Below are 144,179 nucleotides of genomic sequence, written 5' to 3' on the forward strand. Positions count from 1 at the left end.
ATGTCTCAAAAGGGTCTTCACAATCAACTTCAACATGCCTTCCAAATCAGCTCCATGAGATAGATTCAATATTGTTGTAAGAGGTCTTCAACAAATGCTTCCAGATGGCTTCCAAGATACTTCAGGGTGTTCTCCAAGAATGTCCTCAAAGATAATCAACTCAATAGGTTTGTTTCAATAATTATTGTCTTCAACAAGGCATCCAAGAACTTTCTCCAACAATGCTTCAACAATCTTCAAGGGAGTTTCTAAAATGCTTCAAGATCTGGTTTAGTTTTGGCAAGGCTTCAATATTAAAAGAAAGAGTCTCCAAGACTCTTCATATCTTTATAATAAATACTTCAGAAGTGTTCAATGATAGGTACAATATCATCCAAGCTCAATCATCAATTTAGGGCTACTACAATTGAAGACTCCAAGTAGGTTCCAAGACTTCTCCAATAAGGTTTTCAATAAGGCTTTACAAGGAATGTCTTCAACAATCTCCAATGCTCCAAAATGTCTTCAATAGTCCATGCAAGTTACTTCACATATGCTTTCAAGTCTACCTTCACCATTGTCACTAGATTGTTCCAAAAGATGCCTCCAAACAAGGCTTCAACAATGCTTCAAACATTGTTCTTCAAAGACTGCCTCTAATCAAGGAATTGGCGAGAAAGCCATAGACAACATAGATCTGCTTTCAAAGCATCTATCAAATTCAATAGAAGATTGCTTCAAGTTATGGTCAAGGTACAAGGCAAAATAACCTTCTTAGCGTTCAATATGTGATCTGCTTAAAGGAATGGAATTCTAACTCAAGGGTCAGAATACCACAATCAGAAAAAAGGTTGAGTTACAGATATTACAAAGGGTCGGATTGCAGGGATTACAGGGTTGAATTGCAGGGATTACAGTCACAAGACAATGTTAGTGATAGTCCTATACTCTTGCCTCGAAACTGAACTTACAGGCCGAATTTCATACTCTCAAAAAGCCCAAGTTTTAGGCCAAATCTTGACCACAAGGAGGATGAAATAGACTCAAAAAATAGTTCTTATTTTGCTCTAAAAGATGCCATAAAAGAAGTGGAATCCCCATAGAAGAATCACCAAGAAACTTTTTAACTCAACCTAGGATTATAAACTGAAATAATGCTCCTTCAATTCACTTTGGAATTCATGACTTATGAACTAACATCTACTTTTCTATAGGTCTGAAGTGCCTCAGATCTGAATTCTTCTTGTTGTGCTTAACCGAATGGATGGTGGAAATGAAGAGTTGTGGTTTGTTTTTATATAAATTAACCTCTTTTTGAAACGACATGTCATTTGACCATGGAGCCGACCTGACTGTAATTGGAGCTGACCTATGCATCAATTTTTTATTTAAATTTGTTTTTATTTTTTTGAAGGAAATGTTAGATTTGCCATTGTTATATGTTATAGCCACAATGATTGCAATCCTTTACTATTTTTCCCATAGTATGACATCTCAATTTGCTTGCCAAAAGGAATTAAAAACATCTTCTTATCATTATGATATGCTTCTTTTGGGTTTCTTAGGCAGGGATCAAATAGGGCAATTTCTTTAAGGAAACCTAGCAAAATTAATCACTCAAACATTTATCAAATTATTACAATATACATGTATCAGTTTAAAGTACAAGACCAAGTCATCAACGGCATCAATGGCAAACCTTTAATTTCCACCTTTAACCAATAAGGGGCTTTAACCATTCCACAGTATCCATGTATCATTTGAGATTTTGACCTTGTTTGGCTTTAACCCTGGTCAGTACTTGCTTTGACATCAAGCACAATATCTCAACGCAAAGAAAGGCATGTGATGCCCTCAAGGTGTCATCTATAGCCTCCAAAGGCTCTGCAACATGTGTAGATTCTTCTTGAACCTCTCCAAAGATGAGCTCTTCCAATGTGGGGGGTAGGGAACCTCAAGGTAAAAACATCCTCTATGTCATGATTGAAACCTTTGAAAGGGGTCAATTTGACTTTGATAACGTCCTCCTCAAAAGGCATGTGCTCAAAGCCTCAAAATATGGTGGTGTAGTATCCCAAGCAAGCAATGTCCCAGAGTTTATCCTCCAAAGGTGAGGTGACTTCATGAAGTGGGTAAATAAGGCCAAAAAGTTGGACAAACTTCTGAAATCAGCTAACAAATCTCCATGTTGTGTCCACCTCATCATAATGATAAAAGGATATTCTATAGGTCACGTAATGACCCCTCCACATCATATTATGCTCAATTAAAAAACAAATCTTACACAAGGGAACGTACCCTACAAACCAACATCCAATCCCACAAATAAGGTCTTCAAAGGGGAGTTTTACTACTCAAATCCAAGGCAGATGCCACCATTCATGGTAAAGTAGTCCTCTAAGCAAGAAATAATTCAATGACAATCCTCCTTTCATGGAACGGCCTTCCTTGTGAATCAAGATTACACCAAGTTGTGGACAGCTTCATCTAACAATGTCCATTAATCCTCAAAATATGCATCCAAAGTATGACCAAGTCCTTACATCAACAAGGAGACTTCCTAAGGCATGGAAGGTACACTTCCACATCACCACATGTCATGCAAACACCCCATGGTTGTCATAATACCCCCACGTTATGGATCAGGTGCATATTAGCTCATAAAGTAACCAATGAAAGAGAGCATTCAAGGATCCTCCACGTGGCAAGAGATAAGGTTGTCCATGCATCCACAAATACTCCACAAATGCCTCATAAAGTGTGATCAATGCCTCAAGGTACGTGAGCTGCCCCGAAAAATGTGAAAATGCCCAAAAATCAGAATGAAGTAAACTGTGTCAAAATGAGCGGGTAGCAATTCAATGGTGTTTGGGTAATCGTGTGTTTTCTATCAGGAACTCGCTGTTGGATTAATGGAATGATTATTTGAAGATTGTTTTTGCTGTGAATATCCATCATAATCATGAACAAAACCGTCATATAACCTAAGATGATTCACTGCTGGTGCATTGCTTAAGTTTTGGATCTTGTCGTTAATGTTTAGGAACATTCATATACATCATCGAATGAGAGATACTACGTTGAATTGTGATGATAATCTGCTACACAATGTGCTTGAATGCTGATGAATAGAATGTCTCTCGAACACTGCTTAATTATCTACTGTTTGCATCCTTGATCTACTGACAGCGTTAAGGGCATCTGAAACAATTGTCGAATATTCAAATAGTAACTCTCTGCATATTATATATGATCTGTCCAATTTTGCTCCATGAAGATGAGCACATTATTTGTAACTCATCTCAAACATAACTTCCGGTGCTTGCTTTATTGATATGACAATTTATTTTATGAACACCTGAATTCTTCTTGAACAAGACCATTTCATATTTCCAATCATTACATTGTATAAATTGTTATTGACCTAAATTGAGTATCATTCAAACTTACCCATTCTGGTAATTTGGTGCTCACACCATCTTTGAGATCAAACTGCTTTGGTCCAGCCCAGCTAGAGGAGTTCACCCTTTCTATTACTCAACCTAGCTTAGTTTGGCTCACAGGAAACCCTCCTTAGGTTAAGAGGCCCCTTGGCCTTAAAATGACAGGAAAGGCCACCAAGGTGACAACGGGTGGCTTGCCTAATAGTTGTTAATAGTTGTTCCCCGGGTCTCCTGCAACAATTAGGACTTTTACCTTTAGGTGAGTTTGAGTTGCAACAAAAACCTTCACTAAAAAGTGTGATTGCTACAATCTCCAATCCTACAGAGATTATCTGCAATTAAAGATAGTTTTTTTCAGCCAAGAATGATTATTCTTCTCACTCTACTCAATGTTTTAAAACTTGGGTTTGTGGACTCTGAATCAGTAGAGGTTCAATTCGGACATGGCCATGACTCAAACCGATCTAAATTTAAGGACTTGGTTTACTAAAAAAAACATAAAATATTTAAATTATAATGAAAATATATATATTTTTTGAAGATTTCAAACCATTAAAGACAAAATATGCCAAAATATGCAGATTACGCTCATGTAAGCACCATGTAAGAGTGAATATATTAAAATGGCATTGAGTGCAATACATATCAACAAGAAGATATGTAATCAATGAGGCTCTAAATGGCCTCTACAATTTACTAGCCTACCATATAGTACAGAGTAAAAATCATTGATCAACATCATCAATCATCAAACTCATCACCACTACTAGAATGGGTTCCTTGGCATGAGCTACAAAACCATCCTCTGGCAAATAGAGGGGGCGAGAGGTCTCTTTATATACTTTTGGTAGGGTTTTAAGTTGCTAGAAGTTAGGTTTCAGGTTTTTTAATTTGACTTTTCCATGAATAGTGCACTGTTGTGGGGTCCCTAACCAACTCAGCAGAATTGGACCAGTTTGGTGCCAAACTAGTCAAGTCATGCCTTGACTCGATTGGTTTGGTACCAAACCAATCCAACTCAGCCAAGTTGGTCAGGGACCCAGCAACAACACATTGTTCATTAAGAAGTCAATTATATAAATTACCAAAAAAGTATAAAACCAATGTTCCACCAAGTTTCGGGGACGAGGAGGCGAGGGAGCGAGGATATGCAGGGGTGGCCTATGCAAAAGCTCCCCACCAGTTTTTAGGAAACGTGGGGGGACGTCGGGGTCTTAAAAACTTATAAATATAAAATATAAATCGATGAATCATAGAAATGAAACAAATTTAAAACGAAAAGCATGATCATGGATATCATTATCATATAAGTTATAATCATACATATGATTTTGTAACTGCACAGTGTAACTACTAGTCTACTAACTTACTAACAATGCACAATGAAAATAAACTATAAAATTATAAATGTTTAACCATATTGATGTTCCACTTCCAACTATGAACATTGAATATTGAATAATATAAAAGTCAAGTCTGATAGTAGTTATAATCATACATCATACATGTAATTTTGTAACTGTACATTGTAACTACTAGTCTACTAACTTACTGACAATGCAAAATTAAAATAAATTATAAAATTATAAATCTTTAAAGCTTTAAACTTTAATAAACTTTAAACTTTAAACCATATTGATGTTCCACTTCCAACTATGAACATTGAATATTGAATAATATAAAAGTCAAGTCTGATACATGAGTGGCAATGTTCCGTTCAACGAAGGAGCACACAGAAGGCTGCCTGGCGATGGCAATAGTGTTCAGTTCAACGAAAGAGAAAACAGAAAATGAAATGTGAAATGAATATAATGTAAACCCTTCACGGTCAGTCAAAAAATATTATAAATTACGATTCTTTTGTTTCATAAAAAAAAAAAATTGCAAATTTTTTCTAGGGAAACGAGCCCTCAAGACCCCTTAAGACCCCTTTCACCTAGGAAACCACCCCTTTCAAGTTTCCTCGCGTACCCTATTTTTTGGGAGTGTGGGGAAACGTCCCCCTCTCGTCCCCAAGTCCCAGGTGCACGATGGAGCTAGGAAACTCGATCCCCAGATGGGGGGACGCGACCCCATGGAACACTGTATAAAACCTAATTCCTAGCAACCTAAACCCTACCAAAAACCTATAGACACACATCCCCCTCCCTCACATCTATTCTCTATAGAATTTTGTAGCTCATCCATTTCTAACAGTGGAGCTTGACTCAATTGATTTGGTACCTGCCCCCGAACCATGCAAAGGGCCAAGTTGACTCAATCAAGGGTCAACTCGATCGAGTTTGATTCTATATAGAATGATTTTCAAAACTATGATCCTACTTTGTTTCATAATTCGTCCGACATTCTTCAAACTCATCCCTACAATTCATCTAAAGTAGACAAATATGCCATCTAGAAATGTTGACAGTAAGGTATTGCAATTTTACAAGAAAACAAAACATAAAAATCTTGTGCATGCAACCCATGTGTAAAGGGACTTGTGACTTGCATCATGCTGTTTCCAATAAAATTAAACCAAACTAGTAGTTACCAATCGTATTGAAACTTGTTCCTAATGGGTACATGCCTTTGAACTATTAGCTTCAAGAATATACAAAAGTTCGTCTATGGCATCTTTGAATGCCATACGTTAAAACAATTGAGCAAAAAACTAGAGTTCTAAAGCAACGAGCATAACAGTGAATTGGGAGATGCAGGAGAGCTAAGTCATAATTCTTCACCCCCATAGCACCTGCCTCAACTTTAAGAGGGTGTTTCCCAGAAGTGAAATATGGCATATCAATGGCTAGGAAAGGCAGGAGGTAGCTATGATTGGCACAAGTGTGGATCCCTAGCATCTCTGGCACAATCTGTGGAGTTATGTTCCTTTATGGTTGTGTTTTCTCCATTTGGTTTTTATGGTTGTGTTTTCTCCGTTTGGTTTTTATGGTTGTGTTTTCTCCATTTTTTATTGTTTATTGAGTAAATCTTACAGATGTGATGACGACAATGTATTCTTGGATTAAGGATTTCAGAAAACTACATGGCAGCTTCAAGCTAGTGAATTCAACAACCGTGAGGGTTTCTATTTTATGGAGAGGGTTGCATTTTGGCAGCCGCAATCCACTAGAACTGTAGATGTTTTGGAGAAGCTCGTGTCCGACCAGCCCCACTTCTATGCTACAGCAGAAGGCAACATCTGTTCTCAGTCTGAATGTACAAATGCACTTTGGTACTTTTGTGCATCAAGATCTGGCCCCTTTCTGATAAAATGACACCCTGCTGTGTGTGAAATCTTTTGCAAAAGATGGTAGCCCTTGGAGCTGTCAGCTCTCCATCGCCTCTTACCATTTTCTGAGGAATGGTTGTTCAGATACAATTTCCATGGCCACAACCACATGTTTGCTTTGTTCCATTGACATCAGGTGTTATGTTCACTCCTTTCGTTGTTTTTCAGACAGGCTTGTTCAAATTTTTTGCATAAAAACTTGAGAACCGCTAAGGGGAAAATAATCATTCTATGTTTCCATAATTCTCCATGATTCTATCAATTAGGTTTATCTTGGATGGTTGGGATGAATGATTGTTATGATCCCCACTGAAGTTTAATTCCCCCAAGTGACATGATCAGCTCATATTGAGTATATTATTCTAATGGCTTTGTGCCCTGTTATTGAACAGCCTTGAGCTGGATGTTGGGGTGCTGTGTTACATAGAAAAAAGGAAAATTAAAATAAATAAAAATAATAATAAACTAAAAAAAACTCTCCGTGATTTTATTTCTAAGGGGGATTTGCTGCAGAGTGGCTTTTAGGATATTCTGCTCTGATTGGAAGCTCTGGTTAATCCCTTGATCCATTGTTCATGATAACAACCCATCTTCTGTCCATTTTTTGGTAAAAATGCTGTGTACCTTAATTTAATGATATAATAGAAATTATGAAGCATCTTCAAACAAAAAGCTTTGTAGCATCTAAGGAACTCAGTATAATTGGAAAAAGGTGAAACTCATTATAAAAATACTGTATGTAAGAGATTGAAATTGAAGTTCAAATTTTCAAGGAATAGACCAATGCCTGATGAATGCATAACACAAAGGTGGATAAACTACTTGCTTCTTCTAAGGGCAAGGATAATCAACAAAAGCATAGATGCAATGAAATGTTTAGAAGTGAAAAACACATTGAGGACAGCACCCATAAAGGCAAGACTAGAAAAACATTTAGACAATTAAATCACGAGCAGATATTAAACTTGTTCCATAAGTCACCATCTCTTGAACTTTGTTATTAAAGCATTTGGACAATTAAATAGTTGCCTTGACCCAAAACCTGGAGAATACATGAAGACAATAAAAGAATCAAGAAACCTTGTTTTAATAACAGACATTGGGAGACCAAGCCACAAATACTTCAGAGCTAGTCATTTGCCCTTTTGCTTCACAAGTGACCTCTATACCTCAACCAAAACTCATGGGAAGAAGATAGTCCAGTTGTGGTAATAAGCTTCACGCACAGTCTTGTCCAAGAACTTGTTAAACTGCAGTCAAATAAATTGCATGTCAGATGTTTGTCAGTATACTTTACTATGATTATTTCAAAGAAGAGACTAGGCTGCAATGTTTCAATATTCTTCTCACAGGGTTCGAAGCTAGAGATGTTCACAAACTAAATGTGTCTACAAAGAAAGTAGCAACCAAAAACAACAAAACCTTTTTTGCCATAGTCAAAAACACGGCAGATTTACATAAATACCCCATGTCTGATATTAACATTTCAACATCACCAAATTTACAGTAAAAATTGCAGTCCGGACTCCGAACAAAATAGTAGACAAGAGAAAAAGTTATTGACCAACACTCAAAAATCTACAAATATACATGCACTATTGTTTACACTTGACTACATTACTGTTTATCATCTCAGGAAAAACACAGGGAAACATTTAACAGCTACCTTGAATTCATAAGGCTGTTTCTTCTTGAGGGCACGCTTCCATTGTGTATTCTCACACACCATTGCCCAGTCATGCCAACTGTGTCAAAAAAACCATTTAGTGAAGTTTTGTTAACCTCGGTATACTCTCTCTCCATACTCTGCCTTTAAATTTGAAGGCAAACCACTTTAAAGTTTAGATGACTAATTCAAATTTGAACATAACCTTCACTAGAATAATTCAGATACTCCACATGAAACATCCTTCAGTGACAATTAAATCATTACATACTAAGAACTTTTAATTGTATTATGTAAACCATAAAAAAATACAGTAAAATATAAGTTAAACAATCCCATCATTCTTCGATCTGCAATAACAATTTGTTCAATCAGACCAAAGAAAATATTTCAGCTTTAATTTATAATCCTCTGTCCTAAAATCCATAGAATAGCTGCACTTCATTTCCTATCAAACAAACTAAAAGTGAATCAGAAAGATTACTGTAAAACAATTTGCATAGCCCATCTTCCATATGCTTCCCAAGGAAAAAAGTCACCAAAATCACATTGGGGTGGACGGGTAATTGAGATCTTCAAACATTACGACAAATAAAAAGAGGAAACATTCGTGAACCACATGACTGGTGTTCAATCAAGGCAAATCTTTTTGGCAAACTATAATTGCAGATTCAAAGAAAAAGAAACCAATGTATTCATCGATCATACTTATAATGCAATGCTAAGCAAGATTTCCAGCAGTGGAGATAGGCTTTGAGGTTAATGCAGTCATTTCAGCATTTAATATTTTCTGTATGCTCAGCAGAGCCCTGTTATTAACTTGTGGTATAAACAAATAGTAAACGGCTAGGTATCCAAGTATAGAATTCTCTAAACCATCATAAACAGATTCTGCACCATAAAATAATACAAACAAAAAACTAAAAAGCCTAATCTAAATACCTCCCATAACAGCTCTTTGTAATAAATGCTAGAATCGATAACCACATACAATAGCAAACAAATAACAAAACTCATCACTGACAGTCAAACCTGTCACTACTTTTCATTAGTTCTGAACGTGAACATCCATTACCAGAAAACAGTAAACTGCCGAACACAAAATTTATATAAGATCCCTGCCCCTGCCCTTTTTTTCTGAAGGTAAGGAAGATTAGGTGCATCATATGCACAACAGTGCATCCTCCTCGAAATCTGCATATTTTTCTGCATGCATGCACCTTACTGAATTTAGACTTAAGCTAGAAGCACAAAACTGCTCAATAAACCAAAACTAGCACGTGCAACCGAATGTGACCTCTTTTAATTAGAAATTGTTAAAATTGGCAACTAGGGCCAAATTCCACCCTGGGACAGCTCATTTGATGGAGATGATGATTGCATTAGATACCTCTTTTTGGGAGGACCAAGATTGATATAAAGATCATCTCATTCGGACAAGCAAAAGTGTGATTTTGAATTTATGCCCACACATGTGCAAATTGTTCAGGTCAGCAACAAAATGTAGGCTCAAGAAGCCCAATGGACATGTCTCTTCACCCACAACAAATTGTATAAATACAATAGACCTACACCTCATTTGGCATCATCATCACTCATTCTTCTCTCTTCATCTGATTGGTTCGTACAATATTGGGCAGCTTCTCTCTCTCACACGTGTGGCAAGGAGGACAAGTTTTCTGGGTTAAATTGCAGATCGAAATTTCAGAGTTCTGTGACAGGTTTGACCAGAGTTGACTGAGGGCTCGTTGACCAAGTTTGACTGAGTTTTGGGGGTCAAAAGTTTGATATTTTTAGGCCGCATTTCTGGGCACAGAAATCGAGCAATTCTGGACAGTTTGACCAGCGTTGACTTCAGAGTTTACAGAAGTTTGACTGCAGAAAAATTACAGCAGTTTTCTCTCCTTTGACCGAGTTTGACCAAGCTGTTTTGGGCTGAATTTAACCTCCTAATCAGCCCGAGTTTGACTGAGGAAGACCGAGCTGCTTTGAGGAAGATTTGCTGCTGTTTTGACCAGCGTTGCCTTTCTGGTTAGGGCTGAAGTTTGACTGCAGTTGACTGCAGAAATATTCAGGGCTGTTTTGACTTTGAACTGGGCAAGTCAATTTGACTTTTATACTCTCTCTCTGCTGAACTTTTGATATAACAATAAGAAGAATTGATCAAAGGGTTTTTCCCTGGCATCTGCCAAATCTGGTGTCCTCTTGTCTTGGTTTGTCTTCTACTTTTTGTCCATGTTCTATCTTCTTTTACTGTCAATGTGATAACTGTGATTGCTATTGAAATTGGAAATTGTTATTGGGCTAAGGAACATTGAAGTAAATTGTGCTAAGCATAGAACATACCATTGTTAACTAAAATTAACATGGTATCAGGGCCAGGTGAAGACAAAGCCCAAGCAAGAGTGAGAAAAGTTCTTTTCATCCTTCTCCTTAAGGAACTTTTTGGGCTTTCCTTCTGAGCTATCGTTGATTTCTTTCTCTTCGAATTGTTCTTTCCTTTATTGTCATTGGAATCTTTGATTTCCAACTCTTTGGATGACTGCGATGAAAACTTGAATGGTCTGCCACCTTATTCAATATGTATGGCCTGAACACACACTTCATCAAAATCATCTGGATTAAACATCAATAATGTACGCTGCAAATATGAATGTAAACTGTCGATGTATTTTAACAAAGTTTCACGTGTATCCAATGAAATACCAAGCACCAATGCTTTCTTTCTGAACTCTTGAGTAAACTCCTGAACACTCTGCCCTTTACCTTGCCTCAGATGCTACCAATCAATAACAACTTGCTGCATGTATCCTGAGGATAGAATTGTCTCCTAAGAGCTTTTAAAAACTTAGACCATGAAGAAATGACTTTTCGTTTACGCTTTACATCTATCTGAGTTTTACTTTCCCACCAAATTAAAGTTGTTCCCCCCATTCTAAGTGTAGCTAACTGAATTTTCGTTTTATCGTTAGAAATGTTCTAAATACGACAGTACACTTCTAACTGCTTAATCCAGTTATCTAGCTTTTCAACATTCATTTCGCCATCATAAATAAGTAACTCAAATTTCACATCAACTTTCAAAAGAGTGTTTTCTTAAGTTTCTTATCTATTTTAGATTCTGTACTGGAAGAAGAAGATGATGATGATGATGATGGAGATGATGGAGGTGAAGGTGGTTTATCAGCCTTGCCTTTACCTTTGTCCTTCTTCGATGTCTTTGAAGAAGAAGTTGCTCGCCTTTTTCTCTTCATACAGTTCTCCCAACATCTATTGCATAATCAAGGATGGTTGTTGACACTGTTCATCACTCATCTTAGTTTCAGTGTTTTCACCTGCATCAAATCCTGACATGGTTGACTTATGAACAACTCGTTGCTTTCCAATCTCTAGATCAATCTGCTCAAGCATTCCTTCCCCTCCTTGTGACTTTGACCTGGTTAACATTCAATGGAAAATTCTACAAACGCAACCTACTCTGATACCAAATTACATGATATGAAATGATCATAAGTTAAAACTAATGTAGAATTGATTAACCATTAATGATTTGAATGTTAGCTGAAAGTGCTGAAATCAAGAGAAAATTGCTTGAGTAGAAGACTTTACAACCGCTGATTAAACACAAGAAAGATGCATAACAGAAGTGAAAACAATAAAAACACAGCGATACCAGACAGCAAAGTTGATTACGGAGTCCCTCCCTAATGGACTACGTCTCCGGGTCCGCTTTCAAGATGGGCGACCGCTTTATTAGGATTGAAACCAGGGAGTATGATTACACAGAAAATAGAACAGTCTAAGTATGCATGCAGGCACTTCTGATCACTGTCAAAAGGAAGCTCTTTGAACCAGCTTTCCAACACCTATCACGGTTCCCAATTCTAACTCCCGGTGCTCCTGTTACACTAAAAACAAAACTGCCTATGACCTCCAGAATCTACATACAAAAACCAAAACCACTCTAATCTCTTCCATGGACAAAACTGCCTCTTATAGGCCTGCATGTACATCAAAACCACCTTTGACTGAGTTCGGGATGAATTGGTTGTCTTCTGGATGGGTTTTGGAGCCTCGGTCTAGTTGTTCAATGCCACATAGGATGACTCTAGGTCATCGAATTAATAGTTTTAACAAACTTCAACAAAAAACCCAAAAATACATTGGATAAGTGCAGAAATGTTGGCGGTTAGGTTGACTGGGCGGAGGTGCTAACAGCTCATGTGAGCAGGTGACCGAACCCGCGATTTGGATGGCGGCGGTTTCGCTGACAAGCTTTGGCGGTTCTGTTTTGGAGTTATTGAACCATGTTCACATGTACATACCCCCGCGGTTTTAGAAACCTGTAGTAAAATCCGGCGGCTATCCTCAGCACGTTCACATGTAATGGTATGTGGTTTAAGAACGTTGTTGCGGTTACCTAACCCGACGGTCACTGCTAGCCCGACGGTTAATCCAGGTCTGTTCACATGGACATGTCCACGGTTTTTCTCCACTGCAGTTAGGAACTGGCGGCTTAGCTTGATTTTGCAGTTACCCTGTCTCTGGTAACATACACCACAGTTCCGCTGCGGTTAGAGGTAGCGGTTAGGGCCTGTGTATATGTATTTTAATGTTTTGTATTATTTAAACATAGGCCGAGACTTTATATGCCATGGGTTTATGTGTTTACTATGTTTACTACATAGTTTTCAATGCATGTTTTAATACATTGTAATGTATAGATTTAGGACTAGGGTTTAGGCTTTAGCATTAGGGTTTTAATGTTTTCTAATGCATTTTGAATGATGCATTTATGCTTATAGGTTTGATACATGGATTTTAGCATAGGTTTTGTATTAGACTTTGGTTGGGTGTTTAGATGTAGATTAGGGTTTTAATACATAGAGTTCATCAAAACCCATTTACAATCAATCGTCACCAAGCGACATTAGAGACATTTGTCACATGACAACAAACCTGTCGACATCAAAACCTGTGAGTGGGCAACAAAACCCACGTCGACACCAAATCCTACTAAGTGGATGACACATATGTCGACAACCAAATCTTGGCGGAACTTACGACAACCACATATCGACAGCCAGGTACAAAACCATATCAATTGAACACCATGAAAAACCAAAAACATCACCTGATCAACCATAAACAACACTGTCGAAACTGACGACATTGAACTGAACGCTGACAACGACACGCAACACTGACGATGAACCTGTGCAACTAATCTGACTAGATCCTCCTGGATCAATCCTCTCCACTTGAAAGCGTTTGGACCACAAAAATTTGACTAAACAAATAGTCGATGAGTATATCTCCCTTACTTTCCACCTTGCCCTGATGATGTACCAATACATTCGATCAATCACCTACAAGTGATGACCCTGATGATGTTGACAATGGTACATTTTGAGTCAGTGACCTGTTCCATCCATCTGCAGTATGAACAACTTGCGACAATGGTCAAACAACCTATTATGAACATGGCAATTGATTTCTTTCCATGAAGAACCATGAGTTAGTGATTCATAATCATCTTTGAAAACAATCTCTACTGGATATTGTTCAATACCATCAACATGTATTAATTTTGCAGAATAACAGAGACAATCAAAGATGTTTTTGACATCAAACCAGCTACTTGATTTAACATACTTTCCTGCTTCCTGATTACTAAGTGAACTTGCTGCCATAAACCCATCAAACTGTAAGGTGAAAATTGCTGCAACTTAGTTTGTCTTTGAAAGTATTGAATTAGCTGTTGATTTGTTTGAATCACTTTTTCTTCATTTATTAAATGATGTTTCCATTGATTAGCACTTCCCCTGATGCATAAGTTTCCCTTAGATACTTTGACACTGCTTTAGAAAAGGCTTGGATATGAAAACAAAAAGGTCTCCTCTCCACTTGAAAAGAGGTTTCCAAACTATTTGAAAAATGAAATAGCGACACAATACAAGAGAAATTGAATATTGATTTTCCCCAATACTGACCTATATCCTTGTAACTATTAATTTCCAAACTTGGACTGAATTGATTCATTCTGACATTAGGAAGAGGAGCTTTAGGCACAAACTGTAATTCATGTTGTATTCCCTACTTACGAGTAAGATGTTTGGTTTTACATAGAACTAGAATAGTTTCTATCTCTTTGATCAAACCATCTTTAAGCTGAGTCTCATAATCTGAACAAACATCATGTTGTTTCTTATGTTGTTCCTTTACACGCATGATTACAAATCTTTTGTTTGAACTTATTAATCGCTTCATCTGATTAGCAACAACTAAATTCAAGTGATTTTTGTTTTGGTGTGCCCTGACAATAAATTCAACCCCATCTTTCTTAAGGTGATATTTATGTTCTCTCCTGAAAAATACTGCATCACGATCATAAAGATAAGGACTTCCTAAGACAACACATGTCTACTAGAACCACATCTAATTCCACTTCATCAATGTCATTAGTTGTTATGGCAAATCTTAATCGACACTGTTTGGTGACTTTTATCGAGTTGATTTATTTAGCCATCCTAATGGGTAAGGTCTTGGATGATTCCATGTTTTCAAACCCAAACGTTTAACTAAATATTCAGATATTAGATTGGCCTGTGATCCACTATCAAACATTGTATCTATCTTTGTATCCTTAGAAGTTATCCTTATGTTAAACAATTCAACTCTTTTATCCTCATTTGTAGGATTTATGTTTGATGAAGATGCAATAGTTTTTGAACTTGAACCAGTGTCAAAAGTTTTACCTCTCGTAACCATAGCAGTTACCCTCCTTTCATCACCTGAATCTGAACCTAGGTCTTGCCGGACTGCTGCAATTGCCTTCTTTTCATCCTTCTCCTTAAGGAACTTTTTGGGCTTAATTTCTTAATGAAGTTTCCAACACTTAGATTCATCATGATCGATTCTCTAGCAATGAGAACAAGTAGGTCTTTCCTTCTGAGCTATCGTTGATTTCTTCTCTTCGAATTGTTCTTCCCTTTACTGTCATTGGAATCTTTGATTTCCAACTCTTTGGATGACTGCGATGAAAACTTGAATGGTCTGCCACCTAAATCAATATGTATGGCCTGAACGCACACTTCATCAAAATCATTAGGATTAAACATCAATAATGTATGCTGCAAATATGAATGTAAATTGTCGATGTATTTTAAAAAAGTTTCACGTGTATCCAATGAAATACCAAGCGTCGATGCTTTCTTTCTGAACTCCTGAGTAAACTCCTAAACACTCTGCCCTTTACCTTGCCTCAGATGTTGCCAATCAATAACAGCTTGTTGCATGTATCCTAAAGGATAGAATTGTTTCCTAAGAGATTTTTAAAACGTAGATCACGAAGAGATGACTTTTCCTTTACGCTTTACATCTATCTGAGTTTTACTTTCCCACCAGATTAACGTTGTTCCCCCCATTCCAAGTGTAGCTAACTAAATTTTTGTTTTATCGTTAGAAATGTTCTGAATACGACAATACACTTCTAACTGCTTAATCCAGTTATCTAGCTTTTCAGCATTCATTTCGCCATCATAAATAGGTAACTCAAAATTCACGTCAAGTTTCAAAAGAGATGTTTTCTTAGGTTTCTTATTTGTTTCAGATTCTGTACTGGAAGAAGAAGAAGATGATGATGACAATGGAGATGATGGAGGTGAAGGTGGTTTATCAGCCTTGCCTTTACCTTTATCCTTCTTCGATGTCTTTGAAGAAGACGCTGCATCTCTCACCTTCTTCTCTTCGTATAGTTCTCCCAACATTTGCTGCATAGTCAAGAATGCTTGCTGAAACTATTCATCACTCATCTCAGTTTCAATGTTTTCACCTGCATCAGATCCTGACATGGTCAACTTATGAACAACTCATCACTTTCCAATCTCTGGATCAATTTGCTCAAAGATTCCTTCTCCTCGTTGCGACTTTGACCTAGTTAACATTCAATGGAAAATTCTACAAACGCAACCTGCTTTGATACCAAATTATATGATCTGAAATGATCATAAGTTAAAATTGATGTAGAATTGATTAACCATTAATGATTTTGAATGTTAGCTGAAAGTGTGGAAATCAAGAGAAAACTGTTTGAGTAGAAAACTTTACAACAACTGATTAAACACAAGAAATATGCATAACATAATTGAAAACAGTAAAAACACAGGGATACTAGACAGCAAAGTTGATTACGGAGTTCGTCCCTGATGGACTACGTCTCCGGGTTAGCTTTCAATATGGGCAACCACTTTATTATGATTGAAACCAAGGAGTTCGATTACACAAAAAATAGACCAAACTGAGTGTGCATGCAGGCACTTCTGATCATTGTCAAAAGGAAGCTCTTTAAACCAGCTTTCCAACGCCTGTCACAGTTACCAATTCCAACTCTCGGTGCTCTTGTTACACTAAAAACAAAACTGCCTATGACCTCCAAAATCTGCATACAAAAACCAAAACCACTCTAATCTCTTCCATGGACAAAATTGCCTCTTATAGGCCTGCAGGTACATCAAAACCACCTTTGACTGAATTCGAGATGAATTGGTTGTCTTCTGGATGGGTTTTGGAGCCTCGGTCTAGTTGTTCAATGCCACATAGGATGGCTTCTAGGTCATCAAATTAATAGTTTTAACAAACTTCAACAAAAAACCGAAAAATACATTGAATAAGCGCAAAACCGCTGGCAGTCAGGTTGACCGGGCAGAGGTGTTGACAGCTCATGTGGGCAGGGGACCGAACCCACGGTTTGGATGCCAGTGGTTCCGCTGACAAGCTTTGGCAGTTCCAGTTTCGAGTTATTTAAACCTGTTCACATGTACATACACCCGCAATTTCTGAAACCTGTAGTAAAACAATGTTCCACCAAGACTCCGGTGCGGGGAGACGCACAGGGGGGACGTGTGGGAGTACCCTCAAATTTTAAGGAAATTTCGGGGGTGCGGGGAGTCATCGAGGTATATATATATATATATATATATATATATATATATATATAATTCAAGTTCATATTCATTGTTCAATGTTCAATAATGAAAGCATAAAAATATTAAGTAGACAATTGAAATTTGAATCATTGATCCATCCTCATCATTCATTTTGATACATACATCATTCATATGACATACTCAAGTGACAAGTCTCATTATTGAATTAATTATTATTCATACATACCATGAGATTCGAAGAACAAAAATAAAAATCAATAATCAAATAATGCTCATGTTGTAATCGACGATTTTACACTTGCAAGCTTGCAGCTTGTTGTGTCACTGTTTTAAATTATTTTGCAATTTTTATTTTTATTTTCTGCCCTGCAGGAAGAGTTAAAAAAAAAAAAAAAATCATCATGTAAATTAAAATTTACAATGCAAATATAGTATAATTAAATTTAAATTATTAAAATTTAAAAACAAAAACATAAGCAAAAAATAAAAATTAAATTCAAGTGACTGTGTTTTGAAGCATTTTGAAGTTTTCATTAAAATTTATATTTAAAAATTATTAAATTTAAAACATTATAATTATAGTTTAAACAAATGATATCAAATTAAAAAAAAAATTAAAAATTTTAAAAATTACAGCAGGGCCGCATGCTGTATGTTCATTGTTACAATATTTTTTTTTTAAACTACAACATTAAAACAGTTCAGATTTCAAGCTTTAATGTCTACCTGGAGGTGGAGCCGCACAGCGTCAGGGACGGAGGGTTGACGACAAAGGACTCAGGAGGTACGAGGATCCTGGGCTGCGGTTGAAACTTGAAAGTCGTGGTCAAAATTTTAAACAACAGCGGCTGGAGCAACTGCCAACAACAAGCTTGCAAGGGGACGCAGCACGTTGTCTCGGCTCAACGTCTCTCAACGGCAATGACTTGGCTCACCGTCCCTTAGCTTAGACTTTTAAGTTTTAGTTATTTAGTTTTAATTTTAGTTTAAAAAAAAATTAATGGTTTTGATTTTTGAATTGTTGATTTTTAATTTTTAATTTTTAAGTCTTATTAGACAAATTTAAAGGGGGACGCCCAGGCGCACCCTTTTTGGGGAGTCTAGACTCCCACACTGAAGGGGGACGCCCAGAAGCACCCTTTTTGGGGAGTCTAGACTCCCACATTAGGGAAACGCACCCCCTTGCGTCTCCCCAAGACTCCCCAAAAAGGGTGCGTGCGGAAACGCACCCACAAGGGACTCCCTGTCCCGGGTGCGTGGGGTGCGAGGGGTGCGCGCACCCGACCCTGGGGAACGCGTCCCCGTGGAACACTGTAGTAAACTCCGACGGCTACCCTCAGGACGTTCACATGTAATGGTTTGCGGTTTTAGAACCCGATGTGTTTATATAACTCGACGGCCACTGCTAACCCGATGGTTAATCCAATTCTATTCACATGGACATGTCCACGGTTTTTCTCCGCTGCAGTTAAGAACTAGCGGCTTAGCTTGATGCTGCAGTTACCCTGTCTCTGGTCACATACAACACGGTTCCGTTGTGGCTAGAGGTAGCGGTCAGGGCTTGTGTATATGTATTTTAATGTTTTGTATTATTTAAACATAGGCTGAGAGTTTATATGCCATGGGTTTATGTGTTTACTATGTTTACTACATAGTTTTCAATGCATGTTTTAATACATTGTAATGTATAGATTTAGGACTAGGGTTTAGGCTTTAGCATTAGGTTTTTAATGTTTTCTAATGCATTTTGAATGATGCATTTAGGGTTATAGGCTTGATACATGGATTTTAGCATAGGTTTTGTATTAGACTTTGGTTAGGTGTTTAGTGTAGATTAGGGTTTTAATACATAGAGTTCAACAAAACCCATTTACAATCAATTGTCACCAAGCGACATTTGTCACATGATGACAAACCTGTCGACATCAAAGCCTGTGAGTGGGCGACAAAACCCACGTCGACACCAAATCCTATGAAGTGGATGACAAACATATGTCAACGATCAAATCCTAGCAGAACTAACGACAACCACATATCGACAGCCAAGTAGAAAACCATATCAATTGAACACCACGAAAAACCAAAAACATCACCTGATCAACCATAAACAACATTGTCGAAACTGACGACACTGAACTGAATGCTGACAACGACACGGAACACTGACGATGAACCTGTGCAACTAATCTGACGAGATCCTTCTGTATCAATCACACATCACAATCACACGTAGTGAAAGGATGAACCACGTCCTACAAACACAAGTTACAATCACATCTAGGGAAAGGATAAACCACATCCTACAAACACAAGTCACAACAATCAATTGTAGGAAGGATCCTACATGTGGGGAATGAATGAACCACTTCCCACTGACATGTCAACCAATAATCGTAGGGAACGAGCATCCTACATGTGGGTAAAGGATGAACCATGTCCCACTGACATGTCAACAGAGATGCCTATATGCATCTCATTGAGGTATCCGCAAGAGAAGGTGAACCACTCATCCTGCTCATATGCCATAGGAGAAGATGAACCACTCATCCTATGCATATGTCATCAACAGTAGGGAAAGGTGAAACACTCACCTTGTGGTCGCTCATAGCTCAAGAAGTACCCCAAGCCCCCAAGAGCTCCCAGAGCTCAATGTTCAATCTTAACCAAAGTTCCCTTCATATAGGAAATAGTGCCAGGTTGCTTTCTGAAAAACAAGATTAGATTTTTATGATGATATTGATGATCGGATCGTCAATGAGAGCCTCATAGCTCCACCCAACAGCATATAGATGAATACACAGCTTTCTACAGACATATTGATTTACAGCAGAGAACGTAGAAGTTCTTAGCAATCCTCTGCTTCTTGCATATCTTGATGAAGGAAATATTTAACTATACTTACTCCCTCTTGCTCAGGTAGACCGCAAATCCAAGCTTGTCTTTCCAAAGATCATAATGTCCATCTGGTAGCCTGCTCATCATAAAATACGTCCTCTTTGTAGATAAAACATGCCATAATACCATATAAAGTGGTGTTTGTATTTAATATGTGAAATACTGGATTCTCCGAATCATATTCTGCAACATACAACAATGGTGATACTCAACATGTTCATAAATGGCTGCTAAGGGTTTGCTTAAATGGCTATGCTTGCTACCTTATACACTCTGCTTCAATAGTGCTTCAGAGTAACAGATTTCTGTCTTTAAGAAATAAAGGTGGACCTCAAAAGATACATAACGTGTTGTTATCATTTATCATACTGTCAACCGAGCCAGCTTCCATGGAATCTTAAATTCCAGCAGTGCGTTTTCAAGTATAGATAATAGAATCATAGAGATATCTCAACAACCAGATATCCATTTATGTGGCTTATCCATAGACCGAGTCGGAGTCTTTATAGTGAGACATGTGATGGGAGATTATCAAGAATACCAAGGATCATAGCTTCTCCATCACATCAGACTTCTAAGTGCAGGGAATACTGCATCAAGGCTGAGTTATCCATCTTAACTTTTAGACGAGAGGGGCATCATCTGCACCTTTGATCATGGCTTCCTCTACATATTGGGAAAGTGACTTAGCCCACATCATAATCATCTTGCTAACTGCAACCTGTTACTTTTCCCGACTTTACTCCTTTGGTCCATGTGTTAAAGTCATCCGTATAGCTCCCTCTGAATTCTTGCTCCAGTTGGACATCCAGCCCTTTTATTTATCTGCTCCTCATCTCTAAGGTGAGATATTATTATGCTGGAACTGACTCAGCAGACTTCCAATTATCAAACCTCAGTAATGCACAGGTGAAGACTCTCACATGTTCTGTCTGTTGAACTAACAGACACTAACAGCAGTATATCAATCTTTATTGTTGATATCACAAATATGACTGATTGGATGAAGATACCAAGGGACTTGCTCTGAATTTAGCCTAGAAATGAACTGTTCTATTCCAATGCCAAGGTGTCTTCTGCATCATAGATCCAGGGTCCTAGCCCTTATTAGCATTGATCTTAGATTCTTAACATCTTTGGCCATACTCAAGGAGAATCCAGGCAATAGATATCGTGGGCCAAATTATGTCAAGTTATTAAATATATTAACAATATGCTTGGCATGTGTATGGTTGCTAATGTACTGAAGTACTTCCAAGATTCAATGTTATTGCAAAAAAAAGTACTTTAAACTGATGTAGAGAACCTGACTTCTACCCTACAGGTTCTGGTCCTTGACATTGAAAGATGAAAGACAGAGAACACTTGCTGAAGCCTAGAATCGGTGACACAAAGCAATACAACTTGACTTATTTCTTAGGCCAGTGGAGGATCCAAACTACTTGAGGTAATCAACTATATACAGTGGGGAAAGCTAGCGAGGTGATTTCTAATGAAACAATCTTCAGGTGTCCACAGATTTATACACCTCCAGGGCTGCTATATTCAATGATGCTACTAGAGGGCTTCAGGATTCTTCCAAAAATGATTGAGGATTAACACTACGTGATGCTTGTAGATCTCTTCCTCTTCAATGTGCCCAAATATTTGTTGATGACTTATATTGAAGTGATTTAATATAGATTACCAATATTGTCGCTGTAAATAAATAACATTTCATAGGTCGGCTTGAGTGACATAAGAGATTCAAGCTGTGAATCCATATATGAGATGATTACGACACTGATGAAGGCACACATTATGGATTTCATCACCCAGGTGCTCATACTGTTTCCACAAGTCAGCGTCTATATTATATGTAGATGATTTAATCCCTTTTACGCTACGAACCAATACTGAGATCAAGGTGATGACCCTACTTATGAGATTAATAATACATCGATCTAAATCTCCTTTATGCAAAGAAAATATGATAGGAGTCTTGGCTCCTCTTTCTTTATAACAGACACTCAAGTTTAGTTCTTTTGAGATGAAATGAGCTCAGAACAGGAGAGCTAGACTGCTTTGAGAAGCTTGGGCCTCATGCTCGGGAATGAGTAAAAGGTTGAGTGCAGATTCATGCTCAAAATGTCCTCAAAGTCAACTTTGGACTGAATATTTATGCAGGAGTAGACTCAGAATTTTAATTCTTTTGAAGGTTGTCCTTTACGGGTTGAATATAGACCATTTTCCTTTCTTCTAGAGTATGGTTGAATAGGAAGGCCTTGTCGAATAGGAAGGCCTTGAATGTCTTGCAGCATTGGAGATCAGTCCTGTCACAAAAACATTAATATATTCACTTGTTCAATAGTGAAATATACATACCAGAGCTTTGTGGCACCTTCTCTCTCTATGACATGCGAGTGTCCTGAGGATTGTACTTTTGTGATCATCATTTTTTGTGACATAACATCTTTGTGGATGCAAGCTCCAGAAAGTCTGTCATCACTGTGTAATGCGAGGTTTAGAAAGACTGTCTTCGTTGTGGCCTTTGATGCAGAGATCGGATTACTTGCCAATAAGTGCAATCAAGAGAGGGCTGATAAATTAGCTTTGGGGTTCCTTTCACTAGGAGTCCTAGAACAGTTTTGGTCTAGCACAAGATAGAAATCTCGGTCTTATATGACCATTATAACTGAAGATCACACTGAAACTTTAGTAACTGCCAGAGACAAAAAAAAATATAGGAATCCATCCTTCCCTCTGTTCAATTCGGAAAGCTGAAGTATGTGAGATCTTTCTTGAGGATTCTACTTTACCTTTAGATTTGCAGAGGTCAAGAAGGCTTGCCAACGAACTTCTCTTAGTGATTGCTTTCACTCACACTTGCTTGGGCTTAGTCTTTACCTGACCTCTGATTCCATGTTAAATTTAGATAACATTTTCTTTGCTTAGGTCAATTACTTCAATGTTCCTTATAAGACCAATTTTAATTTCAATTTAGAAATCACGTAAACCATTATCTCATTGACAGTAATTGAAGAAAGAACATAAACATCGAGAGAAAAGGACTAGCCAAGACAAGTGGACACAAGATTTAGGCTTAAGACATGGAAAAACCCCAATGTGGGGAAAACCCTTAATCAATTCTACTTATTAATATCATCAAATGTTCAGCAGAGGAAGTTAGAGAGAATACAATCAAAGTCAAAACTGACTGACCCAAGCCAATGACAAAACGCCAAAGTAGCTACCCAGACATGTATGTGATTCTGCCTTTGAACAGAAGGAGACTAGATCTGCCCCAACCTGTGGTCAGTAGTAGTTACAATGTCACCTTTGCTAAATATGAATAGCCCAAAAACTGTTTTGTGCTTGGCAAATATTTGAGATTATGATAGAACTGGTTAGGGCACATGCTAGCCCTAACCTACTACTGCAACCTCTGCGTTCACCCTCATAACAGACTTCACACATCTTCGTTGATCCTTCTTGTGACTGCGGTTAGGGCAGAACCATCTTTTAGGTCTTTCTAGCCTCCTTCAAACAAGAATCCAACCAACTGAAACTCTAGGAGGGACTGCGACCTGCTTGGGAGAGGCTTCTAGTAGCTACGGTCTTCCTAGAAGAGTTTTATACAACATAGAAATACACCCAGGAACACTTCAACTCTGCAATCTGCCTTAAGGATAATTCGGTCCTACAATAAGAGGAAGATATGCCCTTAACAGTACTCAAGTTCAGTCCAAACATTCCTTTAGCTGATATGGCCTCCAGCCTGAGGAACCCATCTCATTATGTAGCCCAAACAAGATGTCAAACAGTCCCCTCCTTCGCTGGAGCAATCTTTCTTTTTGCGGCCATTTCAGAGAGAGATGTGTGTCCTATGATGTGTGAGAGCATCTCTATATATACTACTTGCTGGGGTCAAGAGACGTGACTATTGGGCTTGATAAGCCGACATATAGGAGAGATCCACCTTAATAATTGTATGAGATAATACAAAAAAAAATCCAAAATCACATTTCCACTTGTCCAAATGAGACAATATTTATATCAGTTTTGGTCCTCTCGAAGAGAGGAATTCAATGTTGCAATTATCTTCCCCAGAGGAGCTATCCAAAGTGGAATTTGGACCTAGTTGCCAATTTTAACATAAAGGAAAGAGGAATGCTCCCGCTGCTCGATATGGAAATGGTCGACCTGCAAAAGATTAAGAAATTCTATGTATGAGGAAAGTAATGTTGTAGAAAAACAAAATATGTTCTATCTTATTTCCGCTTTATCTACTGCCTCTCCTCCGGATACATTGGATCATTGGTTGATTGATAGTGGAGCCTCAAGGCACTTCACTGGGTACAAAGAGGCCCTCTCAAATTTGGTTGAAAAGAAGACTAACTTGGAAATCATACTTGGAGACAATGCCACCTATCCCGTGAAAGGAATAGGTATTGTCATTCCTCACTTGAATCAAGGTCAAACCATTCACCTACAAGAAGTATTGTATGTGCCCGATTTAAAGAAGAACCTGGTATCTATTTCTGTGACGGAAGGTAAAGGCTTCAAGGTAGCATTCATTGATGTAAAGGTACGTCTTTGGCAAAGAAACCCTAAAGATGCATTTACACTTGGATTTAGGGTTGATGGTCTTTATCAAGTTGGAGGAAGTCCTTTGGGCACCATGTCTTGTAATACTTCTCTTCAATCTGAATTATGGCACCATAGATTTGCCCACCTTCATTACAAAGCCTTACCTGGGGTATGTTCTATGCTTAGAGCAATTTATTTCAATTTTCATAGTTAGCTCAATATCAACATTAAAGTAAACTACAGGTAGAACATAAACATAAATCGCAGAAGACAAGCCTAGATAAGAGGACACAAGATGTGGCGTTAGTCAGGGACAAACCCCAATGTGGGGAAACCCTTGATTAATTCTTCTTTTATGTTCTTCAATAATTCAGTAGAGAGAGAGAGAGAGAGATAGTACATTTACAACAGAAGTCAACACTTTGACTTTTCTAGATAAGAGCAGAGATCATCTCTAGGAAGATGATACATAAGATTAGTTGAAGACATGTTGCTTCAACTTATTCTCCAAGGTGACTTCTTCACCTCTCATTGTGATACATCTCGTCATCATTCTGCACCTCACCGTGTTGCACCATGCTGCACCCATCATCACAATGCTGGACCTCATGATTACTGCACCCTATGCTGCACTGTTGTCCCATGTGCCATGGTTGAACCATGTTGTCATATTGCATGTCTCATGTGCTTACAACACCATGCTTACCACTGTTATCCATGTTGTCCATGATAGCCATGTTGTCCATGCTTGTTGTTGTACCATGCTTGCTGCTGTACCATGTGCCTTCTGCCATGTCACAGCTGTTGTCTCACTTTGCCTTGCCATACCTTGCAGTTGTCCCATATGTCTTAGCATACCTAGTTCTTGTCCATGTGTCTTAGCAGCACCATGTCACCTTGTTGTCCCATGCATGTTAGCAGCACTATGTCCTTGTTGTCCCATGCATGTTAGCAGCACTATGTCGCCTAGTTGTCCCATGCGTGTTAGCAACACTATGTCCTTTGTTGTCCTATTAGTATTGTTGTCCCAACATAGTTGCTATACATTGCTATTGTCCTATGTGACTTTGCAGCACTATGTAGCATGTTGTCCATGCATCTTGCTAGCACCATGTAGCCCAATTGTATATTTACTTTGTTGCACTAGTTTGCAGCACCATGTAACCTTGCTGCCATGTGTTGTTTCACCATGCTGCACTACTAAACTGGATCACAGATAGGGCATCACCCTACAGCCCTTATCTTCCATACAAATCAGAAAGGCAGCCTTCTAAAGACTATGGTTCTCCAAGGGGGTAACCCTCCACACCTACGCTATTTCTTTAGGCCTTGTTTGACTGCGGTTAAGGCCACGTTCTCCCTTCAGCTCCTTCATATTGTGGCTAAGGTCACGCTGCCCCTTCAGCCCCTTTACATTGCCTAGGGCAGCCTCCTTTGACCCCTTATATTGCGGCTATGAGTCCGTTGTCCACACAAATGTTCCTCGGCCTACTCTGCCCCAGCATTATGTACTTGGAATAGCCCTTACCTACCACGCTGTCACCTTCAGCAAACCCTCACTGCGGCCATAAACTTGACTGCGTTAGGGCTGAATTAGATCAGCGTTTAGGGCTGGAGTAGACCAGTGTTTAGGGCAGCCTTTAAGTTTGTGTTAGGGCACCCTTTAGTCTACGTCTAGGGTTGCCTTCCATCTGCGTCTAGGGCCGCCTTCCATCTACTTCTAGGGTTGTCTTCCATCTGCGTCTAGGGCAACCTGTTTTCCTCCAACATCTAGGGCTTCCACTCCTAGATTTCTCTTCCACTAAAACCCAAGATAAGTGGAGAGACAAATCAAGATAGAAGTGTGTGTGAGAAATGACTCTCAAGTCATCTACTTTTATACTAAAACGTTGAGCACATGTGGGGTTTATTTGGTTGCCGGCCGACTTTGACGAATTGTTTATAACACAAATAAATTCATAACTCCATGAATACTTATCGGAATCGGATGATCTTTAGATCAATCCTACACCTCTCGATGAGAGGGATCCAAGAAAAATATCAGCTGCCATAAATAAGATGACCACATGGAGTTTGGCCCTAGTTGCCAATTTTAACACTCCCTCTCAACTAGGGAGAACTCCATCTCTTGATCCATACGTCTGACTGTACTATCTCTGCCATTAGTGCCCTGCACTGCTCTGTTAAGCTCTGCTCTGTTGAACCATGAAGAAGAAGAATTGATTGAGAATGTCTCATACCATTCTCTACTAACCCGAAGCCAGTTTTATTGATCCCAAATCAATATCACAAGAGAGTTTCTCAAACCACTCATGTTGATCCCAGATCAATGGAGGTCATCCTAGCATAGGGAGTACGGTAGATACAACGATGCATCCATTGATAGTACTACTATGGTCCCTAACCCCATTTCCCTACTCATTGGCCAGATGAGAGGTACTTCCCATGAGTCCCAGACTGCATGGGTAGGATGCCTCGACAGGAAAACCATTCATCATGTCCCTAAGTCGCCTCGAGGTATCACAGGGGTAGGCTAAGCCATTCAACCTTTACACAGCCCACCATTAGGGGAGGGTGAGTCGCCCAATGGTCGCGTGTTGCTCTAGTAAGTACCCCAAGGACCCTCATAAGAAGGTCTCTCAACGACTCCAAGTCGTTCCGGAAAGTCACAAATTTGACCTTTCCCTGGGGCTTTGACAGAATGTCTGCGACCTGTACATCAATCTCAATGCGATGGAGCCTCCTCGCTCATCGATGTACCATATCCCTGATAAGATAGTATCTCATGTCTATCTGCTAGAGCAATCATAGAATATGGGATTCCTCAACAATTGAATTCCCCCCTGGTTGGCACAAAAGATCACGGTGGTATCCATCATTACAAACAGCTCACTGAAGAGCTTCCACAACCAGGCAGCTTCATACGAGATCATACTCGTAGCTATGTATTCGGTCTCGACGGTGTTTATAGCAACCGACTTCTGCTTCCTACTCATCCATGATATCGAAGCAGAACCTAAAGAGAACCAGCACTAAGAAGTGCTCTTGCGATCCTCCACACTGGCTGCCTAGTCAACATTCGAATAATCATACAGCGTCACATTTCCGGCAGTGTATCTCAATTCATGAGAGATTGTGCCCCAAAGATATCTTAGAAGATTCTTGGCACCAATCCAATGAGGCTCCACCATATATGAGCTCAGCATGCTAACTGCAAAACATATGTCTGGATGGAAGTTCACCAAGAACATCAACGCGAATGAGTTTATGAAACTTAGAGGCATTTCCCAAATCTGGTCAGGCATCACTACTATATAACTTCTAAAAGTTAAGATCCTCAAGGTAGTCATGGGCTTGCAGTTTACCGTTCCACATCCGGAATCCAACTCCCTCTTACTTTTGCAAATTAGAGGGTCTGCACCTGTCAGAAATAGGTTGTCCATAGAAGGTGCCAGTATGAGAGGTCTATCATCCACAACCTTCGAGCAATGGTTTGGATCTGTTTCACTCCTAGTGAATCTCAGCTTCATTAGACAACTATCAATCCTCTCATACTATGCCCGGGGTGTTTTGCTTCAAGCCATATAGGGCTTTCTTCCACCTGTATACATGAGATTCCCGATCATGAACCTCAAACTCCTCGGGTTGTTCCAAACCTGTGGACCGCTACATAAGGGGAATGTTCCCCTTGTAAAATTTTCCTTCGATACATCTCAGACATGTCCATTCATGCTCTTCTTGAATTCAGGCATCCCTGTCACCATCTGACTCACATCGGGTAGGGCCCCATAAGTAGACCTCTGATGTTATAGATGAGGTATGTCAATTGACATGATCCCCAATGGACCATCTTGCAACTTGATACAAATTGCCAACCCTGAACCCATGAAAAAAGCATCTTTGAAAATTCTATTTTCAAACACGTACCTTTCCATCTGTGAATGCCACCCTGAAACCTTTGACTTCCATTGCCGAAATGGACACCAAGTTCTTCATGCGATCAGGTACATAAAATAGATTCGGTAAATGAATCGAGTTACCCTCATTCAATTGAGGGGTAACATTTCCTACACCCTTTCCGAGATAGGTGGCATCGGCTCCAAGTATAATCCCACGATTGTTTCCATCTCTTAACAAATTCGAGAGAGCACCCTTCTATCTAATGAAGTGCCTTGAAGCACTATAATCAATAAGCCAGATTCCCACAGAATCTGAAGGAGAGGGCCAATACAAGATAACGCTTCTTTATCTTATCACAAACAACATTTGATTCTTCATACATGCGGTTCCTTGCTTTCTCTGAAGAGTCGATCATTTCCTTGATGACCTGCATTACCTGTCATTCCACTAATCGTTGAAGATGTCCCTGGAATGATTGTTATCATCATCAAGTGATGTGTTCCTGCCATTTGGACACTCCTTCGCATAATGGACGAACTTATTGCAAACAAGGCATCTGTCTTTCTTTCCACCCTTAGATCCAGACTTCCCATTGAAGTGATCTTTAGGCCATCAGAAACTTCTGCTGCGCCATTCTGATAATATTCTCTGCTTCGACTTCACCCTAGGTAAATTTGAAGAGGGATGAGGAATCCATTGATCCTTTTGTCCTTTCCCAACTATCTCCGGTGATTTCTCTTTCACTCTTGCTTGGGCTTTGTCTTCACCTCAGCTCTGATACCATGTTAATTTTAGGTATGTTCTATGCTTAGAGCAATTTATTTCAATTTTCATAGTTAGCTCAATAATTTTTCCAAATTAGCAATCACATCAGCATTAAAGTAAACTGCAGATAGAACATAAACATAAATCGCAGAAGACAAGCCAAGACAAGAGGACACAAGATGTGGCGCTAGCCAGGGACAAACCCCAATGTGGGGAACCCTTGATCAATTCTTCTTTTATGTTCAATAGTTCAGCAGATAGAGAGAGAGAGAGATAATACATTTACAACATAAGTCAACACTTTGACTTTTCTAGATAAGAGCAGAGATCATCTCTAGGAAGATGATACATGAGATCAGTTGAAGACATGCTGCTTCAACTGATTCTCCAAGGTGACTCCTTCACCTCTCATTGTGTTGCATCTCGTCATCATTCTGCACCTCACCGTGCTCCACCATGTTTCACCCATCATCATAATGTTGGACCTCATGACTGTTGCACCTTATGTTGCACTGTTGTCCCATGTGCCAGGGTTGAACCATGTTGTCATACTGCATGTCTCATGTGCTTGCAGCACCATGCTTGCCACTGTTATCCATGTTTTCCAAGATAGCCATGTTTTCCATGCTTGTTTTTGTACCATGTGCCTTCTGCCATGTCACAGTTGTTATCTCACTTTGTCTTGCCATACCTTGCAACTGTCCCATATGTCTTAGCATACCTGGCTATTGTCCATGTGTCATAGCAGCACCATGTCACCTTGATGTCCCATGCATGTTAGCAGCTAAGTCAGCAGATTCGCCGATTTTGAAGCATTAAATTCGAAATTCGGCGATTTTAAACGGCAAACGAACATATTCGTTCGAGTTCGCCATTAAATTCGGCGAACTCGAATTTCATGTCGAATTTTATTTTCTGCCGAATAAAATCGAATGAAATTCGTTTATAATCGTTGAAATTCGCCTGCAGCTCATTAAATTCGTTTTTTTTTTCGCGCGCCCGCGGGTTTTGTTGTTCCTGTTTGGGACCTAGGTTTCATTGTTTCATTGCCGCCGCCGGTCCAAACTCGTCACTCAGCACTGCTCCAGACGCCATACGCACAAATAATCTAATACAAATATAAATTTACTGTGTTTAAATAAAATTAAATATTTATACAAAATTAATATATTTAACATATTGTTGAGCAAAACTTATAATAACTTTCAAATTTCACATGCCTGTTAAAATTCACACATCATACTATACTGTACATCGTTTATTTTTGTCATATTAAACTGTACAGCGTTTATATTAGACTGTATAGCGTTTATACTGTACCAAGTTCATACGAGACTGTGTAACTTCCGCATAGCCTTCAAAATTGACATGTTATACTATACTGTACATAATTTAGTTTTCACATATTACACTGTATAGCGTTTATACTGTACAAAGTTACTATGAGATACTAACTTTTACCTGATTAAACATTTATATAATAACAAAATTAATATCCGTTATATATATATATATGCTATATTTTGGTATTAATATATTTAAGGTTATTATAAATATATTAACAAATTTATTAATATTAATAAAAATTGATAAATTAAATATTATAAATATCACTAGCTTCATAAACCAATTTTTTTGTTCTTTTATCATTTTTTAAATTATACTTCATTTTCTTATAATTTTTCATCTACTCATCACATTTCAATAATAAAAGTTTTTCCTTCCTGACATGGCTTGGATTCATATCTTCATGCTCGATATCACCTTGTGATTGGAGTGTTCTTTTGTCTTTTGATCGGTCAAAATTATGCATTTATTTACTTATGATTTATCGTAAATATATATTAAAACATTATTTTCTAGTAAAATATTAACTAATACATAACTAGATAATAATTTTCTTATTTCAAATTTTGTAAACTTATAATTTGCTATTAAAAACCAATCAGTTAAATATCAAATGGTCATATCATGTATTTATTAGGTGATAGTACTAGATAATAAAGTGACTGTAGGCATAATTTAATAAAGTCATGTCATATTAATCTTTTATGATCTGTTTTAATGATCATGTCATATTAATGATCTGTTTTATATCTTTTATGTTTTTATGTTTTATATGTCAAGTTTTATATGTCAGTTATTGTAAAATAGAACAGAAACAGCTATACTAAATGCATTTGAAGTTGCCATACCATTTCTCATATGCATATGATATATCTATCTTTAATATACATTTTTTTTTTCGAATTTCTATATGTCGAATTTTATCGACAAAATTTGAGTTGCCGAACTTTATTTGAATTTCATGGTCCTCGAACACGAACTCGAACTAGAACCTGGTGACTTAGGTTAGCAGCACTATGACACCTTGTTGTCCCATGCATGTTAGCAGCACTATGTCCTTGTTATCCCATGCATGTTAGCAGCACTATGTCACCTAGTTGTCCCATGCATGTTAGCAGCACTATGTCCTTTGTTGTCCTATTAGTACTACTATCCCAACATAGTTGCTATACCTTGCTGCTATCCTATGTGACTTTGCAGCGCTATGTAGCCTGTTGTCCATGCATCTTGCCAGCACCATGTAGCCCAGTTGTATATTTACTTTGTTGTACTAGTTTGCAACACCATGTAATCTTGTTGCCATGTGTTGTTTCACCACGCTGCACTACTACACTGCATCACAGATAGGGCATCACCCTACAACCCTTATCTTCCATACAAATTAGCAAGGAAACCTTCTAAAGACTACGGTTCTCCAAGGAGATAACCCTCCATACCTACGTTATTTCTTTAGGCCTTGTTTGACTGCAGTTAAGGCCATGATGTCCCTTCAACTCCTTCAAATTGCGGCTAAGGTCACGCTGTCCCTTCAACCCCTTTACATTGTCTACGGCAGCCTCCACGGTGTTCTTTTGACCCCTTATATTGCGGCTATGACTCCACTATCCACACAGCTATTCCTCGGCCTGATTTGCCCAGCATTATGCACTTGGAACAACCCTTACTTACCACGTTGTCACCTACAGCAAACCCTCATTGCAGCCCATAAACTTGACTACGTTAGGGCTGAATTAGATAAGCGTTTTAGGGCAGCCTTTAGCTCTGTGTTAGGGCACCCTTTAGTCTACGTCTAGGGTTGCCTTCCATCTGCATCTAGGGCAACCTCTTTTCCTCCAACGTCTAGGGCTTCCACTCCTAGATTTCTCTTCCACTAAAACCCAAGACAAGTGGAGAGAGAAATCAAAATAGAAGTGTGTGTGAGAAATGACTCTCAAGTCATCTCCTTTTATACTACAACGTTGAGCACATGTGGGGTTTATTTGGTTGTTGGCCGACCTTGACTAATTGTCTTATAACACAAATAAATTCATAACTCCATCGAATGATCTTTAGATCAATCCTACTCCTCTTAATGAGAGAGATCCAAGAAAAATATCAGCTGCCATAAATAAGATGACCCACATGGAGTTTGGCCCTAGTTGCCAATTTTAACAGTATTGTATGTGCCTAATTTAAAGAAGAACTTGGTATCTATTTCTGTGATGGAATTTAAAGGCTTCAAGGTAGCATTCCTTGATGTAAAGGTACATCTTTGGCAAAGAAACCCTAAAGATACATTTACACTTGGATTTAAGGTTGATGGTCTTTATCAAGTTGGAGGAAGTCCTCTGCACGCCATGTCTTGCGTTACTTCTCTTTAATCTGAATTATGGCACCGGAGATTTGCCCACCTTCATTACAAAGCCTTACCTGGGGTAAGGAAGATGGTCATAGGTATGCCCGATTTCAACATGAATCATGAAGGTGTTTGTCAGGGTTGTGCAGCTGGGAAACTTACAAGGGGACCATTCCCTTCAAGTGAAAGTCAAACTTCTGATATTCTTCAACTGGTCCATTCTGACCTATCTGGTATGTTGCCCGTAACATCATTAGGAGGATACTTATATTATGCTATCTTTGTGGATGACTTCTCTCACAAAACATGGATCTATTTCTTGAAGAAGAAGGATGAAGTGTTCAAATGGTTTCATTCTTTCAAAGCCTTGGTGGAGAATCAAACAGGAAAGAAGATCAAAATATTGAGGACTGACAATGGAACCAAATATGAATCAAATGAATTCAACGACTTTTGTAGAGAGGTTGGCATTAAGAGGGAGACAACCATTGCACTCTTGAGCAAAATGGAGTTTCTGAAAGAAAGAACCAAACGATCATGGAAGCCACCCATGCCATGCTTCATGATCTAGTTCTACCAAAGTTCTTATGGGGAGAAGCTGCAAATACTGTCGTATATGTTCAAAATAGATGTCCACATCAAGCATTAAATTCTAGACACCTGAAGAAGTCTTCACTGGTAAGAAACCTGATCTTTCTCATTTTAGAATATTTGGTTGTCCCATGTATTTTCATGTGCCTAAAGAGAAGAGAAACAAGTTCGAAGCATATAGGAAGAAAGGAACATTTGTGGACTACATTGAAAATTAAAAGGCATATAGAATCTATCTGCCTGGTCAACGAGATGTGGAAGTAAGCCATGATGTTACATTCAATGAAGACACTGCTCTTGGGTAAGCTAGCGATCTCCCCATTCTAGGAAAATAGAATGATGATGTTACAGGAAAGTAGGATGAACCTCCGTCTGATGAACCTATGCTCTAAGGGGTTTGAAGTTCAAGATCGAAGGACACACATATGCAGATTGAAGAAAGCCCTCTACAGGTTGAAGCAAGCCCCCAAGGCTTGGTATGAGAGGATTGATAGCTATCTTATGAAGCTGGGATTTACAAGGAGCGAAGCTAACCCTAACCTATATTTCAAGGTTGAAAATGACATGCCTCTCATTCTGTTCCTTTATGTGGATGATCTCTTTCTGACAGGTGCAGACCCTCTCATTTATCAATGCAAGAGGGAGTTGGCTTCCGAATTCGAGATGAAGGACCTAGAATTGATGCACTACTTCCTGGGCCTGGAGGTCTGGCAAGAGTCAAGTGAGATTTTCCTTTCTCAAGCGAAATACATTGTGAAGCAGCTCGAAAGATGTGGGTTGGTGGATTGCAAGTCTATGTTTACTTCAATGGAACTAAACTTCAAAAAGTTATGTGGAAGTATTGTTGGGCCCGAATTGGCAAACCCTTCCAAATATAGACAACTTGTAGGGGCCCTGATGTTCTTGGTAAACTCTCGTCCTGACATATGCTTCTTTGTGAATATGTTGAGTCAATTTATGGTCAAGCCTCATCACATACATTGGATTGTTGCTAAGAATCTCTTAAGATATCTGCAAGGCACAATCTATTATGGACTGAGATACACTATCGGGAATTTGAGGCTGCATGGATATACAAATGCTCAATGGGTTGGCAGTGTGGTGGATTGTAAGAGCACGTCTGGATGTTGCCTCTCAATAAGATCTGCTTCAATTTCTTAGATGAGCAGGAAGCAAAAATCGGTTACACTAAGCACTGTCGAGCCCGAATACATTGCAGTTAGTATGGCCTGTTGTGAAGTTGTTTGGTTAAGGAAGCTCCTTAGTGAGCTATTTGAGCACATGCTAGAAACCACCGTGATCTTCTGCGACAACCAAAGTGGGATTTGCCTTTCAGAGAATCCAGTGTTCCACAACCGCTCCAAGCACATTGATATCAGGTACCACTTTATCCGGGATATGGTACAATGGGGAGCAATAAGGCTCCAACACATTAGGACCTAAGTCACCTGACATGGGGACACGGGACACAATGGACATGGGGATTCAAGTGTCGGATACAGACACGTTGACTCCCCAGGATAGGACACGTTCGAATACGTTATATATTATTTTATTAAAATATATATATATATATATATATTAAAAATTAAATATTTCTTACACAAATTCTTGTTCATGATACAAATTCTTGTTCATGATACAAATTCATTGATTCAAAGTTCAAACATAGATCTTCATCTAGATGTAAGTTTTACAAAGTAACATTATGCATACAAATACAATTGTGACATAAATGATAAATCATAATACATATTCAATTCATCAATGATCCAATAGGAGAAAGATAAGATAGTAAGACATTGTAGTTTTCTCATTAAGTCATCAAAATCAAAATGTGTTACATAGGTAGTGCAATGCCAATGGCAAATAGAAATAGCAAATACAAAACAACTACAAGTATACAAGCCTCAAGGTAGTAGGTAGCTCATGAGTCATCAATACTCATCATCAAAATCAGCATCATTGTACTCATCATCATGGTCACCACTGCTCTCCTCTGTTGCATCCTCCTCCCCTGTATTCAAAGTCATCTTTGCATTTGCTGGTGTGGAGGATAACCCATGTACAGTATCACCATCATCAAACGTGACAGGGTCTAGCATTGGATCATTGAATCCAAGTTGGCCAATGCCAACTCAACACTGTTGTCCAAACCCATATCATCAAGAAAGACATCCCACATCTTTCTCTTTCCCTTCAACCACTCATCCTTCTGCTTGTAAATAAGACGAAGGTTGGTGTGCACATACACCATTGTCTCTGCCCTAGACTGCTCAACCCTACTCTTCTTGACACTATACAAATTCCCATATGTGCTCCAATTCCTCTCGCAACAAGAGGAGGAAGTCACCTGAGGGAGAAGCCTCATGGCTTATTGCTGTAGAGGAGGGCTTGTTGCCCCATGATTTGCCCACCAAGAATAGGGCTTCTTAGCCCCCTTGTCTCTAATCAGATCATATCCTACAAATCGACTTGTGCCCATGGAAAACTATGCAAAGGCATCATCCACCCCATCAAGGGATGCTCTATCCAAAAAAACCCGTCTGAATGCATCTTTCCTGCCCTATGAGATTTCACCATCCATGTGAGGAGGTAATCTGCGAGAAGGTCCACCATTCAGCCACTCATGGTTGTAGTATTTTGGGTTCAATGAGTGAGCCAAACAATGTAAAGGTGTGCAATTCTTGTCCCATCTGCTGACAAGAATATCCTGTATGGTGGTGAAGAAGGCCTTTGATGATGTCTCATACTCAAGGCACTCACTCTGTAAAATAATGCTCCTCACAGACTCAATCATGCAATCCTATCCCTCATAAACCTCTCTTAGGATGGGTTGGTTTGTATCTGCAAATCGAAACAAAGAAATGATAGGGTCCATGATCTAAATAAGTAGATCTACCCTCTCCCACCAAGCATCATCTAACACTGTGTCCTTCACTCTTTTAGAAGCTGCTTGATCTGTCTTTCTCCAAAAAGACCAAAACTCTAAAATAACCATGGCCCCAAGAGTAGTTTTGACCTCCCTCAACCTCTTCAACATGATGAATGAAGAGGCAAACCATGCATCCACAATCTTCAACAATGATAGATTGTACTCCTTGTAGATAGTGAGGGCATTTGTATGATTTTGTACAAAGTTGCGGATATGTCGTGCATCCGCAATAATGCTTCCAATCCAAAGCACAATAGAAGCAATAGATTTAAGTGCTAAGTTCAATGAATGGACAATGCAAGGTGTCCAAAACACTTGTGGATATTTAGCTTCCACAATCATGCTAGCGACCTTCCAAACAGGTGCAATATCTATAATGATTTGCACCCAATAATCAACGCCTACGTCTTCAATAACTTTAATAAACAACTCACCCATATATTGTGCATCCTTGTATTGTCCAAGTGCATCCACTGATTTCAAGAAAACTAGACCATTCAAGGAAGACACCATGAAGTTGATGAGTGGATGTCGTGTTGAATCTATCCATCCATTAGAAACAATGCGAACCCCAAATGTTGGCCATGCTAATTTAATAGGCTCAAGCATTTTTTCCACCTCTTTTTTTGCCTTCATCGACAATGTGGTTCTAAGCTTCTCTAACCCAAGAGGCACATACCCTAATGGAGCCCCTTGAGTTAGAGCTCAGCACATCTCAATAAATAAAGGTGAGCATACAACATTAAAGGATATGAAGTTTTGATTAAAAAAAAAGATAATGGTGAGATCAAGCTCTTCCTGTTTCTCTTTTTGAAAAATCTTGTCCATTGGACCAAGTGAAATTGTCTTTCTTTTTGCTTCTTGTCCCCCACCAGAACTCTCAAATGGGAATTTGTTGTTGCTTTTCCTCAAGAATGAAGGGGGTCATCATTCTTGTTTTTTTTTAATTTTGCAATCACATTTGCCATACCAACGTTGGACTGTCTTTCCATTTCTTTCCTCTTTGGTAAAGGCACCTTTGTACAAGCTCCAATTCCACAACTTGGTAAAGCCAACAAATGAGTTTTCACACATTAATATGTGCTCGTGAAATTAGTGTTGCAATCGCTGCATTTCCAACTCACATTGCCTCCTCCCTTCTCCGTGTTGCTTGGCCCTTGCTCTCTTGTGACATATTTCAACAAAAGACATTTGTTATCTTGAGGAGGATGTCTCCCCTCAACATTTGAAGTTGTTGTTGCAGCCCCACTTGCAATAGAGGGAACACTTGCAGCAAACCCTAATGAATTTGGGAGAGGAGGGGCATCTCCAATGGAGACATTCTTCCCCTTCCTTTGCCCCTTCCCTGTTTCCCTTGATTGAGTCGTGAATGCTGTAAAAAAATAAACAAAAAACGCACAAATTTGTAAAAGAAATGCGCATGCAAATTGTTGTAACAAAAATGCAAAAAAATAAAGAGAAAATGCACTTACCTATTGCTTGAATCTTCTTGAAAACACTCCCACACCCTTTGCTCTTTGCTCCCAAACACCCACAGCAAACAAAAGAAATGAATGTGAAAAAAGAATGGGCAAAACGGCCTTTTAACGCCGCGCAAAGGGCACAAATTCGAGATTCATGTCCCAGAATCGAGACACGATCACGTCCGATCGGGACACGATCGGAAGGACACAAATCTGACCGGATTGTGTCCGATTCGCCCAATTCAGGAAACGACGAGCCGGGGGGACGAATCCAGTTTCATAGATCAAGACTGATGAGCAGGACACAGATATCCTCACAAAGCCTTTGGGGCAGGTTAAATTCTTAACCCTCCTGAGAAAGACTTAGAGTTGTGGAAAGACCCTCCCATGAGGATCCCACTTGAGTTGGACACTGAGCTCTGGGAGCTCCTGGGGCTTGGGGTACTTCTTGGAGCTATGAGCGACCATAGGGTGAGTGGTTCACCTTCCCTTATGATATCCATGGTGACATGTGTGTAGGGTGAGTGGTTCACCTTCCCCTACGATTGATATATGCATAGGATGAGTGGTTCACCTTCTCCTATGGCATATGAGCAGGATGAGTGGTTCACCTTTTCCTGTTGATGCCACAGCGTACATTCTACCCATGTAGTCCAGAACTCATGGGAAGTACCTCTCATCTGGCCAGTGAATTGGGAAACGTGGATAAGGATCATAGCACTACCAATGGACGCATCATGTACTGCCATACTCCCTATGTCTATGATGCATGGTGTACAACAACTTGATCTGGGATCATTTGAGGCTCTACCTCTGGACTAACTTTTGTCGGTGGAGAGCGGTAAGGTCTTGTGACTTGCTCTCGATCGATTCTTCTTCATTGTTACTTCATGGTTCAGCAAAGCAGAGATGAGATGACAGAGATGATACATGACGACAGGATGGCATGATGATCAATGACGACAGATGGATTGGCAGATGGAATTCTCCCTAATTGAGAGGGAGTGTTAAAATTGACAACTATGGCCAAATTCTACCTTGGGACAGCTCATCTGATGGAGATGGTGATTGCATTAGATTCCCCTTTTTGAGAGGACCAAGATTGATATAAAGATCATCTCATTCGAACAAGCAGAAGTGTGATTTTGAATTTATGCCCACATGTGCAAATTGTTCAGGGCAGCCACATCATCATGTAGGCTCAAGATGCCCAATGGACGTGTCTCTTCACCAACAACGAATTGTATAAATACAAGAGACCTCACACCTCATTTGGCATCATCATCACTCACTCATTCTTCTCTCTCTTCATCTGATTGGTTCGTACAACATTGGGCAGTTTCTCTCTCATACGTGTGGCAAGGAGGACGAATTTTCTGGCTTAAATTGCAGACCGAAATTTCAGAGTTCTGTGATAGGTTTGACCAGCATTGACTAAGGTCTTGTTGACCAAGTTTGACTGTGTTTTTGGGGTCAAAAGTTTGATCTTTTAGGCTGCATTTCTGGGCACAAAAATCGAGAAATTATGGACAGTTTGACCAGCATTGACTGCAGAAAATTTACAGCAGTTTTCTCTCCTTTGACCAAGTTTGACCAAGCTGTTTTGGGCTGACTTTGACCTCCTGATCAGGTCGAGTTTGACTGAGGAAGACCGAGCTGCTTTGAGGATGATTTGCTGCTGTTTTTACCAGCGTTAACTTTCAGGTTAGGGTTGAAGTTTGACTGCAATTGACGGCAGAATTATTCAAGGCTGTTTTGACTTTGAATTGGGCAAGTAAATTAGACTTTTGTACTTTCTCTCTGTGGAATTTTTGATATAATAATAAGAAGAATTGATCAAAGGGTTTTACCCACATTGGGGTTTTTCCCTAGCATACGCCAAATCTAGTGTCCTCTTGTCTTCTGCTTTTTGTTTCATGTTCTATCTGCTTTTACTGTCAATGTGATAATTGTGATTGCTATTGAAATTGCAAATTGTTATTGGGCTAAGGAACATTGAAGTAAATTGTGCTAAGCATAGAACATACCATTGTTAACTAAAATTAATAGAAAAGACATGCAATCTTCTAGAACTAGAATCTAAGGATAACCTTATCCTATCCTATCCATAGTTGGAGCATTCATGCATCTTCAATGATGGAAGTCCAGATATATTTATGCACCCTCTGGCCTTCTTTAATGTTGCACCCTCATCTACAAACCACCATACAACACAGAAATCAATGCTAAGTGATTTGTTGTGTGATACTGCTGTAATAGAAAAGAACCCAGATCAGCGACATGTGCACAGTGATGTAGAAGACTATCTGAGGTACACTTTCTGGCACTCCCTCTTACTGGAAAAAGTGTTATCCGCCACAGCACGCTGCTCTCTAAACATCTCAAATTTTCCTTTTGCAAAGGCAATGTTACGGGGGAGCACCCCCCCCCCTCCTCGCTCCCACTCCCAATTCGCACTCCAAGCGAGAGCGGCTCCAGAGCGCTTCAGGAACGCGCTCCCTAGAAAAAAACGCTCCTTGCCTTTTCGAGAGTGTTTTCGAGCGTTTAGCCTTTTTTGCAAAAAACAATTGCGGTAATGTTCCAAATGCAATTTTTTTTCAAAGAAACAAATAAGTTTTAAGTGGGGCAGCTTAATGATCAAGCCTATGGCCCTAGTATTGATATGCGATTCATAGTAATGTTAAATTCTTAGAGTAAAAGAATGAAAATGAAGATTAAGGAGAATGTCACTTTTACTTAAATTTTTAACATTACCATAAAATGACTCGGGATGTTTGAGAGTGGTTCCGACCTCATTGGATTTCATATGGAGAAAGTAGAATTTTAGATTTTATTCAAAATCCAGCAAACTTATCAGTTTTTCAGGATTGGGGGATTGCTATGTTTCCATTGAATTTTGTCATGTATTAGGGTATGGAACTCGTATTTAATCAAAAGCACCAACCCCTCTATGTTCCTTGATGTTAGTGACATTGGTTGTCGAACTCCTCTATCATGACCCTCCTAAAAATGTACGCATCACTTAAACAAAATCTTAACTTGACATGCTATGCTTTTTCTATCTTATGTTAATGCTTAGAGGGTGATATTAATGACAAAGATCCCTATACAGATACAGAGGTAATGACAAAGATACCTCTGGATATTAATGCTTAGAGGGTGATATTAATGACAAAGATCCTGCTTTTCCAACAAAAATAAAAAACTAGACATTCCTTGTGGTGGCAAGAGGCCCAAGCATAAGTAATAGATAATAGATTTACTTGTCTTTTTTGGTTTCTAGTAGTTTTTATAACTATTGACTCTTTCATATTTATTATGATATTTTTTTAAACAATAAATGACAATTTAAGTTTGAAGTTGGCAATTATAACTCATTAGTAATGAATTATGAATATCATGCTTCATGAAAGTTGAAAGTTGTTTCATTTCATTTCATTTTATAACATTTCATTTCATGTTAGATATTAGTTGTTGTAATGGTTACACTTAGCTTACAAGTACAACTTTGGTGATCAATGATGATAAATGTTATATACTGAATTTTGAAAGCTTGAAACTTTAAGATTGATGAATCATGAGACTCAATATGTTGTATGTTACTATGTTACTAACTTGTGGACATGGTTGATGAAGATTATAACTTCTAGATGATTGTTGGTATACGGTTCAATCTATGTTTTTTATATCTAATTCATCATTCTACATGTCTTTGTTGACATATATGCATCAAAATATAGAAAATATATATATTATATAAAAAACGCTCCGGGATTCACTCCCAAACCGAGATCTTCTGAAAATGTCGCTCCCGCACCTGTTTTCGCTCCCGCTCCCAAGTAACACTGTGCAAAGGACTTATTCAATATATCAACAACAAGTTGATTTGTCAAAATGTGTTACAAAACCACAGGTGACAGCTTCCTTCTAAACCCTATCTCTGATGAAGTGGTATCATCCCATTATGCTTGGATCAATCATGAAGTACTCAATTTTCAGAGAGTTTGATGCAACTTTGTGTAATATTGTAAGGAAATTTTTCCTTAGGTTTTCCTTCAATAACTAGGGTTTCAAAAAATTCTTTTGTTTTTGTCAGTGATGATAATCTCGGCGATATATCACCCGAATATTGGAAATATCGCAATATTTTCGGTGAGCCGAAATATCGCCAAGAAAATATCGCGATATTTTGGTTCCCGAAAATATCGCAATATTTCCGAGATATCGCCAATATCTTGGCAAAATATCGCGAGACAACAAAAAATATCACCGGGCGTGTTATGCCACAGCTAGAAAAAGGGCAAATCATTTTTTTCTTCATTTTTGTTTTTGAGTGTTGGAGATGGAAGGGGAAGAGTTTTGTGGTCGTTGTCAAAGAGGGTTTGAGGATCAAACAACGATTATCACCAACAACTAAGATTTTTTGTGGATCAAAGATTGAAGAACAGTGAGACAAATTTCATTTCTTCCATTAATAGGTATGTTCTTAAAAACCCCTATGTTAATGATTTTTTCATAGATTTAAGGTTATGCTTGCTTGCCTCTTTGCCTACCAACATTTTGTTTCTTTGTTTTTTTTTTCCATTTGCTATAATTTTCATGCCCATGAGCCAATGCAAGGGTTTTCTCCATATTTGGACAACAAGCTTCATTTTTTTTTCAACTTTCTTGTGCACCCTCTTATTGCCATTTTTCATTCACATTGCAAAATGCAAATAATGTAGTATTTTTTTTTAAATGAGGTGGTTATTACTTTTTTTGTGTTGGAGTGTTTAATGCCAATTTCTTGTTTTTTTGTGCCCTAGGTTTGAATTAGTTCACTACAAATGTCAAATATGCCAAAAGCCTTGGACCCATTTTGGGAGTATGGGGAGGTTGTTGATGGGGAAAATCGGGCATATATATCATGCAAATTGTGTGGGACCAAGATGTCAGTAGGGGTTACACAATTGAAATACCATCTGGCTAGACTCCCTGCACATGATACAGATGTAATGCCTTGTATGGTTTCTAGTGCGGAGGTTATACAAAAAGCTCTTGAAGCAATTGCTGAACAAAACAGAAAGAAAGCTGCTAGGGAGAGGCCAATGGTCTCAGATAGATAGTTGCTAATTTTAATTGTTTTGCAACTTTTGCTACATATAAGTTTATAACTCATGATGATGAAATACTTTTGAAGTTTTATATATGTGATGTTATTTTGTTTGAGTCCTTGATTGGACAATTATCAAGGATCAGCAGGATTTGGTATCGCCTTTGAAATTTGATGTATCATTTCTATTTGACATCATATATGCTTTCTTCATATTTATGTGCCAATGTGTTTAGTTCATATTGTTATTGCTTTATATGTTTAGAAATCTGAAAATTAAAAAAAAAAATATATATATATATATATATATATATATATAATAATAATAATAATAATAATAAAAAATAACATAAAATAAAAATATAAACAAATAAAGAAATAAAAAATAAAAATAAAAATAAATAAATTTATAAATAAATAAATAAAATTTAAAAAAATAATAAATAAAATAAAATAAAATAAAATAAATAAATATATATATATGCATTTTTCATGCTTGTCCATATTTGCCGATATTTTCGCCAATATTGCTGATAAGATGTTTTCTGGACCCTCGCCGATATTTTGCCGATACCGATATTTTCAACACTGGTTTTTGTACAAACAATTCAACTCAAAACAAATTGAAAAAATATAATATTCAATGAATAATACTGATTCCAATATGAGATATACCCAACAGTATAACCCATCAGTTCCATTAACCAATGAAATTAATGTAGCTACAAACAAACCCTAGTAAATCCAACAGTACCACAGGAATCTGATTTGTATATAACCCATGCAATAGATGTGGCTCCAGATAAACCCTAGTAAACTCAACAGTACCACAAAAAATCTGGTTTAAAGCTGGTAAAACACTACACAAGATTAAATGTACTAATTGCCTCAGGCCTGTATTTCCACTTTTTGCCTTTGACCATGTCAGCAATCTTGGGTCTACTGCAAATTAGAACCTTTGCATTTCCTAAAGACTAGCACTCTTTTTCAGGGTTTGGAAATGTGGAATCGGCTTTAGAGAGTCTTACGTATTTGTTATAGGAGTAGCAAATGATAATTCGATACTCAAAATTGCTCAGTCTGCTTAAGGAACCCACGAACGCTTCCAATGGTCTCGCTCTGTCTCGAATTATCAACCTTAGGCATCTCAGACCTTGTGGGATTTTGGTCCTTTGGACACCAAGAGGTCATGGCTCAGGGTTTGCAGCCTGCTTCAAAGAGTTTCACAAGAATTCCACTAGTATATGCTCAGCAGCTCAGGAAAACTTCACGATCTGCAACTAATTTATCTCAAAACGTATCCCCGGGACATCTCAATACTTGGCCTCAGAACACGTACACAAAAGTTCTGGAGTGGTGTGGTTGTTGTAATGACCCCATTCATCTTGCAAAGTATGTAGATAGTGTGCTAATGGTCTCAGTCATGATACATTCATGTATCTAATGTAAAGGTTGTCTTGGTCACCCTGCACTTGTATGGTTATTGAAAATAATATACCTATACCTTGTGCAGTCGCCTTATAATGGATAGGTATGTCAAGGAGATATTTAGAGCTAACTAAGGAAAATGTAAATAAATAATAAAAGTATAAAAAAGATTTTAAATATAATTAATTAATTAATTTTAATATGTAGATTTAAATATTAATATAAGTTGAGAAATAATGAGTTAAAATAATTGAAAATAATATATATATATATATATATATATATATATCGTCTTGATCTCCTAAAAAACTACAGAGACCATAAGATTTATCCAAAATTTGTTAGGGTTCAACATAAACTCAGAAATCAATTTAACTTTGTAACATTCAAGAAATTTGAAGCTTACCTTCTACGCAAAGAAATTAAAAAAGTAAGAAGTGTTGAAAAGTGTAACTAGGTTCGGTCTTCGTAATGACAGATGCAATCATGATTTTATGAAAAGAGAAAAAATAAATTTATTATTGTAAGTCTTGAGGCATGGGTTTCATGCTCAAGAGAATTTATTTATAGGTCAAAGCACCCATTGAGTGCTTCTAGGTTTGATATAAAGTCATTGAGTCGTTGTCATGTATGAATGACCCATTTGGGCATGTTACATATTGTAAAGAAAAATTTATTGAATCATAATCAAGTCAAAAGACCCTCCAAGACCTCGTCATGGCACAAAGTTCAAGTCAGCCTAAGGAAACTTCTAGTCAGCCTAAAGGAAACAATTTGACCCTGTGTGAAGCCTATATAAAGAAGACCTCGACCTCATTTGGAGCATACACTCTCACACTCAAGCAAGTTCGATCTCCTCAAGATAGAAGTTGGAGAAGGATGAAGAAGGAGAAGAAGAACTAGATCAAAGTTTTTGGGCCCCTCTCTCTCTCTCATGTTAGGCTTTCTACATTTGTTGGGCAAAAGAATTTGTTGGGCAAAAGAACGTGTTGGGCAGATCGAAGTTGAAGTAGAATGTGTTGGGCAGGTCAAAGTTGCAGAAGAATGTGTTAGGCAGGTCGAAGTAGCAAAAGAATGTGTTGGGCAAGTCGAAGTTGCAAATGAGTTTGTTGGGTAGGTCAACGGTCCAGAAGGAACTGTTGGGCAAGTTGAAATTGCAGAAGTTGTTGGAATCAAGGTTTGACTTGGTCTTGGTCAAGGGTCATAGGCCTTGGAATTCGTCAATTGAAGTTCTATAAGAAGAGAAGAATTCTTGTGGGTTTTCCTCTCAGTTGGAGAGGTGTGGCCCTGGCTGATCGCCTACATCTTGTGTCCTATTGTCTTATTGATTTTATTGTTTGGCAATTGTTTGATGATAAAGAACACTAATAATAATCAAGCATAAGGAGAAGCTAATCAAGTTAAGAAAAATACATCACAAGCAGTTATCAAAGTAAGAGAAATCAACTAATCTAGTTGCCCCTAGATTTCTCAACAAGTATACTAAATAACCTATCAAAGCAAGCATTCGATCTCCATGTCAAACTAGCCTCCATTATTGACTGGGAATTATGGAAAACAATAGACGCTAGCGCAACTATTAAAGCCAGCACTGAAGAAAGAAAGATTCTCAACAGACACTTCTCGAAATGTAATAATCTTTTGAATGGCCAAATAATTGGACCAATTTTAGAGAGAAAGCTAAGGTTCACACATAATAGAAACGAAAATTCAATGGTTGTTGGCATCAGTCTTGGTTTTCCCTCAGACACAAACTCTCGGATCACTAATATTGATAATGAATTAAGGAGCAAATAGTTCATTGAAAACAAGACACATTCGACAGATATCATTTAAAGAGTCATTAAAATACCTGTCGTTGAAACTAACACTGAATAAAATCATGCTACCATTAAGGATATACATATGCCAAATTTGGAAAGCGACTTCCCTATAAGAGATACATCATCAAATTATAACAATAATTTAATTAAGAAGACAAGCATTGAAAACAACTCTTCTGGTTTACCCTCCAACACATGCACTCAGATTTTCGAAACTAATAATGAGCAGATCGTTGAAAACAAGACGACTTCAACAAATTGCATTAATAATATATTTCATAACGCTATAAAAACTCTAGTTGTAGGATCTAACACTGAAGACATCCTCGCTACCATTAAGAATTTGGATGTTAGGGTTTTTACTCATAATGAATAAGATAGGTGAATATAATGTTGAAAACATTACGACTTTGACAAACAAGATCATTGAGGGCAAGAATGTTATTAATAATTATAACTAACATTTTCGATAATGTTAATAAACCTAATTCAAGAAGCAATTTCCCCAATACAAATTTGTCATCCAATTATATTTGTCCCTCTAGCGTACGAACTAATCTTGAAGATCTGAAAGCTGGAAACAATAATAGTTTGAGTGATGGTGAGGATTTCAAAGATTTAAATGAATACACAACGCTCAATCCTCGGTTTGACATTCTCGAAAATTTAGAAACAAATAGTGACAATCATATTACTAATCCCAATATACAAGAAAAATAATAGGAATGTAGTAAATCATATACAAGAAAAATAATAGGAATGTAGTAAATCTCTCAAACTATAAACTTGATGCTACTGAAATTGAAGTGCTTAAAAAGGATTAAATTTTGCCAGTATACCTAAAACTATTCCAATAGAAGAAATTATTTGCAGTATTGAGGACTGCATTTAGACACTGATTGATCGAAGAAAGATTGTATCAGATAGGATAGTGCAGTCATCTTAAGTAAATTCAAACCACCTAGAAGTAATATTAGTAAAGAAGAGCGCCTAGCTTTGAGAAGGCTCAAGAACAACCTTAATATTATTGTCTTAAAAGTTGATAAAGATGGGGCAATTGTGGTAATGGATCTTGAAGATTATGATAAGAAAATGAGAGAACATATGTAAGATTATGATAAGAAAATGAGAGAACATATGTCTGAAAGTGGCAGTTATAAGAAGCTTACCAATAACCCCATCGCAAAAGTAATCAAAGAAAGTCAAAAAGGCCACGAGATATAGGCCATTAGTCAGGACCAAAACCTCTCCAACTCAGAGGAAAACCCACAAGAATTCTTCTTCTTATAAACTCTTCAATTGACTAATTCCAAGACCTATACCGTTCACGAAAAACTTCTCTAAGACCAAGTCAAACTTGCCTAAAGTCAAAGTTAACCTCTTCTTGATTCCACTACAATCTCTTCTTCAACTTCGACCTTCAACCCTGCAATACTTGTCTGAAATTTCGGCCTCCTTGATTGCAATTCTTGGCCTACTGTAATCAAATGAACATTTCGCACGTGTGACAGGTTTGAAGATGTTAGAGGCTTCTTCTTTCCTTCGCTTCGGCAGGCTTCCTCTCTTAGACTATTCGGCTTGCTTTTTCAGACTTCTTTCACCCTTGATTCACCTTCGTGGCCTGACTGTGATTTCGTCCTTCTGTGGCTGAGAGTGTGCCCTAGTTACAGTTCACACATGTGAGGAATGAGTCCAAAAACAGACGTGAAAGACTGCAGTTTTATTCCTTCTTTTATCCTCCTTTTCTTCGCTTGATGTGAGACCCTTTCTTGTCTTAATGATCAAACTTCTGTGATGATAATTGATTCTGCTACAATGAGGGTGAGTCCTCCTATATATAGACTCCTCATCAATGTTTTTAGGCCGACTTGAAATTGTCTCTAGGCCAACTTGTTCTTTGCATTATGACTTGGTCTTGGAGAGTTCTTTGACTTGACTTTCACTCAAATAAATTCTCCTTACAATATGTAACATGCCCAAATGGGCCTCTTATAAATGACAATGACTTTAATGACTTGTAGACTCAATGACAAGCCCTAAGAGCTCACAATGGGAGCTTAACCTAAAAAGAAATTTCCTTGAGCATGAAACCCATGCCTCAAGATCAACAATAATAAATTTATTTTTCTCATTACATAAAATCATGATTACATATGTCATTATGAAGACCGAACCTAGTTACATATTTCAATAAATTGTACCTAGAATTTATAGAGCCCCAAAAATCCACAAGAATGGCGTTCCATTAAGACCTATAGTTAACACCATTGGCTCTCCAACCTATTTGATAGCTAAATTTGTAGCCAAACCCTTAAGCCCCTTGGTTGGCCATATTGACTCATGCATTAAGGATTCCTCGAATTTTGTTACATTAATTAAAGATATAAAGGTTGACCCTGAAGACATTATAATCAGCTTTGATGTTGTTTCAATCTTCCCGAAAATCCCTCTTAATGAAGCCAACCTAGTTATTAATAAGACGGTCGATCCAGAAACAGCTAAATTTTCTTAAGTATATCTCAAATCCACTTTCTTCGGCTTCAAAGGTGAATACTATTGATAGATTAGTGAAGTAGCCATGGGTTCCCCTCTTTCACCAGTAGTGGAAAACCTTTATATGGATGAATATGAAAGTTTGGCCCTTAACACCCACCACTTAAAACCTAAAATTTGGAAAAGGTTTGTTGATGACACCAATGTCATATGCCAATATGGAAAAGAAGAGCTCTCAAAATCCTTACAACACCTTAATAGCACCATGGAAACTGAAGAGAATGGTTGCATACCCTTCCTTGACATCCTAATAATTAGGAAACATGATAGGCATTTAGACCATAAAGTCTATCGTAAGAAGACTCACACTGAAAATTACCTTCATGTTGATTCCCATCACTTTCCTGCACAAAAGATTGGTGTCATTAAGATTCTAGCCACTAGAGCCCTCAAAATCTTGGGAGAAGATTATAAGGATGATGAAAGAAACCACTTGATTAAAGTCTTCAAAAACCTAGGTTATAGCAAAAAAGACATAAAATTGCTAAAATTTTGAAACATAATGATATCATAACTTCTTTCAAACCTATCAACACTATTGGACATAATATGAAATATGTCGAGGACCATATTGATAATTTCGAATTTGAAGGAGTTTATAAAATCAGTTGCTCTTGTGGTAAGTGTTATATGGGTGAAACGAGACAATCACTAAAAGTTAGGATCAAGGAACGTGGGGTTGATATTAAACATGAAAGAATAAAAAATTATGCATTAGCAGAGCATGTTAAGACCGCTAAACATCATATATGTTTGGAAGATGACAAAATCATCACTAAAGAAAGCCATTATTACAAACGTAGGATTAGAGAAGCTATTGAAATAAAAAACACCCCATCAAATTGAATAGAGAGTCAAGACAATGGCCTGGATATCAATAGTAGTCGGTTTCCTTTGTTCACTATGAACTATAAATGAGTCTAATACAAAACCATTTAACTCTTTTTTCCTATCCTTTGTTCCCTCATACCTATATGTTTCCCTTCACCCCTCTCTATTCCCCCTTTCCTTGTCCCTTCCCTCCTTTTCCCTTGTTTCGCTAACTCACTCATCCCTCCCTATTCTTCTTACCCTTTCTTGTTTTCACCAGTTTCTACTTAGGCCTTCTTTAATATCATATATTCAATTATTCTTAAAACATTACACTATCAATACATCTTTTATATATATATATATATATATATATATTCATTTACTAAAATACCTAAATAAGTAAGTTAACAAATGTGCATGCCTTGATGATGAGTTAACCTGGTTTTTTTTAATTTTTGTTGGGTTGCATGCGCAAGCTTGTTGTTGTGACCTACTGGGTTCCCTCTCTGCACGCAATCACCACTCAGCAGCGTCCTGCTGCTGAAATCCCAGAGCCAATGGATCCCCCAGATGAGGGCGATCCACTTTCAGATCGACTCCAAGGAAATGAAGAAGCAGTTGATGTGTTTGCCTCCCTTATAGCTGCGACAGGACCTCCAAGAATCAGGCCAACAGTAAACAAGTTTGTTAAAAAGCTCGATGATATTCCAGAAATCTCCCTTCCTCCTGCTCTTCCTCGCAGAGCAGCGTTGTCTCTCGCTGAACGTGGTCTAGTTGGACAGTTCATTGGGCTATGGCCATCCCCCAAATCGGTCCAAAGATGGGTCGAAAGAAACTGGAGCTCAACCATCAATGGGAAAATCTCAATAAGGTTCTGTGGAAGGGGATACTACACCTTTCATTTTGAAACAAAGGAAGACAAAGATCTAATCTTCAGAAATGGCCCATATTTCATGGATACCAGAGGACTATACTTAAACTGATGGACCCCAGACTTCGATCCTGAAATGGATGTGCCAAGTGCAGTGCCAGTATGGGTCAGGTTACCTCATCTCCCTCTACATTGTTGGGGAGATGAGTCAGTAAAGGCCATAGGAAATGCAGTAGGAAAATATATAGATAGATGTGAACCGAAGGACAATATGCATGCATGTGCCAGAATATGCGTGGAAGTGGATCTAGGAAAAGGACTCCCAGAAGCGATAAAGATCAAGGTCGACCAATGGACGCATATACAGCAGTTGGACTACGAGCAGATTCCATTCAAATGCAAGGTATGTCACGAATATGGTCATTTTGCAAATAGATGTCCTAAAAAAACCCACCAACAAGCAACCTCCCTCACCATCTTTGCAACCCCAGATATCAAATGAAACTTCCTCACCATCTCCTTCTGCTGCCCTCCCCCCACACCTCACAAATTCGAACCCCTTTGGGCCACTGGAAGACACTCCAGATCCTCCCTCACCCCGATCCCCATCACATTCCCATAACCCCCTTATCTTGTCCTCCATTCCTCCAAACCCTCGTTCGCCGCCCCCTCCCCCCATCAGTGGACCGTATCTTAACTAGAAATCAATCCAAAGAGACTCTACAAATCAATGAACACCAAAAAAAAGCAGGCAGAAAATCTAACAAGGAAATAAGGGATGAAGCAGCTGCCAAAGAGATGGCTCTAAGTACTCAGCAACCAATGGACTTCTTCCTTGGGAAAAACACAGGAAACAATGAGAAAAATCAACAGAGAGGGAAGGGCATTGTGCACCAACAAACTAATAAATAATGATAGTGGTCTCTTGGAACTGTCATGGTCTGGGTACAACCTACAAAGTAAATGTAGCAAGAGACATCCTAATGAAAGAAGTGCCAGACATTTTCATGATCTAGGAGACCAAAACAAACAGTCAAGAAACTGGAAAAATGATACAAAAATTAAAAAATTATGAAGGATTAGCGCTTGAGGCAACAGGAGCCTCAAGAGGAATTTGCACCCTTTGGAAAAAAGGGAAATGGGAAATGACAAATCAAAAAATCGGTAAGCATTGGATCAAAACAGATTTAAAGGATCTCAGCACAAAGGAAAATTACAGCCTCATCAACATATATGCTCCAAATCATTATAAAGAAAAAGAACAATGTTGGAACTCGATAAAAAAAGTACTAACAGAAAGTCAAAATGGGAAAATAATTTTGGGAGGTGATCTAAACTTGGTTAGAAAGATAGAAGAAAAATTTGGAGGGACTTATCATGCGGATCCGTCAAGAGAAGCCCTGGAAGAAATAATGGAGCAGCACAATCTAATTGACATCCCGCCAAGCAATGGGAAATACACATGGAGCAATAAGAGAGTGGGTAAGAGTAATATAAAGGAGAGGTTGGATAGAATTTTAGTTCAAGAAAACATAGCATCTGAATACACCTCTGTCAAATCCAAAATTATACATACAACAGCTTCGGATCATAAACCAGTAGCACTCATTTTGGGCAAAACAGACAATCAAGGTCCTCTTCCTTTTAGATACAACTCAATCTGGGACAGCAATGAAGATTTCAGAACTCAAATCAAAGAGGGATGGGCACAAAACATTACAGGATCACCCCATTATGTATGGGAAACAAAATTAAAAAATCTGAGAATAAAGCTAAAAATATGGGCAAGAGAGAATGAAATTAAAAAAAAGAAAGGAAAATAGAGCTGCAAAAAAAAGGACAGCATGCAAGAAGAAAAGGAAAACAAAGAGGAGGATAAGCAGGATTACTTGAAAGAAAAGGAATTATTTTGGGAAATATACAGACAAAATAGAAAGGAAGAAGAAGAGCTCAGATTGAAATCTAGATGCCTTTGGCTGAAAGCAGGGGACAAAAATACTGTCTTCTTTCACAGCACAATGAAAATTAGAAGAACCAGAAATCAGATAGACCAAATTAAAGTTGATGGGCATGAATTAAAGGGAGTGGAGGAATTAAAAAAAGCAGCCCATAACCACTTCAAAGATCTATTAATAGCATATGAACAGCCAATAGATCATGAGGATTTTCTACAACACGTCCAAAAAAAATAAGTGATGAACAAAATTCATAAATAAACAAAGAAATCTCTGAAGAAGAAGTGCTGGCAGCTATATGGAGTGTTCATTCAGACAAGGCTTCGGGGCCAGATGGGTTCACAATCACCTTTTATAGGAAGCATTGGAATGTCATAAAAAAAGATTTCATGAGAATGACAAAAAATGTATTCAAAAAAAAATGGAAGGAAATACCAAATCATATTATTTAGCTCTAATTCCAAAGGATTCCAATCCAACAACTTTCAACAGATATAGACCAATATCTCTCTGCAACTCCTACAAAATTATCACAAAAATAATAGCCAATAGAATCAAGAAAGTTCTACCTGAAGTAATCTCTGAAAATCAAAGCGGCTTTCTCCCTAACAGGCAAATATTGACAATGTGATTATTGTTCAAGAAGCAATTCATACTAGCATTCAAAGGAAAGAGAAAGGAATTATTATAAAGCTAGACATGGCAAATGCTTTTGATAGAGTCAGCCACACATATCTAACAGCAGTTCTTAAAAAATTTGGGTTCTCTCAAGACATAATCGAGACCATACAGGCTTGCATCTCAACCCCTTGGATAGCGCCTCTAATAAATGGAAGACCCAACAACTTCTTTCAGAGCTCAAGAGGGTTGAGACAAGGATGTCCTCTATCACCATTTCTATATATTATAATGGCTGAAACGCTAAGTGCAACATTGGAAAATCAAAGAAAAGAAAAGAAAAAATCACAGGTATCCAAATTGCAAAAGGAGTCAAAAATATCAATCATTCTCTTTTTGTTGATGACACCCTTTTATTGGGAGGGGCATCAAGTATAATAGCAAGAAGATTTTAAAAAGTCCTGAATGACTTTCTTCAAGTATCCGAAGGGCTTTTAAATAATTCGAAATGTAGAATATATGGTTGGAACACTCCTCCAAGAATAATGCAGAACATCTCACAAATCCTTGAGATTCCAACACAAGCAAGATGGACACACTTCACCTACCTAGGACTTCCAATAGCCAAGGAGAATGTGAAAGCTAAAGTATGGAGCAAACATGTTGAAAAAATGAAGGACAAAATACAAAAATGGGGTATGATGTGGCTCAATATGGTAGGCAGGGTGATTATGATTAAGGCACTACTTTCAGCTCTCCCAATATATCAGTATGCGATTATTTTGGCTCCGGCAAGCGCTCACAAGCAAATGGAAATAATCATAAGAAGCTTTCTCTGGCAGGGAGGAAAGCAAGAGAACAAAAAGTTCAGCCTGGTAAAGTGGGACCAAGTCACACTACCATATGAACAGGGAGGTCTATCCATACGTTTACCAGGCTTAATGAACGCTGCACTAGGGATGAAAATAATATGGAGAATGATAACCGGAAGGGAAAGTTGGTGGAAAAAAGCCCTCGCCACAAAATACTTGAACCAAACCAGAACAAAGTTATTGACAGACATCATTCTTGTGAGGCCTTGCATGCAAGTTTGGAAACTTGTAAAGAAAATAATCCCCTCAATCAGGAATCATATATCTAAAACTCCGGGAAATGGGAAATCGGTGTCAATCTGAGATGACAGAATAATGGGAAAAGAGCCCCTAAACCTTCAACGGGACCTCCTTGGCATACAAAGATGGATGGCAGAAAGAGGGTTGAACACTCTTCATTCAATTTCAACATGGGATCAACAAACTTGGCATGAGTGGCAAATCACAACAATCCCCTTAAACTTAAAAGGACAATGGGAGAAATTAAAGCATCACCTCAAAGGGGCAGTGCCCATAAGCATCGAGGAAGAGGATGATTATGTTTGGGATCCAAGTGGAGGAGGATACACGGTTAAAACAAGGTACAAAGCACTTCAAGATCAACAAAACCATCAGGAGTGGAGCCTCTGGAAAGTGGTTTGGAAAACTGAATGTCTCCCTAAAATCAAAGCATTTATATGGACTCTTCTCAAAGGAAAAATACTAACTACTGAAAACTTTTAAAAAAAAGGAATTCAGGGTCCATCTAGGTGCTCCATGTGCTTGATAGAGGAAGAGTCCATCCAGCATCTCTTCTTGGAATGCAGGATAGCCAGAGAATGTTGGAAGCAGATTACAAGCCCGCTGGAAATCAATTTAAACTTCACAAACACTTTCTCAGAGTTTTATAAAGCATGGGAGAAGAATTACCCTTACTCTACAAAAAACAAGGCTACAATAATCAAGCTCTGGAAATGCCTTCCAGTAGTATTGTGTTGGCAAATTTGGCTAACTAGAAATAAAAGTATCTTCAAAGACCAAAAGCCAAGAACAGGTAAAATCTTATCAAAAACATGGGGTTTAGTCTCAGAAATTTTAAACACTAAAGGGATGTCAGCAGTGGATCACAACAATCTTCAGCAAGAGGAGAGAGATTGGATTGGCAAAGCTATATTGGAAAACACTGGGAAAGCAGGACCAAAGAAAGCTCCTACAACAAGAAATTGGAAACTAAGGATGAGTGAAAAAGAACTTGAAGAGTGGAGAAAAAAACAAAATAGATTCAATCTTTTTTTCAATGGGGCATCGAAAAACAATCCAAGGAAAGCAGGAGCAGGAGGAGCGATAAGTGATCCAGATGGGAAAGAGATCGTCACCTACGAATGGGGCCTAGGAGAAACCACAAATAACAAAGCAGAAGCCTATAGTCTTCTATTAGGCTCAAGGATATTAAAAAAAAAAGCAATCTGAGATCCTATGATAATAGGAGACTCTGCAATTGTTATTGAAGCAATGATCAATAGTAAAAATCTCAATAATTCGGCAATGAACAGAATATATAAGAGGATAAGATTGAATCTAAAAGGATTAGGAAGGGTCAGCTTCAAACATGTCCTGAGAGAACATAATAAAGAGGCTGATAACCTCACCAATAAGGCTACAGAAAGAGAAGCAGGAAGCATCAAGGAAAACAACGAAATATATTGCAGTTCCATCCCATAATCTATTACATTCCTCATGAAGAAAGAGAAAAAAAATGGAAAAAAGCATGAGGAAAATCAAAACAACAGTGAGAGTACATCAGAAGATCAAAAGGCAGATTTGTTAGCAGATGCACTCAATGGGTACCTACAGGAGTATAATCAGCAAATCCAAATAAAATCTAACACCATCCAAAGCCCGCAGGCCAAGGAAGATAGAAATATTCTCTGCCTGAATCGAGCTGATATTTGTCATATCAGTGTCAAGTTTCAAGAAAATATGTGTTCATAAATTGCAATCGAATGACCATATTCAAACACTGCAACAGGACTTGTATCCTCGCGTTCATTAACAAGCTTAGTAATTTCAATGCTAGCCTATGTAACTCTCCAGTGAATAGCAAAAGTTCTCAGTTATATGTTTTCAGTTTTCTGTGTCAAGCCATCAGTGAAGCATTCTCTCAGTTAGGCATTTTCATACACCTATGTCATCCGTCGTCCCTCTGCGAGCTCTCCATTATTCTCTCAGCCATCTCCAAACACTGTAACAGCAAGTGCATTCTCGTTTCCCCCAACAAGCATATCGCTCCCAATAACTCCCTATGTATCCCTCCCTTGAATCGACATAGCATTCTGCCCTGTGTCTCCATTCCTTTGTGTCATTTTATCAGTGTGTCTCCCTCTTCTCGAAATCTTCATCACTTCCTTCAGATCCATTTGCCTTCTCATAGTGTTTTCTCCATCATCCATTCAGCTTCCGGAAAAGTCTCGGTGGACATCCCTTCAAATAGGCTTCAAAGTATCTCTTCAAATCAAGTTCAGAGCATCTTCTCTTTGCCAGATTGGGCGCTGCTGTGTATCAGTCTCTATTGTGTGGTAACAGGCTGCAACAGGTCAAATTCCCATTCCAAGGATAGCGAAGCAGAGCAAAAGAATCTCAGCAGAAGGTATATCAAAAACAACAGTAAGATCAGCAAGAGCACATACAAGAGGAATAGAAAAATTACAAAAGATATAGCAAGTCAGAGGATCAAAATGGAGTGCAATCCTATAGAAAGAGTTGCAAAAAATGATGGTTGCCCAACATGCAGGGCAAATAAGTTCATGATAGGTAGGTTCAACGAAGCACTCAAGGATCTCAGGTCGGAAATGAAAATAGAGAACATCTATAAACAGAGAGACATAGATAATCAGAAAGCCGAAATAATAGAGCTCAAAAACAAATGCAAGCATCTTGAGGAAGCCATAGCCTATATCAAGTCAATCACTCAGAGCCAACAAGGGGAAAACTCCACTCAGCAAAGCAAGAAGCACCACTCTCAACAGGAGCAGTCAGTCAACCAGTATTGAGAAATCATTTAATTTTATATGTATTGCAAGTTTATTTTACTTCTAGGACAGTATGTACGGCAATACGCCAAGCTAGTCAAAGGAATACATAGAAAATTGGACTCAAGTTTAGAAATAGGGACTGCGCTCCCATTTTCATCTTTCTACTTGAATCCAATCCCCATCGAATGTAATAGGAGTTTGCTTCTCTCTTTTTTTGCAATATAATCAATATCCGATCGTGTTAAAAAAAAAATACCTAAATAATATGTATAATCTAGGTCACTATTTACTATGAAATCCATCAAATAAAAATTTAATATATATTTTATTATCAATTATTATAGCTCATTATTTCTAAAGTTATATTAATATTTAATTCTACATATTAAAATTAATTAATTATATTTATTAAAAAAAGGTATACTTCTATTATTTATTTACATTTTCCATAGTGAGCTCTAAATATCTCCTTGACATAGCTATACATTATTTATTCTCTTTCTTCATATAATTTTCTCATGTCTTGACAATGGACCTGGATATTGGCTCTGAAACGTCGACATTAAAAAACATCTATGAATCTTCCTGTACAGATAAACACCTCTAGAATCTGTAGTCAGTACATTGGGACAGGATACTATATGCAAGGTGGAGGTGGGACAAGACCTCTAGATTCCCTGGTAAGTACATTGGGACAGGTTCCTATATGTAGGGTGGTTGTGGGACAAGACCTCTGGAGTCACTGGTCTGGAGTCTGGACATTGGGGCAGATTGCATAAGCTAGAGGGTGGCAGCTACATTGTTGGCAGTTTATCAATGCTTGGGAGGAAAATCATGAAACCTATCCCTATGCCCATTCTAAGGTATCCTACTAACTATGATGCCCGGAATTCATCCAGAGAGTTCACCACATATCAGGGTTACAAAATTGCAAGTACATCCTAAACTACATGATATTTTGCAGTTATTTGAAGCCATGTGTAGGCATGGACAACGTTGTAGACACTATAGTTGAATTTGTAGTCATGGACACTATTGTACGCTTATACTCTATGGCTACCTCATATGCTTTTGGGACGATATTGTTCATATGGATAATTAAACCTAAGGCAAAGTCTGGCCAGGTCTTACGTCTTGTTAAGACTAGGCACTTTAACAGACCTTATGATGTCAAGGTAGAACATTCCTTATTGCCTCCATTACAATTCGTGAGGTTCATAGGAAAATAGCCCATTGTTCTGAGGACATCTAGAGTGATATTACTTATGCACAAAATTGGGTATATTAATTGTGGCTCGCTGTAACTCTATTCCTGATGTAGCGTTGATTGACGGTGGCTTATGATACCTCTGTCCCTGTTAGTTCCTTGTATAAGCTCGATTGTTATTACTATTGTTCATAGCATTCATTTTTATTTGACCTCTCTAATAACTGCACAATTGCTAGTCTTCTCATACATATGTATACAGTCGAGAAGAGAAGCTCGTACTGTATTAGTTGCTGTAATTTTATTAGACTTCCCTCATAGACAGCAAAAGAAACTTGGCACTGTATGCAATTTTTGGTAGCTTTCTAATTGTGTAGCCATCTTGTGAAATTGTTATGCATTACTCTATTACAAGCATTGCTACTGACTGTTGATAGATAAAATAGTGTTAAAATTGGCAACTAGGGCCAAACTCCATGTGGGTCATCTTATTAATCACAGTTGATATTTTTCTTAGATCCCTCTCATCCAGAGGTGTAGGATTGATCTAAAGATCGTCTGATTCCGATAATTATTCATGGAGATATGAATTTATTTGTGTTATAGGACAATTCGTCAAGGTCAGCCAGCAACCAAATATACCCCACTTGTGCTCAACGTTTTAGTATAAATAAAGAAGGACTTCAAGTCATTTGAGAATCATCTCTTGTGATCTCACTCTCCACTTGTTTGGGTTTTTGGTGGAAGGGGAGGTCTAGAGGAGGTGCCTCCTACGCAGCCCTAAAGGAGGAATCTTGGAGGTGTCCTAGCCGCGGGGATACATGCCCTAGCCACAGTCAAGGGAGGAAGTAAAGTATAAGCCCTCAACGTTGTCCATAATAGGTTCTCTAGTCTAAGGAGCTTCAACGCAGATCTAAGGAGTACTAGAGGGAGCCCTAGCCGCAGTAAAAATAAGCCTACACACAGCTGAAGGATAAGCCCTCATACGTTGTCCTAAATACCCTAGTCGCAGGTCATGATTTGTTGTCACAAGTGATTCTCAAAACACAGCAAAAGAGAACCTTGATCTGATGTCTGAGTGGCTCCTAATCCGCAATCCTTAAAGCACCTAATCCACTGTCATAATGGAGACTCTAGCCACTGTATTAAGAAGACTTCTATATGTTGTCTGGTGGAAGAATGAAGCCCTAGCAGTAGTGAGGAGATACGTTGTCAATCTAGAGACCTAATTGGCAGCCCTCATCTAGCTCCTATTTGCCACATGAAAAAGGCCTTATACGTAGCTCTTAGCCACAATAGAAGAGGCCCTAATCAGCGGCATACAAAGACCTAAGACACAGCAAGAAGAAGTGGTCCTATGCCGCAGCAAAAGGAAGTATTTAATCAGTGTTTAAGTCACATTGTTGTAGATGACAGTGTGACATATGAGATCTTTTATGGGCATGATTGTGCAGCAATAAGGTTGATTGAAAGACATTGTTTTCAAGGGTAACAACTGGGTATTGTATGACAGCCTTGCTTGTTGTTGGGCTAGGCCGCAGGCCATAGCCAGCAGCATATTGTGTTAAGGGTTGCAAAAGGATAAGGACTAAAGGTTGATGTGACTGCTTCTGTGGTCAGCATGTTAGACAGCTTGGTTAGATGCAGCAGTTGGACATAGCATGGTATTGGAGACAACAGTGAAGTGTAGCATAGCAGTCATTGAGTACAGATCAGTGATGGTGCAGCATTCAATGCAGATCAGTGATGAGTACAACATTGGGTGCAGATCCGTGATGAGAACAGGTCAGTGATTTGAGCAGCACAGTGACAGGAGCAGCAACATGAAGTGCATAGCATGGTCATTAGGTCCAGCACTGTGATGATGAGTGCAGCATGGTGCAACACGGTGAGGCACAACAAGTGGATGAGATGCAGCACAATGATAGGTGAAGGAGTCACCTTAGAGAATCAATTGAAGCAGCATGTTTTCAACTGATCTCACGTAGATATAGAAAGTCGAAGTGTTGACTTCTGTTGTAAATGTACTATCTCTCTCTCTCTTTGTTGAACTATTGAAGATCATATAAGAAGAATTGACGAAGGGTTTCCCCACATTGGGGTTTGTCCCTGGCTAGCTCCACATCTTGTGTCCTCTTGTCTTGGCTTGTCTTCTACGATTTATGTTTATGTTCTATCTGCAGTTTACTTTAATGTTGATGTGATTGTTAATCTAGAAAAGATATTGAGCTAACTATGAAAATTGAATTAAATTGCTCTAACCATAAAACCTACCATAATTTAACATGGAATCGGAGCTGAGGTGAAGAGAAAGCCCAAGCAAGAGTGAAAGAGCAATCACCGAAGACAGTTGGGAAAGAACAAAAGGATCAGTGGATTCCTCATCCCTCTTCAAATTCACCGAGGGTGAAGTGGAAGCAGAGAAGATTATCAGAATGGCACAGCGGAAGTTTCTGATGGCCTACCTAAAGATCACTTCAATGGAAAGACCAGATCTAAGGGTGGAAGGAAAGGCAGATGCCTTGGTTGCAATAAGTTTGGCCATTATGCGAAGGAGTGTCTAAATGGTAGGGACACATCACTTGATGATGATAACAATCATTCCAGGGACATCTTCAATGATCAGAGGAATGACAGTTAATGCAGGTCATCAAGGTGACGGTTGACTCTTCAAAGAAAGCAAGGAACCCCAGGTATGAAGAATCAAATGTTGTTTTTGATAAGATAAAGAAGTGTTATCTTGTATTGGCCCTCTACTTCAGATTGTTTGGGAATCTAACTTATTGATTGTGGTGCTTCAATGCACTCCATCGGATAGAAGGGTGCTCTCTCTAATTTGGTAGGGATGGAAACAATCGTGGGATTATACTTGGAGTCGATGCCACCTAACCCAGAAAGGGTGTAAGGAATGTTACCCCTAAATTGAATGAGGGTAACTCGATTCATTTACAAAATCTCTTTTATGTACCTGATCACAAGAAGGACCCGGTGTCCATTTCGGCAATGGAAGTCAAAGATTACCAGGTGGCATTCATCGATGAAAAGGTACGTGTTTAAAAATGAAATTTTCAAAGATGCATTTACTCATGAGTTCAGGGTTGACAATTTGTGTCAAGTTGTAGGATGGTCCATTGGGGATCATGACATATCTCATCTATAACACCTGAGATCTACTTTATGAGGCCCTAACCAATGTGAGTCAGATGGTGACTCAGATACCTAAATTCAAGAAGAGCATGAAGGTACATGTCTGAGATGTACCGAAGGAAAATCTTACAAAGGGACCATTCCCCTCATGTAGCAGGTCCACAGGCTTGGAACAACACGAGGGGTTTGAGATTCATGATTGGGAATCTCATGTATACAGGTGCAAGAAAGCCCTCTATGGCTTGATATAAAACACCCCGGGACTAATATGAGAGGATTGATAGCTGTCTGATGAAGCTAAGATTCACTAAATGTGAAGCCAATCCAAACCATTATTTGAAGGTTGTGCATGATAGACCTCTCATACCAGCACCTTCTAAGAAACGACCTATTTCTGACAGGTGCAGACCCCCTCACTTGCAAAAGTAAGAGGGAGTTGGATTCCAGATATGGAATGGTAAACTGCAACCCGTGACTACCTCGAGGATCTTAACTTTCAAGAGTTATAAGGTGGTGATGCCAGACTAGATTTGGGAAATGCCTTTGAGTTTCATAAACTCAACTGCATTGATGTTCTTGGTGAACTTCCATCCGTATATATGCTTTATTGTTAGCATGGTGAGCTCATATTTGATTGAGCCTCACTAGATTGGTGCCAAGAATCTTTTGAGATATCTTCAAGGCACAATCTCTCATGGATTGAGATACACTGCCGGAAATATGAAGCTGCATGATTATTTGAATGTTGATTGGGCAGGCAGTGTGGAAGATCGCTAGATCACTTCTTAGTGTTGGTTCTCTCTGGATTTTTCTTTGATATCATGGATGAGCAGGAAGCAGAAGTCGGTTGCTATAAGCACCGCCGAAACCGAATACATGGCTACGAGTATGATCTCGTGTGAAGCAGCCTGGTTGTGGAAGCTCTTCAGTGCGTTGTTTGTACACATGATGAAGCGATTCTTTGTGACAACCGGGGGGGTTCGATTATTGAGGAATCCCGTGTTCGATGATCGCTCCAGCAGATAAACATCAAATACTACTTTATCTGGGATATGGTAAGTCAAATGAGTGAGGAGGCTCCATCGCATTGAGACTAATGTACAGGGCGCAGACACTTTGTCAAAGCCCCGGTGAAAGGACAAATCTGTGATTTTCCCGAACGACTTGGAGTCGTTGAGAGACCTTCGTATAAGGGTCCCGCATGTTGCATGCATTGAGCTCTTAGAGCTCTGGGAGCTCTGGGGGCTTGGGGTACTTACTGCAGTGACATACGACCACAGGGTGAATCACCCTCCCTGGTGGTGCGTTATGTACAGGGTGACAGGGTCAACCACAAGGCGACTCACCCTCCCCTATGATACCTCGTGGCGACTATGGAACAAGATGATTAATTCTCCTATGGGTCAGGATGATTAGTTCTCCTGTGGCAACTATGGAACAGGATGATTAGTTCTCCTATGGGTCGGGATGATTAGTTCTCCCGTGGCAACTGTGGGACAGGATGATTCGTTCTCCTGTGGATAGGATGATTAGTTCTCCTGTCGAGGCATCCTACCCATGCAGTCTGGGACTCATTGGAAGTACCTATCATCTGATCAATGAGCAGGGAAATGGGGTTAGGGACCATAGTAGTACTATTGATGGACGCATCGGTGTATCTATCGTACTCCATATGCTAGGATGACCTCCATTGATCTGGGATCAGTATGAGTGGTTTGAAACACTCTCTTGTGACATTGATCTGGGATCAGTGTGAGTGGTTTGACACACTCTCTTTTGATATTGATCTGGGATCAATAAACTAACTTCGGGTCAATAGAGAATGGTATGAGACATTCTCGATCAATTCTTCTTCTTCTTCATGGTTCAGCAAAACAGAGCAGTATAGGGCACTGATGGCAGAGATAGTACAGTCAGACATACGGATCAGCGGATAGAGTTCTCCCTAGTTGAGAGGAAGTGTTAAAATTGGCAACTAGGGCCAAACTCCATGTGAGTCATCTTATTAATGACAACTGATATTTTTCTTGGATCCCTCTCATCGAGAGGTGTAGGAATGATCTAAATATCATCCAATTCCAATAAGTATTCATGGAGATATGAATTTATTTGTGTTATAGGACAATTCGTCAAGGTCGGCAAGCAACCAAATATACCCCACTTGTGCTCAACGTTTTAGTATAAATAAAGGAGGACTTCAAGTCATTTGAGTATCATCTCTTGTGATCTCACTCTCCACTTGTTTGGGTTTTTGGTGGAAGGGGACGTCTAGAGGAGGTGCCTCCTACGCAGCCCTAACGGAGGAATCTTGGAGGTGCCCTAGCCGCAGTCAAGGGAGGAAGTAAAGTATAAGCCCTCAACGCTGTCCAGAATAGGCTCTCTAGTCTAAGGAGCTTCAATGCGGATCTAAGGAGTAGTAGAGGGAGCCCTAGCCGCAGTAAAAAGAAGCCTACACACAGCTGAAGGATAAGCCCTCATACGTTGTCCTAAATACCCTAGCCGCAGGTCATGATTTGTTGTCACAAGTGATCCTCAAAACACAGCAAAAGAGAACCTTGATCTGATGTCTGAGTGGCTCCTAATCCGCAATCCTTAAAGCACCTAATCCGCTGTCATAATGGAGACTCTAGCCACTGTATTGAGAAGACTTCTATACGTTGTCTAGTGGAAGAATGAAGCCCTAGCAGCAGTGAGGAGATACGCTGTCAATCTAGAGACCTAATTGGCAGCCCTCATCTAGCTCCTATTTGCCATCATGAAAAAGGCCTTATACGCAGCTCTTAGCCACAATAGAAGAGGCCCTAATCACCGGCATACAAAGACCTAAGACACAGCAAGAAGAAGTGGTCCTATGCCGCAGCAAAAGGAAGTATTTAATCAGCGTTTAAGTCACATTGCTGTAGATGACAGCGTGACATATTTGAGATCTGTTCTGGGCATGACTGTGCAGCAATAAGGCTGATTGAAAGACATTGTTTTCAAGGGTAATAGCTGGGTACTGTATGACAACCTTGCTTGCTGCTGGGCTAGGCCGCAGGCCATAGCCAGCAGCATATTGTGTTAAGGGTTGCACAAGGATAAGGACTGAAGGTTGATGTGACTGCTTCTGTGGTCAGCATGTTAGACAACTTGGTTAGATGCAGCATGGTATTGGAGACAGCAGTGAAGTGCAGCATAGCAGTCATTGAGTATGGATAAGTGATGGTGCAGCATTCAGTGCAGATCAGTGATGAGTACAACATTGGGTGCAGATCCGTGATGAGAGCAGGTCAATGACTGGAGCAGCGCAGTGACAGAAGCAGCAGCATGAAGTGCATAGCATGGTCATTAGGTCCAGCACTATGATGATGAGTGCAGCATGGTGCAGCACGGTGAGGTGCAGCAAGTGGATGAGATGCAGCAAAGGATAGGTGAATGAATCACCTTGGAGAATCAGTTGAAGCAGCATGTCTTCAACTGATCTCACGTGGATATAGAAAGTCGAAGTGTTGACTTCTACTGTAAATGTACTATCTCTCTCTCTATGCTGAACTATTGAAAATCATATAAGAAGAATTGACTAAGGGTTTCCCCACATTGGGGTTTGTCCTTGGCTAGCGCCACATCTTGTGTCCTCTTGTATTGGCTTGTCTTCTGCGATTTATGTTTACGTTCTATTTGCAGTTACTTTAATGTTGATGTGATTGCTAATCTGGAAAAGATATTGAGCTAACTGTGAAAATTGAATTAAATTTCTCCAAGCATAGAACCTACCATTATTTAACAAATAGGCTATCTCGGTTGGACATGATGTCAAAGTGCTGCCATGGTGTATTCATATTTGGGCATGATGTGAAGTAATAGTTTAAATCCAACATTAGGCAGAGGATGTATTGCTCAATGGGCATGATGTCATAAGCAGTCGAAACATATTGTTGCATGTGGTATTCGTTATGGTTAGGCATGATGTTATTATTTACCTTATTACAGGATACAAAGTGATGTTACCAAATCAGTGTATTTGTGTTTTATTACTGGGCAGGATGTCTTGCTACAGCAGCAAAGAAATGGTTATCACTGAACTGTGCAATCTAGTGGATCAGCGCTATTATCATCACCAACTTGTTGCCCATTGACAGCCAAACTAGTGGACTATCCAAACTTCGGTATGTTCATGTTAATCCACTGAAATTAGATGTGGATTCTGCTTTACAAATTTTGCAAAAGACAGCTGAGTCATGGAATCTTTTAAACTGTAATGGTAGTTTAACAATAATTTGTATATTTTGTGTAATTTTTATATGCATAGGCTGCTCTTTATATGAGAGATATCCATCACTTGAGTGTGTAACCATGCTAAGCACCAGTACATAGACAATCAATTCTTGATATGGTATCTGTAGCATTAGGAACATTGAATGTTGACAGAGATTCCTGGACATGTTAATGCCTTTGTGACATGGCTTTTCCATGGTGCTTTTCACATCTACTTCACAAGGAAAACTTCATGGATTACAATTTACAACTCATAATATGAATGTCATTTCCTCGTACACTCTCATATGATCTGAAGGCTGTCATGTTATTGGCTTTGTTCTGTCATAATATCTCTCATGTACATACTGCAACAGCAATCACCCTGTGTAATTGGTCACAATTAGGTGTACACTCAATGACTTTTCCCACAGGCACCATGTATTAAACGACTGCAGGTATAGCAGCGTAGAGAGGCCTCCCTTTGAGGCACAAAATTGGACTTCTTTAGAGGTAGCAGTACGAAATGACAGTTGTAGGTTTAACTGCTACCTCTAAAGAACATAACCATCCAGATTAATTGAACAGATTCCCAAGTTTTATGTAAGATGATGAATCCGATAGCCAAGTAAGAACAATTATGTTTTGTAGACAGATGTGTTGGTCAATGTTGTAACCATCACGGGTTCATGAAGAACCAACTAGAAACCTCCACCAAACCCAGTAACAAAGATAAGACCCTGACTCTGTTTACAACAAGGATATCCAAGGAACTGTCTTCTTCCAAAAATGCAGACAGCCTAGAAGAGACCAGTAGTTGCAATAAAGGCGAATCTGCCAGGTATGGTCACTTCTAGTGGCCTGTTATCCACCTAGGTCTGAAGAAGCCCTGACAAAATGACAATAAAAGGAGACAAATACAAATCTTGAAATCATCCAAAAAGCCATAATATCATTGGAAAATTTAGAGCACAATAGAGAGGCCAAAGAAGAAATGAAGAAGCAACTAACAAAGTCTGTGTTAGGCTCAGGTGAATAAGGAAGTGGCACTGGTTCTACTTCATCATCAATATCTACAACCAACCCGGTAGTTGCCTCATCATTTTTTGTTCCTAGAACCACGCCTGGTTCACAGCCATCTATCACTTCAATACTTAAAAAAATTGAAAAAAAAAACATGCTGACAAGTTGTTGGCCAAATTTCTCCTTTGGAGTGATATTCTTTTCAACGTTGTAAGGAATAATCCATTTTTCCAGCCTGTTGTTGATGCTATTGCAACTGTTGGCCCAGGGTACAAAATCCCTTCTTATGGTGACTTTAGAGGCCGGATTCTTCAAAATGAAAAGGTTGACTGCACCAAAAGATTGGAGGAGTTTAGGGAATCATGGGCACAAATAGAATGCACTGTGATGTCAGATGGTTGGACTAACCAAAAGGGGAGAACCCTTATAAACTTCTTGGTTAGTTGTCCCAAGGGGACTATGTTTATCAAATCTGTTGATGCATCTGCACATATCAAAGATGCAAAAACTTTATGTGATTTGTTGGATGTGTTTATTTTGGAGGTGGGTGCAGAACATGTTGTCCAAGTCATAACGGACAATGCTGCAAATTATGTTGCTGCTGGCAGGATGTTTATGGAAAGGCATCCTACTTTATTTTGGACACCTTGTGCTGCACATTGTATTGATTTGACATTGGAGGACATAGGGAAAATTTCCTTTATCAAAGATATAGTTGAGTCATCAAAAAGCATTACAAAATTTATATATAATCATACATTTGTGCTTAGCTTGATGAGAAAATTCACCAACAACAAAGAGTTGGTGCGCCCCTCCATTACACAGTTTGCCACCAGTTTCATATCTCTTCAATCCCTCTTGAATTCTATGTGGGATGTGAAGAGAATGTTTCTTTCAGAGGAGTGGCGTGCTTTGACAATGCGCTGCAAACTAGAAGGAGAGGCCATATGCAGACTAGTTTCATAGCAGGAAGACTTCTGGGTGGGAGTGCAAGCGGTGTGCACCGTTACTAAACCTTGGGTAAAGGTTCTTCGATTAGTTGATGGTGAGAAGCCCGCAATGGGCTATTTGTATGAAGCCATGGACAGGGTGAAAGAATCCATTCGAACCTACTATGATGATAAGGGAGATGAGGAGTTTTAGAGACAACTCCTCCTATGGGAAGTGATTGATGAACAACGGAAAAACACACTCCATCGTCCCATTCATGCTACAGGGATCTACCTGAACCCCGCATTTTCTTACCCATGTGGATTCGTATTTGATGCTAAGATCATGGATGGATTCTTAACATGTGTTCAGAGGATGGTGCGATCTCCAGCAGAACGTACAGAAATCTCCAAAGAAATTGAGACATAGGAGGCACAGTTGGCTTTGACATGGTTGTGACTGATAGGACGACTAAAATGCCAGGTACTTTTTAGTTTGTTTCAAATTTCATTGTCTCTTCAAGTTCATAACTTCGTACTTTGATTCAACTTTCAACGTTCATTATTTTTCTTATGTTTATTTAAAATTTTATTTGTAATTTTGTTGTAGATGCATGGTGGAGAATGTATGGTGCCAGGGTACCCCTTCTGCAAAAGCTTGCCATTCGAATCCTCAACCAAACATGTAGCTCCTCAGGATGTGAGCGCAACTGGAGTGTATTTGAAAAAATACACAATAAGAAGCGCAACAGGTTAACACTTAAAATATTGCAAATTTCCAAATAATTTTTTGAATTCATTAAACAATATTTTTTTTATAATTATTATTTCATGATCTTTGTACAAGTTGGAGTCCCAGCGACTTAATGACATGGTCTACATCTACTACAATCTTCGATTGTGGGTGAGGAAACTTGAGAGGACACCTGATATGGAGGCCATCTCATTGGATGGGATTGACACCACTGTTGCATGGAGGGTTGAGGCCGAGAGGCCTCTCATGGAGTCTGCTGATGATTAGTTAGTGCAGGAGGTAGTGGAGGGGGGGGGAAGGAGGAGGAGGAGGAGGCGGAGCAACAGGACGAGGAGGTGGCACCACCTACCCGGGCTACCCCTGCCACCAGTAGAAGACGTGGTCTACTCCTATAGCTCCTAGTTCTTCAGCTTCTAGATGACAGCAGAATCCACTGCCAACTCCACCGGCGTCTACATCTAGAGGGAAAGGGAAAGCTATTGCATTTTCTTGCAAGAGGGGCAGAGGAAATCAATAATATTAGACTTTAGTTATTTGATTCTATTCATTGTATATGACATTATGACTCATTATATGACTCATGAGATATATTAATATATTTTTTGTTGATATTTTGAGGCTAAATTGGGAGTCATGAGTCAGGACTTACTATTCAAGACATGATTCACTGTTATGAGTGATGTAGCACTAGAAATGATATTAAACATCTTATATATTAGTTCTTTTATCATATTTATGTGTCAATGTATTTATTTTATGTTGTAGATGCTTTAGATATTAAAAAAAAATGAAAAAATGAATATTTTTGTATGTTGCGATTTTTTCCTGATTTTTACCGATTTTTACGATTTTTTCCATTTTTCCCCGTGCCAATAATATCCCGATAACGATTACTACAACATTGATTGGAACTGACTTCGAGGCAGTGACTCACTCTCTTTTGGAACTGATCTGGGATCAGTAAGCATGGGATGACACACTCTCTTCTTATGGGACTGACATCAGGTCCGTAGAGAATGGTATGAGACATTCTCGATCAATTCTTCTTCTTCATGGTTCAGCAGTGCAGGGAATAATGGCAGAGATAGTACAGTCTGGCAGATAGATCAGCAGATGAAGTTCTCCCTAGTTGAGAGGGAGTGTTAAAATTCGCAACTAGGGCCAAACTCCATGTGGGTCATCTTATTTATGGCAGCTAATATTTTTCTTGGATCCCTTTCATCGAGAGGTGTAGGATTGATCTAAAGATCATCTGATTCTTATAAGTATTCATGGAGATATGAATTTATTTGTGTTATGGGACAATTCGTCAAGGTCGGCCAGCAACCAAATAACCCCCATGTGTGCTCAACGTTTTAGTATAAAAGGAGGTGAGGTGACTTGATAGTCATTTGCACACATGCTTCACTCTTGATTTCTCTCCATTTTTTCTGCGTTTTAGTGGCAAGAGAAATCTAGATGATGAAGCCCTAGACATAGAAGGAAAGGAGACTAAGGGAGTTGTCCTAAAGGAGATGCCCTAGCCCTAGACACTGTCTAAAGAGACCTAAACACAGGCAATATGGACGCAATCTTGAAGGATGATTATCATTGAAGGGAGGCACCTACGTTGCCCTTAAGAAGGCTCTCCCACGTTGTCCTAGAAGAGGCCTTATCACAGATAAGGAGACGTCCTAACTGCAGTCAGGAAGGAGAAACCTCATCACAGTCAAAGAAGACCTTAACGCTGTCTGGAAGGAGAAGCTTTAACACTGTGAAGGAGGCTTCCCTAACATTGTATGGAGAAGCCTAAACGCAGGACTAATGTTGTTGTTCTAGAGTACCCTAGACGCAGTCATTCACAGCCGAGTTAGGAAAGGAGAATTGCGGACTCTTTGAGAGGAGAAAGAGGTAAGGTTTGACTATTTTGGAGGGTTGTTAGGGTGCTACAGAGATCTGTGGTAGGCCGCAGGCCTAGCCACTCCAAAACAGGGCTGCGTGTAGACTTGAGAGGCTGCCATATGCCCAGAACAGCAGCATATGGAGGCAGCACTTTACCTTGACTAGGCCGCAGTCATTTGGAGGTTGTTTGTGTGGGTTGATAAGGATTGTTGCAGTGTGCACATGCCCTAACCAGGAACAGCAGTACAACAGTATTGCAGCAGTGATTCTTGTAGGTGTTGGATCCTAGATGAGGATCAGATTTGGATCATGTTAAGGAGGCCTGTGGAAGTCAATGAGATGAGGGCAGATCTCATGATTAGATGCCCTAGACTAGTGACAGTTTCCACAGTGGTTGGGCAGCAAACTTGAAGTAAGAGTTTGTCGTGTATTGGGTCAAAGTGTTGACTATTGCATGGATCATAGTCTATCTTGCTGCTGGGCTAGGCCATAGGCCATAGCCAGCAGCTAAGGCAGTATGGCAGCATGACTAAAGCAGTGTGGCAGCATGACAGAAGTAATGGTGCAGCATGGTGTAGATCAGTGTTGTTGGACATGGTGCAACATTGGTACAGCAATGGGACAACAATGATACATGATGCAGTACAGTGATGGGTACAGTCATGATTAGTGAAGCATGATGAAATGCAGCATAGTGGTGACGGGTGCAGCATGGTGCAGCATGACAATGAGTTGCAGCACAATGATAGGTGACGAAGTCACCTTGGAGAATCAGTTGAAGCAGGATGTCTTCCACTGAGTTCAGCGACCTCATGTATCATCTTCTTAGAGATGATCTATGCTCTTATTCAGATAAGTCAAAGTGTTGACTTCTATTGTATATGTACTATCTCTCTCTTTATTGAACTATTGAAGAACATATAAGAAGAATTGATCATGGGTTTCCCCACATTGGGGTTTGTCCCTGGCTAGTGCCACATCTTGTGTCATCTTGTCTTGGCTTGTCTTTTGCGATTTATGTTTATGTTCTATATGCAATTCACTATTATGCTAATGTGATTGCTAATCTGGAAAAGATATTGAGCTAACTGTGAAAAGTGAAATAAATTGCTCTAAGCATAGAACATACCTAAAATTAACAGAAGGAAACATCAAAAATCTAGTAAAGATAGAAACATCTCTATAGTTGTTTTATCTAATAATGTAATTGATTTTTATCTCATATATTTTGTAATTAAAATAAGGAGAATGTTTGCATTGTTTATAAACTGTTCATCTCTCCCTCATAGTAAGATGGTGGTATTGTTTTCCAGAACATCTGTGTTATTCTCTCCTTTTTGAATCTTTTAGATCTGCATGTAGATCAATATAGCACCAACTCTCCAGTACCAACATATCTTAGTCCAAAATGCACTGTGACCTTCATATAGGAAAGCACTTTTGCAACAACCCAATGAACCTACCTAGGCTTCAACATGTACCGAAGCAAGGTGTTGACTACAACCTGGTGAAAACATGAGAAACAGTGGGGGGGGGGGGGGATTATTATTAACTTGCCCTGTCAATGAAGCAACATGCAGTGTGACCTTCATATACGAAAGCACTTTTGCAACAACCCAATGAACCTACCTAGGCTGCAAGATGTACCAAAGCAAGGTGTTGAAAACAACCTGGTGAAAACATGAGAAACAGGGGGAGGAGATTATTATTAACTAGGCCTGCCAGTGAAGCAAACACATCCAAGAATTTGTTGGAAACACTGAGAGGGGGGTGAATCAGTATTTCTTATTTATTTTTTTAATTGTTCTAGTGATTGCCAAAAGCATATATAGATATGTATATGTATACACAGAACACAGAGATCAACAGTTGGAATTAATGCTTTTATTAAAACTCAAGACAATGCAATGAAATAAATACAATATAAGTATATATCTGATTGTGAATAGTTTCCAAGCTCCAACTTGGACTTCAGTGAGGCTCCAACCTCCAGCGCACCAACTCTGTTTTGCAGTGGTTCTGCACTTAGGAGCACCTACCCCTAATGACTAGTCCTGTTCAGTTTTGAGGCTCCAACCTCTTGGGCTCCAACCCAACCTTGGTATAAACTGGCATGCTGCTACACTCTATTAAGCTGAGGTTCTCTCGCTCCTACTCTCCTGCCTCTACTGCTTCTGCTGCCTCTACAGCCTCCGCTGCCTCTTTTGCCTTTGTTGCTTCTACTACCTCACACTCTGGTTCTTCACCACAACAACAGTTGCATAAAGATAATTCTCTGTTATATAAGCCTGATATGCTGACCTTTGGCTTCCTCCTTGCTCGCTTGAGCTTCGGCTTCCTCAACACTCGCTCAACCTTCTAGCTTCCCTCCTCCAGTCGCTTTAGCTTCCTCTGCGCTCGCTCGACCATCTATGCTCGCTTGACACTTCGGCTTCCCAATCCATGGCTTCCTCTGTCTATTCGAGTGTTCCAATACTCATAGGACGCGTTCAGGAGGAAGAGAGGCCGAAATACAAAGAATTGTTGCTTATTAAAAATATCGGAGAGGTCCTTTTTCCTTTAATAATATTCATACATTAGACTTCATTATTTATGGAGGATTTCATTTGAGAGACTATACCAGCAGGAAGGTCCCACATGCCACGTCACAATCGCAATCGGAGCTTTCAGGAGGTCTTTTATAAGCCATGTCTATAACATCGTCGATGGCCGATTACCGATTGCCCCTATTGGATGCGATATTATTATAAATTGCTGTTAATAACTCCGTCGGGTCCATAGCTCCATCGCAATCGGCAGATTTAACATGTCATCCCTTTCTGAGCTTTTGCGATTCAATCGAATGCGATATTACTATTAAATCATGTTACAATGGTGTAGTCGGGTCCACAACAATATCGCAATCGGCGCTTTCAATGTGGCAAGGCTTTACAACTTGCAATCTACGACGGATGCGATGACAGGTTAAGTCATATTGTAATGTAGTGGCGCGTCCGCATACGTTCATCGCAATCGGGGGTTGCCCTTGGCGGAGGTCCGATGCGACATCGCTAATCGCTATCGGCGATCGCAATGGACCGCTTGAACCATAGTAACTCCGCTCCCGAAGTGCCGATGCGATATTCATCGGCAATCGCCAGTCGCAAGGGTTCAAGGCTCGACATTAACGCAGACCATTCCATTATAGCGATGCAATATTAGGTGTCGGACCCGATATGACTCACTACTCCCGTGGATAAAGTTTCAAGTCCGCTTTCCGACTCCAATAGTGTATTTGCCTATACTCAGTCTTTCTGCCTTTTGCACTTCCCAATAGTGTAAAAACATGCATATATATGATTTTGCCGCCGATACATAAGGTTGTGGCATATGTATGATACGTGCTCCCAAGAGTGTTTAAATGCATATATATATATATATATATATATATAGTTCAGCTCCCGATGGTGTATTCCGCTTGCTACATATGCTATGGTGTATTCCGCTATGGTGTATTCTGCCTACTATATATATATATATAATTATGCTTTGATACCATATACACTATAATCCTCCCCGATGGCTCCGTCTGCTCCTCTTGGCTCCGTTTGCTCCTCGAATATTGCCATATTAACATCAATGGCGATCTGTGTCCAACAGAATTCACTCCCCTTCGTGCCATACTGAATGGCTGTTTCACACAACCACGAAAAAATAAAATAATTTTTATCTAATAATGGCATTTCTACAAGACGCATGTGCCCCATTTGTAAATTTGGTGATACCGGTAAACTAAGTGATTTATAACCAGATGTCGAGTCAGATGTCCAGGAATTTTTGCAAACAGATCTTGCTATGAGCAATCAAAGAATGCTTGCGATATAAGCATTACATTTTCTATTCATATTGAAAAGGATGAAACAGCTTTTATGGACTATGGATTCAAATAAGGTTCTAAGGTGCTACTGGCTTCCTTCCTATAGTGAATGATACATTAATTTATATTCTCTATTAAGGGATTGCTATGGAGGATGACCTGAATCATGAATTAGAAATGGGAAACGGAAGCAGAATGCGAGAAAGTGATAGAGAGCTTCGGAGATTAAAAAGCAGAACCTACCATTCGCTATATGAAATCGCCATTGGGCAAAAAATGAAAATGAAAACAGAGGAAGAGAGTATGTTACTTGTATTCCGTTGTAGACTGCCAATAGTAAGGATTGAAAATGGACACGACGGAGAAAACAAGTGGACCACCGATTGTAGTGTAGAACGGCTCTTGGGAATGGGGGATTCCCGGATCCCCTGAGTACGCTGGTCCGAATATTTTGTCCATGGTTTTCCTCTGCTTCTCTACCAAATTTTCTTCTCCTGCCACTGAATTCGCCGATGAACGAATGACTGAAAGAAGCCCGAACCCAACCCTCCCATAAACCCGTCGAAATCCCCACCGTATCGCAATCTCTTTGGTTAATGAATTCGGGTGACCGACTTAACCCTAGTTAAGTGCCATGGATAAGCCGAAAGAAAAAGAATCGTGTCCACAACCATTATACTCGAAATAAAAGAAAATAGGACAAGAAAGAAAAGAAAAATATTATAAGGTATTTTTTGAGTTTCTATGAAATTTAGATACAAACTATTTTAATTATATAAAGTAAATGTTTAATAGGGAATTTAATATTTATTTGTTTTATAATATTTTTATAATAATTAAAATTAAAAATATTTTTAAATTAATATTATTATTAATTATAAAAACATATAAAAAAGAAATAAAGAAAATTATTTTAACGTTTACGAGGTTAAAGATAGTTTATGGGACAAATTGCTTTTTCATCAATGTGATGTATTTAGTTTTTTTCTTGTGAAGCCTCATATAAATGCTCTTAGCTTATCGGCAAACCCCTTGCTAAATAGATTATCCCAAGAGCTAGCTACCAGAATATATGCATAACTTTCTCTCTTGCCTTTGAAGGTCTCGCATTCTAAAATGAAATGTTTTTATGTTTCCACTTTTCCGAAAGAACAAAAAATACATACTCTTTCCTCCCACACTTCTTTTGGCCTTTTCCAGCACCCTATTTCACAACGGAGTTAATGAGAATTGGTTATTAACTAAGCAATAAGAATTTTGGCTCTCCGAGAAATATTAGCCTCTATGTATGTTTTTTGTTGATGATCATGAATGGGATTAAACACTTCAATATAGTACTTTTTCTTTCTCCCTAACTCCTTATCCCAAATACGCTTGTGGAACTTATCCATAACAAAACCTTTTATCTCTTTATTGTTTATGGGACACGTGTTCAAACAAATACCCCATTTACTAAGCCATTTGTTATTTTGATGCATCCAAGTCTTCTTTCTTTTGCATAATAAGTCATTAAAGACAACCTTAGGCTATTTGCCCTCTTCCATTTGCTCATTTTTTTAAATACCTTATGACTCGCACCATAGTAATTGCTTCAATAGGAGCAACCCATGTTTCAGTTAATAAGATAGCATAAGGAACTACACTTTTAATTTTGAATTTGTTTGTAATCAAACGCTTCTGAATTTTCTCAATTTGTTTCCAATGCATGTTGGATGTGTTGCTGGCTCGCAGTTCACAACCATAGAGAATCACTGAAATCACTGGAAGCCCAAAAAGAGTTTGAGCAGTTTTCCAGTCCCATAACTCTGCCTCTCTACACCTATTTTGAAAAGCATAAAATGCTTTCCAACCCCCCAGAGTTCTTTTCTTTCTACAACCATCCCAGCTTAGATTTTTGTTGAAGTCAATTCCAAGGTATTTGTTATCCGCAACTTCTTCCAGAATTTTGCCTTCAAAGTAGAACTTATGTTGGTTATGTTTTCTTTTTTTAGAGAAAACCACTACTTTCGTTTTGCTAATATTGACTTACATCCCCACCCTTCTACAAAAATGCTCAAGGGATAGTAAGTACTCTTGCAAACCAAGAAAGGATTTAGCAATCAAAATAAGGTCATATGCATACAAAAGAAGCCTTATAACAAACTTGCCCAAATGGATACCACCTCCCCCTTGTGAATTCAACCAATCCTTGAGCTTGTCGATATATAAACCAAAAAGGGTAGGAGACAATGGGCAACCTTGCTTGACCCCGATATCACTTCTAAAACTTTTAGAAATGCCTACTGAAGTTCTAATTTTGATTTTCACCTCCTCATACAGCCGATGCACAATTACTCTCAAACATTTAGGAACCTCAAGTTCCTCCATTTTGTGCCACAGCTTATCCCTACAAACTGTGTCAAACGCTTTTCTGAATCAACAAAGCAACAAAAGGCTTCTTCCTTTTTCTCCCAAACTTTTTCAATGATGTGCCTTAAAGTTACGCAATGACCAACTCTGGAATGTTTAGGCCTAAAACCCGCTTGCCCTTTAGCACGCTTATCTCTTTCTTCTGCCTACTTGTTGATTTTATTTTATAGCATGCTTCCAAATAACTTTGCAAACAAGGGGTTTATCATTATGGTCCCATAATTGGGGGAATTATTGATGTCACCACTCTTGAAAAGAGGTATTGCCAGACTAGTTGTCCAATCCTTAGGGAACCCCTATTGTATTATGTTGTTGAAATTTTTTGTAATGTGAGTTGCAAGAATCTTTAAGCCCTACTTTAGATACTTTGCTTGGAGTTCATCTAAGTCTTTTGTTTTTCCAACACCTGGTTTCTTGATACCCATCTATTCCTCTTGCACCATCAAGAGTTCAATAGGGGAGGGTCAACCTTGGGATCATGCTCATGGAGTTGTCATGCATAGTTAAACCATTTAGAAGTTGTAATATTATTTTCAGTTTGCATCTTTCTCGTTTGGAGCTTCTTCCAAAATAATTTTGGGTTATTTTCCCAAGGAAGATTAGTTCTTCCCTCCTTGAAACCATGAAATCGGTCTTTTTCTTTCTTAGTATCTGCTTGTAAGCTTTGAGCTTTATGTTATCCTTGTTTGACTCTTTCCACATTCTCCTTGCCTTTTTGCATTCCTCGTCAAACCAAGCATTAACTGGAAATCAATTTGTTTCATACTTCTTAATTTTTGCTCTTTTGCACTCTGCAAGTGCGCTTTGAATTAAATGTGTTAATTCGTGACTATGAAGGCCGTGAATTGGGATTTTCTCCTTCTCGAAGAGCCTCTCTAGCATCATTTTTAAGGTATTACAATTTTCTGGAGTCAAAACAATTATGCCCTTTAGGATATTTCATTGAACACATTGAGTTTTTTACTCTAATTGCTTCTTTCCAGTCCAAGAGAAACTTAAATAAATTGGCTTGTGATCTGATTTTAAGTCCCAAAGTTGATCTCCAATCAAAACAATCTCCATTTTCTCACACAAACCATGCGAGAAAATTACATGATCTACTACACTTGCTCCATTGTAAGTATTGCAAATGAAATTACCGGACTTTGTCCATCTAGTCAAGCCATTACAAATGACTAAATCGAAAGCCCCACATAGAGTAAGTAATTGTTCACCAAAGAGATTGCAACCCTTGTCCTCTGAAATTCTTTCCCACTGATGATTACTCTCTTTTGTAAGCCAAATAGGGTCGCAGTCTTCTTTACAACAAAGAATGTTACCTTGCTCACTTGCAGTCCTAGCATTGAAATCACCCACTATAAGGACTTCACTTATCTAAGAATATGTAGTAATATCTTCTTTTAAGGTTGCAAAGTGATATTTGTGGTCAAGCCCTCTACTTTTGTAGATTTTTGAAACTTGTGACGCAATATAACATGCTGCAATTTTGATGTGATTTCCATTTTTTGATATTTTGAGCCAAATGAATTTTTATTTGATCTTCCTTTTCTAACTGAATGAGACGACCTCCTTTTTACCTCACTAATACCATGATACCCCCGTGTCCTTTGCCATTCCCTACTGCCTTGTTCCACATTGCCTTCTTCCAGTATCCTTCAAACAAAAGTGTCTTGCACCCTTCATGTTCATATGTTTCCATGAGGCAAATTATGTTCCTATCTTCCGCAATAGGACCTAACCCAGGTCCTCCTCTCCATGGGTAACCTTTGCAGTTCCAACAAACTATACTTAAGGAAACTTGGGTATGAATTTATTGCTATTTATTTTGACATGCAAGACTCACAGTTGAGTCTTTGTCCTTGTTTTCCCATAATGACCTTACTTTTTTATTTCCCGTTAAAGAATTTGTTGCCTCTTCTTTATTACCATCTTATTGCTTTGTTTTGGAAGGAGGTCCAAATCGCGCCATCACAACTTTACCTTTATAAATCCATGCTCTCTTGCCTTCATCTCTTGCTGCCCTAACCTTTGACATTTCCTCCCTCCTTTCCTCTTGTTGTCTTATAGATAAATCTTCTCATAGAAAAAAGCGAAACCCCTCAAGAGATGCTTCTTGCCTAGAATGATATATTTATCATGCAAGTTAGGCATGATGAATTTTACGGGCCTAGCTCACTCACCGTTAAACTTACCCACCCCCCATGTTTGGTATATTTTTCCCTGTCATAACAACTTGTCTTTCAAGAAGTCCCTTGCAAGGTCAAGAGTATTCATTTTTCCCATAGTCTTCCACCCCTTTAATAATTATGTTTGTTGCTCTATTTTGTCTTTATTTTCTTTCTCTATCTTGCATGTTGCCAACCCAAATGTTTATTTCTCCTTCCATATTAGCATAATTGCTAATAACTTGAGCCCAAGTTTTGGAAACTTTTGTGGAGTCTCATTTATTTTCTTCTCTTGCTTTCTCTTCGTGGTTGTCTATTTGGGCAACCACTTTCCCTTTATCCTGGGATGGTTGCACATTCACCACCTATGTACTTTCCACTGCAAATTTCTTTATGTTTTGCACATCCCCCTTCATGCGTTATCATTCTGTTTTCCCTACCAGTGGAGCTTCCTATAGCAATTCCACTTGTTCTTTCACAACTTCATGGCTTTCTGCTAAAGCCCTATTTTCAGTTGTTATTATATGAATTTTATGACCTCTTTCCTGCTCTTTAGCTTCTAAAACCTCCAACCTTTGTTTTGCATTTAACAAATTTTTCACATAAAGATGAAATGACTATGTGAGAGGCATGGATGTGGGACTATATAAGGCATAATCATTAATGACTTTTCCTCTTGGTTGTTGTTGCCACATGCTTGTAGATGGGACTTGTTTGAATGTTTATTGTGAAGGGCCCAAGTACTTTCCCTTTAAGACTATTTTTTCCTTGTTTGCTCCCATTTTAGACAAGCTAGTATTTGTTTCAGAATGCCTCGATACTGTGTGGCATTGACCAAACCCACTTCCCAGCTTTGGCGGATGAGGCAATCTTCACTTGTCCTAGATTATTTGTTTCCACAGGTTCTGAAATTTCTTATCCCATTGTCGTGTTGGAATGCATTCCTAGCTTATTCGATTCTCTGGTGCTTGAAACAGGGAATTTTAAAATTTTGCCCAAAACATTGTTGAATGCATAAGCTTGGTAGTCAACAGCTCACTACACTAGTAATCAACGACTCACTGCTCTAGTAATCAATGCACCTTTCGGCTCACTACACTCGTAATCAACCCTCACGTTATTTTGCTCACACCTCACGTTATTCTGCTCACACTCATGACTCACTTAACGAAACTCAAAGTTTAGTTATTTCAATCTTTTTCTGTTTCAACCAACTTAAAGTGGTGGGGATATTGTATTATATATACATTTGAAAAAACATGAAACAAGATTCTTATCCATGGAAATTTTAATTTAATTTGACTTAATCAAAATATTAAGCATTACATTACAACATTTTCACATTTCCATAAATGTAGTTCCACATTACCTTACAACATTTTTCACATTTATGTAAGTCCACATTACATTTCCATATGAATGTATTTCCACTCTCAACTTATTAATGAACTTGAACTTATTAGCTAGGTTTCACACCATCATCTACACATAAATGTTGTGCATGTCCGGCTCACGTTGAAACTGCTGACTTATTTTCACTCGTTTGAACATATTTACAATGTGAGTGAGATGAGTATACTCTTTATAATGCATTACAAAGGTGTTCAGTCTCTAACGTAACATTGGGTATCCACACGCAAAAAAAAATTGCTGCATCTAACCATTTGTCTCTGCCAGTGTATTGTTAACCAGAACGATACTGTGGGTGGTCTTATCCATCACAATAGGCTGCAGAGGTAAGATAACTAGCATTTGCACCACATGTTGCAAAGAAAACGCCGTAAGGCAATGGTATAAGAAACAATAATATAGAAGAAATAGGTCAGCGTTTTATGTAATTTTGTTTCTTTACTAGTGTTTCTTTTTTATCATAAACTGGGTGGCGAATTCCATATTTGAACACAGAGCCATAGTTCAGGCTGAAGAAGAGCAAGGAGGTCGAGTTTGGGAGATGTTCTTTGATGGAGCATGTTCCAGGGAGACTGCAGGAGTAGGGGTGGTGCTAGTATCTCCAAAGAAAGAAACCACACAACTGTCTTTTAAGCTGGCTTTTCATGTCATAAACAATATAGCAAAATATGAGGCTCTGTTGTTGGGCCTTAATGCAGCAAGAGATAGAGGAATCAGAAATATGAAGCTATTTGGAGATGTTGATTTGATCATTCAAGAAGTAAATAAAACATTTCAAGTAAAGCACCCAAGGCTGAAAGCATACAGAGATGAGGTATGGAGAATCAGAGATTGTTTTGATTATTTCTGTATTTCATATATCCCTAGAGCCAAAAATCAGCTTGCTGATTCCCTTGCTGCGTCTGCTAGTCTATTTATTCCTCCCATGCCTCCCAGATTAGTTTATGAAGTCCAAATGAAGTACAGACCATCCTTGCCTGATAATGTCCAGCATTGGAAAGTTTTTGATGATGATGATGAGATAAATAGGTTTCTACAAGTCATTGATGAGTTTTCTGAAACGCAAATTGACCAAGATAATGAAGCTTTATTAGAAAGTCCCAAAGCCAAGCTTAGAAATAAAATTGGTAAAAATAACATTGTCCAACTTCCTAGCAATCATACACCTAAAGGTTTAATTCCCCTAGAAAGATTGTTTGACCAAAATGATGTGCCTTACAAAGTTGCCCAAAAAGAAAACCAATCTGCAGTCTCTAAGCATGATATAGGAAGTCCAGATCAGCCTAGATATGTAAATCTATCCACTCATCTGTCTGCTGATCAAAGTGTTGAATACTACAATTTAATGAGGTAATTTGCTGATGTGTTTTCTTGGGACTATAGTGATCTGAAAACGTATGATAAGAACATAATCCAACATAAAATCCCTCTGGAGAAAGACACTATTCCTTTCAAATAGAAGCTGAGACCAATAAATCCTATTCTTCTTCCACTGGTTGAAAAAGAAATTAAAAAATTGTTGGCTGCCAAGATTATAGTTCCTTTTAGATATTCAAAACGGATAGCCAACCTAGTAGTGGTGAGGAAGAAAAGTGGAGAAATCAGACTTTGTGTTGATTTCAGAAACTTAAACAAATGCTCAAAGAAAGACAACTATCCTCTACCAAAAATGGAGCATTTGTTGTAGAACGTCTCAGGAGCCAAAGTAATGTCTTTCTTGGATGGAATTTCAGGCTTTAATCAGATTGTTGTGCACCCAGATGACCAAGAGAAGACTGCATTTACCACTCCTTGGGGCACTTTTATGTATGCTAAGATGCCTTTTGGATTGATGAATGTTGGAGCAACCTTTTAGAGAGCTATGGATATAGCATTTGTGGGAGAGAAGGATAAATTGTTTCTTATCTACCTTGATGACATAACAATATACTTTAGCAGCCATCAAGATCATCTGCATCATTTGGAAAAAGTGTTTCTGAAGTGCAGGAGGTTTGGAATTTCAGTCAATCCTAAAAAATCTCAATTTGCTTTAGAAGAAGGCAAGCTGTTGGGACATATTGTTTCTGCTGCAGGTGTACGGATAGACCCAGAAAGAGTAAAAGCAATACAGACTTTGTCTGTCCCAAGATTGAAGAAAGATATCCAATCCTTTTTGGGCAAAATTAATTTTGTAAGGAGGTTTATTCCAAATTTTGCAGAATTGGTGAAGCATATTATCTCCATGTCGAAGAAAGGAGTAGAGGTGAGGTGGACTGATGCAACAAGAAATTCATTTGAGTCTATTAAAAAAGCTATTATGGAGGCTCCAATGTTAATAAGTCCAGATTACAGCAATGAGTTCCATGTATTCTCATTTGCCTCTGAAGACACCATTGCAGCAGTTCTATTGCAAGAAGATGAAGAAGGTTCAGAACATCTAGTAGCATTTTTCAGCAAGAAGTTGAGGGATGCTGAACTAAGGTATGATATTATTGAAAAACAAGCATATGCCCTTATCAAATCCTTGAAAGCTTTCCGAGTTTATATCTTGCATTCCAAGATAATTGCATATGTACCCTCCATTGCAATAAAAGATTTCTTAACACAACCTGATGCTGATGGAAGAAGGGCTAAATGGATTGCAAAGCTAATTGAATTTAATATAGAACTGAAACCCACGAAACTTGTCAGATGTCAGGGTCTTGCTAGGTTGTTAGCTGAAGAAAATTGCAAATCATTAGATATAGATTTCCTGTGCACAGTTGTAGAAGTCGGTCAAACAGATGAAAAAGATGAAGCAGCTAAACCAGAGAGAAAGTTGTTAGTGGCCAAAAATCTGGCTTCTTGTGATTGGTATTCTGCAATAATTAATTTCTTGCTGAAGCTAGAAATCCCTTCAAGTTTTACTCAAAGTCGAGCCAGAAATATAAAGCTTAGGGCAGCTAAATACTGCATCAATGAAAATTTGCTCTACTGGAGGGATCCATCTAGAGTGCTTTTGAGGTGTCTGGACAAAGAATAGTCAAAAGAAGTTATGCAGTAGTTTCATTCCAGCATGTGTGGAGGGAACCATTATTGGAAAACCACTGCCCATAAGATTATCAAAGCTGGGTACTATTGGCCCACCTTTTTTTATATGTATTTTCTTTTGTTAAATCTTGTGACAGGTGCCAAAGATTTGAAGAAAAGCAGCAGTTGAAGTCCCTGCCCCTAAAACCAATACAGGCAAAAGGACCGTTTCAGCAGTGGGGCTTGGATTTCATTGGAGAAATCAATCCACATTCCAGTGGCCAGCACAGATGGATATTAGTAGCCACTGATTATTTCACTAAGTGGATTGAAGCAGTCCCTACCAGGAAGGCTGATCATAATGTGGTCATGAAGTTTTTAATTGAAAATATCTTTACCAGATTTGGTTGTCCACACAAACTAGTTACAGACAATGCAGCAGACTTTAGGGCAAAAGAATTGGTGGAAATGTGTGATTCTATAGGTATTAAACTTGTTTATTCCACCTCATATTATCCTCAAGGAAATGGTCTAGCAGAATCTTCAAATAAAATCTTGATAAGGATAATTAAGAAGCTTCTGGAAGACAATAAAAAGAATTGGGATTCCAAGATCAAGTATGCACTATGGGCTGATAGAGTAACCATTAAGAAATCCACCGGGAATTCTCCTTTCAAGCTGGTATATGGCACTGAGGCTGTATTCCCAATTCAGCTAACTCTCCCTGTGGCAAAATTCCTTCAAACAGAACAAAATGATGAAGAAGACATGGCAAAAAGGATCACTGATTTAGCAAAGGTACATCAGATTAGAGAACAGCTGGTTGAAAAAGCTGCAGCACATCAGAAAAAGATCAACGAAGCCTTTGACAAGAAGGAAAAAACAAATAATTTTCAGGTTGGTGACTTGGTTTTGAAGTGGGATGCATTGCAGGAGAAGAACGGAAATCATGAGAAATTTAATGCTTTTTGGACAGAGCCTTTCATCATTTCTCAGATTCAAGGGAACAACACCTTCATGGTGAAAAATATGGGAGGAGAAGCAGTTTTTGTTGGCCCAGTTAATGGGCGTTTTCTAAAGAATTATGTTGTTTAAGGTCTTTGGCCTTAAAAGTTGTAAATATTTGGTTTTTATCAGTTTTGTGTAGGCAAAGTAGACTCCATGCCCAATGGAACACTAGGAAGTTTGTTATTTTGTTTTTCATCAGGAAGGCATTGATCTGCAGGTTCTTGAGACCTCACAGGGAGGATCTCATCCCCAGAAGGAGCCAGTGTTAGCTCTGCTATGTACTTATGCATTTGGAGAACCAAATTACTACTGTGGCAGTGTTATTTCATGCCTAAGGAGCTCGCAGCAGTTCATTTTATTCTTCCCTCTTCGTCTGGTTTATACCCTTATAACTCCCGCTACCTCTGTTTCCTCCTCCCCCTTCATTTTCCTTACCCTCCCTTAACCCCGTTATTTCCATTTTTCTCTATAATCCTTTGTAACCCCGTATAAACCCATTTTTCGTTTAGCCTCAGGCGCTAAGGTTTTAAAGCACATATAACTATGCGCCTTTGCAAAATCCCTAGTTCGCGGCTTTCCCCGTCACATCAGTTAAAAAGCATGTGCTTTTAACACCGCCATCTGATCATCCACCTCGTGATCCGACGATTTATGCTACTCCCGCTCCCGCAAGCTTCATGTACGACAACCCGCAGGGAAAGCGGTTTCCTGCCGGACCCACCAGCCACACGTCGCTCGTTGAACGTGCTTGCGCCCTCGCATACGGATACAACCCACCTCCGATGAGCGGTTCAGGGAAATCGCTTACCACCCACACGTCTATTCCTATCTCGTTAACGTTCGCTCACCTTCGCCACCCGTTAGCCGTCGGATCTGCCCGACTATGATTCGACGGCCCATGTTCGCCTGTCTACATTTCCTCCCTACGCCGCCTGCCAAGAGATCTCAGTCGTTCGTCTGTCATATCCAATGGCTCACATTTCCTGTTCCCGCTTCCTCCCGATAGCTATTGCAAAGATCCCTCCACCGTTGATTTGCGCTATCCAATGGTGGATCTTCCTCCATACCGCCTGCGTCCATAGCACGTCCAATGTACCCGAAAGGAGAAAGGAAGCCATGATTCAGCACTCTGCGCATTGAATCCTCAACAACCACATTCAAAGAGCACCATGGCTGAGAAAGAAAGGACGATCCTCGAGCAATTCAATGCCTACAACGGTTATTGAAATTTATTTGTACAATACTCCACCTGTTCGGGAAGGACAACAAAGTACCAGTGAATGTCAAATTGATTTATTAAAACACACAGTTTGCAGCAGAGACCCATATTAGATTGTAAATGTGGTTGGTGGTCAGTTATGACCCCACCACGCATAGCATAGCAGAGCAATTTTGTAAGCAAACTCCATATATACCCACAAACAAGATGTAATGAGGGTTGATGAATGTTATTTTGATGTAAAATTCAACTTCTGAAGGTTGTAACCACTGTGATACCTGCAGCGTCTGGTCTTCATTTTCAGCTAATGCAAGCTTCTTTTGCTATTAATTGATCACTTTCCAGTTATTCTTTGTTCTAGGTTGTGCCTGTTATGCATTTTTCATGTGCTTTTGAGGTTTAGCATTAGAGGGGCTATCATCCCACCTCTGCGTTAGAATCTAGTTTGTATCATTGAATTTGTATGCAGGTTTCTATTATTTAACGCCAAAGAGCTGTCATCCTGTATGTCCATTAGGAAATAGATTTACAGACCTTTTAACTGGTTGCAGCCGGCCATCACAGGGTGTTGTGTATCTGCTGGTATGGTCAATATTCTCCATCATCACCTTATCCTCAAACTGTGAGTAATTGGTGGTCTAAAGTCTTGTAGTCTGGGGGTGTTGACCCATGACTGGGGTTAAGCATAGTAGAAGTGGTTATCTGGCTTGAATATGCATCATTCCTTCCATTCATCCCCCATTTTCCAACATTTTTGTTGAGTTTGTAATGTTCCCGAACATCTCTGATATACAACCTAAGAGAGTTTCTTGGGGTGATAACACCTCCCAACCACCTAAGTTAGACAAATCAATACTACCATTGCAACTTGTTTCTAGTCACATGTTTTTGAGTAATGGATGATTAACATTATCAAAGAAATCAACCCATGTTCTTCCAAGTATCACAAGTATATCTTCACTACTATTGAGTACTTCACTAAGTGCATTGAAGAAGAGTCATTAATGCACGTGACTAAAAAGGTAATTGTTAGTTTATTAAACAAAATTTGATTACTATGTTTGACATTCCTTTATTTGTTATGCTTGATAACATATCCTATTTTTCATCTTTATTATTGTTTGAATTTGGTTTATTTGTTCTACTTGATAACATATCCTATTTTTCTTCTTCATTATTGTTTGAATTTGTTTTAGATAAAGGTTTAATTCTACATTATTTGACTAATTACTATCCACAAGGATATGGAGTGGCTAAATTAACCAACAAGATTTTAATCGATATCATAAATAATACAATAGTGGGAAATCTTAGGAATTGACTAAATGCCTTATCTAATGCTTTATGGGTAGATAGGGTAAAACACCTAGAGGAGAATTAGGCACATCTATGCATTACTTAGTATATGTGAAAGAAGCAATTCTACCATTAAATATATTCTTTCCTTCATTACAACTTTGACAAGATTCTATAGGCCAACCTTCTGCAACTCTTCAAAACATGATTGATACACTCCTTGTTGTAGGAAGAAATGGATAAAACCAAGTAGATATTTTCTTGCCACCAGTAGACCATAAAAATAGGGTTTGATGAGTATAATGCTAGTGATAAAAATTTCAAAATAGGTGATTTGGTTTTAAAGTGGGACAAATTCAATGAGGCAAAAGGAAATCATATTAAGTTTTAAACTTGTGGCTTCATTCCTTTCAAATAACTAAAAAGAAGGAACCAACAAATATATGTTACAAAGTTTGGAAGGTGATATAGATTCCCTTATTGTCAATGGCCAAATCCTCCAAAAATATTACATTTGATTGTTCTATAAATATAGTCAATTACGTATACTTTGTTTTTAGGACTTATCAATGGCCAAATCCTCAAAAAATATTTCATTTGATTGTTCTAGAAATATGGTCAATTGCATATACTTTGTTTTTAGAACTTAGTTTATATATAATACATTTCAAAAAATTTGCCTTCATCCTTATAAAATAATCAAAAAATAGGAACAAATGCATACATGTTATGAATCCTCGAAGATGATCTAGATTGCCTTTTTGTCAATGGTCAAATCCTCAACTTAAATATTTCACTTATTGTTCTTGAAATATAATCAATTGTGTATACTTGTTTTTTATCTTTAGTTTATTCTTTTGATTTGATTTTGGTAACTAGAATTTGCATGGTGCTAATTGTCACCTATAGGATTTGTTCCCAACTTGCATAGTGTTAATAATTACTTTTGATATTTGCGCCTAGTAACTAGAACTTGTCATTGGGATGTAATTTGGTGGGTTTCTCATAAGTTTCAATAGAGATTGAAGTTAACAAAATTAATTTAGCAAAATCAATAATCACATATAGAATGGTAATTGCAATTTCCATAATATCAATCACCTAATTGGAATTTGCACCTAGTAACCAAGGAAACCGTGGTTTACATAATATTAACTATCACTTCTAAACTTACACCAAGTAACCAAATAAAAATAATTTATATAGTGAAAAACACTCATTTCAACCATATAATAACTCAAATATAATTAGCCATACTATTTTACCTCAAAAATCATTATATATAACTATATCACTTATTATTTATTCAAAATGTATAATATACAACATCTATGAAATAACTTTCAATTTAAACCATTTTTTAAGTAATGATAAAAAATACATACTTAAATCTTAATATAATTATCTTATTTCTGAAATGATAAAATGCACATTTTTAAAGGTAATTTAAAATTTTAATAAAACATTTATTATAATTATAAATTTACTTTGTTTCCTATTTTTGAATTTGTTTAATTCAATTTAAAATAATTCAAATTATTAAAAAATTGAAAGATCTAAAAATTAATAAATTATAATAAAATAAATTTAATATTATAAAATAATTTGAAAAAAATAAATTAAAATACACTTTGGATTTAATTTTAATTCAAATTATAAAAAAATTAAAAGATCTAAAAATTAATAAATTATAATAAAATAAATTTAATATTATAAAATAATTTGAAAAAAATAAATTAAAATACACTTTGGATTTAATTTTAATATAAAAATAAATTGGTAAAATTAAAATTTCCTACGCCATAATAGCCATATTCATGGGAAAAAAAATGAAAATAACCGTAACAAAACGTGAAGTAAAAGAAGAAAAATTTTAAATGTCCCTTCATTCAATCTATGCAAGAGCATAATTAAGACATCCATCCATATTCCTGAGAAAAAAATGAAAATAATCATAACGAAACGAGAAGTAAAAGAAAGAAAAATTTTAAATTTGTTCCTTCGTTCACTCTATGCAAGAACATAATTAAGACATCCTTCCTTTAGCTACGGAAATGATATTGCGATCATTTATTTGATACATATTTTGAAGAGATAAAAGGAAATGATATTGCGATAAAAGGAAACTCGCGGTGATAACAAGTGTCTTGTGTTTAATTATTAAAATTGAATCAACGGCGGGAGACACTCGTATCGTCGAAGCAGAGAGATGACACGAGGGCAAGGAGGAAAGTTTATCTCAGAGGGAACGCCTTACGGCGTAATAAAGATGGATAAGAAGCGGCCCAGGGAAAGAAACGAAAACCATAACCGCAAAGGGAGGCATTTGTAAAGGGGATAAAGAAAGGAGGGGATTGTTGTATCTTGGGCGAAGAGCAGGGAATATGAGGGCGAACAGTGGTAGTAGGGTAATGCATTTGAAAGAGAACAGTGGTAGTAGGGTAATGCATTTGAAAGAGATCAGAAGTTTGTACAAGGGTTGACAGGATCTACGAAGATTATTCATTTATATTTTTTTTCCATCTAAAAGGTCATGAAAGCCTCCGCAAAAATGGTAATCTGCTAAACTTTTATCCTTTCGTTAAATTATTAAACGACAGGAGGATGGGTTATGGTCATTTGCTGGAGATTTGCAATTCATTTAGATCACATTTGAGAAAACCGAACAAGCTTTCATGGGCTTTACAGTGGCAGAGTGGATATGTCAAGGGCCAGAGATCATCAGAAACCCTCTGTAACCCTCAAACCCAGGAATCGGATCATGTGGGATATATCGACAATGTGGGCATACGCATGGGATCTTATTGTTCAATTGGGTGTCCAAATATGTCATTTCAACACCAATATCCCTTCCATATTCTTTGTTTTGGGCATTTGCAGTCCCCTGGAAACCCTAGGGGTTTTACGTGTGGCTCTTCTGTGAAATTTTCGAAGGAGAGTCCTTCTGACTGGACCGGTGAGGTTGTGTATTTAGATGAGTCAGGGGAGATAATCACATCTAGCAAGGGAATAAGGTCTGTTAAGCCCGGGGAAGACGATCATATTCTGGTGGGTGGTGTGAAAAGAACCTTTACGAATGCAGAAATTGTGACGAAGATCCTTGACATTGTCAGGCGATGGAGATGGGGGCCTGAAATGGAGCTCCAGCTCGATCACTTGCATTTTTTACCGAACATGTCGCATATCAATCATGTCTTGAAAAGCCTCAACGAAGTGGATGTGGCGTTGGGCCTGTTCAATTGGGCCAAGAGGCAAAATTGGTATGCCCCCAATGAGCAAACATATCATCATTTGTTGGATGGCTTAATCAGGACTGCGGATTTTGATGGCATTCAATCTTTGCTTGAAGATATGAAGAATGAAGGAAGTGCTGTATCTTTTAGTGCTTACAATAAGGTGATCCGGTACTACACAAAAACTGGCAAATTAGAGCCGGCTTTTAGCTGCTTTAAGCAAATGCAAGAAGCTGGGTGCCAGGCAGACACACAAACATATAACTCCCTGATTAGCTCATTTCTGAATACAGGCCTTCCGTATAAGGCGTTTGAGATCTATGAAGCCTTGGAAAAATCCGGTGGCAGTCCTGATGCAGAAACTTTTGAGATGTTGATTCCACAGCTGGCAAAATCGGGTAGACTCGATACCGCTATCAAACTTTTCGAAGAAATGAAAACTAAAGGCCTCCGCCCAAATGCTTTGATATTTACAACCCTTGTTGACTCATTGGGTAAGGCGGGGAGATTGGATATGACTATGAAGGTCTACATGGACATGCAGGCAGCTGGCTTTCGACCGTCTGCAAGTACGTTTGTTTCTCTGACAGAGTCATTTGTTAAGGCGGGAAAACTTGATATGGCATTAAAGGTCTGGCATGAGATGAAGGAGGCAGGCTTCAGGCCAAATTATGGCCTGTATACTATGGTTGTTGAATCACATGCAAAAGCTGGAAAATTGGATATTGCAATGTCATTATTTTCAAACATGGAAAAGGCGGGGTTTTTGCCCATGGCATCTACATTTTGTTCTCTAGTGGAAATGCATGCTGCCCGTGGACAGGTTGATCAGGCTCTGAAACTTTATAACTCCATGACCAATTCGGGGTTAAGACTTACTCTAAGTGCTTATACATCATTATTGACAGCTTTGGCAAATAAAAAGATGTTGGACATGGCAGCGAAGATTTTATTGGACATGAAATCTGTAGGGTTTGCTGCTGATGTGAATGCAAGTGATGTTCTGATGATTTATATTAAGGAAGGTTCTGTTGAGATAGCTTTAAGATGGCTGAGATTCATGAGTTCTGCAGGGATAAGAACAAACAACTTCATTATTCGTCAACTTTTTGAATCGTGCATGAAGAACTGCCTTTACGAATCAGCACAACCCCTTCTTGAAACTTATGTCTCTTCTGCTGCCAAAGTGGATTTTATATTGTACACATCGATTCTAGCTCATCTTGTTAGATGTCAAGATGAGCAGAATGAAAAGGTTCTAATGTCTATTATGAGCACCACAAAACATAAGGCTCATTCATTTTTATGTGGACTTTTCAGTGGCCCAGAGCAGAGAAAGGAGCCGGTTCTTTCCTTCGTAAGGGCATTCTTTCAAAGTATTGACTATGAAGCAGAGGAAAGTGCGGCCAGGTACTTTGTGAATGTGCTGTTGAACTATCTTGTGCTCGTGGGTCAAATAAATAGAGCCCGTTGTGTGTGGAAAGTTGCTTATGAAAATAAACTTTTCCCGAAGGCAATAGTCTTTGATCAACACATAGCTTGGTCACTAGATGTCAGGCATTTGTCTGTTGGGGCTGCACTGATTGCTGTGGTACATACACTCCATAGGTTTAGAAAGCGAATGCTTTACTATGGTGTTATACCAAGAAGAATAAAAATTGTTACAGGGCCAACCCTGAAAATTGTGGTGGCACAGATTCTTGGTACAGTAAATTCTCCCTTTGAGGTTAGCAGGGTAGTTTTAAGAAGTCCAGGAGAAGCCGTCCTTGAGTGGTTTAAAAGGCCAATCGTTCAGCAATTCCTTTTAAATGAGATTCCTTCAAGAAGTGATATCCTCATGCACAGACTCAATACACTCTTTCCCTGTTCTTCACCTGAGATTCGATCTGCTTCATCCATGAGAACAACAAGCCTTCGCAATTAATGGCAAGGCTGATTTAACTGTTTTCTTCATATACAAGTCATTCTTGAAGTAGATGGTTAGCGGGAAATTTCCTTTGGGAATTGATTTTTCAGAAATTTACATTGTATTTTCTGTTAGCTTGCCATGTGAGTCAAGACTTGTTTTTCTTTCTTTCTAATGAAGCTAGACACAAGTAGGCTTCTCGTTTTCGAAATTGAGCAAAGATTTTGTAGTTCCGTGCTAAATTGTAGGACGTGTTATGACCCAATTAAATTTAAATGATAAATGTCTGATATAATTTCAAATTGATATGCTTTTTAAAGTTTTCTTCAGAACTTATTAGTATTAGTCTTTTTATCCAAATGGCTTGCCACTCAAAGCCGCCTAGAGCCATCTTAATTTTTAATCTATCAAGTGCTTAGAAGATCAAATCAAATTCCGGCCAATCTGATTAAAAGAGGCTTCCAGGTTCCTGGTAGTAGAAATTCCAAGGAAGATGTTACTCATCTCTTTTTATGGTGCCCAAGTGCGGCCGCTGTCTGGAATGAGGTCCTCCTTTCACTGCATATAAATTCAGCATGAAAACAAGCTTCTATTGCTGTCTGTCACAATGGTTTTTAGAAAACAAGATATATAGGGCACTTCTGTTCTACAGTATATGGGACATTTGGTGTATGAGGAATGCCACAATTTTTTTACCAGAGGGGGCCAGATGTCAGGGTTGGGGATAAAGATTGCTGCCTTTTTCATGGAGAAGGGCCCTTTCAAAGAAAAGATTTCTCAGCGCAGAATTACTTTAAAGGATGTTTGGAACAGATTTCTGGTTGGCTTCTTTGATGGGGTGTGCTCAGCTTGGAGGTGTGGTGGTGGGATGCTTATTGCATTGAGTCTTGGGGAGATTTACTAGTTTGGCTGGTCTTGCGGGAGTGGATCCAATACTAGAGCAGAGATGTTGGCTCTATGGGGCACTCTTTTCTGTGCAAAATGGTTGGATATTGATGAGAGTGATGTATATGGTGACTCCAAGGTGACCGTCGAATGGGCAAATCAAAGATCCTCTCTAGGTGCTCATGAACACACACATTGGATTGATAGGATTCAATCTTTGATCAGATCTTTCTCTAGGATTTCCGTCTCACACATATTCCGGGAACAGAACTCGGAGGTGGATACACTATCTAAGGCAGGGTGCGTTCAAGGCCCAGGTAAGATCTATTACTTTGCTTTCTGCAGGGGCATTTTTCAGAGGTCAGGGGAGATTGATATCTGAGGGAGGTATCTACTATGTTTTAGCTTTTTCTGCTCTACGATGGTACGTGACAGACTATGGATGAACGATATTTTTGTTTTATTGCATTTTTGGAGCTGTACGATGGAAAGTGTCCATAACTGGGATTTTGCTGGTCTAGCATCAGTCGGTCACCTTTTTTTCTGTGTGTTCTAGTGGAAAGGAGATCCAGAGTAGGTTTTTTTGATGTCGTCCGAGCCCTTGCTCTGTTTTCGTGTGTATGTTTTTTCAGTGTCATATGGCTTCCATGCTGTTTTTGTTTTTTGGGATTAAGGAACAAGGATATATGCAAACTTCTGTTTTATTTAATAGAAACAAAGTTTCTTTTTTGTCTTGAAAAAACAAAAGAGGAAATATTACTCGTGAACGTATTTTGTACAAGAGCTACAAGTTGATGCATCTTTGAATTCCAATCGATCTCTTGTCCTAGGACTAGGATTCCAAGTTGATGGCCCAGCCCTTCAGCTTTTTGTTGAACCGCAACTTATGTAACCCTTTTTTATGTGTCACTTCCCCCCGGGAGGCTGGTCTTAGATCATATTGGACGTGGAGATAATAGCATTACTATCAATGGAAATCAGGTACTCTAATTTCAGTTTTCTTCCTGAACTATGTGCTTCTATGTTGTCAAGATATTTTTATCATAGCAGGTAAAGTTTAAACTGGTAAACCAATCATTGAACGTATAAACATTATTGTTTTATTAGGAGAAAAATATCCTTTAATAGCATAGGATTTTCTTTTGTCTACCAGGATCTGGTTATTGGGTGGACTGAAACTGGAATCTTCGGTAGCAAGCTTTGTATTGTATCATGCCATTGTCTGAAGTCTCAAGGGTGTATAATATATATCAGAGAAAACCATGTGGGTAGGTTTAATGCACTTTTTGGGCTATGCAAAAACAGAATATACTGGTAACTGTAGGAGAAGATGAAATATCATCAGCTCAACTTTCGGCAATTTGTCTCAAGGTCTTTGACCTGGATAAGATGCATTCAGAAGGATCAAGCACCACAGGCCCTATTGAATCCAAATATTGCAGATTTTTACCAACCAATTTCCTGAAGCAAAGGTAACCTTGCAAACTGAATGTGAGTCACATGGAAAAGCAAAGACAGTTAATGTGATGGAAGCTTGTCTGTAGTTTGCCAATATTCTGGTGTAGTTTTGATTCATTATATTCATCTTTTGAAGATTATATCATTTCTAATATTTGAAGTGGCATCTCCAAAACTGATGATCTCTATAGTACTAGACAAGGTTATGTTTATTGTATAAGAGGAAATATTACTCGTGAATGTATTTTGTACACAAAGCTACAAGTTGATGCATCTTGGAAGGCCAATCGATCTCCTGTCCTAGGACTAGGGTTCCAAAGTGATGGCCCAGCCCTTCAGCTTTTTGTTGAACCGCAACTTATGTAAGCCTTTTTTATATGTGTCACTTCTCCCCTGGGAGGCAGGTCTTAGATCAGATTGGACGTGGAGGTAATAGCATTACTATGAATGGCAGTCAGGTACTCCAATTTCAGTTTTCTTCCTGAAATACGTGGTTCTATTTTGTCAAGATATTTTTATCATAGCAGGTAAAGTTTAAACTGAAAAAACAATCATTGAATACATAAACATTATTGTTTTATTAGGAGAAAAATATCCTTCAATAGCATAGAATTTGCTTTTGTCTACCAGGATCTGGTTATTGGGTAGACTGAGGCCCTATATTTTTATGAAGTTGATGGGCCTGGTCCTTGGTGTGGGCATTTGAGGGAGAAACACTCTTTCTTGGATGGTCAGTTTCGAGGATACCTGTTATCTGTTATTGCAGGCTAAAGAATAAGTAGGAATGTTTTCAATACTTAATGACCTGAAAAGCTATTTGATTGTCCACAGTTTACCGGTTGGAGAAGTTACACACATGCTTTGGAAGTGGGATAATATCATACTGTTAACATCAAGCGATCATAAATATTTATGTACAGGAGTGAGACATGGATAGTAAATTGGACATGCTTTTCAAAAAGAATTTATATACCATTGCCTTAAATCTTGTCCAAAGTCATCATGCAGATGCAGCAGCCATAGCTGAAGTACTGGACAAATATGCAGACCACTTGTATTGTAAGCAAGAATATGATGAAGCCACGGCACAATACATCCGTACTTTTGATCAACTTGAATCTTCTTATGTCACTCAAAAGTTTCTTGATGCCCAGTGCCTCTATAATCTTACTAGTTACTTGAAAAAACTACATGAGAAAGGTATGGCCTCCAAAGATCGTACTACTCTTCTCTTGAATTGTTACACAAAACTTAAGGATGTAGCAAAGCTGGATGAGGTCATCAAAGGTGGAAGTGAGCATCGATTGATGTTGAAACCGCTGGAAAAGTTTGTTGTGGGGTAGGATATCATGAATACACAATGTATGCTGCAAAAAGAATGGTAAGCATGAACGGTGATTAAAAATACTGTTAGAGTATCTTGGTTGTTATTACGAGGCTTTGGAGTATATCTTTAGCCTTGAATCAATTTAAGGCGTAATTTTAGCAGAAGAATATGTTAAGATTCTTGTTGCGCACAAATCAGATGAGACTATTACCATTCTTATCAAACTTTGCACTGGTGATGGTGGATCAGCCAACAATGTTTTCATTCCTGGTAAGTCACCTTTATCCATTGATTTTATCAATATTTTTCCTGACCATCCTTTATATCTCATGACGAAGTACATCAGTCGTGACTTTCTTTTAGAAGTACTAAGGTCAAGGACGCACCTGCTTATGTTGAAATCCTTAACACTCTTCTGGAGCAGTGCTTGTCTGATGATCTTTGTGCCCCATGTATACGCACATGAACACACAGAAGGCTAAAAAAGGGATTGGCCTTGCTTAATAGTGCATGGCCTTTCATGAGAATCATTCTCACTATGAAGCAGATCTTACAGTTCTTTCTGAAATGCGCTGGTTCAGGGAAGGTTAGTTATTTCTATATGACAAAATGAAACTGTAAAAAGAAGCTATATCTTGATATATGCAAGATTCAGATAATGAAGGATTTATTGCCTGTTGCAAGAGACTGGGAGATTCAAGCAGGGGTGGAGATCCATCTCTTAGGTCTGATGGGCTTGAGTACCTTTGAGAGCTTGGTGAAGATTGTAGAAAAAAAAATTACTGGTGTAAATTGAAAATGATGTTTTCTCACCACCTATTTATATATTGCAGATTCTTGCCAAGAATCCATATCTCACTCTTTCTGTTGTTCAGGATTAGGTTGCATGGAAGTTTGAGCAAGAGTCCAAACACATTGAAGGAGATCAGAAAGCTACTGAGAAGTGTCATGTAATTGTTCATGTTGTCTGAATGTTCAAGTTTGTCATCTGTTATTTTCAAACTTATGTTAATCTGGCAGGCAAGTTAATTTGAAAACTGATATTGTAAATGAACTATCTGGCGCTCTCCTCTGCTGTGGCCCTTTTGGTTTCAAAATCTCTGTTTAGAGGGTCCAAGGTTGTTTACAACTTCGTTCCTTTTCCCTTGAGGCTTATGTTGCTCTTCTGAAACCAAGTTTCTTCAGTCCAATTCAGTACATAAAAAGTTGCTTCTTTGTCGAGGAACATTTTGCAGCAGCAAGCAATGAAATCTTATTTTCCAAGTGATCCACTGTAGCATTATTTTCATAACATTAGGTCCTCGAGGAGTCTGCTTCAGGCTTATTTCTCTATTTTCTTGACCCATCAATTCCCTTTCACTAGCCATTGATTCAAGCCTTGTTTGTATCTCTGCAAGATTTCTTTCCAATTTTCCATTTTCAGAATCCCACAAATGTCTACTGTCTTCAATTTTCTCAAGTACTTCCTCGTACTTTGCCTTGGATTCATTAAACTCAGATTTCAACTCAACTCTTTTCTGTTCTCTATTGAAGGTAAACTCTCTCCTTCTTCATATTTTTTCACATCTTTCAAATGAAGACAGAGGCTTCTCCTCATCATTGTTGTGTTGATGACAAAGTCCGTTAGCTTAATGTGGTTCCCCATAGGCTAAAGCGGGAAAAAATTTAATAAGGGGACTTAATTTGCTTGAATCATTATTAAAGTCTAAAGGGTGAAAATATTCTTAGGCAAGTGAAAATTCACTTTAACTTTATAAAAGCTAAAAGGGTAAAATGATGACAAAAGTGACCATAAATTTATAAAAGAGAAAAAATTGTGACTCTTCTCATTTGTGCATATATGATTTTGAGAAGAGAGCTTTTGGAGAAGAAGCTTAGGGTTTGGAAACCCTAGCCGTCATAACTAGTTTCAGTGTTGAAACTAGACACTCTAACTAGTTCAAAGAGTGGAATCATACTGATTTCACCACTGTGCTTCAATGGAAAACAAGATTTTCAAGAGATATTGAGATACCTCAGTTTTATCAGCTGATTTTATCATCTTATTTGGTATTCTCTATGTTATTCTTTCAAGTTGGAGAAGGTCCACTAGAACAACGATTTCCCTAGTGATTGAGGAATTGATTTATTGGAGAAAAGGATGCAGAAAGGACTGGGCTACACTCCATATTGGTGCTGGTTCTATGGGTCGAATTTCTGAAGAAGGGTGGACGAGATTTGAATTGTGAATTGAGTTGTGCTTCTCTTTCATTTGCCAGATATTTTCCATACTGCTAGCACGAGTTTCCTTGAAGGCAAGGGAGTCGAATCTCCTCACTTTTTTGTCTGGGCAAGTTATTATCATTCTGGACCAAGTTTCCTTGCTAAAAAAAGGCAGTGCCATCACTCATTCACCTTGGACGAGTTCTGTAACAAAGGAGTTCGTGTTGCTTGACTGGGCGGGATAAGAATGTAGTTACACCTATTGTGTGGGGTATGTACATAAATCAGAGGCTAAGTTTTGAGTTGAATATGATCAGGTCTACTCCCAAAGAGATCAATTCCTCATCCTTGTGTTGACCATGAGTTTTGGAAGTGACATAAAAGAAGTGGATTTCCCCCAAGTGCATATTCAAGCTACTGCAAACTTATTCTAGAACTGCGTGCCATTTCAAAGACCAAATATGGGTTATTTGGTTGGTGTATAAAGGCTGCACTTATAAAAGAGGCATTGGGGAGATGAGCTAATAAACCAGGTTCCATTATTCTATTTTCCTTGTATATCTGACTGCTCTTAAGTAATAAGAAACTGTGTATTGCCTAGAACTTGTTTTTGTGATGTTGTGTGGTCATTGTGGCAAAAATTATATGTATATCCACTATATGCAAATTTCTGGGTATTCAATATATTAGTTTGAATTATTTGGAGGCCTCACTTGGGTGCATTTTATTCACTGTGTTTTTATTGAGGTGGTAATTGTAAGAAAACATGTTAATTTTAGGTATGTTCTATGCTTAGAGAAATTTATTTTAGTTTTCACAGTTAGCTCCATATCTTTTCCAGATTAGCAATCACATCAGCATTAAAGTAAACTGTAGATAGAACATAAACATAAATCGTAGAAGACAAGCCAAGACAAGAGGACACAAGATGTGGCGCTAGCCAGGGACAAAACCCAATGTGGGGAAACCCTCGATCAATTCTTCTTATATGTTCTTCAATAGTTCAGCAGAGAGAGAGAGAGATATAGTAAGTTTACAACAGAAGTCAACACTTTGACTTATCTAGACAAGAGCATAGATCATCTCTAAGAAGATGATACATGAGATCAATTGAAGACATGCTGCTTCAACTAATTCTCCAAGGTGACTCCTCCACCTATCATTGTGTTGCATTTTGTCTTAAGCTGCACCTCACCGCGCTGCACCATGCTGCACCCATCATCACTATGTTGTATCTCATCATGCTTCATTAATCATGACTGTACCCATCACTGTACTACATTATGTGCCATTGCTGCACCATGTTGCCATCCTAACCTATGTGTTGGCTGCACCTTGCTTGCTTGTTGTCCTTAGCATGCTTGTTGTTGCATGCTAGTTGTCCCTTGCATGCTAGCTGTAACATTGCATACAACTGTCCCAATGTTAGTTAGCTGTCCCTTGCATGCTGCTCTCCTTCGGAGAGAGATGCTCCGGCTATTTCAGCAATTCTCGATAGTTCTGGCAGTTTCGGCTGTTCTCGGTAGTCCTGGTTGTTCGGGCAGTTCCGGCTTTTTCGGCGGTTCCGACTTTTCCGGTGGTTCCGGCGGTTTTGGCAGTTCCGGCTTTTCCGGCAGTTCCAACAATTCCGTCTTTTCCAGCAGTTCTGGTTTTTCCGCCTTTTCGGCTTTTCTGGCAGTTCCGGCTTTTCCGGCAGTTTTGGCTTTTCCGGCAGTTCCAACAGTTCTGCCTTTTTGCCCTCTGGATTAGGGCAACGTTATTCCTTAGGATCTCTCCTCCTAATAAAACCCAAAGACAAGTAGAGAGAGGAAGAGATCCCAAGTGTGTTGAAATGACTTGAAGGCCACCTCTATGTATACTAAAACGTTGAGCACATGTGGGGTTTATTTGGTTGCCGGCCGACTTTGACGAATTGTTTATAACACAAATAAATTTATAACTCCATGAATACTTATCGAAATCGGATGATATTTAGATCAATCCTACACCTCTCGATGAGAGGGATCCAAGAAAAAAATCAGCTGCCATAAATAAGACGACCCACATGGAGTTTGGCCCTAGTTGCCAATTTTAACACTCCCTCTCAACTAGGGAGAACTCCATTTGTTGATCCATATGTCCCACTGTACTCTCTGCCATCAGTGCCCTGCACTGCTCTGGTTTGCTGAACCATGAAGAAGAAGAATTGATCGAGAATGTCTCATACCATTCTCTACTGACCCAAAGTCAGTTTCATCTGAAGAGAGTGTGTACATCACTCTTACTAACCCGAAGTCAGTTTTATTGATCCCAGATCAATATCACAAGAGAGTGTATCAAACCACTCACACTGATCTCAGATCAGTTTCTTTGATCCCAGATCAATGTCACAAGAGAGTGTCTCAAACCACTCATACTGATCCCAAATTAGTTTCATTGATCCCAGATCAATGTCACAAGAGAGTGTCTCAAACCACTCGTACTGATCCCAGATCAATGGAGGTCATCCTAGCATAGGGAGTACGATAGATACATCAATGCATCCATCGATAGTACTACTATGGTCCCTATCCTCATTTCCCTGCTCATTGATTAGATGAGAGGTACTTCCCATGAGTCCCAGACTGCATGGGTAGGATGCCTTGACAGGAGAACTAATCTTCCTGTCCACAGGAGAACGAATCATCCTGTCAGTGGATGCGACGGAGAACTAATCATCCTGGCCCACAGAGAACTAATCATCCTCTTCCACAGTCGCCACTGAGAACAAATCATCCTAGTCCACAAGAGAACTAATCATCTTGTTCCATAGTCGCCACGGAGAACAAATCATCCTGGCCCACAGGAAAACTAATCATCCTATTCCATAGTTGCCACGGGAGAACTAATCATCCCGGCCCACAGGAGAACTAATCATCCTATTTCACAGTTGCCACGGGAGAACTAATCATCCTGGCCCACAGAAGAACTAATCATCCGAACCCACAGAAGAACTAATCATCATGTTCATAGCGCACCACTAGGGGAGGGTGAGTCGCCCTATGGTCGTATGTTGCTTCAGTAAGTACCCCAAGCCCCACAAAGCTCCCAGAGCTCAATGCATGCAACATGCAAGACCCTTATAAGAAGGTCTCTCAACGACTCCAAGTTGTTCGGTAAAGTCACAGATTTGACCTTTCCCCGGGGCTTTGACAAAATGTCTGCGACCTGTACATCAGTCTCAATGCGATGGAGCCTCCTCGCTCATCGATTTACCATATCACAGATAAGGCAGTATCTGATGTCTATTTGCTAGAGCAATTATCGAATACGGGATTCCTCAATAATCGAATCCCCCCTCTGGTTGTCATAGAGAATCACAGTGGTATTCATCATGTGTACAAACAACTCACTTAAGAGCTTCTGCAGCCATGCAGCGTCACACGAGATCATACTCGTAGCTGTGTATTCAGTCTCGGCGGTGCTTATAGCAACCGACTTTTGCTTCCTACTTATCCATGATATCGAAGCAGAATCCAAAGAGAACTAGCACTGAGAAGTGCTGTAGTGATCCTCCACACTGCCTGCCCAGTCAACATTCGAATAATCATGCAGTTTCATATTTCCGGCATTATATCTCAATCCATGAGAGATTGTACCCCGAAGATATCTCAGAAGATTCTTGGCACCAATCCAGTGAGGCTCAACCAAATATGAGCTCACCATGCTAACTGCAAAACATATGTTCGGACGGAAGTTCACCAAGAACATCAACACGAATGAGTTTATGAAACTCAAAGGCATTTCCCAAATCTGGTCTGACATCACTACCATATAACTTCTGAAAGTTAAGATCCTCGAGGTAGTCACAAGCTTGCAGTTTATTATTCCACATCCAGAATCCAACTCCATCTTACTTCTGCAAATGAGAGGGTCTGCACCTGTTAGAAATAGGTCGTCCTCATAAGGTGCCGGTATGAGAGGTCTATCATCCACAACCTTTGGGTAATGGTTTGGATCGGTTTCACTCCTAGTGAATCTCAACTTCATCAAACAATTATCAATCCTCTCATGCTACGCACGGGGTGTTTTGCTTCAAGCCATAAAGGGCTTTCTTCTACCTGTATACATGAGATTCCTGATCATGAATATCAAACTCCTCGGGTTGTTCCAAACCTGTGGACCTGTTGCATGAAGGGAATGGTCCACTTATAATATTTTCCTTCGGTACATCTCAGACATGTACCTTCATGCTCTACTTGAATTCAGACATCCCTATCACCATTTGACTCACATCAGGTAGGGCCCCATAGGTAGACCTCTGGTGTTCTAGATGCGATATGTCAATTTACATGATCCCCAATGGACCATCCTGCAACTTGATACAAATTGCCAACCCTGAACCCATGAGAAAAAACATTTTTGAAAATTATATTTTTTAACACGTACCTTTCCATCGATGAATGCCACTATGAAACCTTTGACTCCCATTTCCAAGATGGACAACAGATTCTTCTTGCGATCAGGTACATAAAAGGTATTCTATAAATGAATCGAGTTACCCTTATTCAATTGAGAGTTAACATTCCCTACACCTTTTCCGGGATAGGTAGCATTGGCTCCAAATATAATCCCACGATTGTTTCCATCTCTACCAAATTAGAGAGTGTACCCATCTATCCGATGATGTGCTTTGAAGCACTACAATCTATAAGCCAGATTCCCAAAGAATCTGAAGGAGAGGGCCAATACAAGATAATGCTTCTTTATCTTATCAGAAACAACATTTGATTCTTCATACCTGGGGTTCCTTGCTTTCTATGAAGAGTCGGCCATTTCCTTGATGACTTGCATTACCTGTCATTCCTTTGATCATTGAAGATGTCCCTGGAATGATTGTTATTATCATCAAGTGATGTGTCCCTGCCATTCAGACATTCCTTCGCATAATGGCCGAACTAGTTATCTGCCTTTCCTTCCACCCTAAGATCCGGTCTTCCAATGAAGTGATCTTTAGGTAGGCCATATTCCGCTGCGCCATTCTGATAATATTCTCTGCTTCGACTTCACCCTTGTTGAATTTGAAGAGGGATGAGGAATCCACTGATCCTTTTGTCCTTTCCCAATTGTCTTCGGTGATTGCTCTCACTCTTGCTTGGGCATTGTCTTCACCTCAGCTCTGATACCATGTTAATTTTAGGTATGTTCTATGCTTAGAGCAATTTATTTCAATTTTCACAGTTAGCTCCATAGCTTTTCCAGATTAGCAATCACATCAGCATCAAAGTAAACTGTAAATAGAACATAAACATAAATCACAGAAGACAAGCCAAGACAAGAGGACACAAGATGTGGTGATAGCCAGGGACAAACCCCAATGTGGGGAAACCCTTGATCAATTCTTCTTATATGTTCTTCAATAGTTCAGCAGAGAGAGAGAGAGAGATAGTACGTTTACAACAGAAGTCAACACTTTGACTTATTTAGATAAGAGCATAGATCATCTCTAAGAAGATAATACATGAGATCAGTTGAAGATATGTTGCTTCAACTAATTCTCCAAGGTGACTCCTCCACCTATCGTTGTGTTGCATTTCATCATCATGCTGCACCTCACCGTGCTGCACCCATCATCACTATGCTGCATCTCATCACGCTTCATTAATCATGACTGTACCCATCACTGTACTGCATTATGTGCCATTGCTGCACCATGTTGCCATCCTGACCTATGTGTTGGTTGCACCTTGCTTGCTTGTTGTCCTTAGCATGCTTGTTGTTGCATGCTAGTTGTCCCTTGCATGCTAGCTGTAACATTGCATGCTTGGTGTATTTGCTGCTAAGTACCATACAACCGTCCCAATGTTAGTTAGTTGTCCCTTGCATGCTGCTTTCCTTCAGAGATAGATGCTCCGGCTGTTTCGGCAGTTCCGGCTGTTCTGGTTGTTCCCGGTAGTTCCGACAGTTTTGGCTTTTCCAGTAGTTTCGGCAGTTCTGGCTTTTCCGACAGTTCTGGCTTTTCTGGCAGTTTCGGATTTTCTGTCAGTTCTAGCTTTTTCGGTTTTTTGGCAGTTCTGGCTTTTCCAGCATTTCCAGCTTTTCTGCCAGTTCCGGCTTTTCCGACTTTTTCGACAATTTTGCTTTTTGCCCTCTGGATTAGGGCAACATTATTCCTTAGGACCTCGCCTTTTAATAAAACCCAAAGACAAATAGAGAGAGGAAGAGATCCCAAGTGTGTTGAAATGACTTGAAGGCCACCTCTATTTATACTAAAACGTTGAGCACATGTGGGGTTTATTTGGTTGCTGGCCAACTTTGACGAATTGTCTTATAACACAAATAAATTCATAACTCCATGAATACTTATCGGAATTGGATATCTTTAGATCAATCCTACACCTCTAAATGAGAGGGATCCAAGAAAAATATCAGCTGCCATAAATAAGATGACCCACATGGAGTTTGGCTCTAGTTGCCAATTTTAACAAAACACTTACAGTAGGTCACAGTTAAATTGTTTGACGAAAGCCATCAGTGAAAATTTTAAAATACAAACTCAGAAATTGTCAAAACTTTGAAATTAGATCGGAAGGGAATAGTATATCCATACTTGATCTACCATTTGGCTACTTGTACTTATCTCCACGGTCTTTCTTTTGCTGCATTTGTGATAAAGGCTCATCTTTTTCAATTTACAAGCTTAATGTGTTGCCTGTAATACTGCAGATATGTTAAACTTGGCAACTAGGGCAAAATTCCACCTTAGAACAACTCATATGATGGAGATGATTATTGCATTAGGTTCATCCTTTTGAGAGGTCCAATTTTGATATAAATATCATCTCATTCTGACACACAGAAATGGACTTTTGAATTTATTCTTTCTCATGCACAAATTGTCAAGGTCGGCCTCAGTTAAATGTAGACCCATGAAACCCAATGTATGTGTCTCTTCACCATCAATGAAGTGTATAAATAGGAATGACCTCTCCCTCATTTGGACATCACTCATCTCATCACATGCCTCTCTCTCCTCTCTTGATTGGTTCGTATAGATTGGAGGCAGCGTCTTCCTACTTCGTACGTGTGAGGGGACGATTTTCTGGGTTAGTCTAGTGGCCAAAAATTTCAAAAAACAAGTCAGCGTTGACTAGCGTTGACCATGACGTTTTGTCCAAGCGTTGAATTTGATCTTGATGGCATAATTCCTATTTTTGAGGGTCGCATTGATTGACACGATTTTCGAGGTGATTGGGATAGCTTGACTGGTTTGACTTCAACGTTGACTTCAGCCTTTGACTGTAGAAATTACAGTAGCATTTGACTGGGTTGACCAAACTATTTTTGGGTTGACTTTGACCCTCTTGGAAGGCCGAATTCTGTTGTTGTTGACCAAGCTTCTTGGAGGACATTTTGAGCTGCTTTGACCACCATTGACTTTCTGGTTATGGCTGCAATTGGCTGTTGATTTGACAGGATTGTTTTGGGCATGTAATTTTGATATTTGTACTCTCTCTCTGCTGAACTATTGAAGAATAATAAGAAGATTTGATCAAAGGGTTTCTCCGCTTTGGGGTTTGTCCCTAGCATCCGCCATATCTTGTGTCTTCTTGTCTTGGCTTGTCTTTTGCACATGTTTTTATGTTCTATCTGCATTTACTGTCAATGTGTTTAAGTTAATGTGATTGCGACGGGATATAATTGGAAATTGTTATTGGGCTCTTAAAGGAACATTGAAATAAATTGTCCTAAAGCATAGAACACACCATTGTTATCTAAAATTAACATGGTATTGGAACTCAGGTGAAGACAAAGCCCAACAAGAGTGAAGCAAAGCAATCACGAAGAGGAGTTGTTGGACAAGGACTTTGAACTAATCCTAATGACGACTACATCTTTCTTCAAATCCGAGGACAAGCTCAAGGACAAATCCGACTATCATGCATCGAAGATGACTCTAGATTTGACATTGGAAACAAATGATGCCATGGATTATGCCAAAGGAAGAATAGTAGAGCTTCCTTCAAATGCATCCACAGCTGTACAAACAAAGTACAAGAAAGGTGAAGTTAAAGCTAATAAAATTATTGTTGATTCTATTCACAAGCCTTTGGTTGCCTATATTTCTGATTTGGAAACATCTAAGGAGATGTAAGACAAGCTGGTTGGGATGTTCAAAGTAAATAATGCAAAACAAGTTCTCTTTCTCAAGAACAAGTTGAAAGACATTAAGATGGATAGAGGAGAATCCAATGAATCCCACTTCATGAGGATTACCGAGATCAAGAATGATCTCCTATCTATTGGAAAAGTCATTGGTGATAGAGAGCTCACACTTATTGCACGTGGAGGCCTTACAAGAGTATGGGATGTGTTCAACACTACCATCCTCAACAATGACAGGATTCCATGATTTGATGAATTATTGGCTAGATGCACTCAAGAAGAAATAAGGATGATGGAAAGAGACAAGCCCTCAAACGGAAACAATCCTATCGGATTCTTTGCTCATTCTTAGAGGAGGATCAATGCTGGTCCAAGAAATCAAGGACAAGGGTTCAAGCCGAGATTCAAAGAAGGAAGAAAAGGAAGATGTTTCAACAGTAACAGGTTTGGCCACTTCGCTAGAGTGTCCTCGCAAGAAGGATACTCCAAGAGATGATGATAACATTAACAACAACTACAAAGGCAATGACAATCAAAGGAACAATAGTTTCAACAACAAAGGAAAGAGGAATGTTCCCGCTGCTTAAAATGGAAATGGTCGTTCTCCCAAGAAGTCGAGAAACTCCAGGTATGAAGTTAATGTTGTAAAGAAAAAATAATTTTATCTTATTTCTGCCCTCACCACCGCTTCTCCTTTGGATACATTGGACCATTGGTTGATTGATAGTAGTGCCTCAAGGCACTTCACTGGGTACAAGGAGGCCCTCTCAAACTTGGTTGAAAAGAAGACGAATATGGAGAGTAATGCCACTTATCCTGTGAAAGGAATTGGACTAGTACTTTTCACTTAAATCAAGGTCAAATTCTTCATTTACAAGAAGTGCTATATGTACCTAATCTGAAAAAGAACTTGGTTTCTATTTTTGCGATGGAAGATAAAGGTTTTAAGGTGACATTTATTGATGGGAAGGTTCGTGTTTGGCAAAGGAACCCAAGAGATGCATTCACTCTTGGATTCAGGGTTGAAGGTCTCTATCAGGTTGGAGGAAGTCCGTTGGGAGCAATGACTTGTGATATTTCTCTTCAATTCGAATTATGGCACCGGAGATTTGCACCTTCATTTTAAAGCCTTACCTGATGTAAGGAAGATGGTCACAAGTATGCCCAAAGTCAACTTAAATCATGAAGGTGTTTGTCAGTGATGTGATGCTGGAAAACATACAAGGGGACCATTCCCCTCAAGTGAAACTCAAACTACCGATATTCTTCAATTGGTCCATTTTGATCTATCAGGTATGTTGCCTGTGACATCTTTGGGTGGATATTTGTACTATGCTATTTTTGTAGATGACTTCTCTCGCAAAACATGGATCTATTTCTTAAAGAAGAAGGATGAAGTATTCAAATGGTTTCGTTCTTTGAAAGCCTTGGTCGAGAATCAAATAGGGAAAACAATCAAAATATTGAGGACCGATAATGGGACCAAATATGATTCAAATGAATTCAAAGACTATTGTAGAGAAGCTGGGATTAAGAGGGAGACCACTATTGCATGGTGTTGCAGAAAGGAAAAATCGTACTATCATAGAAGCCACCCGTGCTATGCTACATGATCAAGGTTTTCCGAAGTTCTTATGGGGAGAAGCTGCCAACACCGTTGTGTATGTTCAAAATAGATGCCCACATCAAGCTTTGGACTTCAAGACACCTAAAGAAGTATTCACCGGCAAGAAACCTAATGTTTCTCATTTTAGAATTTTTGGTTGTCCCGTATATTTTCATGTGCCGAAAGAGAAAAGAAACAAACTAGAAGCATCTAGGAAGAAAGGAACGTTTGTGGGCTACAGTGAAACTTCGAAGGCATATAGAATCTATGTGCCTGGTCAAAGGGAAGTGGAATTAAGTCATGATGTCACTTTCGATGAAGATTATGCTTTTAGAAATATCCGAGATCTTCCTATCCCTAGGAAGGACAATGATGATGCTGATGCAGAAAAGTAGGATGAACCTCTGTCTGATGAACTGATGCCCAATGTGGAAGGTGTCGAGAATTCAATAGGGCAATGAATATGTTAATTCTCTTAACTTGATAACTTCTTGTGTTACCTTTTACTTATTAGCTTTGTTCTTTTTATTATTCCAATGTGCAATACATCAAACAACTACCAAAACAGTAAGAACCGTGACACAATATATAGGTTGCAAGCCAGGGCCAAAATCCCTCCTCTTGAGGGGAAAACTCGTAAATCTCTTCTTTATCTTTCAGAGCTTTCAATTGACGAATACCATGACCTAGACTCAGAAAAATACCCTCCAAGATCAAGTCTACCATGGCCTCCTGTTGTAATCTCTTCGACCTCCCAGTAGATCCGAAATTGTATTCCCAGAAACTGCTAGAATTGCTGCTACTTCTCTAGGAGACTTCAATCTCCCTCTAACAACCTTCCTCTTGACTTCGCTTGCCTTGACTTGTGTCCTAAGGCTAGTAAGATGCCCTAAGAGTCCTTCGCTTGCCATCCCTTCTCTTTTGCTTCCAAAATCAAATCACCAGAGATCCCAATGCAAAAACCCTAACTTCGATTTTCCCAGAAGAATAGAATAGGCCTAGAAACACTTGGAATTTTTTGACTTCCTCTTCTTCACACTTCCTTCTTCGACTTCTTCTTCTTCTTCTTTTGCTTCTTCGCATAAGAGATGAGTGAGTGAGTGATCCAAATGGAGGACGAGTTCCTCTTATATATAAGCTTCTTCAAGATTGGACATTGCTCTTCATGTAAGCCGACTTGACAACTCATTAGGCCAACTTGATCCTGGAGGTATTTTGACACTTTAAAGACAAAATAAATTTTTCTTTACACTTTACAATGTGCCCATAAGGTCTTCAATATATGATAATGACTCTTATACCCAAGACAAACCTTAGAAGCATTCAATGGGTGCTTGACCTATAAAATAAAAGAACTTGAGCATGAAACCCATGCTCCAATAATAATAATAATAATTTCTTTTTCATTTTACATTTACTAGAAGACATTTGATACTTATGAAGACCGAACCTAGTTACACATTTTTCAATAGAAGGTCTGATGGATCCCATTGATCCACTTCCTAGTGAGCCCTCTACTTCAAGAAAAAGACCTTTGTGGCTCAAAGATACTCTTGAAGATGCTGGGAAACATATTGCACCGAGGGGGACATTTCGTGAAAGTAAGAAGCCAAATAGGTACCAAGGATATTTAGCTGCCATGAGTACCATTGTACAATCTGAGCCTTGCACATTCGAAGAAGTCGTGAAGCAACACGTTTGGAAGGATGCAATGAGCAAAGAGTATGTGTCGATCATGATGAATGATGTCTGGGATGTGGTTCATACACCCAAGGACAAGTCTGTGGTCACTTCAAAATGGCTCTACAAGATCAAACATGGAACTGATGGGAGTGTTGAAAAGTTCAAAGCTAGATTTGTTGCTTGAGGCTTCTCTCAAAAGGAAGGAGTAGACTACAATGAGATATTTGCACCAGTTGCTCGATATACCACCATCCATTCGATTATAGCCCTTTCTGCTTCGCAAGGATGGAACCTACACCAGATGGATGTCAAAACTACCTTCTTGCAATGTTCGCTTAAGGAGGAAGTATATTTGGAACAACTCGAGGGGTTTGAGGTTCAAGATCGTGAGAGACATGTATGCAGGTTGAAGAAAGCCCCCTAGGGCTTGGTATGAGAGGATTGATAGCTATCTTAAGAAGCTGGGATTTACGAGGAGTGATACTGACCCGAACCTATACTTCAAGGTTGAAAAGGACAGACCTCTAATTCTGGTCCTATATGTGGATGATCTCTTTCTGACAGGTGATGACCCTTTCATTCATCAATGCAAGAGGGAGTTGGCTTCCGAGTTCGAGATGAAGGACCTAGGACTGATGCATTATTTCCTAGGGCTGGAGGTCTGGCAAAAGCCAGATGAGTTTTTCCTTTCTCAAGGAAAATACATTGTGAACCTACTTGCGAGATGTGGGATGGTGGATTGCAATTTCGTGACTACTTCGATGGAACTCAACTTTAAGAAGCTTTGTGGAAGTGTTGCTGGGCCCGGATTAGCGAACCCTTCCGAGTATCGTCAACTTGTGGGGACCCTGATGTTTTTGGTCAAATTTCGTCCTGACATATGCTTCATTGTGAACACGTTGAGTAAGTTTATGGTTGAGCCTCATCACATCCATTGGATTGCTGCTAAGAATCTCTTGAGATATCTCTATGGCACAATCCACTATGGATTGAGATACAATACTGGGAACTTGAGGCTACATGGATATTTAGATGTTGACTGGGATGGCAGTGTGGTGGATCGTAAGAGCACGTCTGGGTGCTACTTCTCTTTGGGGTCTGTTTCAATCTCTTGGATGAGCAGGAAGCAGAAATTGGTTGCGCTAAGCAACACCGAGGCCGAATACATTGTTGCGAGTATGGCTTGTTGTGAAGTAGTTTGGTTGAGGTCAATAAGCTATTTGAGCACGTGTTGGATACCATCATGATCTTTTGCGACAACCAGAGTGGGATTCTCTTATCAGAGAATCTCGTGTTCCACGATCGCTCCAAGCACATTGATATTAGGTACCACTTTATCCGGGATATGGTACAACAGGGAGCAATAAGGCTCCAACACATTAGGACGGATGAGTAGGTCGCAAACATTCTCACGAAGCCTTTGGGGAAGGTCAAATTCTTAACCTTCCAGGAAAGACTTGAAGTCGTGGAATGAACCTCCTATGAGGGTCCCATATGAGTTGGACATAGAGCTCCGGGAGCTCCTGGGGCTTGGGATACTTCTTGGAGCTATGAGCGACCATAGGGTGAGTCGTTCACCTTCCCCTAGTTGTGCGTTGGATACAGGGTGAGTGGTTCACCTTCCCCTAGTTGTGCGTTGGATACAGGGTGAGTGGTTCACCTTCCCCTGTGATACCCCATTATGGTTGACATGTGTGTAGGGTGAGTGGTTCACCTTCTCCTACTCAGACACATGCATGTAGGGTGAGTGGTTCACCGTCCCCTATGATTGACATGCATAGGATGAGTGGTTCTCCTTCTCCTACTGATGCTCGGAGACATCTCCTACCCATAGAGTCTGCGACACATGGGAAGTACCTCTCATCTGGCCAATGAGTTGGGAAAATATGGTTAGGGACCATAGCACTATCGATGGACGCATTGTGTACTGTCATACTCCCTATGACTAGGATGCATGGTGTTCAACAACTTGATTTGGGATCAAGGACCGACTTTAGTTAGTGGAGAGTCGTATGATCTTATGACTCACTCTCCATCACTTCTTCATGATTACTGCATGGCTCAACAGAGCAGAGCAGGGCAGTGATGACAGGGATGGTACAGGATGACAGGATGTCATGAGGACAGTTGGATTGGTAGGTGGAATTCCCCCTAGTTGAGAGGGAGTGTTAAAATTGGTAATTAGGGCAAAATTCCACTTTAAGACAACTCATATGATGAAGATGATTATTGCATTAGATTCCTCTTTTCGAGAGGTCCAATTTTGATATAAAGATCATCTCATTCTGACAAGCAGAAATGAAATTTTGAATTTATTCTTTCTCATGCACAAATTGTCAAGGTTGGCCTCAGTCAAATGTAGGCTCATGAAGCCCAATGGATGTGTCTCCTCACCCTCAACGAAGTGTATAAATAGGAGTAACCTCTCTCTCATTTGGACATCACTCATCTCATCACATACTTCTCTCCCTCCTTTCTTGATTGGTTCGTACAGCTTGGAGGCAACCTCTTCCTACTTCGCACGTGTGAGAGAAGGACAATTTTCTGGGTTACTCTGCTGGCCGAAAATTTCAGAAAAAGGGCAGCGTTGACCAGCATTGACCAGGACATTTTGACCAAGCATTGAATTCGATCTCGAGGGCAAAATTCCGATTTTTGAGGGCTGCATTGATTGACACGATTTTCGAGGTGATTGGGACAGTTTGACTGGTTTGACTTCAGCCTTTGACCGCAGAAATTACAAAAGCATTTGACTGGGTTGACCGAGCTGTTTTGGGCTGACTTTGACCCTCTTGGAAGGCCGAATTCTTCTGCTGTTGCCTGAGCTGCTTGGAGGACATTTTGAGCTGCTTAGACCACCATTGATTTTCTGGTTAGGGCTGAGTTGACTGCTGATTTGACAGTACTTTTTTGGGCATGTAATTCTGATATTTGTACTCTCTCTCTCTCTGCTGAACTATTGAAGAATAAGAAGAAGATTTGATTAAAGGGTTTCCCCACATTGGGATTTGTCCCTGACATCTGCCATATCTTGTGTTGTCTTGTCTTTGCTTGTCTTCTGCACATGCTTTTATGTTCTATTTGCATTTACTATCAATGTTTTTTTTTTTTGGATTATTATTTTTTTGGTGTGGTTCACGGACACCCGCGGTCACTGGGTGGCGGCTACGTCCATGGAAATATCTGAGCTTGATCAAGGGTATCAAGCCCCGCGGCCAATAGCTAGGCCTAATCCCAAGGGCTTTAGGGAGAATTGACCCTGTGACCTCCCAAAGGGCGAGGCACTTATTTGACCAGTTGAGCTAATCCTTGGCGCTATCAATGTGTTTAAGTTAATGTGATTACTACTGGATATAATTGGAAATTGTCATTGGGCTGCTAAAGGAATATTGAAGTAAATTGTGCTAAAGCATAGAACATACTATTGTTACCTAAAATTAACAAGATATCACCTGAATTTCATCATTCAACTTCATAACACTAGCTTTTAGATTTCTTTTAATCAGAAACCACTGCTCTGCAGTCCTCTTCTTTCTCGGAACTTTCCTTTTTGAAACTTTCCTCAGCATCCTGCAGTTGGTTTGAAACTCTAGAAATGTCAGACTTTTATTCCTCATCTTTTTTTGCATGTCGTTCTTTGAATTCCTTATTCACCATTGCCATGTAGAAACCATGTTATCCGTGTTGGACTACATATGGAAATATGCTCTGGATGCAGCTTCAATAATGTCAATTTCTTATGCATTTGATTGAGCTTCACTGCCAAACATTCCTCCTCTTCTTGTAAGTTCTTGATATTTTTAGTAACTAGCTGATTAAGCTCCCCTAACTTCAGTACTGCATCTTGTTTGTCCCTATTCTGATGGTTTTTACATCAAGCTTCTCTTTGCCTCTGGTCAACTCAGACATTATTTTTTCATATTTTCCCAGCGGGGAACCATTTTCTAACCACAAAATTCTTTTCTTCCTGCTGCCTCTTCTGTCTTCCTTCATCTTAATGTTAAATTTTAAACAAGCAAAACACAAGTGAGCTGGGGCAGAGATTCAACTTGAACCTGGGCCTATAACTATAAATAAATTAAATGTTTTTTTTTTAAACAAAATTATTTCTTTTCTGCAACCCCTACACTAAAATGCCATTACTTGGCAAATGCTATTTTGTATCCTGATTCACTGAAGCCTTTTTCTCAACAAAATTGTTTCTTCTTCTGCAGCCCCTACAACAAACTGCCTTTTACCAGCAAATGCTATTTCGAATTTAGCTTCACATTGCTGAGTGCTTGCCTTGTCCTCCTCAGGTAACACAACTTCAAAAATAGTCTCACAATGATCATCTATGTTTCTTTGGTAAGTGTGAGTAGAGGCATAGGCATTTCTGTGCTCTATAAGTAAACAGTCATCCACCCAACAAAATCTATTGATGAAATATTGTGTGAAAATGATCTGAGCATTCCCGTTCAAAAAAAGAAAATTCAACTCAAGCCTACCTGACACCATCATCCATATATTTTGTTTGCTGATCAGATGGGAGTGCCAGCACTCATTTCTATAATTCGATAAGCACATAATTTTGAAATCATGATAAGAATACAGTAAATTATAGCTTAGGCTCATGCTTACATTTGTATATTTTTGATAACCACAATTGTGACCGTTAGTATTTTGTTTTGCACACACTGCTGTAATTCTTAAAGTTGACAAACAAATGTGCTCTTGAAGTTAGCTCAATTATATCATGATTTTTAATTCTTGATTTTGTAAGGACTATATATTGACTTGTGTGTTTCCTCCATTGACTTTTCTATACTAAACTCGTTTAAATGGATTTTTCCGGTTCTATCAACCTGTTATATTTGAAACCATTCCCTTCAACCAATCTCCAGATTCAAGCAAAGAACAAATTCAACAAACCAATATACCTAATTACTAATACCAAAAGTTAGAAAAGTCGTACAATTGACACAGGGTCATCTTCATGTGGGATACCTTCATTAATCCTTTTAGCCACAGGATACTCTCGGATTTTTGTGTCCAAGTTCAGCATTACAAGCATAGCTGTTTTTTTCATGGGTAGTTATTGAACCATAGTTTTAATCTACTTAAATAACTTGAGAATCTTTAGCGGGAACAAAACCCTTCTCAGCATTTTTTAGGGCCATTTATGAGACAATTGAACTATGCAACTTACTAAGCACGAATTACTCATACAATAAGCATAGGCCATTAAGGCCCTTTAATGCTTCTAATTTGGATCTACTAATAACAATAACCCAAATTGGCTCCTCAACATACTTTTCCAAGTCTTAGCAAATGTAGTTTATCGCCTTGGAGCTACTATGCCACGCAATAACTAGCATAACAACTAATATCATCTAGAATAGGTTCAGTTGCCTAAAATGAAGTTGAGATTCTTTCTGAATTCATCTTCTCATTAATGACATTAAGGTCCACATTTGTATGAGATTCTGTATCATTCTTTTTCTAGAATAAATATCCAGAGATTTGTGTGTTTTTCTGGGGTTGCTACCTTTAATTCTAGAAATGGCGTAATTAAAGGCATCATAGCAACTCACTGGAAGTTGACCTTAGTTCTAGAAATGTCATAATTAAAGGAATAGTAGCAACTTACAGGGAGTTGAAAGTTGGTGCTTTCTCTGATAATAGTTCATTTATTCTCTAGTGCCACTTCTATCGCTGTTAAATCTTGACACCTTCATTTCCTCTCTAAAGATTCTACTACAAAAGCCATGTTAGATCTTCGCAGTTTGCCATATAAGTTTATACTTTCCACAGTTATGTTTGTTTGCTCATGAATCGTATGACTAGGCATTGATGCATTCCAAAATTTCCCATCAAAATAGAGGAAATGCTTGAAGATGAAAAGATCAAGTGAACATTATATGCATCGACTACATTTGCGCTTTCTCATAAGGTGCCTTCTTATCTTATATTTGACAAAATAGACTGCAGCGATGTGGAGAGCAGTACAAGAGCAACGTATGAATGCAAGGATTTTTCAGCTGAGCAAGTGCGCTGCATGTACATTTACTCTCTGGTCCTTCAACAGTGCATTTTATGTGCATGCATTCGTTCCATCAACGTCATCTTGGTGACTGTGAGAAGGAATGCCCTGTTTGTGCTTCTAAAGCAAAAAATTGCTTGAAATGAAGAGGGACATGGAACAAAATGCCGAGGACCGTGGCAGTTTGTTCCAATTTGTTGGAAATGTCAAAGATGGTTTCTCTGCCCCTACTTTGGGAGGGGAATTCTGAACAAGTGTAACGCCGTATAATATGGCCTTGATGCATTGTGGATTTTTGTTATCCATGACGTAATATTATTGAGTTTAACACTGTGATGTGATTCAACAAGATTGCTATTCAATTAGATATGTGAATATCATGACCTATTAAACTCTGAATAATATTAATGATGGTTTACGTTCTATTAATACATATTTACGATGATTTAGTGTTTCCCTTGTGTTTTTGCACTGTTCATGGGTGTTTGTTACTGCAGTTTCAATCAAGTGTAAATATATGTGACACATGAGGCAAGTGTGTAGATGTTGTTCGATTCGGTATTAATGATTAATTGTAAATTATATCATATGGATTATGATTATATCTGCAAGCATGTGGGTACCATTATAAAGCTGACTCATAGGTTGATCGATAATGTAGGAGCCAAGGAGCTGTGGCATCGAGATTTTAATTGATGTTGCAGACATCTTGAAATCATTGTTGGTGGTTGATCATTGATGTTTTTAGCATGGTGTATATGCCACAGATTTTCTGAAAAGTATGCTCTCGCAAGATGCAAGACTTGATTAAACTAAGACAACTTAAGGAAATTGCCCTAGAGGCTAGCATGGGCAACGAGAGAGGTGGATGCGATACTGGTGTAGACCCAAGAGAATTGGAAGTATATTGCTTACTGTTTATCCTCCGGTCCTGGAATTGTGGGGTTATTTGGAATTTACCTCATTCTACCGTGGTTGTGTGATGGTGGCTGCCAGTGCTGTTTGTGGGGGTTGGTGGATGTAGTGCCTTTGACCCATTCGCTAGAGAAACGGATTAAATAGTGGGCTTGCACCATTGACGAGAGAAGGATGGAGAGGAGAGGTGATTTATGCATTTCACGTCTCTTGTGCGATTGCATATCCGATGGATGATTTAAAACTTGATTGGAGTAGTAAAATCTTGTACTCATTATGCAATATCAGATGTTATTGAGTGTCCATATTTTTTTTAAATAATTGATGATTTATAGATTATGGGTGTCTATGTGGAACATAGATATGCTAGCTACCAATGTATGAGAGAACATCTGCATTATTAACCCTAAATGTTGAATTATTATTCAATTGAAAAATTTAATAATAATGCTTATTGATTACAAATGATTTGCATAGTGCTGGCTGCTAATTAAATTATGCTATTACTAAAAAGTTAAAAAAGTTAAAAGATTAATAATAATTGAATGGTTTTGGATGGTTTATTGACATTCAAATTATCAAGAATGAATGAAATATTAAACCTTGGGATGTGGCCATGAAAGTAGTGATGAGTGTCATGGATACTATTTTGAATTATTGAGTGAGATGGTGGGAGTGACAAACCTTATCCTTCTCTTCATGAGTGGCTGGGGGACAAGATAAGTGAAACTTTTACTTGTGACCTACTTCAAGTCTTAGGTCCACCAAACCTATGAACCGCTCAACCAAAACTAGCACACTTAGAATGTGATACCTCAAGTAGGATACAAAATCATTATGAATAATCTTTCTTTCCTTGCTCATAGGTTGTATTCTTTCAAATTATTCTAAGATTCAGCTGAATCATTTAAAGTAAATAAACCATTTATGTTTCATTGGTACGTTGATTGCGATTATTAGTTGGAATAGAGAGCATTTGGAACATGGATTTTCCATCTATTTATGTTTGATTATCTTTGATAAAAAGAACAACTCAATTTGTAGTTATTGAATATTTGATTTTGTTCATTTGGTTACTTCAGCTAGAACAAATTAAATGCTAGATAATGAATTTAGTTAAAATGGTTACAACATAAATTGCTATTGTTCATTTTATTTATGTTTAAATGGAATGGTTATCATTTTGTATTAAAAGATAGTAAGGTTTCAAAGCTAGAACCTTTTACATCTTTTAGATTTCTCAGAGGCTTCACTGTTCCAATACATCCACAAGAGAGTCTTTTTCCTGCCTCTACGAGATCTTTAACTATAACTCTAAATTGATCTTACATAATTTTTACAAAAGTCTCCTAAAAACAAAGCATACTTGCGAAATATTTGTTAAGATTGAAAATTAACTTGTTCCATATGGCCCAACGTCTGTTGTGTTCTTTTTCCTCAGCGGTGATGTGTGACCACATTCCTTGCTCCACTAATCCTTTGATCTTTTGCTTTGGCTGAGCTTCACTAGACTCTAGTTCCTCTTGTCTGCTCTCATCGCCTTTGTTGGAGGATACTTCCCTTCTAGTCATTCTAAGATTTAGGACCACAATCTCTACCTCCATAGTTGCCAGTGTATTGTCTAGTTTCTTCTGGAACCAATCACATTTTTTCTCCAACAATTCCATCTTTGCCTCTTTCTTCTGCTCTACCATTTCACTTTCCCTCTTCATCAACTCCATTATTGACACCACTGTCTCTGTCAGGTTGTCTATCAACTGTCTCAAACTCTTCTAGTCTTGCTCACAAAAATGTGGCTCTGCAGATGCCATTTCTACCCACTGTAACTCAAAACTCCTGAAGTGATGAATTTTCTAAACCAATCCCAAATTAGTGTTGGCATCGTGCTCGCTAATACATGCTCTATACAACTATGTGAGGCTCATTTATTGAGGTGACATCGCCTACAGGAGGACATTACTACCAAATCTGCCCAAATCAAATCATTGTGGGAGCGGTCCATCCCTGCAAGAGCATTGAATTCACAAAATTTCTAAGGTGAATCACATTTAACTCAAGAGTGAAATCTCTTAAAGCTCTGCTCCATGCATTTAGTGGTGTATGTTGTTCATTCTTTGTCGTTCTATGCAGTTGCCCTTTCCTCCGCCATCTAGTACACTAATTAACACATCGTGTCTTAGGATGGTTATCGTTATAATTATTGTATGCATACCCTTCCTGTGTATTTAATTGACAACGTCTGCGTTGGAACAAGTTGTGCTGGAGCCCGATGAGTGTTGTGCTTTGTGATTCCCGTAAAAATTTTTGGTGGCTTGTTTCATCATTTTGATGACTGAATGACCATCTTTTTCAACAATAAACTTTTTTGGACTCATCATAGTAAAGGGGTAAATAAGATTTTTGTGTGGTCCAACTCCATGGTGCCTTGTTTCAGAGTTGCTCCTTTATTAGCTAGCTTATCTGCTTCTATGTTCATTTGTCTATAAACATGGAATAATTCTATCTCTTCAAATTCCTCAACTACAAAGCAATCCTTTGAAGTATTGTGGCATTGACAATTATTCGTCCTACCTTTAGCTTATTAACTTGCTTTATTACAAGCATTGAGTCTCCAAAAACCATCAAACTCCTTATACCTTTAATAATGGATAAGTCTAGTCCTCTCCAAAGTGCCAATATTCAACTCGGTTATTTGTTGAAGTGCCCAAACCCAAAGTAAATTGTATCTCTCTTTGATCAACGGGGCAAAGGATGAACCCTCCCGCTTTTGCAAGCCTAGGATTATCCTTTGGTGCTCCAACAAAGCACATCAAGGGATACTCTATAATTTGTCGCCATTTAAAAATTCATCAAGATCCAACATTATACAAGAGAATTTGTTTATGTTAGGATGAGAGTTGAAGTTAACAACATGATTTGGGACTTTACCAACATCAATCCAACTCTTTTATGCTAGAGATAGTTCCTCAAGATCTGAAATTTTAAAGGTTCGAGGTGAGATAGATTTTAATAATAAATTTAATGCTTTGTTTGCTATTTGAGTTGGTAGTGGTTGGTCTCCGTTGAAGATTGCACCATTACGGGCTAACCAAATTTCCCAACATAAATACTTGGGGAGAGTTATCCAACTTTGCATGGCCAATACAGAAGATTTTCGAGTCCAATGAATCTTGTTTTTCCATAAGTCAAACATTTTCTACTAGCTCCCATGGATGGTGTCCACATTGCAAACTTTTTTGAAAGGCCTTTAATCAAACATCTAGGGAGAAATGACATTGTTGAAAGAGATTGGGGTGTTAGGATATTCTAACACATAGGAAATAATTAAGTATAACTTGGTCTAGTGTGTAGTTAGGTGAAGTGTGTTTTTTTAGTATGCACTTTTTGTAACTTACAATTCAACAATCAAGATATGTTCTAGACATGAAGTGATCCGATGATTCATTCTCTCCTTGGTATTATCGATATTTGATCCATGTCTTAACACTCAATTGGTCCATGACCTCTATTTAAAGAGCATGGAGGGTCATTTTTCTGGTGGTCGTTCCTAAAAGAAGCTTATGTAAATTTTCTTTTCTCTACATTAATAAATTGCCCGAAGTGGCCACGTTGGCTCAGGTCGTGGACTGTTTCCCTCTTTGAGGGTTTTAACCACATCAATAAAATTGGCGTATTGATCTGTGATTTGTTTGTGAGTGGTGTCCTTTGGTGTTCTATCTAAGGAACTTACTTTGTAAATTCCTACATGGTATCAGAGCTATTTGAAGGCCGTATCTGTTGGTGATCCAAATCCAAAACCGGTACAACTGCATCCGATTGTCGTTTCCTAGATCTAATGTTTCTACCGCTTTCAGGTCGAGAGGACTGCTCGATTGTGTTAGGAGCATATGTTCCAGTGAGGAACCCCTTTCGTTTCACGCGAAAAGGTTTCCGGTAGCCCTGGCTACGTCATTTGTAAGATCTGGAGGTATACAATGTTTATTTGTAGTTATAGTTATTTATCTCTCGATTTATTTCAGTTTATAATTCTATATAATTTTTTTATTATTACCGGATCTATACTTTTTATTTCTACGTATGCTCTTTGCCCCACGACTCTATGTGATTTGGGCAAATCAGAAACATAAAGAAATGTCTTTTTTCTCATGCGTATGCTCTTTTCCGCTGCGCCTTAGTGTGATCTCGGTGAATAAAAAACATTGAGGAAAATATCTACTTTCCAGCCAAAGTTAACTTTAAGCCGTAAGACTTGGTAACTTTTGCTTGTTCGTTTGGTTTGTGTGGCTGCTTTTTTGTTTTGTAGGCAAAATTGAGTTTTTTGTTGTTGTTACTAACCTTTTAAACTAGCTCACTTGGTTTAAAGTTACTTTATGAGAATAAAGGCCTTGGGTTCAAATTTTCTTATTTGTTGAGTTATTTTTTCAAAAAACACATGTAATTTATGTTTCAAAGTTACTTTATGTAAAAGTGTTCTTACCCATTATAAAAAGTGAGTCACTTATAATTCTAAGGTCACTTTATCTTTTATTTAATGTGAGTCACTTATACTTCTAAAGTCACTTTATTTTTTATTTAAGTTACAATTTAGTGGATAGTTCATAAAGTACCATTGTAAAAGTGACTTTCACTTATTTATAAAAGTGGGTCACAGAAAGATTTTTTTTTTTTTTAAAGTGAGCTAATTAGATTAAGTTTGGAAATGGCGGGATTTTTTTTTTTAATATAACATTATCATCAACTTTTCCACATTCACGTGGTTCATTGACATCTTCAACAACTTTTATTCAAAAAGCCGTAACATCTTCATCCGGAGGCCGTTTTTTTCGAATCGGCCTAATTTTTCGAGATCTTTCCATTGGAACATTTAGTTTTAGCATATACAACTTCAATTTCTTTTAAAATGGAAAGTCCATGCCTTGATATTTTTGACAACACCAACTACTTCCAATGGCTATCCTACATGGTGGATTTACTTAGAAGTAAAAGTCTTTATTAAATAAGCTCAGGCCAAGAGTCTAAACCTCAAGATGAAGATAAACAAGTTAAATGATAAAATAAGTAAGATCAAGCACGTGGGTTGATAGGGATGTCTATTTCTCCAGACCTTAGATTCTAATCGCAGAAATTGATATCCCCGATGAAGCAATGAAAAATTTCAATAATTTTTTTGGAATTAAAAATGAAATTAGAACCCATCAACTCGAAAACGAGTTGCTTACATTGGACCTCAATAATTTCTCTTCCATTGAAGATTTTTTGTCCAAGTTCGAGACCCTTAGACTTCTCTTGGAAGGTGTTAAGGTTAAGAAAGAAAATGGTAACCTTATCTATTCTATTCTTACTAAGTTAGGACAACCCTACTCTATGTTTTTTTCCACCTTCCATTCTACTAGAGAAGCCTTTATTTCTCAAGGACAAGACTATAAATCCCCCTCTTTTGATGCATTTTATGATTATTTAATAAGAGATCAAGAAAAACACTTATATCTTGGTCTTCTTAATACTGAAAACTCTTCTAAGAAAGCCTTAGCAACCCAACAACAACCAAGTTCAAAGAATCCTAAGAAGAAACATCATAAAAAGAATGGTCCTAAACCAAACAAGGGTCCTAAGCCATTTCAGTCTCAAAATGAAAAATCAACTCAACAAAATGATAAGGCAATTAAAAACAAAAGGAAGAAGACTGATAGACATTGCAACTTTTGTAATCATGATGGCCACTTAGAATCCAAATGCTTTAAAAAAATGGAAGCCTTGAAAGCAACAATGAAGAAGCATAACATCCATTTGGAGCACTCTTCAACTTCAACTTCATCTTCAAGAATAACACTTTCTGCATGTGGCTGTCAAACATCTCAGTTTAGTTATGCATTAAATGTATCTTCTTATTCTCATTTTCATGAGTGGCTCATTGATTATGGAGCTTCTTATCACATTGCAAAAAATAAAGCCATGTTTTCTTCTTTAAATGATTATAACACCAAAAATATATATGTTGGTGATGATAGATCTCTTAGTGTTGTAGGGACTGGAACTATTCATCTAGACAATGGTCAATTTAATGATGTATTATTTGTTTCTACCTTATCTTGCAACATTCTATTTGTATATCAGATAACTCATTCACGTGATGGTAAAACTGTTGAATTTTCACATCATGATGTTGTAATTAAGGACCTAAGATATCCTAGACAGATTTTAGCTACTGACACCGCTGATGATTCTACAAGGTTGTATAAGTTTAAAAACTTTGGTTCATCAACTCTTCCTTCGGTATTTGTTGCTCATAATGATGAAGTGAACAAAATTTGGCATGAACGATTTGGTCGCTTAAACTATCGCCCCCTTCAAAATCTATGAAAAGAAAATATGGTGACATGGCTTCCTATGGTATCTTGTAGAGATGGTGTTTGTTTCAGATGTGTACTAAAAAAACACCATTGGGATAGTTTTGAAACATGTGCCGCTTGGCATGCCTCAGCCCCTTTACAACTTGTGCAAAGTGATTTATGTGGTCCACTTCCAGTTGTTTCATTCTCTGGCTACAAGTATTTCTTAAATTTCATCGATGATTTCTCCAGACGCACTTGGGTATACTTCTTAAAGCTCAAGTGAAGTATTTAACATGTTATTGGCCTTTAAAGCCTTTGTTGAGAAACAATATGGACATCAAATTTTTAAGCTAAGATCTGATAATGGCAGAGAATATGTTAACAACAAATTCATCAAATTTTGCACAGAGCATGGAATTCAATTACAACATATTGTTCCATTTACTCCACAACAAAATGGTGCAGCTGAAAGGAAAAATCACACCTTAAAGGAAATGGATAATTGTATGCTTTAATCTAAAGGGCTTATTATTAATTTTTGGGTAGAAACAATTAATTGTGCAAATTACATAGTAAATCACACTCCTAAGATTTTAAAAAATATCACTCCAGAAGAAGCATGGAGCTTAATTAAAACAAGTATAAGTCACTTTCGTGTTTTTGGAAGTAGAGCATGGGCCTATATTCCAGATGAGAAACATAAAGCCTTAGAACCTAAGAGTGAAAAATGTATCTTTGTTGGATACTTGAAGATGTCAAAGATATATACTTCTTCAACCTAAATAAAAAAGTGTTATCATTAGAAGAGATGTAAAATTTGCTGAAAATATATCGGCCTATGAGCCTAGTTTGACTACTATTCCACCTCTCTCTATCCTTTCTACTTCTAAACTATTCATTCTTCAGACGATGACAACAGGGATGACAATCCTCCCCCACCTTCTCTGGATCCTCCTTCATCTCCTCAGCTTCAAAAATGGGTCTGCGCTACTGGGGATGTAACAGGTGCTCTTGTAGGTGATCTTACAGATTAACGTTGTACACGTTCTCAGTTTGAAAGAGCCTCTTCTTTGCTGGCCCAAGCTTCAACAAATTATGATCCTGACACCTTTGCAGAAGCTTCAAGCCATCCAGATTGGGACGTAGCTATGAATGAAGAATAGTGTTCATTATTGGAAAATGATACATGGGACCTTGTTCCCAATCCAAAGGGACGAAAACTTGTTAGATGCAAATGGGTTTACAAAACCAAGTTTGGACTAGATGGAAAAGTTGATAAACATAAAGCTTGTCTTGTTTCTAAGGGTTTTTCAGAAGTTGAAGGCATTGACTATACTGAAACCTTCTCCCCTATTTCCAAAATGAACTCTATCCGCCTTGTTCTTTCCCTTGTTGCCTCTTTCAAATGGGAAGTCCATCAAATGGGTGTTAAATCTACCTTCTTGCATGGGGACTTGCATGAAGAAATATATATGGAACAACCTCCTGGGTTTTTACAAAAAGACTCTAGCCTTGTATGCTGGCTTAAGAAATCCCTTTATGGTCTCAAGCAAGCCCCTCGGGCTTGGTATGCCTAAATGGACAACTTTCTTTTAGATATTGATTTTCTAGGTGTCATTCTGACAATAATGTCTACACCAAGAAAGTGGGTAAGTCTCTTATCATTCTTGTTCTTTATGTTGATGATCTTATCCTTACTGGTAGTGATCCCAACCTTATAAACCATGTGAAGTCTAGCCTTAAAAAGAAGTTTGAAATGACATACATAGGACACTTGCATTATTTTCTTCGTCTTCAAGTCTTGTAATCCAAAGAAGGTATTTCCATTTCCCAGTCCAAGTATGCCTGTGATCTTCTACACCAATTTCACATGGAAGACTGTAAGCCAACCCCTTCTCCCTTTCAATCTGGAGTCAAACTTTCAGTCACTTGTACTTCCCCTGAAGTTGATGCTACCTTATACCGTCAACTTGTTGGGATTTTTTTTTATCTGACCCATATCCGTCTTGACCTTTCCTTCGCTGTTGGCACTGTTGCTCGGTTTATGTAAAAACCGCATGAAATTCATTGGAAAACATCTAAAAGAATACTTCATTTTGTTCGAGGTACTATTCAGTTTGGGATTCATTACAGTGCAGAAGCATATCCTCTATTGGTTGGTTTCATTGATTCTGATTGGGCTGGTGACCCTGATGATCGGAAGTCTACTGTAGGTTGTATATTCACTCTTGGTTTTGGACCTATTGCATGGGCTTGCAAGAAACAAAGTCCCATTTCTCTTTCTTCAGCAGAAGCAGAGTATCGTGGCGTCATTGAAGCTAGTCAGGAAGCCCTATGGCTTTGCCAGATCCTGTCTGAGTTTGTCTTTCAGCAGCAACATCCGACTATACTTTGGTGATAATCAAAGTGCCATTCAACTATGCAAAGATCCAATCCAACATTATTGCAACGAACACATTGAACTACACATGCACTTCATCAGAAATCTCATTCATGACCATGTCTTTGAAGTGCAATATTGTTCAACCGATGATCAAGTTGCATACATCTTTACAAAGACTTTCACAAAGACGAATTTTACTAAACTTCAATTTATGGTTGGAGTTTAGGAAGTTGTCACTAAGGGGGGATATGCTCTAATGCCTCATTCCTTCGCCTATTGTGTCATATTTGTACATCCTTCAATCCTATCCCAAGTTGTTCTTAAAGGGGGATGTTAGGATATTTCGACACATAGGAAATAATAAAGTATAACTTGGTTTGGTGTATAGTTAGGTAAAGTGTGTTTATTTAGTATGTATTTTTTGTAACTTGCAATTCGATGGTCACGATATATTCTAGACATGAAGTGATCCAATGGTTCATTCTCTCCTCGGTATTACCGACACTTGATCGATGGCTTAACGCTTGATTGGTCCATGATCTCTATTTAAAGAGCATGGAGGCTCATTTGTCTGGTGATCGTTCATGAGAGAAGCTTATGTAATTTTTTATTTTTATTTTACCTTAATAAATTGTCTGAAGTGGCCACGTTGGCTCAAGCTGTGGACTGTTTCCCTCTTTGATGGTTTCAACCACGTCAAGAATACTGGTGTACTGATTTGTGATCTGTTTGTGAGCGGTGTCTTTTGGTGTTCTATATAAGGAACTTAACCTATAAATTCCTACACAGGGATAGTCTCTTCCTCTGCTGATTTGAAATGGAGAAGATTAGTAATATTGTTTATGTAATTTTTTATTTTTATTTTACCTTAATAAATTGTCTGAAGTGGCCACGTTGGCTCAAGCTGTGGACTGTTTCCCTCTTTGATGGTTTTAACCACGTCAAGAATACTGGTGTACTGATTTGTGATCTGTTTGTGAGCGGTGTCTTTTGGTGTTCTATCTAAGGAACTTAACCTATAAATTCCTACACAGGGATAGTCTCTTCCTCTGCTGATTTGAAATGGAGAAGATTAGTAATGTTGTGCTATTTCCCCATTCAGAGTAAAAACCAAGATGCTTATCATTTACTTATCAAGTGCTTAAGGATTCACCATTTTTGCTTAATTAACTGATTCCCATGAGAGTTTCTTATGTAAATGTTATAAACAATTTAACATAAAAATATGTTGAACAATTACAAAATAACAACAAAGAACATCAAAATGCAACACACAACACAAATATTTGATGAGTTCACCCCTCTTGGGCTACATTTCCTTGGTCCAGCTTCTAATGCTTTGGCCTTTCTATTATGCTCAAATTACAAGAAAAGTGTGTTTACAATGCTTAAATGCCTTTGAAACCTATCTCAATGAGTTCAAAATAGCCAAAATTGCTAGAATTGACTCTTTTTGCACTTAATTTGGATAATAAATGAAGAAGTTATGACCTCTCTCAGTTCTCTCACAATTTGCTCAACAAATTCCCCTTTTTCGGCCACTAACCATCAAATTCGGCCTGAAGTTCGCCAAATTTGCCACATTTCGGCCACCGAAGCCATACTTCCTAGCGGGTTCGGAAATCACAATTGGTAGGGACCAACAAGCTTAAGATTTTTGAACGCGGCGACGATTGAGCGAATGTGATGTGGCAGACTCGACGAAATTATAAACTGGAATCCATAAACAAATCACATCTGGAACCTATCACTTAATCACAATTCGATAGAGTATCGACAAATAATCTTAATGCGAGATTCCCACGAGTTTTGATTGCGATCTGTGATTGCGTTTATCATATCTTAACCTGGGTACGCTGTGGGTCAATTTATCACATCGTTTCTTCGGGGCCGATCCTTTAACACCTTTCTGCCTGTCTTTTGAGAATTGCGATTGTGATTTATCGCATCACAACCCTTCCCTACTTTGGGGATGATTATTTAACATGATCCGCCTATGACTTGCAATTTGTGATGTGCGGGGGCCAATGGTGGCCTGCCACTTGGCACCTCCTCATTTGCTGAAGGGCCTTGCCACATCATCCAATCTTGCAATGTGACCAAGTCAAGCCTGAGCTTTGACTTGCTTTAACGTCTGCATAAAAGAACGGATTTGAGTTCCGTTTACACCGTTGGAATCAGAAGGACAAGCTCTTCAATCTAAAGCTAATTTTAACAAAATTATGACACTCTGATTTTTGAGCATAATTTTGAGCACCTGATCACTCCTCCCCACTAGAAGCTTTTGGACCCAAAAAGATTATATTCAATTATTTAATAGGTGATGGTACTGTTCCATATTGATTGACCACATCAACCAATTTGGCTTTCAGCTTCACTTCACAGCCTGCAAAGGGTTCACGCTTTGTGTCATTCTTCTGCTTGATCATAAGGAGCACGAGATTCTTGCTGGAATTGACCAGTCGCTTCATTTTCCCTGCACTTGCTAAAGATAGATTAAGCTTTCTACGATGGGATCTCACAATATAATCTTCTCCATCTTTGAATAAATGATATTTTTTCTCAAATCTATGGGAAACGAATTTTCGATCATACAGATACGAGCTTCCCAACACAATTCCAGAAATACCCAGCGTCACTACATCTAATTTGACATCATCAACAAAATTGGTAGTAATAGAAAGCCTGAAAATCACATTTGCTTATGACCTGAAGATTTGCGTCCTTGGTTATCCAACCCAACAAATACGGTTTATGATGAGGCATGGTTTCCAGATTCAACTTCTTGACCAAGTCTGTAGAAATTAAATTTTCCAGAGATCCACTGTCAAACAAAGTATCAATCTTGGTGTGTTTAGAAATAACTCTAATATGGAACAACTCAATTTTGTTTTCCTCATTTGAAGCGTTGTTGGAGTTATTTATTGTGTTGGTGCTTACCATGACTTTCTCTTTGCTTGTTTTTGCCACGACTTTTTCTTTAGTGATTGTGGCTGCAATCTTTGTTTCATCACCTGAGTCAGAACCCAAGTCTTGTTGTACATCAACGTTTGTCTTCTGTTTCCCTTTATTGTTAAATTTATGTGGTCTTAATTCAAGATGAAGCTTCCAGTAATACGCTTCATCATGACCTTCTTTTGAACAATTCTTGCACACGGGTTTCTCCCATTCTTTCTTAACATAAACCTTTTTCTTCTGCTTTCCTTTAGATTTATTTCATTTTTCACCACTTTGGAATGACTTCTTCTTACCTTCTTCTTGTACATTTTTCCCTTTTGCTTCAAGGTGTGTAGCTTGAACACAAACCCCATCAAGATTCTTGGGATTAAACATAAGAATGGTTTGTCGAAGATAGCTATGCAAACCTCCTATGTATTTGAACAAAGTATCTTGTGAATGCAAGTCTACTCCTAACATAAGAGCTCTTCTCCTAAACTCCTGAGTATACTCTTGCACATTTTGACCTTTTAACTGTCTAAAATTTTTCCAATTCATGGTATCTTTTTTCATATGAGCTAAAGGGTAGAATTGTCTTTTTATAGCAACAATGAAATACGACCAAGTAATAGAGATCTTACCATTTTTTTGATCTCGTCTTGAGTCTTTGCTTCCCACCAAATGAGTGCTGCACTCTCCATTCTCAATGAAGCCAACTAAATTTTGATATCATCCTCTTGAAGGTTCTGAATTCTACAATACACCTCTAATTGATGAATCCAATTATCAAGCTTCTATGCATTCACCTGACCATTATACACGAGCAAATCGAATTTAACATCAAGTTTTAAAAATGGTGATTTATCAGTTCCTTTTGAAGAATGATGATGAGTATGAGTAAGGGTTGTATTAGTGGAAGAGTGTGAAGATGCTTGTGATGAAGAAGATGGTGAGGAGGGTGGAGGTTTTTATCCATTCCCATTACCTCCTCCTGAAGAGCCTTCTCCTTTGGGAGGTTTGGAACTTTCTCCTTGCAACCTGCTATTCCTCTCTTCATAGAGGACCTTCACCATCTCTATCATATCAAAGAAAGCCTTTCTGAAATTCTTCTCATCGTTTGTCATGTTTGTAGGTTCTCCTTCATGAGACATGATCTCTGGAGTCTCAACTACAATTTGAGGCTGAAATAATGATGGAGATTGTGGCAATATTTCTCTTCTTCCCCTTGACCCAACTTCAGGGCTTCCAACCAGCTTTCCTTCACCTCTTTTGAGTTTTAACCTTGTTATCATGACACAAAACTAGCAAACAATACTCCTTCGCACAAGCAAATCTAGTAGGAAAAAACCAGTGCTCTGATACCAACTTGATCTGAAATGGAGCAGATTGGTAATGTTGTGCTAATTCCCCATTCAAAATAAAAACCCAAGATGCTTATCATTTGCTTAAGGATTCACCATTTTTTCTTAATTAACTGATTCCCATGAGAATTTATTATGTAAATATTATAAACAATTTAACATAAAATATATGCTGAACAACAACAAAGAACATCAAAATACAACACATGACACAAGGCTTTTATGAGGAGTTCACCCCTCCTAGGCTACATCTCCTTGGTTTAGCTTCCAATGCTTGGGCCTCTCTATTATGTTCAAAATTACAACAAAAGTGTGTTTATAATGCTAAAATGCCTCTGGAATCTATCTTAATGAGTTCAAAATAGCCAAAACTACTGGAATTGACTCTTCTTGCACCTAATTTGGATAAGAACTGAAGAAGTTTCAGTTCTCTCACAATTTTCTCAACAAATGCCCCTTTTTTGGCCACTAACCATCAAATTCGGCCCGAAATTCGCCAAATTTTCCACATTTCGGCCACCGGAGGCATACTTCCCAGTAGGTTCAGAAATCGCAATCGGTGGGACCAACGAGATTAATATTTGTGAACATGGCGAAGATTGAGCGACTGTGATGTGTCAGACCCAATGAAATTATAAACTAGAATCCATAAACAAATCACATTTGAAACCTATCGCTTAATCGCAATTCAACAGAATATCGATGGGTAATCTTAATGTGGGATTCCGACGAGTTGCAATTGTGATCTGTGATTGCGTTTATCACATCGCAACCCGGGTATGCTGGGGACCGATTTATCACATTGCTTCTTTAGGGCCGATCCTTTAACACCTTTTTGCCTGTCTATTGTGAAGTGTGATTGTGATTTATTGCATCATAACCCTTCCTTGCTTCGGGGACGATTCTTTAACATGATCCACCTGCGACTTGCGATATGCGATATGCAGGGGCCAGTGACAGCCTACCACTTGGCCCCTCTTCATTCGCTGAAGGGCCTTGCCACATCATCCAATCTTGCCATGTGAGCAAGTCAAACCTGAACTTTGACTTGCTCTAACTTCTGCATACGAGCTTAGATTTGAGTACTATTCACACCATTGGAATTAGAATGACGAGATATTTGATCTGAAGCCAAGTTTACAAAAATTCTGACACTTTGATTTTTGAGCATAATTTTGAGCCCCTGATCATCTGCTTTAAATAATGTGTACCTTGACAGATCTTGAATGTTACACTTCTTTTGTTGGAATAAGGAATTACTAATAGTGAGATTCTTAAATATTTTGCTTGAATATGCTTTTAGTCCTTTTTATTATTTTCTGTTACTTATGAGAGCATTCATTTATAAATAAAGTAAGCAACAAGTTTAAGCATTCATATGTTCATACAACCAGTCACATGAAAAACACACACATTTTGACACTGATTTTTCCACATGGAAACCTAGAGGAAAAAGCCACCAAATTGTTGTTTGTTTATGATGTAAATTAAAAACCTAATTAATTACATTAGTTTGTTTGTGAGCACCCACTCACAGGAGGCATCGACCCCCTTAGGTTAGAAAAGCTCTAACTTGCCAAGATGCACCCACCTATTCTGAATGTAGGCTACAACCTGCTCTTGCCACTGTTCTACTATTTCATACAATTTTCAAACTGAAAATAGAGGCATATACAATTACAGATAAAATACCAATCTAGTTGGTTGTAGAAACAAAATCTACTCTCGGTCCTCTAATCTTCCACAGACTCCTTTGGTATCATACAACAACACTCTATCCTCTACTCATAACAACATATCCTTAGTCCTCTGCCTTCTCTCGCTTAGGCTCTCTGCTATGCCTCTTTCAGCTATGATCTTGCACTCATTTCACAACACACTCTCTACTCTCGCTACTTTAGCTTCTCTCGTTACTCAGCTCTACAACCATACACACATTCCCACTTTGCTCAATGGAAATCGATGGTTTTGATCCTTTGATGCACACTGCACAATGTTGTCTCTGTTGCGTGTTTCCATTCTGCCCGAGTGTACCTCATCACGACCCATCCTGCTGCTGTTGTGTCTACTAGATGAATTCTGTCATGAAATTAAACATAATGATGGGCTTTCGAGTTCTTCACTGACATTCTGTGTAAACCTCCATACTGAGAATTTAATCTCAGTCAGTCTACACACTCTACTGTGACGTCCCATTCTTATTCATTGCTCCCCAAATCTTGAAAGTACTCAGGACTGACCATTCCGTTCCTTATTTAAATCTACAAGACGTGCACGAGAGGTAGATGATTGCTTTCTTCATTTCTTTAGTTTTTCTCTGTGGACAGTTGTCCTCGTTTCCTTGTATCAACGCTTTCTGTAGATTCAATTGACTCCATAAACCAACTTTTCTAATCTACATTTAATATCTAGGTGCCGACCCATTCATCCATTTAACTCACTATACTATTTCATCGGAGCCCCAACATATTGTAACTCATACAAACGAGCCGTTACGATATCACACAACTCTGATACCTTTAACCCCCTTGGTGCTTTTCTCCCCAAGCATTTTCTTTCTCATAGGATCAGGTTTGTGACAATCGGCTTAGCTTACCATCGTAGCGTTATATTAGAGCCCCTTCATATTGTAACTTTTGCAAAATCTCAATTGTGTCTTCGCTGCCTCTGTTTAGCCCTTAGCTTCTTTGGTCTCCACATGACCATGTGCCAGACAATATTAGAGTCCCTTTTATCGTACCTTTTCAAATTCCGTTTCCACAGGAGCTACGATGTCCTCAACCTCCGATATGCTGACCTTTGAGATGACATCATGCTTTCATCATTTCTCTATGTGGCACCTCATGAGTGCTGACACATGTCACTTTGATTTGCCTCATTGGACCACTGAAAATCCAAAAACAAGCTGTCACGTGTCCACCGTACTAACACGTCACGCTGACGCTAGTTTCCACTTCATCTCTTAAGGAAAATCACCAATACGTGTCCTGTTTAAGGAGAGAGAAAGAGCCTCCTTGGTCCCTGGTCCTGCACCAAAATCCTTTGTATTTCTACTCCTTCACAAACCTCAACACTTTCAAAGAGTTACAACATGTAAAGACTTATACGAGGTTCCGATATTTCGATATGCTATGACCTACGATATTTTAATGGCCTCCAACCTCTGATATCCCGATATTACCTGCTCCGATATCAACCTTCCGTTGCTCCTATGGCCCTGTGCTCCAGGGTTTCGATATTCTCCAACCTCCGATATAGCCCTTATTTGATGTTATGATATTGGGTCCTGGTGTGCTCCGACCTCTAATATTTTGGCCTGCTTAGGACTTCAAGACCCTAACTTCGGAAGACCATAACTTTTATTATAGGAAGAAATTTTCAGACTTTCACACAACGTTGGAAAGATATTTAGAGCGATTTCCAGTGGAGGGGTATGATGTAGAATTTGAGCCCATATGCTACCTATAAAATCACTGCAAAATCTCTGTAATTATTTTCTCCTGGAATACTGAACTCCCAACCACCATAATTATCATTTTATGGCTCTCCAGTAAGCCTGCTACTATGATTATTCTCTACAAAGCACAACAACGACCATGAGATTTCTCTTGGACTCACAATCACCATAGTCATCATTTTATGGCTTCTCAAATAAACCTACTACTATGACGATTCTCTACAGAGCGCAACAAAAACCATGAGATTCCTCCTAGAATCCCAATCACCATAGTGATCTTTTTATAGCTTTTCCAATAAGCCTTCTACTATGATGATTCTATACCAGAAGCCTGCAACTACCATAGGATTTGTCCTGGATTCCCAATCACCATGCTCATCTGGTTGACATCAATGCGAACACACTCACAACCACTAGCCATCCAAACAATGCTAATTGTCCAACAATCTCCCCCGATGGCATTGATGGCAACACCATAAGCTCCCCGTGAAGCTAGGCATGGTCTTCTCTGATGCCCTTGTGATATTATCCCCCTTTGGAATAGATGGAAAATAATACTTCTTGAATACTCCCTCTAAACAACTGCAACCTACTCTTCCATTGATACCACATGCTGAGTAGCTACCAACATGAAGTCATTTGGAAGAAGTCACAAATCCTATTTACTGCTTGAGATATTCAAAGGGTTCTCTTGCCAGTGGCTTAGTAAAGATCTTTGCAAGTTGATATTTAGTGGGCATGTATTCAAGTCTGATAACATTGGATGCAACTTGTTCCCTTAAGAAATGGAACTTGATAGGAATATGCTTAGTCTTTGAATGCATGACTGGATTTTTGGAGATGCTAATGGAACTTGTATTATCACACATAATTGGAATAGGATTAGTCATCTCTACCTGAATATATTTTAAAGTATTCTTCATCCATAGAATTTGTGTGCAACAGGTAGCAACAACAATATACTCTTCTTCAACAATCGATAAAGAAATGGAGGCTTGTTTCTTGCTGACCCATGACACCAAGCATTTCCCCAAGAAGAAAGCTGCACCAGAGGTGCTTTTCCTGTCATCAAGACTACCAGCCCAATCAACATTAGTGTAGGCCTTCAACTTAAATTATTTTCTCTTAGCATACCACAATCCATATTCTGTTGTTCCTTGAAGATATTTGAAAATCCTTTTGACAACAACAACATGAATTTCATGCGGGAAGGCCTGAAATCTGGCCACAAGACCCACAACTTGCATGATGTCTGGCCTCGAAGTTGTAAGATACAACAAGCTTCCTATCATGGATTTGTATTCAATCTTATTTACCAGTGGGGTCTCATCTTCTTTTCACAATTTGGAGCCTGTAACCATAGGTGTGCTTATTGGCTTGCAATCTTCCATTTCAAATTTCTTTAGAGTTTATTGAAGGTATTTGGATTAGGAGATAAATAATCCTTGTGGATACTGAGGGATTTTCAATCCCAAGAAGAAGCATAACTCACTAATCATGGACATTTCGAACTCTGGCTGCATACATTTTGCGATTTTTTGCCCCAATTGTTCCATGTCACTGCCAAAGATTATGTTATCCACATATGCTACTACAATTAGTAGATAGTCACCTTCAGCTTTTATGTATAAATTTTTATCAACAATACCTTTCTTAAAGCCTTGTTGCTGAAGGTACCTATCCAAAATTTTGTACCAAGCTCTCAGAGCTTGTTTGAGTCCATATAGAGCCTTTTTCAGTTTGCATATAAACCCTTCATTTGTGGTGAGCATAAATCCTTCTGGCTCCTCAATGTAAACTTCTTCTTCAGAATCTCCATTGAGAAATGCAGACTTCACATCCATCTAATATACCTTGGTGTTTTTATGATCGGTAAGGGCAATAAAAATTCTGATAACTTCCAGTCTTGCCACTGGTGAAAAGGATTCCTCAAAATCTACCCCTTCTATTTGGGCATACCCTTTGTAGACCAATCGAGATTTGTTTCTTATTACTTGACCCTGCTCATTCAACTTGTTTTTGAAAATCCATTTGCTTCCAATGAAATTCTTCTCTTTAGGTCTTGGAACCAGCTCCCAAGTGTCATTCTTTTCAATTTGGTCAATTTCTTCACTTATAACTTTCACCCAGAACTTTTCCTCACTTGCTTGGTTGAGACTCTTGGGTTCAATTTGTCACAGCAGAGCCAAATTTGAAAAACTTAAATTGCCAACAAGTTTTCTCCTAGTATGAACACCATGTCTTTGATCTCCAAGTATCTTACTCCCAGGATGTTCTTTTTGTACATACCTAGAAGGTGTATTTTGCCTTGGAGTTGTGCTTACTTCCTCGCGTATACTATCTTAATCTGTTTCTTTTAGACTTTTAGACCTCATATCTGGATTTTCTTCACCGTCTAAGTTCATATTTCTTGTAGAGGACTCAAGTTGTGAAGCTATTTCATCTACTATCATATCAATGTAATCCTCAATCTTCTTTGTTCACTTGTTGTAACACTTATCCTTTAGTTCGAGCAGAGTACCCGAGTAATATTCCCTCGAGAACGCGAGAGTCAAAATTTCTAGGATTCTTATAATTCCTTTTAATAAATCACTTTCTCCCAAACACCTTGTGGTGTTTAACTGATGCAGGTTTTCCCTTCCACAACTCATAGGGAGTTTTAATACTATTAGGCCTGAGTTGAGTTCTGTTTGATTGATACGATGCTGCATGTGCTGCTTGTCCCCAGAAGATGTGAGACACATATACTTCATCCAACATTGCTTTGGCCATTTCTTGGATTGTTCTATTCTTTCTCTCCACTACTCCATTTTTCTGTGGATTTCTAGCCACTGAATACTTCCTTCTAATGCCATGTTCTTTACAAAATTATTTGAACTCTCTTGAAGTGTACTCTCGTTTGTTTGATCATAAGCATTTTATCTTTAATTCTTTCTCATTTTCTATTTGAGCTTAAATTTTTTAAAAATGCTTAAATGCTTCCACCTTTTCTTTTAAGAACACAATCCAAGTGGCCCTTGTAAAATCATCAATGAGCAACTTTCTCCTTTTCGGGTTTTTGCGCTAGTTGGGCCATAAATATCAGTGTGAATGAGCTCCAATGGTCTAGATGAGGAGAACTATTTTGACTTGAAATGAGTCCTCGTTTGCTTGCCAAATTGGAATGACTTAAAGATCGAGTTATCAGGCCTTAACGGTCTTGATAATCCTCTCACAACTCCCATCTAGCTAACTTTGATCAAACTGTCATAATTCATATGTCCAAGCCTCTTTTGCCACAACCATGCTTCATTCCTTTTTCTTAAATAACAATTAACCCTAGAATCATCAAACACATATACATTATTGCGGGTTTTGATTTCTTTTCTCACCAAATTTCCATCCTTCATGTTGCGAATCTCACATTCCTTGGATAGAAAGGTCACATTATAGCCATTATCACACATTTGGTTAACTCTAAGCAGATTGTGTTTGAGACCTTCCACATACAACACATTTTGTGCTTTTGTATTTTTATAAAAACTGACTATGCCTTCACCCTTGATTCTTGTTGGAGACTTTTTTCCAAAGGTGACATTGTTCCTCTGTCCTTTTCTTTTAGGGGGAAAAAATTGCTTTTATCCCCAATCATATTCTTGGAACAACCACTATCCACATACCATCTGTTCTCTTGATTATGGGCTGATAGAGCGAGTCCACACTACATGCTCTTTTTAGTATTTCGTTTCCAGCTCCCCTTATCCTTTTGGATAGCTGGATGTCTGATATTTTAGAACTTAGATAGGTATTCAAACTTTCTTCTTCACTCACTTTTTTTGGGCCCAAAATTATTACATTTGAAGCATCCTACTTCGCTTAGGATGGGAGAGAAGACATTTTGATCTCTGAGAGGAGAGTTTTGAGATCTAAAATTCTGATACTTATGATATCTAGGATTTTCATCTCTTTCAACTTTGATCCTTCTACAATAAAAAACTTTATGTTCAAAGATATGACACTTATAACAATGACCATAAAATAAATAGGCATGCCTATTTTTGGAAGACTTATGAGTTTGTGCATGAAGGTACCTTGGTTTTCTGGCTGGTTGATTCGTTCTCCATTTATGATCTCTTGTTTCCCTCGCTGCCTTTTGTCTTTATTGATTATTTCTAGATGCTTCTTTGCAAAGCTATGTGGTTCTTCAAATCCTACGAACCTGAAATTTATCTTCTCCATAGAGCATTCATGTGTCTTTGAGTATCCCATACATGTTTTGATTCCCGAGGGCTTTTGGATATTTAGAATCTGATCTAGTTTCCTTGTGCCTTCTGCAAATGTTTCATTTAAGCCTTTCTCATCTTCATTCCCTCAAGATCCATTCTTAGATAGACAACCTCTGCCTCAAGACTCTAACAGTTCTCTTCCCATTCATGGATCGAATCTTGAAGAACCTCTTCCTTTCATTTAGCTTATTCTAGTTTAAAATTCAAAGAAAGAATTTCATCTTTGCAAGATTTTGAGATCGTTTCCTTCCTTATCTTGAGCAGTTCCTGTTTTAATTGCTTGTTCTATTCTTATAGTTTCTCAAATGTTCCTTATTTTTCTTCTAGTAGAAGGACTAAAATATCTTTGCTCTTAATAACTTTTTTGATTTTTTCTTTTTGGTAAGAAAAATCCTAATTATCAGAGTTATACATACCTTCTTCATCATGCTGTAGCTATTCCTTTAGCTTCTTATTATTTTTCATTGCTTTCTTTAACTCAACAAGAGCACTAATGAGTTCCCCTTCAAGGCACACTCCTCCTCCTTCTTCTTCTTTCTCTTCAAAGTCTGTAATACTTTGTTTCTGGGAGTCTGTTCTAAACACCATAAGTACATACTTATCTGAATCATCCTCCGAAGAGTTTTCACTGTTTGACTCTGGTGCTGATCTATCCTCTTTGGAGTAGAACCCCTTTTTCTTAAAGGAATTTTTCTTCTGATGTTTTTGATATTTGTTTCCAAATTTATGATCATCTTCCTATTCAACCTTTTCTTTGTAAGGGAATTTGGATGAAAAATTTCCAACTCTTCCATAGTCAAATCATGTAAAGCGAAACATCCCTTTATATTTTCCTGAGCCACGCTTCAATTTCCTAACTAATTGAGCCAACTCCTAATTAGATTGACAACTGGATCAATATTGATGATCTTTTTTCTCCTTGGAATTTTTGGATACTTTGAATGATGCTTCCTTAGGTTCAAAATTATCTCTTACTGCTCTTATATAACAGGCTATGAGAGTACCATGTAGATGGTCCATCTTGAGATCCTATAAATTAGCCATTTCTTCAACAACTGAGACTTTGGAATTAAGTGTCATGGGAAGATATCTTAAGATTTTATGAACAATCATCTCTTCCTTGACCTCTTCACCAAGTCCTCTAATCATATTGGCTACTCCATAAACTCTAAGGAATTATTCTACTGTGCTTTCATCTTCACTCATTCTCAAGCTCTCCAACCTCATTATGAAGGTTTGAAGTTTCACATGTTTGAATTTGTCATCTCCTTCACGACCTTGATTAAGCTTTAACCACACATCCTTGGTAGACTTACAATGCATAACCTTTACAATTTCTAATTGAATAAGACCAAAGAGAATGAAATTCTTGGCTTTAGCATTATTTCCATATAATTTTTTACCATTTGTAACAATGGGAGAATTATCAAGGACATTGTAGTCTACTAGCACTGAAGTCCAAACATCTACTCCTATGGAGATAAGATATGTTTCCATCCTTACTTTAAAAAACTTGGCATAGTTTGTCCCATCAAAGACTCGTATTATGCTTGTGTAAGCCTCTTAACTCTCTTACCTAGACATAATTCCTTATAGATCTACTTTCTAGTGGTTAGACTATTCTTGAAGGAACATGACTCTGATACCAATTGTTGAATAAGGAATTACTAGGGGGGTGTGAATCAATAATAGTGATATTCTTAAATATTTTTCTTGAATATGCTTTTATTCCTTTTTATTTTATGTTATTTATGAGAGCATTCATTCATAAAGAAAGTGAGAAACAAGTTTAAGCATTCATATGTCCATACAATCAATTACATGAGTAGCACACACATTTTGACACCGATGTTTTCACATGGAAATCCAGAGGGAAAAAACCACCAAATTGTGGTTTATGATGTGAATTAAGAACTTACTTAATTACATCAGTTTTTTTGTGAGAACCAACTCACATGAGACACCAACCCCCATAGGTTAGCAACAAACAACTTTCCAAGAGGCACCAACCTCTTCTGAATGCAAGCTACAACCTGCGATTTCCACTGTTCTACTATTTCATACAATTTTTAAATTGAAAACAGAGGCATATAATTTAACGATAAAATACCAATCTGGCTGGTTGTAGAAACAATTCTACTTTCGGTCCTCTACTGTTCCACAAACTCCCTTGGTCTCATACAACACTCTATCCTCTGCTTAGAACAACATATCCTTAGTCCTCTACCTTCTATCACTTAGGCTCTCTACTATGCCTCTTTCAACTATGCTCTTGCGCTCATTTCACAACACGCTCTTTGCTCTCACTACTTAGATCTAAAGCTATACACACTTCCCTAGTTTTCTCAATGGAAATTGATGGTTTTGATCCTCTGATGTTGACTGCACAATGCTGTCTCTATTGCCTGTTTCAATATTTCCCAAGTGTACCTCAACATGTCTCCTCCTACCACTGTTGCATTTGTTGGATGAATTCTGTCATGGAATTAAACATAAGAATGGGCTTCCGAGTTCTTCACTATCACCCTGTGTAAACCTCCATATTGAGAATTTAATCTTTAGTCAGCCTACACACTCTACTGTGACTTCCCATGCTTATTCATTGCTCCACATAGCTTGAAGGTATTCAAGAATGGCCACTCTGTTCCTTATTTAAATTTACAAGATGTGCACGGGAGGTAGACGATTTCTTCATTTCTTCAGTTTTTCTCCATGGACCATTGTCCTCATTGCCTTGTCTCAGTGCTTTTTGTAGATCCAGTTGAATCCATAAACCAACTTCGTTGATATACATTTAATCTCCAATTGTCGACCCATTCATCCATTTAACTCACTGTACTTTCTCGTTGGAGCGCCAACATATCGTATCTCATACAAAAGAGACATTACAATATCACACAACTCTGATACCTTTAACCCACTTGGCGCTTAGCTCCCTGAACATTGTATTTCTCATAAGACCAAGTCTGTGACCATCGACTTAGTTTACCACCATAGCATTATATCAGAGCCCCTTCATATCGTAACTTTTTCAAAGTCTCGATTGCATCTTAGCTCCCTCTGTTTAGTCATTTGCTCCTTTTGTATCCACATGACCATGTGCCAGACAATATCGGAGCCCCTTTTATTGTAACCTTTTAAATTTCCATTTCCACAGGAGTTATGATATCCTCAACCTCTGATATGAGACCTTCAAGATAATGTATGCTTTCATCATTTTTCCACGTGGCGCCTCCTAAGTGGTGACACGTGTCAATTCGATTTTCCCTATTTGGCCACTGCAAATTCCAAAATATGCTACCACGTGTCCACCATACTGACACGTCATGTTGACATCAGTTGCCACTTTAGCTCTCACCAGTTGCCACGTGTCCTGTCTGAGGAGAGAGAAAGAGCCTCCTTGGTCCCTGGTCCTACACTGAAATCCTTTGTATTTGTACTCCAAACCTCGACACTTTCAAAGAGTTACAATCTGTAGGGACTTACGAGGTTCCAATATTTCGATATGCTCTAACATCCGATATTCTGATGGCCTCCAGCCTCCGATATCCCGATATTACCTGCTCCAATATTAGTCTTTTGATTCTCCTATGACCCTATGCTCTAAGGTTCCGATATTGTCCAACCTCCGATACAACCTACTCCGATGTTCTGATATCAGGTGATCTGAAATGGAGAAGATTAGTGATGTTGTGCTAATTCCCCATTCAGAATAAAACCCAAGATGCTTATCATTTGCTTCTCAAGTGATTAAGGATTCACCATTTTTTCTTAATTAATTGATTTCCATGAGAGTTTCTTATGTAAATGTTATAAACAATTTAACAGAAACATATGTTGAACAACATCAAAATAACAACAAAGAACATCAAAATACAACACATAACACAAAGATTTGATGAGGAGTTCACCCCTCTTGGGCCACATCTCCTTGGTCCAACTTCCAATGCTTGGGCATCTTTATTATTCTAAAAAATACCATAAAAGTGTGTTTACAATGCTCAAATACCTTTGAAACCTGTCTCAATGAGTTTAGAACAACCAAAACTGCTAAAATTGACTCTTTTTTCACCTAATTTTGATAATAACTGAAGAAGTTATGACTTCTAGTTTTCCCACTATTCATTCCACAAAATGCTCCACAACCATTAGGAACCCACAATTTCGTTCCAAAATTTGATAACCGAGAGAGAATTTTGCTGCATGGTGGGCCTTAATACTTCGGCACCGATTGTCTTATTGAAAATCACAATCAACGGAGTTATGTGGGCTTATGGTCTTAGAACAAGGAGGAAATGTGCGATCACGATATTGGCGAGCCCGACAGGACATTAAACCGCAAGCCATAAAAGGTATCACATCCTAGATCCTTTCACTAATCGTAATCACAAAGTACCGACGATCTTATGAATGCAGGTCCTGCCTCATTGCGATTTGCGATTGCGATATCAGATTGCAACCCGAATACCTATAGAGGTCTGATTTTTGCAATGCCTTCCCTGTTGTGAAGTGCGATTGAAATTTATCGCATCGCAACCCTGATACCTACCAGAGCCAATTTCTGCTATGCCTTCCTTGTTGCGAAGTGCGATTGCGATTTATCACACCACAACCCTGAACCCTGCTTGGGGCCGATCCTTTAACATGACCCGCCTGCAACATGCAATTTGTGATATGCATGGGCCAATGGTGGCCTGCCACTTGGTGCCCTTCATTCGTCGAAGGACCTTGCCACATCATCCAATCTTTCCATGTAAGTAAGTGAAATTTGATCTTTGAATTGCTCTAACTTATGCATACGAGCTCGGATTTGAGTTATGTTCACACCATTGGAATCAGAATGACGAGCTCTTTGATCTGAAGCTAAGTTGAAAAAAATTATGACACTTTGATTTTTGAGCATAATTTTGAGCACTTGATCACTCTTCCCCTCTAGAAGCTTTTGGACCCCAAAATATTATCTTCAGTTATTGAAAAAATGAGGGTACTGTTACCTCACCTTCCCCTCTTCAATCCATTTGGCCTTTGATGAATTTGTACCTTTGAGACCCACTCGAAGATAATCAACATTTCCCCTCTTTGATGACCTCGTTCTTCCGTTAAGTATGGTCTTTGGCTGAAGCTCATCAAGAAATTCTAGAGAAAATTCTTCAATTGATGGAATTTGTACACTTTCTCCTTGATCTTCAATCAAAGAAGGCTCATAGAATCTCAAATTTTCAACATTAACAATGGAATAAATTTGCATATATGAACGCAAATCAAGCTTGAAAGCATTATTACCAATGTTTTCCATAATTTTAAATGGACCATAATGGATTGGTTTCAACTTTTTACCTTTACCTTGAAGCCTTTCTTTGATAATGTATAGCCAAAATTCATCACCTACCTGAAACTGATGATCCACACGATGCTTATCATGCCTTTCCATGACTTTTTTCTAGTTGTTCTTGAACTGTTTGGAGAATCAATTAATTTTTCTCAATGAATTTATTTGCTCTGCTTATGCCACTATTTCCATCTACAACTACATCTTTCTCAAAGATGAATTCTAAAGGAAATTTAGGCAAATAAAAAAGACAAGCCTCAAAATGCGAAGTTAGAGTAGAAGAGTGTTTTTCTCGGTTGTAATCATGTTGAATATAATGCAACTGTTCATCCCACAACTTAGGATGTTTGCTGCAATATCCTCTTAGAAAATGTATAACTGTCCTGTTAACCACTTCATTTTGACGATCTGTTTGTGGATGGAAGGCTATACTTTTCTTCAACTTGGTGTCCATCAAGTTCCATAAATTTGACCAAAAATTCCCAACAAATCAGGAATCACGATCACTTGCAATAGAAGTAGGCAATCCAAAATGAACCCATACATTTAGAAAGAAAAGTTGAACTGTTTTTTCAACTGTAATTTTTTTTACAAGGCATTAATATGCACATCTTTATGAACCTATCCATAACTATGTAAAAATAATCATGACATTTTCTTGATAAATGAATACCTCCTACAAAATCCATAGAAACAATCTCCCATGGACGTGAAGGCACTCAAAGTGGTGTGTACAATCCTAGTTTCCTATTACTAGGTTTACTGACTGCACATAATGAACAACCTCTGATAAAACGTGACACACTTTCAAGCATAAGAGGCCAGTAAAAATACCTCTGAAGATTTGCCACTATTTTACTTACACCGAAATGTCCAACAATAAGAGAAATGTGCACTTCCCTTGTGACATTTACTCTCTCTCCCTGTGGAACACAAAGTTTTCCCAAATGATACAACATATTATCATGTACATGGTTGTCTAATCCCTCAAATTAGTGGCCTTGAATCAAGTTTTGAATATACCTCTTGAAAGTCAACATCATGTGCGTATTTTTCAACATAACTTTCAGGAAAAATAAAATGATTCTTAGGTAAAGTGGCTACATTAACAACCGGTCTAGAAAGCATATCAACAACTCTATTATAAATACCTTTCTTGTACCTGATTACCAAGTGGAATTGCTGGAAGAATCCCATCCAACGAAAGTGCCTTGATTCCTGCAATTTTGCTTGAGATTGCAGATATTCCGAAGGTTGATGATCAATGTGAATAATGGTTTCTTTTCCCATTAAGTAATGCTTCCATTTCTTCACACTATTCACTAATGCATAAATATCTTTATCATATGTAGGATAGTTAATGACAACACCATTAAAAATATCAGAATAAAATGAAATGGGCTTACCATGATATAAAAGAACTGCACCCATGGTGTAGTCACTTGCATCTATTTGTATTTCAAATGGTTGTTTCAAATCTAGAAATGCTAAAATTGGGGCTGAATTGATCTTTTGTTTTAAAGTATCGAATGTTTTTTGATGTTTGCCTCCCCACTGGAAGACAACCTTCACGCTAATCAAAGCATGTAGTAGAGATGCTATGGAAGATAAATTGGCAATGGACTTTCTCCAGTACTGCACTGCTCCCAAAAAACTCCTTACTTCTATGACTGATTTGGGTATTGGCCAATTCACAATGACAAAAGCTTTAGAGGGGTCAATCTTCAGCTCACCTCCTCGAACTATGTGGCCCAAATACACTAAGGAAGATTTCCCGAATTCACATTTAGACATCTTAAGAAATAACTGTTCTTCTTTCAAGACATCCAACACTTTCCTCACATGCTTGACATGGTCTTTGCCTGATTTGTTGAATACCAAAATATCATCTAAATAGACAATTACAAACTCATCAAGAAATGATCTTAAAACATCATTCATAACTCTCAACATAGTTACCAATGAAACATAAGCTATTACCTCAAAACAGGTACTCGAGACCAACCCCCCCCCCCCCCCCCCCCCCCCAAAAAAAAAAAAGAAGAAGAAAAAACAACACAAAAAATGAAAATTGTTTATGCTAGAA

General features: G+C 38.5%; 2 protein-coding genes across 4 annotated transcripts; one reads left to right on the forward strand and one right to left on the reverse strand.

Annotated features, from left to right (window-relative positions):
• Positions 1-7,615: 7,615 nt before the first annotated feature.
• LOC149264583 (actin T1-like protein) lies at positions 7,616-74,757 on the reverse strand. 2 transcript variants are annotated; one of them, XM_089428527.1, is made up of 4 exons: positions 74,484-74,757; positions 8,360-8,438; positions 7,863-7,943; positions 7,616-7,735 (listed from the first exon to the last, which is right to left on the reverse strand). In XM_089428527.1, the coding sequence occupies exons 1-3, from the start codon at positions 74,630-74,632 to the stop codon at positions 7,875-7,877; spliced, it is 297 nt and encodes a 98-aa protein (XP_089284653.1). In that variant the 5' UTR covers positions 74,633-74,757; the 3' UTR covers positions 7,616-7,735; positions 7,863-7,874. The 2 variants fall into 2 exon arrangements, with proteins under 2 accessions (XP_089284653.1, XP_089284644.1); XM_089428518.1 differs by having other exon boundaries at positions 7,616-7,943; positions 74,484-74,752.
• A 14,158-nt stretch (positions 74,758-88,915) lies between these two features.
• EMB2217 (Pentatricopeptide repeat (PPR) superfamily protein) lies at positions 88,916-115,909 on the forward strand. Of its 2 annotated transcripts, none has more exons than XM_089428537.1 (2): positions 88,916-91,827; positions 115,056-115,909. In XM_089428537.1, exon 1 carries the CDS (start codon positions 89,273-89,275, stop codon positions 91,823-91,825), a length of 2,553 nt encoding a protein of 850 aa, XP_089284663.1. In that variant the 5' UTR covers positions 88,916-89,272; the 3' UTR covers positions 91,826-91,827; positions 115,056-115,909. The 2 variants fall into 2 exon arrangements, 1 of the variants encoding a protein (XP_089284663.1); XR_016259777.1 differs by lacking the exon at positions 88,916-91,827 and adding an exon at positions 92,246-94,164.
• The last annotated feature ends 28,270 nt before the right edge of the window (positions 115,910-144,179 follow it).

Source organism: Pinus tabuliformis, chromosome 6 (assembly GCF_031772625.1).
Source record: "Pinus tabuliformis cultivar Carrire ecotype Pingquan chromosome 6, CPIR1, whole genome shotgun sequence".
Taxonomy (NCBI): domain Eukaryota; kingdom Viridiplantae; phylum Streptophyta; class Pinopsida; order Pinales; family Pinaceae; genus Pinus; species Pinus tabuliformis.

What these genes read in the sequence shown, in the direction of transcription:
- LOC149264583 (XM_089428527.1), bottom strand. Translation starts at nt 74,632, where the DNA reads ATGGACAAAATATTCGGACCAGCGTACTCAGGGGATCCGGGAATCCCC. An exon ending in CAGTCTACAACGGAATACAA is followed by an intron (nt 8,439 to 74,483) that starts GTAACATACTCT and finishes TTTTTGACACAG; the next exon opens with TTGGCATGACTGGGCAATGG. An exon ending in AACAGCCTTATGAATTCAAG is followed by an intron (nt 7,944 to 8,359) that starts GTAGCTGTTAAA and finishes ATTTGACTGCAG; the next exon opens with TTTAACAAGTTCTTGGACAA.
- EMB2217 (XM_089428537.1), top strand. Translation starts at nt 89,273, where the DNA reads ATGGGTTATGGTCATTTGCTGGAGATTTGCAATTCATTTAGATCACAT.